This window comes from Brachyistius frenatus, unplaced genomic scaffold (assembly GCF_029030835.1).
Source record: "Brachyistius frenatus isolate BFR_SWC_R1_liver_20210118 unplaced genomic scaffold, ASM2903083v1 Contig_308, whole genome shotgun sequence".
Classification (NCBI taxonomy): domain Eukaryota; kingdom Metazoa; phylum Chordata; class Actinopteri; family Embiotocidae; genus Brachyistius; species Brachyistius frenatus.
In genome coordinates this window covers 186,122-321,604 of record NW_027210907.1, presented here as the reverse complement: position 1 = coordinate 321,604, position 135,483 = coordinate 186,122, and the positions used below count along the sequence as shown (strand labels likewise).

The window sequence follows — 135,483 nt, the reverse complement described above, 5'->3', positions numbered from 1 at the left end:
TGTGGGGAGAGGAAGGTGTTGGTTGGGGTTTTCCCCCAGCGAGGGGCAGCCAGAGGGGCCCAACTATCGAAGCAGCAGTTGGTCTGTAAAGACAAGAGTGGGTGTGTGCGCGTGAGGTTGTGTAGGGGTGGAGGGGGGGTAGTGGAGGGGGTGTGGGAGGGGGTGGGAGGGTGTGGGACGTCGTTAGCAAGAACAGCTACTGAACTCTCCACAACCCCCCCCCGGCCAAGAGAGCGTGGTAGAGCCAGCCAGATGGGATGGAGGGAGGGATGGAGGAAGGGATGGAGGAAGGGATGGAGGGGGAGAGGGGGGTGTAAGGGGAAGTTGGTATCGGTCGGGGAGGGGGTTGTGGTGATGTGAGTGGGAGGGGGGTGGGGGGATGACTTCAAACACATCTATCTCATGTTCACATTTAATGGTTTCCTTGTCTTTCAAATCACCCCTCAGCGTGACTGACTTGCAGCACCCCCCCCCCACACACACACACACACACACCTCCCCCCCGCCCCCCCTATGTGTAAACTGCCGTATCGTGGCGTTTTCGAAATGCCGCTCCACGCACCAGCGATCCTGCCCGCGATGTCTAAAACGCCACCGTCTGCACGCTCCGTTAGCTCTCAGCCCGGCACGTAATTCCCATGATTCTGCTCACTGCAACGGAAATCACGGGAGGCGTTAAGGGGACACGGCGGGACCAGAAGAGCACCCCCGGACAGCAGCGGCACCGGACCGCTGACCTTTTTGAGGTAATCCCCCTCTACCCCCCCCCCCAAAAAAAAAAAATCATTTTCAATTTTACACGCGGCCCCTGCTGAAAAGCCCCGACGGGCTCCTCACTCTCTAACAACCAAGAAAACATTTGAGTTTTTCTTAAGCGAGGCCGAGCCGAACTGCAAGCCAAGCGCTGCACCAGTTTCCTGAACGTGTCCACATCCTTTAATGTTCTGTGGCCTGAACAAAATAAAAAAAATGTAAACACGTCCAACCAACTCAAAAAGATGGCAGCGACTGCCACTTTTATGTCCAGGGAAGAAAAAAAAAACAACCAAAAAAAAAAATAAAGGCCTGAAGGCACATTATTTATCTGAACGTGTGACCCGAACGGAAACGACAACAGCTATGACAACATCGCCTCTTTTTTTTTTTTTTTTTGACACCACAGAGCAGCGACGACGAACCACACTTTCTATTGTCTGACCTATGACCTCTATCCCCGTGGCAGCGTGGATCATATTTTCCATACATTGAGCATTAGGGGGGGGGGGGGGTATAGGGGAGTGGGGGGGGAGGTTTGGGGGGGGGGCTTGGCTTGGCATCCATGGAAACCAGGAATGTGGAGAAGTTGGCAGCAGATGCTCTGTTGTTTTGAAAAAAAAAAAAAAAAAAAAAAGTAAGAGCTTAGGGCAGCAACAACAGAGTTGGGGGGGTGGTGGGGGGGTGGGGTGGGGGGACACGTCAATATGCCCTCTGCCTGCTCGACGTGAGACAACCTCCACAACAACAGGCTGGTAAAATGGAGGACAAACTGGGCGGCCCAAAAAAAACAACAAAAAAAACAAAACAACGAAATAAGAGACAGAACCGGCCAACGGAGCCGGAGACGTTTCACCCGTCGCCTACATCCGAAGTTTTTCCACCTTAAAAAAACAACAACAACAACAACAACAAACAAACCACTTCCTCTCACGTTGTTCAGAGTTCAACGGGCAGCGGAGGGAGGCTGGCCGACCCACGTTTAAGACCCTCAAAACAAACCTCACATCATGTTTAACGTCTGCTCTGATGTGCTGCTGCTCCACCCCCCCCTCCTCCCCCCTCCCTCTCCACTCCCCCCTCCCCCCGACCTCCCCCCTCACCACCACCACATCTCCCCACCCCCACCCCAACACACACACACACACACACACACACACACATCTGCGGTGAATCACAGAGACAGCAAGGGGGCTTCGATAAATTAAAAGTTTCATCACAATCTCGCAACGAGTCATCGCTCTTGAAAAAGAACTGCGTGGTGCGCCAGCGACGGAGGGGAGGATGAGGGAGACGAGGCCTGTTACTGGCACACGCACACGCATGTAAATACGCTTCCACAAACACACACTGCATAAACACACACTCACGCCCGGACACAGTAAAATTAAAAAAAAAAAAAAAAAAAATTAAAATAAAAAAACCTTTTCCTCCTCTTCCTCAAGCGGAGCGAGCGAGCGAGCGGCCGCCACAGCAGCAGAGTGAAGCACAGAGAGAGAGAGAGAGAGAGAGAGAGAGAGAGAGAGAGAGAGAGAGAGAGAAGGAGAAAAAAAAAAAAAAATACAAAGCAGGAAAAACAACAGAAATCAGCCTCTCTGCCTGTTAATCTGTGGTTCTGTCTCTCAGGAAGAGAAGCATACACAAGAAACGTACCTCGGAAAACCTCCTGCTGCATCTCTGCTGCGATGTGTTCTCTCGCCTCACACTCCCTCTCTCCCTCCCTCTCTCTCTCTCTCTCTCTCGCTCGCTCTCTCGCTCGCTCTCTCTCGATCTGTGTATGCGCAGGTCTGAGTGTGTGTGAGAGAGAGAGAGAGAGAGAGAGAGAGAGAGAGAGGACACACACACACACACACACACATACAGGCAGCAGTGTGTGAAGACAGAGGGCAGGAGCGATTCTCACACTGGAACTCGCTCGCTCGCTCACTCCCCCTTTTTCTTGCTCTCTTTCTCCTCTCTCTCTCCAGTTTTTTTTTTTTGCCTCTGACACATGAATCTGAGTGTTTTTGCTCTTTTTTTTTTCAGCAAGTGAATCCCCCCCTCTCCATCTGCACCCCCTCCTCCTCCACCCCCCCCCACCTCCACCCCCCTCCCCCCACTGAATCCAATCTTCTTTTTATTTGGAAGTGTTGTTCCCTCTCTCACACACACACACACACACACAAATATGCACACACACACACACACACACACACACTACTTTATATACACAAAGCCCAGCGATAGGGAGAGGGAGGGAGAGGCAGAGGGAGACAGAGTGGGAGAGCAAGCAAGCAAGAGGACGCCATTTAAGCAGTTTGTTACGAGCACTGCAAGTCCCCAAAATGGCTGAAAACAAACAGGAACCACGCCAACTCAAAAAACCTGGGCACAAGGACAGGCAGACAGACAGGCAGGCAGACAGACAGGCAGACGGCGAGAGGGCGCGAGAGGAGAGTCGGAGAGGGAGAGGGAGAGAGAGAGAGAGACACACACAGCGGGAAAGTGAGACCGAGGGAGGACAAACCGGCGGTATTCAAATGGCGGACGGGAGAGCACTCTGTGAAACAAGTGAAGTTGAGGGGATGGGTGGGGGGGGATACAAAATAAAATGGAGGCACCGAAGAGACGCCCGGACACGTTCAGCGCTGCGTTTCCATCAAGTTCGGCGACTCGCGAGAGACGTTTTAAAAAAAGAACGGCCGAAATCGAGGCGGCGGAGGCCGAGATATCCTCAAGTCTGCTCTGAGGTCAAGCCCCCCCTCACCCCCCTCACCCCCTCCACCAAAAAAAATAGAAAATAAAAAATCCTCCATTTCCCATGATGCCGCTTGATAACATCTTTCATTCGATTTCTTCCACGTCGGCCCGAACGCTTTATGACCTTCGTCTCTGACCGTGAAGAGCGTTCGGGCCGCGCTGGCGTGTTTTCTTCAACGAGGCCGCGAGGTTTGAACCCCGAACGCTTCGCGGTGGTTTGTTTACATCGGAACAATAACGTCGACGCGTCGATATCTGCCGTACGACGCCGCGCCGCGCCGGAAATTATGTTTTGCCGTCCCAAGATGGCCGTTTGTAGAATCTGTGGGGTGCTGCTTTAAAAAGACAGAAACTAGGGCAGCGCCGCTCTCTGACCGTCCGACGGCCTCCGCTAAAAGGGTTCAAGTGCTTTTTCAGCGATGATGCCGGTCCCGTCAATTAAGAGCTTTGAGGTCAGCGGGTGTATGGAGGAGGGGTGGGGAGGGGGGGGGGGGGGGGGGAAACAGAAAAACTACAAGTGTGTGTGTGTGTGTGTGTGGGGGGGCTCCCGTTTTGTTTTGGCAGCTCGACGGTAACGCCTGCGCTCCCCTCGGCGAGAACAGAGATCGGCCTGCAGCTGGATGTCACTTGTGAATCATCTGTGTCGGTGCAAAACGCCTCACGGCAACAACTCTGTACTCGTTACGGTCGGTGGACCTCCCCCACCCCCCACCCCACCAACACCACCCCATCCAACACCCCTCCTCCGTCAGCCCGTGAGCTCCTCAGCGGCCTCCGAGCAGGAGGGATCCTCTCAGCTGGAACAAGAGGCCATGAAAAACGGGAGTTGGGACGGGAGAATGTTTTTCGTACTGGTGAAGCTGCAACACCATCATACTTCCCCACCGTCCTTTTGAATGAAGACCCTCCCCCCACCCCCACCTCCACCCAGCGACTCTCTACCCCCACCCTCCCCTCCTCCTCCCCACCAACTGAACCTTGACGCCAACAACCCGCCCTCCTCCTACTCTCCGCCTGCCCTTTCCCTCTCTCCCTCTCTTTCATCACTCTCTCTCTCTCACCCTCATTGTACGCTGCCACACTTGTCACCATGGGAACCGCTCTGGGATTGGGTGTTGTTCCTGTGACCTCTCTGGCTCTTGGAGTTGGACAAACTTTTTTTTTTTTTTTTTCCTTCCTCTCCCCCCCCCACCCCCACCCACCCCCACCCCACCCCACCCACCTCCTCCACTCCCTTCTCCTCTCTCATGCACTCCTGCACGTTTTCAAAGCATGCTGGGCGTGTTGAAGGAGAACACGAAAAACTGGAAATAAAAATTATGCCCGTGTGAAAAGACGGGGTGTGTGTGTGTGTGTGTGTGTGTGTGTGTGTGTGTGTGTGTGTGTGTGTCAGACGCACAATGCCCGTTGGCAAAGACAATAGTGTGTGTGTGTGTGTGTGTGTGTGTGTGTGTGTTGCAGGAGTGTGGCGGCTCGGTCCACACATGTGTACCGGCATTGTCCCGCGGCTGCAGCCAGCCACCAACTCTGTATTCAGAGGCGCCCCGTTGTCCATCCGTTCCCATTCACGGCCGTTTGGCCAAACGTGATCACAGCTTTTCGCGCCGCGCTACCAAGCGACACGCTCGTCTGAATACGCAAAGACGGAGAAACTAAGGAAGCCATCTCGGTGGAAAATTCAAAACCATTTGCTTTACCAAGACTTCTAATATATATATATATATATATATATATATATATATATATATATATATATATATATACATTTTTTTACATATATATATATATATATATATATTTTTTTTTTCCTTTCTCAAAAACGGTTGAACGGAGTCGTGAGATCGGCGTTAAATTCAGTCATTAGGTTTACATTAAAATTTCACTTCTAAGGCGGGGTCCAAAAATACACTTTTTAGTCTTCAATTTAGCAATTAACAGTCAGGCATGAAATTTGCAATAATTAATTATTTTGACACTTCTTGGCAAACAATGAGCAATTTAGCCATTTAAGCTAAGTCGCTATCCGTGCTGCTCGGCAAGCAGAGTCGCTTAAAAACTTCTGTAGCAATCAAGAGCGGTAAAAGCTCGACTGTGAAACACCTCGCTGCACAACTGTGTTTATGAGGTTATAATTATCCTTTTACATATTACATTTAGTCGTGGGTGTAATGCTATTTGTTTAAGTACCGGAGAGCGCAAATGTGGGCACTCACACGGTTAAGTTGTGGCTCGTTTACCGCTCCGACGGAGGAAAGTTTGAATACAATCATCAACTATGTATATTTCTGTTGTTTTAATCTAAAAAATTTTTTTTTTAAATTTTAAGAAATCAGCAATATAATGACGAAAATGTTTGTTGGTTGTTTTGGATAACTCATTTAAAATATCCCAAAACATTCCTGCAAATGTTTCACAATAAAAGCCTCGTTAAGAAATGTAAAGATTTCTGTCTGCTTAAACTCTCGATGGCTTTTAATTTGAAATGGATACAGGAAGTGTTGAGTTTGTATTAATGCGTAAAGCAGTAACTTTAACGAGGCCAACGTGAGCAGATCAAGAGCGCTGCGAGCATTTCATTTCCTTACTTTGAGTGTGCTGTGATGCCACTAAACCTACGCGTATTATTCGTTTAAAGACACAAAAAATATCGATCGGCTTTTCGAGAACGCACAAAGCATTTCAGCCAGACACCTCGACTTTTCGCTGACAATAAAAACTTCACGTGGTTACCTTTAACAACGGCCTGATTCAGACCATGTATCTGCTCCGCGCCGACCTGCTAAATGTGGTTGGTGGTTCCGGTAAAAAGCCCGAGTGAGTCCGGGAGGCCAAAGATCATCGTCCCCGTCAGTTCCCCAAAAATGCCAAGTCACACCTGCGTTTACTTCTCGGTGCGCCTGAGCGCCGCATGTGTTAAATCCATTTCAAGTGTGGCTTGTCGTGCATATTAACTATCAGATCTTTAGTTTTGGTGTCTATTTGATACGTTCTTGAACGATTAAAAAAAATAATATATATATATATATAAAGTGTAAAGATAACAGATTAGAAACAAGCAAGTCGTGTTCCCACTGATATCGATGCGCGTTTGAATATATCCCGAGGCAAGTTAAAGCTCTAGTAAACATCCTCAGTGATCTCAGCGAAAGGGATGACTAACCTGCTCTCCAGCTGACTTGGACCGAGATCAAAGTGGGAAGTCAAACAACGTTCGAGGAGTTCAAATGTCAGTGGTTTCTTAAAGAGGAAGTAGCGGCTTTACAAGGACAACGCAGCAAGTCTTGTTTCTGCGGCCTGCGAAGGAGAAATATGAGGATGAACCAAACCGCAGCACGTACTCCACATTTTCTGCAAGAACTGATGAGCGTTACAGATGTTTACATTTGCAGAACACACAAACGCGACGGTAGGAGGGGGGGGTCGGGTCCGCAGCCCTCAGCATTGTCACAGACACAGGGACTGTACTGTCAGTGACTCGGTGAAGCCTCGGTAGACGGCAGGGAGAGACGAGCGTGTTGGAGCACGTCCTCCGCTAACACTTCTCTGCTGTTTACAAAACCAACATCGTGGCAGCGAGCCAGTTCTGTGGAACAGAAAATCCTTCGCAGCAAACAGCTGCCACATGATGAGCTTTTACTGCACGAGTGGCATTTTTTCAAGCAGATTGGCGTCCCCCCCTCCCAGCACTACTAGGAAAAAAAAGACCTTAAATAGAATATACAAATATAATTTAGATGCATTTGATGTAAAAAAAAAAAAAATTATAATTTTTTTTTCAAAAAAAAAATCTTCAATTCTCCAATTATGTTCCTCACATAATATAATCGACACAATAGGAACACAAAACCAAAAAAAAAAAAATTCAGCAACGTAAGGTGGTATATTTTTAAAATTACATCCAATCACGGATTTATCTCGTAAATTACTGGGTGATTTTACCATTTTACCGCTATAGCTCCAAATAAATCCCTCTTCTGCTTGAAGTCGTCACAACCAGGACAAGGAACCGCAGAGAGACGCCGCTTCTCTTTCAAAGGGATCAAAAACTGCTGCTCACAAAAACATTGAGACCTCGAATCAACAAGCACACCATGATTAGAAATTGACATAATTTGTATAATGCAATCTCGTGAAAACAGAGGAGCCATTCATGGCTCTTTAAGTTCGAGCAGAGGGGAAACTTAAAAAGCACAGAGCGCCTGAAACTCCTTTAGTGTCAGTCAAGGAGTTCAACACGGCACCTCCCCTTTTCCTGCGAGACAACACTGAAGGCCTGCAAAACACACACACTACACACACTACACAGAGGCTGTCCTCAGCAGATGTCCGCAACCTGCATTCTGCAGTTCCCGTAGGCATAATGGAAGCACAGGGAGGATCTATGGAGTTATGTTGACAAGTTTTAAGTTTGACAGTTGTACGGCTGTGCTAGACTTGCCTGATATAATTCAATAGGCGGATCCATCGGAGTATCAAATGACAGAAAATGGGGTTTCAAGCGCCGAAGTCAGACGAGCCCGCTTCAGATCCCCGGCGCTACAGCAAGCACGTTAGTGTGAGCGGTGAAAACGCTGCTGAGTCACACAAACTGTCCCCGGGCCGACAAGACACACACAAAAAAAGAGGAGGATTTAGACGGGCGTAGGCCACATGAGAGCGTTACAATCAATTTCTACAATTGGTTTATAAAACAATAAACAGCTGGCAAAATATGGTTGTGTAACAGGAAAGAAGAAGAAGAAAAATTAAAAAAAAAAAGAGAAAGAAAGAAAAAAAAAACAATTAAAAAAAAAAAAAAAGAGAAGAGGAAGCGCGGGTTCGGAGAGCGGACGTTGCCAAAGGAGACTAGAGAGGATAGGTGGAAAATCATCTGGGAGGGGTGCTTGATATGGTGGGGAGGAGGAAGGTGGGGGGGAGCGGGGGGACGGACGGCTGCTTTTTCCACTGCCAGAGAGAGAGAGAGAGAGAGAGAGAGAGAGAGAGAGAGAGAGAGAGAGAGAGAGAGAGAGAGAGAGAGAGAGACAGGCTAAATCAAATTAATTAGCTCCTTCATCTCCAGGCAGCTACTCAGGCATGCTGTACTGGCACAGAGAGACAGTTGGAGGGGGACGGGGGGCTGTGGGCAGAGGAGAATGGGAGAAAGCGAGATAGGACATGGTGGAGGGGTGAAAAGCCTGCTGTGTATGTGCGCCATTCAGGAGGACGGGCGGCAGCAGAGGGGAGGGGCGCATAATTCTCTGATAAGCATGAGGGTTGTTTTGCTGGAGCCGCTGCTCAGCCGTGAGGAGGAGGAGGAGGAGGAGGAGGAAGAAGAGGAGGAGGAGGAGGAGGAGGAAGTGGCTGCATGTTGGCTGAAGCTGTGTGCTGCTGCGCTTAGGGGCGATGGTACTTCCTGTTTCTAGACAGCCTGTATTTTAAGGGCACTGTAAACAACCCTGCTCTTCTGCACGCCTCTTTAAATAGACACGCAGGCACTTCAATCAGAAACCTCCCGGAAAGACAGGGAGCTGACGAAGTCTCGCAAAGAGACGGGAAAAGAAAGATACAAAGGTTTTTTGGGTTGTTTTTTTTCTTCTTCTTCTTTTTCTTCTTTTGAGTTATGACAACATGAGGTAATCGTATCCTGTAATCAAAAATAAAATAACTGACTGTTGCACTGACATCAGAAGAAAAAAGGAAAGCAGGGAAGAAAAAGAAAAACGAGGCAGATGGTCGGAGGAGAATGGCATCATGCCAGGGGAAACACAACAGCAGCAAAGCAGAGAAACTAAATAAAAAAAAAGAAAAGAGGTACGTCCAGGCAATGTGGCCATCTCTGAGGGTTCGTGTTCAAGTTTAAGAGGGGAGGAAGGGAAAGCAGACAGACGAGGAAGACGAGAACGAACGTATGCAAGAGGGACGCAGAGAAAATAGGGCTCGAGTTGTCTTGACAATTAGGGAGACAATTCTTTGAGGGAGGAAAAGCTATCATGTGACTACGAGGGGTGACTGTACTAAAAGGTAGACTGGCCAAGTTGATCCACAATAAAGAGCGTAGAGGAAAAATAAAAAAGAAGATTCACAACGACTGAGAGGAGCATGATAGTGGAGGGGGGGGACAGGGTGTATGTTAAAGGAGAGCAGGAAAGACAGAGCCAGAGGTCAAAACCTTGGAAGGAGAGAGCAGTGGACAGCTCAGTGCGGCAGCGTCGCCCAGACGAGACTTGGCTGCACTGAGAACCCAAGATTAGCACTAAGCCGATTGCAACGCGAGGTGGGATCAGGAGCAATTAATTTAGCACCCAGATAGTTCCAGGACGAGGCTGAAAGAAGCCCAAATAAAAAACACAGATCTCCCGTAAAATAAAAAAAATAAAATAATAAATTAAAAAAAAAAAAAAAAAAAAAACGTGAGTCAAATACGAGCTGACTTAACGTTCCCTACTTGTGTCTGCGCAAATGAGCCGCCTGAACAGAACCACGGGTACGAGGCAGGAAAAGGAGAACCAGGAGTGCGTGGACGATAAAAAAAAATAAATAAAAAAAAGGAAGGATGAAAGAAAGATGAAGACGCTTAGCAGGAGCTGACATCAGCCAAAACAAACAGCTAAAGAACAGGACATTCTCCTGCGGACAGAAATGGGCCGGCCTGTTCCAGTGGGCTCTCAGAGCATGCCTCAGACCCTGCGTCACCCAGTTTTATTACAGAGCAACATCCTGGTGCATAACTTAAGGGGAAAATGCAGCATAAAACCGTTTTTTTTTTTTCTCTTCCCCCCCGCCGTTATTTATGTATTAATAGCCTCCCTCTTATTTTGCATGCAAGATGTGCCTGTGTCTCTCCCTCCCTCCCTCTCCTCCCCCCTAATGCCTCGCCGACCCATGAAGACACAAACACTCACCGTCAGGCTCTGACATCACCAGGCAAGAGCTCCCCCTAGATACACCAATCTTCACTCCTTTACGGGACTTATTTCCTCTGGAAGACAAACACACGCTGCTATATTGAAACCTGCCATGTCAACACTGACACTTCTTCATTTTGCAACACAAACATCACTGAGGCGTCCTCTCGGAAGGAGCAGACCAATGTGACCCGGCTGTAATCCACCCACACAGATCATGCAGTGAACGTTCGGCTGCCAAAACTATTGACGATCACGGATTTAAGACTCTTTCAGAACTTTTATATCCCAATTAGAATAACTCAATATATCAATGAAAATATGAAATCACTGTATTATCAGAAGAGGAGTCAGATAGAACCGCAGACACAATTTGTCAAGACTTCTCCATTAAAGATAAATGACTTGAAGCAGTCAAGTTCCTGAAATTAAGATGGTAATTTACATATTTTAAAACTTTTAGGGCTCGCAAACGTCAAGTTAAAAGTATACATTCAGATTGAGCAGTAAACATGGGAATAAAACAAATTGAGCAAACATAAAAGTGTGAAATGAATTACAAGGTCCTGCATTAAAATTATAATCAAGTCAAAGTACAAAGGTTTCACTTGCGAAATTATGAATAAGAAGTACTCGTGACACAAAATGGCGTCTGTAAGATTGTTAATTTTCATATGCATATTATCAATGGAGTCATTTGTAAGCAGAATTTAGACACTGCTGAGCAATTTCAATCAATCTATGATCAAGTAAGTTTTATGCGCAACATTTAAATTTGTAATATTTACAAGTGTTGAACATACAAGAAATGCAAATGCAATGTTAATCTTTGAGGTTCCGTGTCACAGTGTAAACAAGCACAAAATGGACTCAGGCAAAAAAAAAGAAAAAAAAAAGTCGCTAAAAATAACAACTAAGTGCAGTACTTACGTGTGTTTAAACTACACTCCTTTATAAAACAGTAATTTTGTCATGGGTCTTTTCAAGGTCCTGAGATCTCTATAAATCTGATCGCGGTAAATTTCACTCTTAATTGATCCAAAAATACAGAGATGCTTCTCATAATATGCTTGAATTTTGTGGAAATGCTTTTACGACAATCTGACTTTACAACTGCTGAAGACAACTGGATTGATTGTTGTCAAACAACATACCTGATACTTGGGATGCCAGCAGGCCTCTGCACTATCCACCCTGGAGCAGTAGAGGGAGCACGTGTGACTGCCGCCTGGGACCCACTTCCGCATCAAAAAGTGTGGTTGTGCAATGTCTTTGCAATGCTGATCATTCTCACTATAAACCAGAGGAGGGAGCCAACTGGTCAATAAGGAATCCTTTGTATAAGCATGGTATGGCATGGCACATGGTGAACAAAGTGATTTACTGTCACGTTCTTCTCCATTTCAAACCTGGCAGACGTGCAGGAGTTCCCCCACCCCACCCATTTTATGAAAATAACTCAAAACAGAACATGGTGCGAGTCTATATGGTTCATGGGTGCGTTTCATCTTTCCTTTCTTCTGAGCTTCAGTGATGCTTCCCTCAGACGGACCTGCCAAAGAAAACACAGATGGGAGAACAAGCATGTTTGTAGTGGTGACAGGTGAGACACCTGTAACCATCCAGCAAATACAACATTGAACTTGGGAGCAAATTCCCAAAAAGCACAAAACAACCCACAGTCCATCATGTTGCTTCAGTTTTGTTTTATTTAAACAAAAAGACAGTAGAAATAGTGATACAATGGGACAAGATGCTCCGTTAGGGGTTATTACATGTAAACAAAACACCACACTGACATTATGCAACCATTTTAACCAAGGTGCTTCTAACACTGTGTGCTTCCACTTTCTCTTTTTAAAGAATGAAAACAGAACAAAACACATTTCAGCACCTCATACTCAGCAGACCTGCCTACCTTTTTGTTTTGTTTTTTGGGGTGGTGGTGGTTGGTTGGTTGGGGGGAGGGGGGGGACGAGATGAGACTTATACCCTCATAAACAGTGTCCTGCTCTGCTTATGGACATTCCGATAGTAATCAGCTGTCGGTCCCTTCTCTTGGTCACCAGCTATTGTACAACGTGCTCAAGGCATGTCCTAAGTCTATGGAGAGAAGACTTGACAAGTCACACACACAAAAAAAAACTGGGGACACAAAACCTGTAAAATAAGCAAAAAAAAGACTCGAGGAAAATAACGTCATACAAAACGCGGTAAGACCGCATGCGAGAACCACCGTCTATAAACACACACTGACGGATATTTGTGTGTGTAAAACGGCAGGTTTATCTCTCCGATAACGGAGTAATGTGCACGGAGTTTGCGAACAAAATGGCTTCAACTTACGACGCCGACGAGGCCGTCGAAATCCCGGCTAACGAACTTCCGAGCAGTTCTGGCACTTAATATCACGATACGGTTAAAAAAAAAATAACGAAAACAAACAAAAAAATATATATAAACACGACCGTTCCTTGTTTTTTTTCTTCCCCCCCACGACTTCTCGACGTTTTATTTCATTTTTTTTTAAATGCGTAGTTTATTCACTCTTCCAAGTTAGCCAACAAGAATATTCCGGACTCCATCTTTTCCTCGTTCACAACAAGAAGCCGCCATGTTGAGCGCTAACGGAGAGTTAGCCTTAATTATAATCCACACGCTCACGTTACAAGTCAGTTCTTACTGTAAAATAAACTTATAACGTTATTAAATGAACACAGCGTTAAACAAATAATCGATAAGACAATAATAAACTAGTATGAAGCTCACCGAAACGTTTTTTTTTTTTTTTGTCCCGCAGGCTTTTCGGTACGAGGCGGCTCCGTCGGGCTACTTTAAACCCGCGTGAAATAAATAGTCGTACATTTATATATATATATATAATAAAAAAAAGCGTAAAATAACGCTTTTATAACTCCGTCACAACTACTTTAGATGTGTACCGATTCGTGTACACAAAAAAATAATAAAGCAGCGGGGAAACGAACCGTCGTCGCTGGCCGAGGAGTCCCGACGGTTAACGCTGAACCCCCCCCCCCCCCTCCCAAAAAAAAAAGAAAAAAAGAAGTCTTCACGTAAAGAAAGCAAAACTAATTAAACGTTATAAATTGCCTTTTAAAATGAACAACGACCGCGGCGCTTTCGAGTAATTCACGTCGGTGCTCCGGTAAAATTAAACGTCAAATAAAAGGTCCGTTAACCGCCAAAACAATGGCATTTCAGAGTACTTTCGAAACGTGGCCCGTCGCAGCATTTCGCATTTTTAACGAGAAAATAACGAACCTTACCAACAATTCAACAACACATTCCGGCCTACGTAACGCACACAACACGCCTTTGTGAGAATAGTCCAAAACCCGTTGACAAATAACCGATAAATGAGCAGTCGAGGCTTCGCCCACACTTTCCTAAAGAGCGTGCGGGAAAATCCGGTCCGCCGGCCGGCCATCCGTCGCAGTCCAGTCCGAGGCTCGCAATAAAGTCCCAGAGATCCAAAAAACACGCCGGGCGAAAAACCAAAAAGTCCACTTATTTGGGAAGTAGGTCGAAAAATAATCCGCTACAGAATGTTTTGAAATGAAAATATAACGTGTTTCGACAGTTTTCCCCGGTTTCATCAACGACCTGAACAGGCCTCAGCTCTGAGCCTCTTTTCTTAGAGCCCAGGCTGATCCAGAGCGAGACGAACGAGACAACAGAGATTTTTTTTATTTTTGCTCTGAGGGAAGAAATTCACATCGGACACTTTCGGCAAACATCGGAAACGGGGCGGGTTTTGTTAAAATTATTCTAAGAAGCTTCATTTCTCCATCGCCATTGGTCGTCTCCTTTCCGTCACTAAATATTAATGAGGAAAAGAACCAATCCGGAAGATTTAAATTGAATATTTATAACTTGCATGCAAAACAGACTCCGCACCACCTACTCCTTTTCAATAAAGCCAATAGGAGCGAGTTTAGATTAACTCAACGCCCGCCTCCAGTTCTGATTTGTTAGAAAAATAAACGTGCGCTCTAATTGGCTGTACGTGCGATAACGTTAATTATTCATGTGACTCCTTTGAATGGCCAATGAGCGTTTTACTACGGAGATCCATGTCCCACCTACCGAAGAGTCAGCCCCTGTCTTTGTGAGTGTGCAACCCCGTAGAAGGACTCAGTCTATAAAACCAAGCGTTGGCCACCTCCACGCTCAGAAGCGCTCAGAGCGCTCCAGAGTTAAGACAAGAAAAAGGGAGGGGAACAGTCGGTAGCCAGCTTACTTGGGACCAAAACATAAATAATAGGGCTTCAGAGGCAACCGACAACAGAGGTCCGTGGAATATCGCCTTCGGAGACTTTCCGGTCACCGTTGGCGGCCTGGCCAGAGTCGTGGTGACAATTTAAAGGCTGTTCCTGTTCACAAAGCGGCGTGCCGAGGAAGGACGCGTCTCTTTGAATAGACAGGATGCACGGACCGCCCTCCGGCGACAGCGCATGCCCATTGCGCACGATCAAGAGAGTTCAATTCGGCATCATCAGCCCAGATGAGCTTGTAGGTTCTCTTTTTGGGGGAGTGGGGGGGTTTCTTTTATTGATTCTCTGACAGATCACACGTTGCTCTTACAGTTTACTGACTAATCGTGTTACTTAACATGTACGGCAAAGACATGGTTCTGTTTACAACGGTGAAATCTTGCTGTTAGCCTAGCCTAGCTAGCCGTATCAGGCTGGAGCTTGAGCTAACTAGCATGTTGCAGGAAGTTTGAAAAACTTAAAGCACAACATAATCTTAAAGGATCCATGCTATCACATGAATTAAACCCCCTTTATATTAATGCTGTGTACCATTTAAGGCCACCAGTAGGTGAAGATTTAGGTTGATTTGGCATGTTTGATTTGACCACCGATAGCAATGAAGGCATTGGTCTTATTTTTTTTCGCACAATAAATAAATAAAAGGTAAATTCAATGAAGGCAGAAATGCATGTTTTTTTTTGTTTTTTTTTAATCGAGTCTTAATGTTGATCAGGTATAATGCATATCAGATTTGTTCATTTTTAGTTTTGTATTTTTGTATGTAATTTAGCATCAGGTTTCATATCAAAGTTAAAGATATTGTATGTAGATTTTATTTTAATCCACGTTAGATAAACTTTGATTTCAATACATTTGGACTTTTCCCCCCTTGTGTTCGCTTCAGTAATTTATTCTGACTGAGTGGTTTTGTGATTTGAAGATATGATCAGTGATCATTGCAGCTATTTATATTTTAAAACCTACTGTAAATGGTTAACAGCTGGTTGTTCCTGCATCAACTTATATTGTCTTTGTCTTTCTTCCCCAGAAACGGATGTCCGTCACAGAAGGGGGAATCAAATACCCCGAAACAACTGAAGGAGGACGTCCTAAACTCGGCGGACTAATGGACCCGAGACAAGGGGTTATAGAGCGAAGTGGAAGGTGTCAGACATGTGCAGGTACGGTGTCATGTTAGCATTTAATGCCAATTATATATTATTGATTAGGTGATTGTCTCAAGTCATGACTTAACAATATTTACACTATTTGTTCCCTCAGGCAACATGACCGAATGCCCAGGCCACTTCGGGCACATAGAGCTGGCAAAGCCAGTTTTCCATGTTGGCTTCGTAACAAAGATAATGAAGGTTCTTCGATGCGTCTGCTTCTTTTGCTCCAAGCTACTAGTGGATTCAGTAAGTGTTGTACTTATTCATGAAAATTGATATTTCACCATTAAGGCATAATTTCAATTTGGCTAATGGCTTTTGCGGTTCGGCTGCTTTAAATCGCTCTCATCACCATTACCCTCCAGAACAATCCCAAAATCAAAGACATCCTGGTGAAGTCCAAAGGGCAGCCCAGGAAGCGTTTGACTCACGTGTACGAGCTGTGCAAAGGAAAAAATATCTGTGAAGGTGGGGAGGAGATGGACAACAAATTTGGGATGGAGCAGCAGGAGACGGAGGAGGATCTCAGCAAGGAGAAGGTAGGATACAGTAAACGGGCTTGTCTGCTCTCAACACTCATGTCACTGCTGAGCTCATTTTCTCACGCTCATCCCTCCGCTCTCCTCTCTGTGCGATACGCAGGGCCACGGCGGCTGCGGACGCTACCAGCCCCGTATCAGACGCTCCGGCTTGGAGCTGTACGCCGAGTGGAAGCACGTCAACGAGGATTCGCAGGAGAAGAAAATCTTGCTGAGTCCCGAGCGCGTGCACGAGATCTTCAAGCGCATCTCGGATGAAGAAGATGTCATCTTGGGTATGGATCCCAAGTTCGCCCGACCAGAGTGGATGATTGTGACGGTGCTGCCGGTGCCTCCGCTGGCTGTGAGGCCTGCCGTCGTCATGCAGGGCTCGGCTCGCAACCAGGTAAAGACACGGCATCCAAGATTCTTTAGACAACGTATATTTTGTTAGTTCACATGTAAAATGCATGCGTGTCCTTTGCAAAATTAAGCTCTGGGCCTGATGAATCATGTGTTTTTAAAGGATGACTTGACCCACAAGCTGGCGGACATCGTGAAGATCAACAACCAGCTGAGAAGAAACGAGCAGAGCGGTGCGGCCGCTCACGTCATAGCCGAGGACGTGAAGCTGCTCCAGTTTCATGTTGCCACGATGGTGGACAATGAATTGCCAGGCCTGCCAAGGGTAAGTGTGTACTTTAAATACACGGTTCAGTTGCTGCTGTCAATGTGAGCTCCGTCTCAGCTGCCTCGGTGCTCCATTCTAATCAACGGTCTTCTCTCCCAGGCAATGCAAAAGTCTGGCCGTCCTCTCAAATCCCTAAAACAGCGTCTAAAGGGGAAGGAGGGGCGAGTGCGAGGTAACCTGATGGGCAAGCGTGTGGACTTCTCAGCCCGAACCGTCATCACCCCCGACCCCAACCTACAAATCGACCAAGTGGGCGTACCACGATCCATCGCAGCCAACATGACCTTCCCAGAAATTGTCACACCCTTTAATATTGACAGGTACACGAGCGAAGTCAGCAGATTAAACTGTGAAAACATGTATTCTAACAAATATTTGACGTCGGCTAATTCATTCTGCTGATGTTCATTAGATTGCAAGAGCTGGTGCGAAGAGGCAACAGCCAGTATCCCGGAGCCAAATACATCATCCGAGACAACGGAGACAGAATTGACCTGCGATTCCACCCGAAACCGAGCGACCTTCATCTGCAAATTGGCTACAAGGCAAGATTTAAAAGAAAAATATATATAATTTGTTACTTTTATTGTATTTCATGTCAGTCCTGACCAAAAACTATTTTTCTCTGCGTAGGTGGAAAGACACATGTGTGACGGGGACATCGTCATCTTCAACCGGCAGCCTACACTACATAAAATGTCCATGATGGGGCACAGGGTTCGGATTCTGCCGTGGTCCACGTTTCGACTCAACCTCAGGTACCAAATGGAAAAACAGACCTCGCTGCTATTTATAAATGTTTCCTTTAAAACAGGCTATCGAGCTCATATATTAACAATAAACTAAAGTCAAGATTTAGTTTGGATGTCTGAACCTCCTTATATAAAACCATTTTGAAATGCAAACAAATGTGGTGTAGCATCTGTGACTTACCATCGCCTCGTCTCCGTCCAGTGTCACCACCCCGTACAATGCTGACTTTGACGGGGACGAGATGAACCTCCACCTGCCGCAGTCCCTCGAGACCAGAGCGGAGATCCAGGAGCTGGCCATGGTGCCCCGTATGATCGTCACACCCCAGTCCAACAGGCCCGTCATGGGTATCGTGCAGGACACCCTCACAGCTGTCCGCAAGTTCACCAAAAGAGACGTCTTCTTAGAGCGGGTAAGGAGGTTGTTGCAGAATCGCCAGCAGCGGAAGTCTTTTTTTCTGGTCTGAAAGAGTTTTAAATGATCAAATGTACCTTTTTCTGTATCACAGGGTGAAGTGATGAACCTCCTCATGTTCCTCTCCACCTGGGACGGAAAGATGCCGCAGCCAGCCATCCTCAAACCTCGTCCTCTGTGGACAGGCAAGCAGATCTTCAGCCTCATCGTTCCAGGACACATTAACGTGATTCGCACGCACAGCACCCACCCCGACGATGAGGACAGCGGCCCTTACAAACACATTTCACCCGGAGACACGAAGGTAAAAAAAAAAGCTCAGAGTGGTTATATATATATAGATTAAAGAATGGAAACTGACTACAACGCGAGTAACCTGTTGTCAAACTCTTTCACGTAGGTCATCGTGGAGAATGGTGAGCTGATCATGGGCATCCTGTGTAAGAAGTCTCTGGGAACTTCAGCCGGCTCTCTCGTCCACATCTCCTACCTGGAGATGGGCCACGACATCACCAGACTCTTTTACTCCAACATTCAGACTGTGGTCAACAACTGGCTGCTCATCGAGGGTAAGATTCCTGAAGTGAAACATAGAAATGTGTTATTATTAAAGAAACGCAAGGCAACAATTATTTATTATCCAGGTTCGAAGTGAAAGGTTTTTTTGTAATGAATTTTTCATTTCTTTTTTGCCATTGTTTTCTCTTGATTGAAATCCTTAAATGATGTTATTTTAACAGGTCATTCCATTGGTATTGGTGACTCCATCGCTGATGCCAAGACATACCTTGACATCCAGAATACCATCAAGAAAGCCAAACAGGATGTGATAGAAGTAAGAACAGTATTGGTGGGGTCGTATTTAGTCACTTCAGCTCACGTTTTACTGGTTCTAATTTCACATTGGGTTTCTCCTGCCAGGTCATCGAGAAGGCTCACAACAACGAGCTGGAGCCGACCCCCGGTAACACGCTGAGGCAGACCTTTGAGAACCAGGTGAACCGCATCCTCAACGACGCTCGTGACAAAACGGGATCCTCCGCCCAGAAATCTCTGTCTGAGTACAACAACTTCAAGTCCATGGTGGTGGCGGGATCTAAAGGCTCCAAGATTAACATCTCCCAGGTAAGAAGAGGCCACCTAACTTTAATTACATGAGATGGATTGGAGTTTGACCCGACAACAGGTCACCTGACTTGTTGTTCGTCCTCATTCAGGTTATTGCCGTGGTGGGGCAGCAGAACGTTGAGGGTAAACGAATCCCCTTTGGCTTCAAACACCGCACACTGCCCCACTTCATTAAAGACGACTACGGCCCTGAGAGTAGAGGGTTTGTGGAGAACTCCTACCTGGCCGGCCTGACGCCAACGGAGTTCTTCTTCCACGCCATGGGAGGCAGAGAGGGTCTGATCGACACGGCTGTGAAAACGGCTGAAACTGGTGAGACTAAAGAAGAAGAAACAGTAGAGAAGAAAATGTCACTCAAAATCACAAAAAGGGTTCAAGCAAATAAATTCCAATACCTCCACTTCCAGGTTACATCCAGCGTCGTCTGATCAAATCTATGGAGTCCGTGATGGTGAAGTACGATGGCACCGTGCGAAACTCCATCAACCAGGTGGTGCAGCTGCGCTACGGCGAGGACGGCCTGGCCGGAGAGAATGTCGAGTTCCAAAACGTGGCGACATTGAAACCGTCACACAAAGCCTTCGAAAAGAAGTGAGTCACACACAAATACCGAGTTATTCATCACAGAACTGATGACGTTCAGTACTTCGTTTTTCTAATGTGGTCTCACTGCTTCGTCGTCTCATCTGTCCAGGTTTAAGTTTGATTGCACCAATGAGCGAGCCCTGCGACGAACGCTGCAGGAAGACGTGGTCAAAGACGTGCTGACCAACGCGCATGTGCAGAGTGCCCTGGAGAAGGAGTTCGAAAAGATGAAGGAGGACAGGGAGATCCTGCGAGCCATTTTCCCCACCGGGGACAGTAAGGTGTGTGTGATCACGACTGTAGAAACCATCTCTGCCCCATCGACCATGTGAAGTTAAAAAAAAAAAAAAAAAAAAAAAAAAAAACGAATCTTCTGCAATGCTGCTCTTCACCTGCAGGTGGTGCTGCCCTGCAACCTGGCCAGAATGATCTGGAACGCTCAGAAGATCTTCCGGATCAACATTCGCACACCGACCGACCTGAATCCTCTAAGGGTGGTTGAGGGTAAGTTAAAAATTAACAGGGCTCGCTCATCAAAGTAGAGGATCACCAGTCAGTTTCTTTTTCTGTAAAACTCACTGCTGAGTTGAAAAGCAAAGGTGCTGCGCTCTCAGTTTCTTCAGCAGATATTTAGAGTTTGTGAATCATGCGGGGGCGTCGGTGACTGCGGCGGTCACGGCCTGGCTTCAGGTGCTCCTTAAATCCACCTGGTGGTTTCCAAACCTGTTGTATAACAAGCAGAGCGGTTCAAATCTTTGCCAGAGAGATGATTATCACTTTTAAACGGAGAGCTTGTTTCTCCGACACAACCTCTGTGTTGTTGTTTTTTATGTTGTAGCACAAATTTTAATCTTGTGTTTGTTTTGTGTCCTCAGGTACTCACGATCTGAGTAAGAAGCTGGTGATCGTCAACGGCGAAGACCCGCTGAGTCGACAGGCGCAGCAGAACGCCACTCTGCTCTTCAACATCCACCTGCGCTCCACGCTCTGCTCCAGGCGCATGACGGAGGAGTTCCGCCTCTCCACCGAGGCCTTCGACTGGCTGCTGGGAGAGATCGAGACCAAGTTCAACCAGTCCATCGTAAGTCTGGCAAATTTAAATATGCGGTTCTAAGAGCTGTCGGAGCTCTTGTTGGACCTCCTAATCAAACCACGGTTCCCCTCCTCTCCAAGGCTCACCCGGGTGAAATGGTCGGGGCTCTCGCCGCTCAGTCGCTGGGAGAACCAGCCACCCAGATGACCCTGAACACTTTCCACTACGCCGGCGTGTCGGCCAAGAACGTAACACTCGGCGTGCCCCGTCTGAAGGAGTTGATCAACATCTCGAAGAGGCCGAAGACGCCCTCGCTGACCGTTTTCCTGCTGGGTCAGGCAGCACGCGACGCCGAGAGGGCGAAGGACATCCTCTGTCGACTGGAGCACACCACGCTCAGAAAAGTGAGAAAATGAGTTCCTCCTAATGTCGTTTTTTTTGTTGTTGTTGTTTTTTTTCGAGGAACATTTTCCTGCGTGAATCCACAGCCTTGTCTGGCTTTTCTGTTTCATATGTAACAAAAGAATTTAATCCTGCTTTACAAACTGGGATTAAAAACTGAGCCTTTCCTCTCAGGTGACGGCCAACACCGCCATCTACTACGACCCCAACCCGCAGAACACGGTGGTGGCCGAGGACCAGGAGTGGGTGAACGTCTACTACGAGATGCCCGACTTTGACGTGACGCGCATTTCGCCGTGGCTGCTGCGCATCGAGCTCGACCGCAAGCACATGACCGATCGCAAGCTGACCATGGAGCAGATCGCAGAGAAGATCAATGCAGGTGGGTTTTCGCACGCGTACTCTTCTTCAGAGTTTTGAACCGAAACGAGGAGCATTTTTTTTTTCCGTTAAGTGACGCGGCGGTTTCTCCACCAGGTTTCGGAGACGACCTGAACTGCATCTTCAACGACGACAACGCCGAGAAGCTCGTGCTGCGAATCCGAATCATGAACAGCGATGAAAACAAGTTCCAGGAGGTGAGCGACGACATTATATTCAACAACGCTATAAACGGACCGTAAACTGTTTGTATTTTGAATTCTAAGTAACGGTTTTCCTCGTCCAGGATGAGGAGGTGGTGGACAAAATGGACGACGACGTGTTTTTGAGGTGCATCGAGTCCAACATGCTGACAGACATGACCCTGCAGGGCATCGAGCAGATCAGCAAGGTAGCGGAGAACACGATAAGAACACGATAACGCGGCGGCAATAGACAAAGTGCGGTGATAAATCAAAGGTCAAACTCTTCTCCCTCAGGTGTACATGCACCTGCCCCAGACGGACAACAAGAAGAAGATCATCATCACGGAGGACGGCGAGTTCAAGGCCCTGCAGGAGTGGATCCTCGAGACGGACGGGGTGAGCCTCATGAGAGTTCTCAGCGAAAAGGACGTGGACCCCGTCAGGACCACCTCCAACGACATCGTGGAGATCTTCACGGTACGAAAGCGTAAAAAATAGTCCCATCTCAAATTCAAAATAATGCCTTTTTTTTGTTTTTGTTTCTTAATATTCCTTTTGTCTCCTCGACCGCAGGTCTTGGGTATCGAGGCGGTGCGAAAGGCCCTGGAGAGGGAGTTGTACCACGTCATCTCCTTCGACGGTTCCTACGTCAACTACCGTCACTTGGCGCTGCTGTGCGACACCATGACCTGCCGCGGTCACCTGATGGCCATCACGCGTCACGGCATCAACCGTCAAGACACCGGACCGCTCATGAAGTGTTCCTTTGAGGAGACGGTACGTCGAAAAATTAACTTGATGATTTCAGTCCGAGTCGTCGGAATATATCCTCCGTTGAATTGGTTGTATTTCTTCTCCTCAATCCCTCCTTGTTTTTTTTTTCGTTTCCTCCGTAGGTGGATGTGTTGATGGAGGCGTCCTCCCACGGGGAGAGCGATCCCATGAAGGGCGTGTCGGAGAACATCATGCTCGGCCAGCTGGCTCCAGCAGGGACCGGCTGCTTCGACCTCCTGCTGGATGCCGAGAAGTGTAAATACGGCATGGAGATCCCAACCAACATACCCGGCATCAGCGTGGCGGGACGTAAGTGGAGAGAAAAGCCCATTGGAGTTGTTCAATATAGTGGATATAATGTAGGAAGTGTGATATTAATATTCAGCGTCCTATTTGCAGCCACTGGCATGTTCTTCGGCACGGTGCCGAGTCCCATGAGCAGCATGTCGCCTGCCATGACCCCGTGGAACACCGGAGCGACCCCGGCCTACGGCGCCTGGTCCCCCAGCGTTGGTGAGTTTACGCCCACGTATCTTTGGCTCTTCTTTTTCTTTTTGACGGTCTTCATTCACTGACCTTTGTTTCTTCTTTCTTTCTTTCTTTTTTGTCCCGTCCTCCAGGAAGTGGCATGACCCCCGGAGCAGCAGGTTTCTCTCCCAGCGCAGCATCGGATGCGAGCGGCTTCTCTCCGGGTTATTCCCCGGCCTGGTCTCCCACTCCTGGTTCTCCAGGATCTCCAGGACCGGCCAGCCCGTACATCCCATCTCCAGGTGAGACACCGCAGAAATCTTTTCTTACACTAGTTCGTTTAAAAAAAAAAAAAAAAAAAATACAATATTGATTTAAAGTACTGTTGAAATTAAACATACTACCAGAAGAAAGTGATGTGCAGCAGAGGGGAAAACACAAAATGGCTTATTAATAAATCACAATGTTTTTGAAAAACACCAACAACAAAAAAAAAATACATATGTTTTTGTTATATAAAAAAGTCCAAATTTGAATGCAGCGGCTAATTTGGACACATTCTGATGTATTGATCTGATCCAGTAGGAACAGGAGAGGCTCTAACATGGAGCCCTGAGGAACTCCTCAAGGGTTTTTCTGACTCTTTAAAATGTCTGTTTTCCTCTTTTAGGTGGAGCCATGTCACCAAACTACTCCCCCACCTCCCCCGCCTACGAGCCTCGTTCTCCAGGGGGCTACACCCCACAGAGCCCGGGCTACTCCCCAACCTCCCCCTCCTACTCCCCCACCTCTCCCTCGTACTCCCCCACCAGCCCCAACTACAGCCCGACGTCTCCCTCCTACTCGCCCACCTCGCCCAGTTACTCCCCGACGTCTCCTTCCTATTCACCCACGTCACCCTCTTATTCCCCGACGTCCCCCTCCTACTCTCCCACCTCCCCGTCTTACTCCCCCACCTCCCCCTCCTACTCCCCCACCTCGCCCAGCTACAGCCCGACGTCGCCGAGCTACAGCCCGACGTCGCCCAGCTATTCGCCCACCTCCCCCTCCTACTCACCCACCTCACCTTCTTATTCCCCCACGTCTCCATCCTACTCCCCCACCTCCCCCTCATACTCCCCCACCTCTCCTTCCTACTCCCCCACCAGCCCCAGCTATAGCCCCACGTCGCCGAACTACACCCCCACCTCTCCCAGTTACTCCCCTACCTCCCCCTCGTACTCCCCGACGTCACCCTCTTACTCCCCGACCTCCCCCAACTACACCCCTACCAGTCCCAACTACTCCCCCACCTCCCCCTCGTACTCCCCAACCTCTCCGTCCTACTCTCCCTCCAGTCCGCGCTACACCCCACAGTCACCCACCTACACACCCAGCTCGCCCTCCTACAGCCCCAGCTCCCCCTCCTACTCCCCAACCTCACCCAAATACACCCCAACTTCCCCCTCCTACAGCCCCAGCTCCCCGGAGTACACCCCCACCTCACCCAAATACTCCCCCACCTCGCCAAAGTACTCCCCGACGTCGCCGAAGTACTCGCCCACTTCGCCGACCTACTCCCCGACGACTCCGAAATACTCCCCCACCTCTCCAACCTACTCCCCCACCTCTCCCACCTACACCCCTACCAGCCCCAAATACTCCCCCACCTCCCCTACTTACTCCCCAACCTCGCCCAAATACTCCCCCACGTCTCCTACATACTCGCCAACTAGTCCCAAAGGCTCCACGTACAGCCCCACCTCCCCGGGGTACAGCCCCACCTCGCCCACCTACAGCCCGGCCATCAGCCCCGACGACAGCGATGAGGAGAACAACTGAAAGGCCGCAGAGGAGGAGGAGGAGGAGGAGTAGAAGGGGAGGCAGCTGAGGAAACCCCGTCACCTCGAAGGTAGACAACTGAAGGACAGCACCTTTAAAACCAGCTGGAGGTGGCGGCGCTTCTCGCCACAGGGGGTCCCGATCGTGATCGCTTTCTACGGGAGACCCACCTGAAGGAGCTGCCTCCTCCCCACCTGTACCCCACCTTCCCTCCCTCAAAATGTTCAAAACTATTATGTGAAAGACTTGAACTGCTTTGCCTGAAGGAAGAAAAAAAAAAAAAAAAAAAGGTTGCCTTTCGAAATAGTTTTTTAATTTTCACACGGGGTGTTGAAGCAAAACTGAGAATCCCTAGAGGCAATGAAAAGGAGAGGAAGATGTGGTGAACATTTAAGAGGGAGGAAAAAGCCAGTCCCTTTTTAACTTGACAGTGTACTGCATCCAGTCTCTCTCTCCCTCTCTCTCATGCTCGTGAGTGTTGGGCGTGTAGTCGTACCTGGGGAAGCGTATATATTGCCAAAAGCCTTTCTGAGAAGCTTAAGTGGATTGTATTCACCTCTAAAGCTCTAAAGAAAAATCAAGGAGGTAAGGTTTAGACTCTGTTTACTGTATATTTCACTGAGATGTATCTTGTTAGACCTTTTTGCTGCTTTTGTAAAAGTTGCTGCCTGTTTTGGGGGCGTTTTTGTGGACGAAAGAAGACGGCGCTTGAGTGTGACATTAAAAAAAACGTCAGATTTGTCTACAGAGAGAACTCGGATCATCAGCAGATGCGTTATAGGAGAGAGAAACTGGTTTGCAGGGAAAAGACATTTCCCCTCTGAACATCACTGATTACATAGTTGTATGTACCCATCGCCCTCCCCTCTTCCTCCTTCACACCCCAGAGACCTGAAAGATGTCATGAAAAACACCCACCAGCATCCTCTTGTCCTACCATTTTTTTGGAGACTTGTGCATCAAAAGCAAAAAAAAAAAAAAAAAAAAACACACACAAAAAAACCCCAACCTTTTCCAGATAATATTCTTCCCTTAACACTGGGAGTTTAAAAGATTTCTATTAAAAAAAAAAATTAAAAAAAAAATAGTCCGAATGATTATTCTGTCTTTAATTTTGAATTTAGGAGGAAATGGGGCAAACACACACACACGGAGGAGGAATACTAGTTTGCTGCTTCTGTCATCGTTTGCATGAGTAGCACATGTTAATACATTTTAATCAAGCGTTAGGTTGAACTTTGTTTTTCGAATCCCTCCCACTTTTTTCGCTAATCTTCGTCCCATTTCTGATAGCTGTACACAGGTTTATTTGGAATATTCAATTTATTTAAGGAAGACATTTAATATGTGAATATCAATAGAGAAGAAGAAGAAAAAAATAATTTTGGCTTTTCTCTTGTTTGCTTTTGGTGACTTCGTAAACCTGTTTGCAGGAGGCTCGTTGCTCATATATACTGTGGATGAAGGGGCAGGAGGACGGAGGGGAGTGCGTTTTTTATATTATTTTTTTTTATTATTTTCGCCCCTTTTCTCCTCAAGAGGTTTTGCCACGTCTGCTCTTTTTTTTTTCTTTTTCTTTTTTTTTTTTTATTACAGTCATGACGTGGCCTCAGTTAAAAGGTAGAAGAGCAAAAGATTCACTGTTAAGTGAGTTTTCACTTCTCGGGATGCCGGAGGGGAAACGTTTGTCCTCCTGGTGGCCTGTTTTCTTCACCAGTGAAACTTCTTTTCTTTTTTCTTTCTTTCTTTTTTTTTTTTTTAAATCAGAGATCGTCTAAAGAAACAGGACTTTTGGCCTCTCAATTAAAAAAAAAAAAAACAACCTTACCCACTACATTAGTGTGAACTTTCTTTCAATATGGGTGTTTTTTTTTTTTATTTTAATTTTTTCTCACATGACTACACAAATCTCCTCGTTCCAATGCGATTTCTGGATTGATTGGACTTGCCGGGTCTCCTCCCTTTTCCCCTCTTCATCCACAAATGATCCACATTTCTGAAATCCATGTTCTTTTTGTTTTCCTACCAGTGTATGTACCTGTGATGAGGGGAATCATGGGGTGGGCGGGCGGGCGGGCGGGGGGGGGGGGGAGGTAAGGTTTTGGATCTGACTGGGAGTCCTGAGTAGATGAAACACATCCAGTAATCTTTCGGGGTTTATGTTCTGAAGAATCTTTCAATAATTCGTCTTGATTTTGTGAAACACGGCTTCCCAGTTGGTCTTGAATTGAAAGGACGACACCTTTTGGCCTTTAAACGTGCGGCAGGTGTGGCGACTGCACTTGGTAAATATATTGTGGTGGACGTTTGTGACGCTCTGTCCACTGAGCTTTGCATCCAACCCTGCTGTCTTTAACCGCGTGCTGTCCAGTCGATTCAGGACGTCGGGACTCCCGGTGGCGAATGAGTGTCTGAATGTGTGTATGCGTGTGCGGTCGGCGCGTCCGAGGGCGATGCAGGGTTTCAAGCTGAGGAAAGACGTGCGTGGGCAAAGGAAGGTTTAACTTAAAAGTTGCCACTGTATAGAAATCAAGTCATTATCTCATTCTCTGTATCTTTGTTCTGTTTGTTTTTTGACTTGAAAAAACCGAATAAAAGTTTTACTATACGTCTTGTTTTTTTGTTTTTTTTCCTTTTCTTGTAGCATGGAGGGAAAAGAAAATGCAATATTTTGTAGTTATGGCCGTATTTTATTTGTTAATGTCCAAAAGGTTTTAGTTAACTGTACATGTGTCTCAGCATGTGATGCTATTTTATAAATACTCTACTGCACATCAGGGGGAATATTGTAGGTTTTATTCAAATACATGTATTTGACAGCTAAAATTGTGGGTTTCCCTATTTATTTTTTTAACTCCTCAATATACATTTAATATTCAAAGAACGAGGTTAAATTATCCAGCAACATTATTATTAACAATTAGAACATAAAATATCCCTTACACAATAATATATTATAAATAATAAATATATTTAATAATTGGGTATACCTTCTGCAATTTTAAATATTTTAAATGGGCAAATTAGCAAATATGATTGCTATTTTAATATGTTGAACTCAAATATAATTAATAACTAGTAGTTCTTCATCGCTGTTAAATTGTGTTCACGCACCTTCCTCTTGGGGGCGCTCTCTGCACGCTGACAGGAAGTTCATCCACCAATCACCATGAGAGTCACATGTCAGCTGTCATCCTGGAAGATTTACAGGTCAAATATGTAAAGAGGAGGGTGAATTTAATTACTCTAAAATGAAACGGTTTTAGATCAGAATTAGGATTATTACAATGAATTGTTCAAGTAAAAAGGACAGGAAGAAAAAAAACAAGAAGGAAAACTGACATTCGGTTTTGTTCAGTGAACTTAAAGAGAGAAAAGCAACTTTACCTGAAACGAAAAGGCTTTAAACCGAGGACCTTGTGTGCAGGCTTTCCTTTCTCCCACAGACAGTGAAGCATCCTCAGACCGTCTCACGACGTTTGGACCTCACTGCATCAATAAATCACTTTAAATAGCCTCACACGTAAGGCCTGCATGACTTTGAAAGATCTATTGGCAGCAATGGAACTGAATATTTACACTTACGTGTGTTTTCATGTGTGTAAAAATCACCTGAAATTAAGAACAGGTGTGGTTTTGTTACCTTTTATGTCCACACAGGTCTTCTACAGGAGCTCGGAAGGGACAAACCCAAAAAAAAGTGGATGTCGAGAGGGACTTCTGTGGTTTTTCACAAGTTTCACAGCAGCCATAGTTTCTCCTCCACGCTTGGTGGTGGTGGTGGTGTGTGTGTGTGTGTGTGTGTGTGTGTTCAGTCAGTTGCAGTTTTCAGCCTCACCACTAGATGGAACTAAATCCCACACGCTCCTTTGAGGTTAGAAACTCACGTGTTATATATAAGTTGCAAAACTGAACGAGTCCAAAATACATGAAACTATTTAAGTTCGTATTGTCTCGTACATTTTGAGGTTGTAACTTAAAATAGCTACTCAAGTTATCCGATGTGTTTATTTGAATTCAGATGGACTTAAGAATTAAAAAATTTCAGTCACTCATTCTAAAACTTCCGCACCTCATCAACTTGAAATTAAGAAGACGGCATTAAACTGTTCAAACTGTTCAAAGTGTTGTTGATGGCTTTGAGCAAGAAATTCAACCTCTAAATAAAAAATAAAATAAAAAAAAATAGATCCATAAAATTAATTGCCACGTGACTGGTATGAAAAGTCATTTGACGATTTGTGATGTAGAAATGTACGTTATGACTAATAACTGTGTTTGGGTCGGCTGCCATGGTGACAGGTTGGGTGACTGACGCTAAAAGAGACGGAGATTGTGGACTTTTCAAAGGTTTTTTTTTTTCCTGGATGATCACGATGGTACGAGGGCACATTAGAAAGGAACTTCTGCGTAAAGATACATGCAAGTTAGAAAGATTTCACGACAACAATGTCAACTTCATGCCCAGTTTTCACGTCTGCAAAAACACCAGTCGAGTGAAGAAATCTGGTTTAAAAAGCGGCCGTGATGCCAGTTTCACATGACTTTTAGTTCTTGAGTCAATCAAGTTTCCGTTCTTTTTTTTTTCTTTGGTTGGTTGAGTCAGAGGGCCGGGCTAAAACCACCACAGACCGAGGCAGGAAACATCTCGCACGAGTGTGCGTTAGAGGGAAAGAATTTATGTGTTTAGGGACGTGTTTGTCTTCGCATCGCTGCTTTTCTGTCCACTCTCTGTTCAGACGTGTCTCTTCCCACCGCCTCTATAAGGTAAGTCTTCACCGAAATCTGTTTTACTCCACAGGCTGTTTTTCTTCTTTCTTTCCTCACTTATTTTTTCCTCCTACATGCACTGTTGTTTTTGGGTTTTTGTGTGTGTGTTTGTTTTCCTCATCACATTCCTCCTCCTGGCATCAGCGGAGGAATCTCTCAGCGGGGACGAAGGATCTTAAGTTTCATCCGGTCAATCTCGGCTCTAACTCTCTGTACCTCTTTCCTGAGGAACCCCAGCCTTTAATTCGTTCCTACATCCTGTTTCTGTCTCGCTTCCTTCCCGGCGTCTTTATTTGCAGCCGTGTTAACAACTTCCTTAAAGTTAAAGCGGGGTATTGAAAGCGGCCTCAAACTTGTGACTCGTGCGTGGCATTCACAAAAATCGACTTTTTCGTATTTTTAAATATTAACATGATTCCTCTTTGTTTTTTAAAAAAAAATATATTTTTCATTTCTCCCCGCTGGCTTCCCTCGGCGTTGACTTCATGAAGGAGTGCATCCAGCCATACAAACGCACTGCACAGATTGCTCTCAGGTCTCTCCTCGCCTGCATATTGTCTCATATTCTGTCTGCTGAACATCGCATGAATGGCTGACGGGCTCAGTGACCCCTGCGGCTGATCTGTGACCCCGCGTCTCCATCTAAAACCCTCCGTCCGTCCGTCCGTCCGTCCGTCCGTCCGTGAAAACACTGGAAAATAGCAGATCTCACGCATAAGCGTGTTTCCAGTGTTTTCCATTTTCCATTTCCAGTGAATGAAATGATCTCAATAATAAACTAACCGTAAAAACAATTATCCAGTAATATTTCTGAAGATCTACTTACAGAGGCAAATGATTTTAGGACGACCAAGAACCCTTTAAACTGAGGAAGAGTTCATGAATTCTCACGTGCATCAATAATTATCAACACTGCACATTTTCCACGTTTGTTTCCATAGTTTGATCTAATGATCATGCCTGCACCTCGTATGGAAACAACAACAAAAATGCTTCAGGATGGCAAATTAGTTATCATAAATAATAAAATAAACCGGCCTCGCCGATATTATTGCATTTCATACAAATGCCCAAATGGCAAAATGGTATATTTGACCAAGAGCTGCGTAGAAATGATTTCACAGGCTCACCCTTAAAAGCTAGTACAGCTTCAGTTTTCATTTCCGTCTAAATATATACATCACAATCAGAAATAAGTTATTAGTTGACCACATTTCACTGGTTTGTTGAGCCGAGCTGCGAGAACGCCGTCGTCTCAGCTGTATGTGACGTGCATGTGGTCCAGAAGTACATGACTTTTTATTTTTTTTTTATTTATTTAAATGATTTCACAAGTTCAATCTTTTCAGCTCCGGCCTTTAAAATACACGATCCCCTTCATTGCACACGGGCTCGTGTCTTTATCTCAGATTTAGTTTTTGTACTTATTAACTTATTACTCAACCGGCTGAGTGAGTTATGTCACACAGTCTGTGGGGTGGGGGGGTGGGGAGGGGAGGGACGCCTGGTCAGGAAGAAACATGTTGAATCAGCGAAGCTTGGGAATCACTTTTTTACCACGTTGCAACACTTAAAAAAAAAAAAAAAAAAGGCGTCGTGATTTTTATTTATTCGGGGACTCGTAGATGATCCGGGAAGGATGGAGGTGCAGAGACGATAGGACAGAAGAGACGAGTCACCAGATTGGTGTCTCTGCTGCCGTTCGTGCAGAACTAGAGTAAAGCCGCGGGGGGGGGGGGGGGACAGAGTGGGACGACGGAGACATCTCACTCTCACAGTAATTATCAGCTTGGTGTTTAGCTTTAGCCAAGAAACCAGGAACCCGACTCTCCTCCTCTTCCTCCTCCTCCTCCTCCTCCCCTCCCCTGTCCACAGGCAGGCTTTCATCACTCCGGCTCCAGTTACCTCCCACATATAAGCTAACCAGGCCAGGTGAGCTCAAACACTCGTCCACGCTGGACCTCTCCATACCTTACAACCTCACACACACACACACACACACACACACACACACACACACACACACACACACACACACACACACACACACACACACACACACACACACACACACACACACACACACACACACACACACACACACACACACACACTCCAGTGGACAGGCAGAATGGAGCCGGAGTCGGTCAGCATGCCGGAGGTACCGGAGGAGATCATACAGTTAAGTTTTTCTGCGCCTCCTTTACTCACTGTTGGTGCGAGCAGTGAAACTTCGACCCGAGAGCCTCCGCTCGGCCTCGGGTCGCTCGCTCCGTCTCCCCGCTCCTTCGGCTCCCCCACAGCTCCCTCTCTACGTGCTCAGATAACCGACCGTCCTCTCCGACCGGCTCGTTTTGTGTCGGTGAACTTCGCCTGTTTATCGATCGCACTTCACGGAGATGCGTGACTTGTAACGGCGTCATCCGATGATCGATAATCGGGAGAGGAGAGGCTGCCAAAAGCGGGAAAAAACAAAACAAAAACAAAAACGGAAAGGGGTGGAGCTTCTGCTGACATCCTGTTTGTCTGCTGATAAATGTGCCACTTTTCTTCTGTAAGTTATGACGCTTTATTACAGAAGAGTTGGTGGCGGTGTCTCGTATAGTAGATCGGTGTCCCCAGTTGACTCGGAGGACTTTAAATCGAGCTGTTTGTGTGGTTTTTCCAGTCCTTTTATTATCTTCCGCGGCGCCTCTCGAGCAGCGTAATTAAAACACAGTGAAGCTGTTTACTGCAAAAATTTTACAACATCCATGAATCTCTCTCTCAAAAAAACAACAACTTCTGATTACGATCTTTAGAAGCAAAACTGCATACGCTGGTCGCTGTGGTTACGCATCAAATACACCAGAATAAAAAATTTAAAAAAAATGTATTTCACAAGAGTAATTTTCTTCTGTCCTCTCGTGCTGAAGTAAAAATATTTCATCAGCTAATCGGGCTGGAAATGTGATTAAAAAGTTTATCTTTGAAATTAAAAAAAAACTTCCCTCGGGAATTATTACCTACTATTTATTATATTACTGGAGGCGTCTCGGAGCACAGAGCAAAACTATATGTGGCTTCTCTCGTGATGAACTGAGCGTTCACCCACTGCTGAGGTCACGATTTCATTTCAATATTTTGGAGTATTATTGGTGTAAAAAACAAAAAAAACAAGTTACTTTTCAGACGCCACAATAAACTCTGGGAATTAGTGACGGGTATTTTCACTGATCTTTTAAATCTTATAGACCAAACAGTGAATCAGTTCAATAAAAAGCACAACAGAGGTTAATTTGACGATAAAATAAATAATAAAACTTAGTAGCAGACCTACATTCAGTTGCTTCTGTATTTGGTACACCTCGCAGATATTAATACAAACCTCCTGCGATATATATTCATGAAGGGTGTAATTTTCAGTATTTCAGTTCGGTCACATGTTTCTTCATCACATAAGCGAGCGAGAGACAATAAACTCGTTGACCTACTTTTATAAATACAGCAGAGCGAAGCATCAGAGGACAGGAAGAGACAGATGTGTGGTTGAGTGACGCAATGCATTGGTTGTTGTTGTTTTTTTTTACCTGTGTGAAACTAATGTTCCTGGTAGTCGTTCCCACCCGTGACAGGATCCAGCTGGATCAGTGACACCGATGTTAGTGGGTGTTGTGTTGCATAAAAGTGATGTAATGCAACAAAACTGGGCATCTTCCCAAACGCAAACTGTGACCCACTTCTTTTCCCCGTCCGTGTGCCTCTTTTCAGTGTTTTACCGTGACAAACGTCCGTCCACGCACCATCTTACCCGTCCGTTCTCACCCCCCCCCCCGCAGCATGCTCTCCTTCCACGCAGCGCCGGGTCAGTTCGGCCCGGAGGTCCGGCAGCCGGGTCTCCGGGTGTGGAGGGTGGAAAAGATGAAGACGGTGCCGCTGGATCCCTCCGAGGCGGGAGCTTTCTACAACGGGGACTCCTACCTGGTGCTGGAGAACCGCGGGGACCAGGGAGCCGACCTCCACATGTGGATAGGTGTGAAGGCTGTCGAAGCGCACGCGACCCATCAGACGTCTTAGTGCTGAATTAACACATCAAAACGTGAAGAAATATCAACGTAGAAGGAAAAGTTCAAACAGAAAAGTGCACGCAGACACTAAAAGAGACATGCAACTAAAGACGTGGTAAATGCAGTGAATAAGACGAAAGACGATCGTAAATTAGATGTCGAATATCAATAACGGTAGAATTTCAATGGAGAAGGAAGAAGATTTGGATTTTTAATGTAGGATGGAGCCTGATCATTAATTATAAACTTTATTCTCATTTTAATAGGAAGCCAAGACGAAGCCGAAGTGGTTGTCTTGAACTCGGGACAAAAAGCTCTTTATGACCCCGCCGCTGGCATCTCATCAGCTGTTGCTTTTACTCTTGACGTCTTTTTTTGTGTTTTTTTTTCTAGAAGCATGAAGCCGGGATAGAAAGTAGGACGGTAATCTGAATCAGAGTAATCGAGGTAATCGGATTAAAAGGAAGCGACGCGGGTCAAAACCTCGACTCCCGAGTCGGAGGGGGAAAAGAAAAGGGGGGAGGCGGTGGGACGGTTCGTGAGCGGGGGAGCATTAAAAATGCAGGAGGACGGTTACAGTACTCAAATGTGGCCGTTGTTTCCAGCGTGTATCCGGTGCTTAGGTAACACTAAGCTGATTGTCACGACTTGGAGAGGCTCTCTTTGCTCAAGCATGCATCTCTGACCCCTCCCCCCCCTCCTCCTCCCCCCTCCTCCTCCTCCCCCTCCAACTTGTTTACAGTTGATGAAACTTTGCGTTGCCCTGTTCCCTTTTATTTTGAAATCCAAAACACTTCCGGCCCTAAATTCCACATATTTCCTCTTTTCTCATTTTTTAAAATTTTTTTTTACGTCTCCACTTTAATTTGTGCTTTAAATGTTTTGTTTGAACTACTAGCTACCAAAACTGCGTTAACGTGGTTTCAAGTTAAACAAATGTAGCTTATTTTTTTAACGTAGCCGAGTTTTACGCGTTGACGTGTTTTTACGTTAACCAACGTTTTATCTCGTTTTTTAACGTGGTTTTACGTTAACCAACGTTTTAACTCGTTTTTTAACGTTGTTTTACGTTAACCAACGTTTTAGCTCGTTTTTTAACGTGGTTTTACGTTAACCAGCGTTTTAGCTCGTTTTTTAACATGGTTTTACGTTAACCAATGTTTTATCTCGTTTTTTAACGTGTTTTTACGTTAACCAATGTTTTAGCTCATTTTTTAACGTGGTTTTACGTTAACCAACGTTTTATCTCGTTTTTTAACGTTGTTTTACGTTAACCAACGTTTTAGCTCGTTTTTTAACGTGGTTTTACGTTAACCAACGTTTTATCTCGTTTTTTAACGTTGTTTTACGTTAACCAACGTTTTATCTAGTTTTTTAACGTTTTACGTTAACCAACGTTTTATCTCGTTTTTTAAAGTGTTTTTACGTTAACCAACGTTTTATCTCGTTTTTTAACGTGGTTTTACGTTAACCAACGTTTTAGCTCGTTTTTTAACGTGGTTTTACGTTAACCAACGTTTTATCTCGTTTTTTAACGTGGTTTTACGTTAACCAATGTTTTATCTCGTTTTTTAACGTGTTTTTACGTTAACCAACGTTTTAGCTCATTTTTTAACGTGGTTTTACGTTAACCAACGTTTTATCTCGTTTTTTAACGTTGTTTTACGTTAACCAATGTTTTAGCTCGTTTTTTAACGTGGTTTTACGTTAACCAACGTTTTATCTCGTTTTTTAACGTTTTATGTTAACCAACGTTTTAGCTCATTTTTTAACGTTGTTTTATGTTAACCAACGTTTTAGCTCGTTTTTTAACGTTGTTTTACGTTAACCAACGTTTTATCTAGTTTTTTAACGTTGTTTTACGTTAACCAACGTTTTAGCTAATTTTTTAACGTGGTTTTACGTTAACCAACGTTTTAGCTCGTTTGTTGGCTTTATGCTAAACAGTTATCTTTTATGTAAAAACAGTTACAGCTTTTAAGCGTAAAGCTCGGCTACATGGTTTTGACCTTAAAAATAATTTATAAGTCTTTTGTAAATCATGGTTCAAAGAGGAAGAACATTTTTGTGGTTTTCAGTTTCACTTCCTGAAGAGGAACATACCTTCAACCAGCAATTGCACAAACGTTTTCTTGGACTTGCCAACTCAACTGAATCGGAACTTAAGTCAAAGCTAGAAAGTTGTTTTTTTCCTCAACATTTTAAATATATTTCTGGTTTCTTCGTTTGTACCTTTTCTTCTTTTCTCTCGGACAGTTAATTTCTCTTCTGTGGCAGGTGAGAAGTCTTCCCGGGACGAGCAGGTAGCGTGCGCCATGCTGGCGACCCAGCTGGACAACTTCCTGGGCGGTGACCCCGTCCAGCACCGGCAGGTTCAGGGCTACGAGACGCCGGAGTTCATGGAGCTCTTCCCCCGAGGGGTCAGCTACAAGGTGAGGAGCCCCGACTGGAGGCTGGAGAAGTGGAAGTAGCTGTGAAGATACGAGGGAAATTCAACTTTAACTGGAGAATTTATTTGATAAGTTTGCAGGTTTCCTGTAATAAAAACATTCTTGCAAAGTACAAAACAATTTGTTGTTCATTATGAATATTCTCTTAAAGGAAAAGATGAATTGAAACCCCAGTAAATATTAATTTCATCTTTGTTATTTGAAACTTTATTATAAGTATGAAATTTCATATTTAATTTTTGCATAAAGTACCTGGAATTAATCAATTTGCAATATTTGTATATCCATTATTATTTTTTATTAAACCTACTATGAATTAGAAATGATTTACAGATTTTGATCCAACAGCGTTTTAGTAAAGTTTATTTGATTTACCTTGCAAACAAAAAAGCCTGCAGAGTTTACACAAATCTCACATTTAATCTTGTATCTTTTTATGGCTGGATAAATCCCTCATCATTTTATAGCACCTGAAATATCATGAAATCATGCGACAAATTACATTTTATGCCTCAAGTGTTTGCACAATGGTCGAGCTTGTTGAAACATCCAGGGAACGTTAAAGCTGAAATCTCTGTCACATCTCCCGAGCAAAGTCATCGAACGTAAAACACGAGGAAAAGTAGACGTAAATAAAAAATGCTCCTCTTTCCTTCCCAGGAAGGTGGAGTGGAGTCGGGCTTCAGGAGGCCTCAGGGCGGCGGGACGGTGCAAAGGTTGTACCAGATCAAAGGGAAACGCAACATCCGTGCCAAGGAGGTGGAGCTGTCCTGGAGCAGCTTCAACAAGGGAGACTGCTTCATCCTCGACCTCGGAGAGGTGAGATACTCCGTCCGAAGCAGCCCAAAAAAAAGCACAAAAAAAAACAAATTACCAAATCAATCGCCTTATCGAAATGTGACGGAGCTGCGAAATAGACAAGTTTAAGCACGTTTTACGACCACAAACTGCGTGAAATGAAGTTGACGATGCGACTCGCCGAACCCTCCAGACGATCGTGTCGTGGATCGGATCGCAGGCCAACATCTTCGAGAAGCAGAAAGTGCGCGAGATCGCCTCGCTGATCCGCGACACGGACCGACACGGCAAAGCGCGCATCATGGACACCAGCGAGGGGGAGGAGTCGGAGGAGATGCTCAAGGTAAACGCAGACCTGTGATGAGTTTCAACGTCTTTATATTCTGTTTGCAAGTCGACGTGTCAGAAGAAGAAGGCATTTTAGATTTTCAGATCAATCAAAAATCAACTGAAATCAAGTCAAGAATTCGGGTGTCTTTAATAGAATCTGATACCGATGCCTTTCACAGATATCTTGCTGTATGTTGGCCGATATATCCTGATATAAAAAAAACTTTGTATTTTTTTACAGAAAATAATTTAAAAAAAGATGGTGGGGCTAAATTATAATTTGTTCTACGTGTTTGTTGTTGTTTTTTTTTTAATAGTAATTTATAATGATTAAATCCACAGTGAAGTACACAGTTGTAAACAAACCTGCCTCTAAGTGTCAAAAGTGTTTGATCACCACATTTGAAGATTTATTGCAAACAAAAATGTATGTTTGTACCTACTATTTTTATACAGTAATATATAAAGAATATTGGCCAATATATCAATATTGGAATTTTTATTTCGACCTGTAAATATGATTATCGGCCCCATAAACGCAGCATCTTTTAGGGCCCTTGTTTGAATATTTGCTGTGCTGCTGAGCAGGTTTTGGGGAAGATGCCGGCGCTGGCGGAGAGCACGCCGGAGGAGGACAGCAAGGCGGACGTTTCCAACTCCGCCTCCCTCTACAAGGTAACTTACCACTTTCACCTTTTAAACCACCGATCTTTTTTTCTAACTCAAACATAAAACAACACTCATCTTTGCTCCCTCCTCAGGTGTCCGACGCGACGGGCTCCATGACGACGACCATAGTTGTGGAGAAGAGCCCGTTTGCCAAGGAGCTGCTGGTCCGCGACGACTGCTTCATCCTGGACAACGGCGCCAACGGAAAGATCTTCGTCTGGAAAGGTGCGGAAATCCTGCTCGGCCCCGAAACCCTGAAATGCACACGGAGGGAAAGCGATAGTTGTTAGATGCCCGCAGATATTGGATATCTGATGAAATGAAATTTTAATGACCACGGTGAAAAATAATGATTGACAGCGACACGGAGAGGTGAGTCTGAGGACACTGAGATGTGAGGAGCAATTTTATCAAAGAACTACAGCAAGATTTTGAGTTACTGTTTACCTCCATAACGTCCTCAGAGGATTTCATTACTTATGATTATAGAAAATCTGTTATTAAAATAAAAATGTTGGCTCAAATGTAACTTGAAATAAGTAAACAGCCTCTGAACTCAGCTGAAAACACATGATTGTGACAGAAATCATTTCAAGGCGGCAGGTTTAAAGGTTTATTTTGGTTATTTGAAGGCAGAATAAATAAAATATAGCAGAAGAAGACTGTATTTTTTTTTTTTATCTGTGAGGTCCAAAGATCATTGTTTCTTAATGAACCCGATAATTTAAATTCACGGGCGTGTCTCATTTTGCTACCCTGACATCTACAACCACGCTGAAAGCATGTGACCTAGTTTGAGAGGAAATTAGACATCAAACGGGTTTATGATGCGCCTCCGATATACCAGCGCCTCATGACATTCACCGATTCACCGTCAGGTAACGGAGCGAACGCTGAGGAGAAGAAGGTCGCCATGGAGATAGCAGACAACTTCATCGAGCAGATGAAGTACCCCAGGATGAAGACACAGGTACTGTTTGGTTTAGATTAAACATTACAAACCTGTCAAAGCTTTCTTTCATTTTCTAGAAATATATCTATATCTCAATAAACGTGCAGCAGTTTGTTGTGATGATTTAATAATCTGGATTATCACCGCCAGGACTTTTACTTGACCTCCTTTGTGTCTACAATAATCAGGTGGAGATTCTGCCTCAGGGGAAGGAGACCATCATCTTCAAGCAGTTCTTTAAGAACTGGAACTAAACATTTCACGGGAACCTCGGAAAAAAAAAACCTGCACTTCAGAGGACCGACAGCATCCCGCAGAAAATACATTTCCATTTTTTTTTTTATATGCAATTTACTTGTATGTACATATTTGTTGGGTACAGACAGCTCGCTTTGGTAGAATCAGACTTTTATAAAAACAAACCAGTTTCTTGTGGTGAGAATAAAAAGGTATAACAAGAAATATATACAAAAAAACAAAACAAATGTACATAAAAAAAAGGTTGAATTTGTTTTTTTTTTACATTTGTTCAATAGTGTCACAGATTTGCCTCCATTTGAAGAATAAATCTGAACCTGCTTGCTACTTGTGATTTTTTTTTTCTCATGTCAACCCAGGACGTCTTTACATGATCTTTTATAAACCAGGCGCTCTCTGCTGTCAAACACTAATTTACAATTATCACAGTCACATCGATCAATAAAAACTTACAGTAGAAATCCCTGCTGCAATTTACCCAGGTACTTTTTTCCCGCTCATGTACCTTCCTGTATGTTACATACGGTAACACTCCTCCTTTAGTCACACTTTTACAGTAAGACCTGTCGATTTGCGTCACTGCCGCTGATAGCCAAGAATTTATTGCCGTTATATAAAAGTTATGGGAGTCTGCCTCCGTGTTGACACGGCAACCAGGAAGCCGGCGAGGGTTTAAATCAGAGATCTGTGCGTAAAGTTTCCCTCGCCACCTCGGAGGCCATAAAAAGTCCAAAGATCAGGGAGGCGCAGCGAGACAAATAGATTGGACGAGCAGAGGTGTCCGTCCAGTCCTCTCAGCCGGCAGAGCGTCACCACCGCTGCACCGAAGGTACGGCAAACTTTACAGAAAACTGTAGTACTGATTGTTGGATTGTACAAATGCATGTACGTTTATGCACTTCATATTGAATTTCTATAATATATCATATTATATGTTGTGTTCATTTAAAAACAGGTACCTGGACAAAAAGTTATTGATTATTATTTACAATCAAATAAACTCATTACAGAGCGAATATACTGGATATGTTTGTGTGCCAGTGAGTCACGTCCACATTTTTAGCTCCAATTTATTTCAATGTCGATGTTTTTTGTGTTTCAAATTACCACCGACAGTTTTATTTTTTTACTTATTTTGAATTTTCTACTTTTTTGATGGACTACATTCACACTGCAGTTCGGTACTTTTTTCTTCTTCCACCACTGGACACCAAACTTTTTTTTTCATGCGATCTCTTGTACACAGTGAGGAGCGAGGAAGCCACCATGGAGGTGAAAAGCATCCTGAAGTCCGATAAAAGTAGGTTTATTAATGTCACTGCTGATGACACTTTTCATCATGTGTGTGTTTCATTCATGAACTTACAATCTTTTTTTTTTCTGATGTGGGAAAAATAATTGGAATTCAATCATCATTAGATTCAATCGGATGCTCCTGAACAGCGCCGACGCATCGGTACCGGATTAAATCCAAGCGAATACACTATTTCAAAAGCTAATGATGAGATCTGTTGGTTGTTTAAAAGCACCGGTTACTCTTAAGTTTGATCTACTTCCTCTGTTGGAAACGTGAACGTGTGTGTTGCATGAACTGATATTAGCTGAGACTCAAACAGCCGTTTGTTATTTCCCATATTAGGGTTGAAAAAAGTGCTGCCGGCGGAGGACGACAGCACCACCCAGAGCAGCTCCATCGGGGTCGTACGCTGGGCGCTGCCCGACGAGAGCGTCCAGGTTCACAGCTCGGCCCCCAGCCGACGGGCCGAAGACACCCCCAAAAGCTCACAGGTAACCCCCGCAGGGCTTAAAACCCCAAATGTCTCGTCCCCTTGTTGTTCAGTGTTTTGCTGTTCAGGTTTGTGAGCGACCTGTTGTGTCTGCTGCAGCAGCACCCTCGTCAGAGCGGCATGAAGGACCTCCGCAGCCTGCAGGAGTGCGTGCAGTTCGTCCAGCACTGGAAGGAGCAGGTGGACCAGGTCTGCAAGGTGAGACCTGAGGGAAGGAAGACACACACACACACACACACACACACACACACACACACACACACACACACACACACACACACACACACACTAAGTTATTACTTAGTGACAATCACAAATGTCAAGAGTATAAATTCAGTGAAATGTGTTTAAAAAGAGAAGTGGCTCAATGGTGGATAAAGTAGACAAGAAGAGGAAGTGATGTTAAAGGTTTGCATGCCTCATTTTGAACTCTCATTTTACTACTGGGGCTTTTTTGCCAACTCGGGATTTAAAAATAAATAAATAAATAAATAAAGTGAGACTAAAGGCTTTTGATATTATAAGAAAAATGAGAGAACAGTTTGTCACAAAGGAATGTTTTTTTTTTTTAAGTTATGATTGTACAAGCGTTGCCACGGGGAACCATTGCTTGTTCATGAAGAAACTGATGACTAGGTTAATTGGGTGGGTGGATGCTGAATGGAGACGTGTTTATTGACTCTTTTACAGCCTGGTTACATGAACTTACACCCACCACAGGGCCGGGCATGTGTGTGTGTGTGTGTTGTGTGTATGTGTGTATGTGTGTGTGTGTGTGTGTGGGGGGGGGGGGTATCGCTTTAACCACTTGACATCTGCGAATGGAATAACTTCCCACTCGAGACCTTTTTAATGGTGTCATCGCCTCCGGAGGACTTCGTGGTGCCGGATTGTGTCTGACCGTGTGCGATGTGTTCCAGCAGGGCGGCGACAAACCAGACGACGGTAAGAAGGAGGCCGAAAGTTCAGACCGGCGCACCGAACGCAGCCTCGAGGAGAGCAGGAAGCTGATCCTGGAGTGGGCCAATGAGCTCCGTCATGTCCACCAGGTCAGCAGCGCTCACACCGGTTTCTCTCAACTGCTGATCGAACTCGTAGCGTGTGAATGTTTACTCACCGATTCGGCGTCCTCAGCTGCTGAAGGGGACGCGCCGGCCGTCCGACAGTCAAGAACGGGAAAGTAAAGAGGACGAGGACGGCAAGGAGGAGGCGCATCTGAGGGTCATGGAGTGGGCAAAGGAGCTGCAGAAGGCGACCGAGGTGAGGAGTCGCAAAACCTAAAACTAAAAAGGCCCAAATAAAGTGCCAGGGTTCGACAGAAAACAGCGGCGAAGGTCACGGCTGAAATGAGGTATTTGTGCGCAGAGTTGCGGCGTGCAGAGCGAGGAGGTCGGGAGAGTGTTGAGGCTGCTCGGCCTGAAGAAGAAACGGCTGGTCAACCTGCTGCCTCTGCTGGAGTTCATCACCTGGTCTCTGCTCAAGGAAGACAGCGCGGTGAGGAAACGTTTCTACCGGATCAGAGCCGCACTTTCAGAAAAGAAAACGTAAAATGTCAGGCGATCTCATTTGTTTAACTTCAAATTGAGTGAAAAATGAGGCCGAAATGAAACGAACTCTGGAAAACTATCTGAATTCAAAGATTATTTTTTTTTTTTTATTGGTTTGATATGGCACAAATAAACCAGAGTTAAAGCCCCTAAAAGAGAAGCTCAACGAGTTCAACATCAAAACCAAGTCTTTAGTGTTCAGTGCCGTGAAACCATTTTACATAATGTGTGATTTGAGTGAACTTTGCTCCTTTTGTGTGTGCAGAGCTTCAATAAATGAACTCTGTTTCAGTTTACGCGACCAAGATCTGCTTTTGACCAGATAACTTCAACAACCTGTGGTTTTTACAGCCGGCAGTGAAGATTCTGCTGATAAAAAATAAAAATAAATGAATAAATAAATCACCACATTCGCCGACGATGGTGTGTCGTAAGGTTGACACGTGAAGGGCTTTGCTGTGGATGTCGACTCTTTACGACCCGCCTTGTGTTTCGCCATAAACCCCAACCAGATTAGCTCTGCACCAACAGTGTGGAAAAAGTGTTTATGGATTTTCAAACATTATCATAAAAGAGTAAAAAAAAAATGAAATAATGCTGTTCTGAGAATAACATTTTGAATTTATTTCTTCATTTCCAGAAAATGATTCCACAGTTATGGTTACTGGCAAAGCAAAGAACCTGGAAAGCAGGAATTCCACGATACATCCCAAACTCAGGTGAGTGTTTCCCAAATGTACCTTTTTACTTAAAGGAAAAAAGACTGAAAGCTTCTTTTATTGCCTGCGAGTTCCTGATATAAAGCAATTTGATCATCTCATGGTGTATTTCTATTAGCAGTTCGGTTGATTTTTGTTTTCAGAGACCAGGAAAATATATATATATTAAAAAAAAAGATATATATGCAAAACAAAAATACAAAAACTTAAAAGATAGGAGTCTTAATCTTTGGGAACTCCCGGTTCAGGCCGTGTGAAATCATCACATCCACTGCAACTATAACCAACTCAACGTGTCTCTGTTTTTCAGTTTGGAGCTGGATTTGCAGCGCAACAGGTAAATTAATTTCTTTTGCTTTTCTAATCGTGACAGAAAACCCACCAAATATTACAGCTGCAGGATAATTAGCTCATTTATCTCTTTTTAAAAAAATTTTTTTTATTGCAGCCAATGTGATTCTCGACCCGATGACCAACCACCCGTGGCTGGTGCTCTCGGAGGACCAGCGTCAGGTCCAGGAGGGCCACTCGGAGACCGAGCCGGCTCACAGCACCCAGCGCTTCGACAGCTGGCCCTGCGTGCTCGGCTGGGAGGGCTACAGCTGCGGCCGCCACTACTGGGAGGTGAACATAGCCAACAACGGCTACTGGCGCGTGGGATTGGCCTCCGGCAGCTCCAAGCGGGAGGGGCGCTTCCCCATGACGCCGGAGCAGGGCTACTGGACGCTGTGGCGCAGCACGCTCCACTTCTACGTCTGCAGCAACCCGGAGACTCAGCTGCCCGTCGGCCTCGTGCCCCGGCGCATGGGCATCTACTTAGACTACGAGGGAGGCCAGATCTCCTTCTACAACGCGGAAACCAAGTTCCACATCTACACGTTCACAGGAAGCTTCAAGGAGAAGCTGTACCCGCTGCTGGCGCCGATGGACGGCCGCGCGCTCCTGACGGTCCTCGAGCCGCACGAAATCTCAACATGAGAGGGGTGAAAAGTCAAAACTCCCGCTTGACGCTTCAGAAGAATTCAATTTAACGTGAGGAAAATGAAGTTAAAACGGTTTCGACAAAGAAAAAAACAACAACAACCGTCGTCAGTTAAATCTAAACTTTCAAAATAAAACGGAATTTTGTTTTCTTCAGAAAAAAAAAAAAAAACGGATCTAAAACAAGCTGAAGCTTCAGTTAACAACATGTACAAAGAACGGATAATGATGTTAATAGGAAGATTGAAGTGACGGATCGTGGCACTCTGAACGTACACGCAGCCTTCTTTAAAACAACGTCAGACTTTGAGATTTCTATCAGACCGAAACAAAAACCGCTGAAACTGTAGACGGGAGGCGTGTTTGGATCGTCTGCGTTGTCACGACTCTTTCTTACAAACCCAGGGTCCGTACGCTTCGCAGTCGGCGGCGAAGAGACTCCCACCTCCCCTCAGGTCCGCACAGTCCCTGTGATCGGCGTCCCAATCTACCGTCACCCTATAAAAACACGCACACGTTTTGATGAATGATGTGTGAAATATTTAAAATACACCCCAAAAAAAAAAAAAAAAAAAGAGCCCTAATTTTTTGTCGTACGTCTGTGTATGTCAATGTATATATGTATATGTCTGCTCATATTTATTATAATGTTGTAATAAAAGTAATTTGAACTTAAATATTCTTTGTTTGTTTTTTTATTCACACTTTCAGCCTCTGTGTTCGGCTTTTTGTATAATTAAAAGTTCTTTTCTTGTTTTTTTTTAACTCTTTATTTTAAAGGTTTGTAATTTTTTTTAGGACATTTCCTGAAAAAAACAAACATGTAATACTAATTTATATAAAGTGCTGTTGGTGCAGTTTGTTTTGAAGCTATTTGTATCCTACAGAGTATTTCAGTCAGTGTGTTGCAGGTCAGCTGAAAATACAAACATTTTTCAACGTGTGTATTTTGACAAAATAGTTTTCAACGATAAAAGACTTCGGCGCACAAACAAACAAACACGGTGAGCTGTGATTGGCTGGACTAACGTGATGTACTGTGAATTGACGTCTGTCAATCATGATCTGTATGGAAAGATCCAGGACTCACGGCATGTAGTGCTGGACGTCCGTCCCGTCCCCCCACAGCCACCGACCCTCCTGCTGGGCGTCCGTCAGTCCCACCCACAGGAAGGGAAACCGGGAGAACGTGCTCATCACGCCTTGAAGAAAATCCTGTGGTGGAAGCAACATTTAAAAAAAAACAACGTTCATTTCATTCAAGGTTGTTTTTTTTAATGGGCAGTTTTTTATTTATTTTTGTGAATCTGAGTTCAAATCAAACGGACTTGATGAGGCTTAATTGTTCACGACTAAGTTAATAAACATTCAAATTTAAGGACAAGTTCATGGAGAGCTGAAACTTCCAGAACTGCAAGTTTTTAAGTTTACGTCCCTGATGTCCTTTTTTTTTTTTTTTTTGCGCCAAACTCAAATTAAACCACATTAACTCTTTTTGGCTTTTTGTTTAGTTTGATCTTTTCGAATGCATCTTTTTTTTTTTTTTTTCATTTTTATTTTCAAATTCCATTTTATGTTCCTTTGTATTTGGACTGCATGTAATTGTGCTGCTGTGAAGCCCTTTGAGCTGCATTTCTTGTATGAAAGATGCTAAACAAATAAAGTTTATTATTGATATCATTATTATCTGTGTTTGTGGTGCTGGTTGGTCAAATATCTTTGTTGACTAGTTAGATGTTGAGTTTACTCTCGCCTCTTTATTCAGTATTTATTCTCTGTGTATTCTTAGACTCCGTCTCTGGAAGTCCACTCTACTTGGGTTTCTCAACAGCTCCGGTAGTTCCCACATGGCCTCCGTTTGTAAGAGCTACACATTCCCTCCGCAGCGCGCCGTTACCATCTCTGCAGAGTCCTCGATGACAGCCAGGCGGCCGTCGTGCCGCCGGCAGAACTCGGCGCTCTCGTTCCACCGCCGGTTCTCCTGCAGCCCCGGTGAGAAGAAGTAGCAGCGACGTCTCCACCAGCGCCAGCCGGCGGGACACAGACGGCACCTGGAGTCTGCGGGTGGAGGACGAAAATACAAACCAATGAAAAAAAAAAACCGCCGCCACAGATCTCACCTGGAAACGCCCCCGTTCGCAGGGTGTTCGGCGAATCACCTCGAGTGACGTCGAGGAGCATCAGGTCCAGACGGTGGCGCTCTTCTCGGCACCGCTGCAGCTTCTCGTCCGGTGTTGCAGAGGTCGGATCCGCCGCCGGCGCTGCCGTCCGTGTGACCGACGAAGGCAAAATATTCATGAACGGATCATAACTGAAGAGCAACCGAGTTAAAATGATGAAGAAAAGATTGTCCAAACGCTGGATTATAGCAAAACCTTTATTGGATTATCTTTTTAAAACTATTTAGGGAACTACAATACAAAAGGTTGTTTATCATTTTAAGAAATGTAGATGGAAGAAAACATGGAAACTATAACAGATCTTAACACAATTGATAGATTTTGTAGATTTAATTTTTGTGAAAGAGTTTTGAGAGGAATAAGTTAGCAGCAAAACTCTGTTTACATATTCGAAGAACACAAACAGAAATAAACTGCTAATTGTAAATCATACATACAGATCGTCCAACGTACGATTTATACGAATGCATGTTTTCAACTCGAGATTCAGACTCACCAAATGAGACGAAGGCCAAAAGGAGTCCCGCGACCACGGCTGCTGTTACCACGGCAACGGCCACCCCAGCCATCACGTGACACGTTGGACATGATCCTGCATCTGTAACGGTTAAAAAAAAAAAAAAATTAAGAAATATTCCTCAGTTATAACTTTATATACGAGACAAAAAGCTTTTTTTTTTTTTTAAAGGCACCACGCAGGCATTTAAATAATCAAATCATTAACTCGGATTTATTATTCAAACGTCAGTAAAAGAGACAACCGAGAACTTAATAAAGAACAAATCCACAGGTTTAAAACCTCGTCTGCAAGCGCTCTTCATTTTTTTTACTTGCCTGTACATTTTACAATTTGACCTCCTGACAATCGTTAAGATTAAAACCGAGAACCTCTCGGATAACTTGCGCTTCGAAAACAGTAACTGCTTCGCTCGTGGTCGATGCGTCTACGTCACCACACACGTACATTTGAAAAACTGCGAAAGCACGCGACACTTTTTACTCTCACATTTTAAAGCTTTATTTGATTTGATTTTTTGTGTGTGTGTGTCGTTGCGTGGCGAGAAGCCGTTTTAAAACTGACCTGCAGGTGTTTCCCTCTCGTCTTCCTCCTCTCGGCGTCTCGGCGGTGAATCCACGCTGCTGCTCGGCGCCCTTTCAAACGGCTTCTGACTCATATTTGCGGCATCTTCTCATTTTCGCACGTTTTAAGCAGAATAAAACGTGAGCGCCCCGCCTCTTCCTCATATCGTGAACCGTTTCCTCTCAACACGGGAGCTCCGAATTAGTAGTTGACACTTTCGAGAGGAAGCTGGCGGAGCGAGCAGCCGACGGAGGCCTTCACGATCCCAGCCCGAAGGCGTCGAAGGTGTTAAGTCTGTTCGCAAACAGCTTTGTCTTTGAGATGCTTTTTTTTGTTTTGTTTTGATGTGACTTTCAGACGCTCCTCCGTGTTTTTAGGAAAGAAAAGGAAGACGGTGCGTTAATCTGGTTTTGGTCACTCAGTTGTCCGCAGCGTATTAAATTGTGCCGAGAGTAAAATTGAAGAAAATCTGAGTTATAGAATTCAAAATGTTGTTTTAGATTTGAATTCATTCATTTAAAACATCAGACACAGATATACCATATTTTTGTTAAGAAAGAAAATAGATACAAATTTGATTATATTGTCTTATTAAGGGAAGATTTTTTTTTAATTTTTTTTATACATGTCTACATATCATGTGACTGTTTTGTCTTTCTCAAATTGTGGATATAACGAGTTAATTGTTTTAGTTATCCCTTTAAAATAATGTTTCATAAATTCTTACTTTTCTTGGGTGGAAATGAGATTATATATAAAGTATGTGCAAAATATTGAGGACAAATAAATAAAAACAAGACGAATTGAGAAAACGAATATTATTAGTTGCTACATTCTTGTTTAGAAATGTTTCCACTTCCTTCCTATTTTTTTGGTGTTAGTTATTTTCGTACATTTTTGACTGCTAAAATTCAGACTGTAAAAGACGCGAGTCAGCGTACATTATAATGGATTATAACATTTTAATTCTTGTGACTGAATAACACAACAACTCACAGCAGCTTCGTATTCTATTTTCCTAAAAGCACAAAGCTCACAAAACTAATATGTTTGCAGAATTCCCACCACAAAGAAAACTCTTCTGGCAAATGTACATTTCACCGAAACAACTTTCAAAACCAACAAAATAAAAGCGTTGTGTGTCGGGTTCCTGCGGGGTTTTTTTTTCATACTTCTTTTAGTTCCCATTTAATCTCTTCCTTCAAAAGTTGCCGAAAATGTTCTTCCAACTGCAACGAAACACAAAACAGATTCACGTTTAGATCAACATTTCCTTTTCGTGCTCCAAAAACCTGCCGAACGTGTTTTCGTATATTTGTTTGTACATTTGATGAACTTTCACTGTGAAGCTAAGAGTGTTTCTTGATTTGTTTCCCTCCACCGCGCGGCGACGGACCCACCTGTTCAAATACTCTCTGTTTGGTGGTGCTGTTGTCACAGAGGAGGGACTGGGGTGAAGAGCACATCATCGACAGACCGACTTCTATCGGATCGGGCTCTGGGGAGCGAACAGTTATCGGTTATATAGCGTTTTAAATTCGTTTCTTTTGCTCCGACAGCAGCGCGGATGTAAAGTATTCAAACCTGCCCGAGTGTTTCGTCCCACCTGTGCGCACCGTGACGGATCCTGGAACACTCGTCAGACCGCCCGCCACCGTGGAAACCTGAAAACGATAACTGGATCCAGACTTCAGGTCGTTAAACGTGTGGGTGGTTCTGTCGCGGACGGTGTCGCTCCAGCTTTGGCCCCAGAAGTCGGAGCTGATGTTGACGACGTACGTGGCTTTTTCGATGTTGTCCGGAGCCGTCCACGTGAAGGTGATGCTGTTTTGATTGCCTTCGCCTTTGACGTTAGTGGGCTCAGACGGCACTGAAAACAGGAAGCGAGACTCATTTATCAGAGTATGGACACAATTTTCACGATCAGCGTTTGGAGTTTCCAATATAATTAGATTTTCTTTAAAAATTATAATCCAGATTTTCATCCAACCCAACTGTTTTTGAAACTATTCATGACTATTATAAAGGAGCTATTAACCGTTCCAGGATCCTTTTCTCCATCTAATTTATTATTTACTGCTCCAACATTCTTGTGTGCTTCACTTTGGCTTCATCTTGCTTTTGAGTGGCTCATCTGAAGTCCATCTGACTCTTTGGATTCATAATCCGTCGTAATAATAACAGCTTTAGTGTCGTATTAAGTCACAGAGAGACGACTCACAGGTGAACTCGGTAAGCGTCATCTGCGGGCTGACGAGATGTCCGCTAACAACGAAGACGACCACGGTGTATTTGGAGGAAGTCTTCAGTTTGGTGAAACACTTCTTAGGCTGTTTTTCACCTTCAAATCGTTCTACAGGCTTCCGGTCCAACTTAAGCTCCACGATGAAAGATAAGTCGCTTCCCGGAGGAGGGGTCCAGGAGGCGCAGAAGGAGGTGTTCTTTGTGGACAACGCGATCAGTTCTGAAACCGGTCCGGGACCTACGCGACACATCACAGAGTCAGATTAGTGACGGTGAACGCAGCGCGGAGGACGTTTCTGCCAAGCAACAAAAAGGAGTTACTGGTGTTGTTGAAGATGGTAGAACTGTCGCCCTCCAGGGTGTAATTGGCCAGCGCCGTCACGACCAGCTTTATCTTGCTGCCCATTGGCAGGTTCATGACCCGCATCGAGGTTTGGCTCACCACGGTGTTAAAGTACTCGCTGTTACAGAGAGAAACAGTAACACAACTAAGAGACGACAACTGCTGCTGCTTCGCAAATGTACCGACTTCTACAGGGGGACACATTGTGAGAAATTCTAATATAACACCAGGTTATTACAGCTTAAAACATAGTTGGACAGTTTAGGACTTCATCCAGTTATAACTGTTATCAACGTGTTAAATTATCTTAAAGCAGCAATCAGTTAAAAAAAAAAAATAAATAAATAAAAGAGACAAAATCGATGCTAAAGAGCTGGACAAGAAAACAACATTAAAATGTTAAACTATCCATCAAAGTTTACGTAACGACTTCCTGGTTTCATCTGCCGTAGTCGTCCGCAGGTTTTCTCTGCAACGAGGGGGCCGTTAAACGGTGCGCTCCTTATAACTACAAGAGGAGGAGGAGGTCAGCTTGTGACCTCCACTCGACCTCTACGTTTCCCAGAATGAACAAACCAATCACCGGCTCTAAAAAAAAAAAAAAATAAGGACTTTGTCGCCGTTCTCCTGCACGCTGTGGAAGACGAGGGGGGCGTTCAGCCGGTTGCACTCTGCGGCTTCACCACTAGATGCCACTAAATCCTACAAGCTGCTTCTTCACCCTGCTCGAGAGTTCGATTTCATCACGAGTCTTCCAATAGCTGCGCAGATATTTGCAGAAAGTCGACAAAGCGCCGCGTGTGCAGGTCGTGGACGGATACGTACTAATCAGTGCTGCTGAAGGCCTTCACCCTGAACCCCGTGTAGCGTCCTTCGGGTGGCGTCCAGGTGAGAGACAGCGAGTCGTCGGTGATGTTGGACGCCGAGAGGTCGGACACGGCGCCGGGCCCTGAAAGGAAGATCAAACCAATAAAACACAAAACAGACACAACCTCATCACCACTGTTCAGGTCGGATTTGCCTTTGCCAATTTGAATTTCATTCATACGCTGTGCGAGAAGCTATAAACGCCTTTTAAATATGAATGAGCCTCTCGCATGCTTTTACTGGGATCTTTTTTTTTTTTTTTTTGTGCGCTTCATATTTTATGTCCTCGAAGAACTAAGAAAACACAGAAACAAACAAAAGTCTGCAGAGAAAAGGGCATCGTGTAGGACAAAAACGTTTACTCGGCGTCTAAATCCTTTAGAAACTCACTGGTGTACGCCGTGGTGCTGGACTCCACGCTCCACTTGGACCGGTCCCGGACTCCTGACTGGACGGTGAACGTGTATAGTGTCCCGGGAATCAAACTTTCGACCTCGCTGACGGTCATGTCCGTTTCAAACACTTGATTCTCAACTTTAATGCGGTAGATATCGATGTTTCCAGCTGGTTTGTTCCAGCTTAGAGAGATGGAGGTTTTTGTCACCGTGTCGACTGTGAGTTTTATGACTTTGTTAGGTTCTGAAAAAAAGAAAGAAAAAAAAAAAGGAGAATTACAAGTGTTTGAAATACTTTTTAATTTGTTTATCAAGTTATGTGCACTTAATCTGAGCTTTAAAAAGTGCTTCTAAAACAATTATATAAATATATAAATGCCCACTTGTGGCAGAAAAACACTTGTTTTGAACTAAAATCTGGTCAAATTTATCTAGATTTTTAAAAAGATTTGGATATTATTGAATCAAAGTATTTTACACTGTTTAAAAGACAATTTAATAACCTTTCATATTTTTTGAAGCCACATCAGATCATGAATTAATAATCTATATGCCAAATGTGCAGCATGTAAAAATCCCTGTTTTCCGTTGGACATCTTGATTTCAGAGCTCCTACTTAGGGAAAAAAAAAAACTCAATACACACGGGCACAGGTTTAGATAATTTGTGGTTATATACAACAAATAAATGTACATGTAGTCTTGAATGTGTTCTCTTTGTGTTAAAACCACAGGAGCAGGTTGAAAAAATGCACTTTTCCTCTCGCAGCAGATCTGCTAAAGACGAAGGTGAATAAAACCCCACCGGTGTAGAAGGTGACGTTCTGGGGGTTGAGGTCTCTCTCGCACTTGACGGGGAACACCTGGACGGAGTAGAGGCTGCCGGCTGTCAGGTTCCCGAGGCGGTGGGTCAGTCCGGTCTGGTTGACCGTCCGGTTGTCTTCGCCTCGGACCTCGACGCGGTAATAGCTGATGTCACCGAGCGCGGGGAGCCACGTCAGCATGGCGCTCTCCGTGGTCACGTCGGCCACGACGGCCCGGCCGAAGAAACGATCTGTTGGACGATGAAGATCGATGCCGAGATGAAGCGTGATGTTGTGAAATTATTGCGTGGACGGCTACGGTGAGAACGCACAAGATCTCAGAAGGTAGTTGAGCATATTGTCCCGCATACAAAAGCAAATAAGTCATGTTTTCATCGAACATGTCTGCTATTCCTTCACTATGATCATATTTTTTCCTCCAGGGAGAAATATTCGTCGGATTTTGTCGTGTGGCTGCCAAACATATCAACAAAAACAACACTCAGTTTGTGGATTGAAACTGTGGAATAAACTGTAAAATATTCAAATAATAATAAATCTAATTCATATACATGTAAAGAATAATGTTAAAAAAACAAAAACAAAGCGAGTCTGACCTTCATAGCAAACGAAAGGCAGCAGGTCCGAGCAGCTCTTCTCGACCCACAGCCCGAAGGCGAGCATCGCCACGCACGAGTCTTCGACGTAGTTCTCCGGGAATTCTGGCAGCACCGCCGGCGATCGTGAGCACGTTGGCTCGACCACCAGCGTCGTGGCCATGCTGGGTCCAGCCGTGGCGCTGATGTTATTCCACGTCGGTCCAAAGCTTCCCATGAGGTCGGTGACGCCGCTCGCGTCCGCCGTGTTTTCAGCCGCTGTCAGGTCGTCGGAGCTCCAGTTTCCCGTCGCGTTCTCTCCGAAGTCGGTGAAGCTCGTCGGGTCAAAGGTCGCGGTCGCGGTCGCGGGCAACGGGCAGCTGCAGGAGCAGCTGCAGCAGTCTATCTTGGGGAAGGAGAGTTTAAGGAGTGGCCAACCGGGGTACCAGTTCTGGAAGGCCAGTGGGTCCCCGTTAGCCCAGCGGGTCCACGACATGCTGCGGTTGCTGGTGGAGTTGCTGGTGGAGTTGCTGGTGGAGTAGCTGGTGGGGTAGCTGGTGGGGTAGCTGGTGGAGTAGTTGGTGGCATTGTTGGAGTCGAAGTTCTTGCGAAGGCCGATCCAGTGTTCAGAGTTGAGCCTCTTGGCGATGCCCTGGACGTTGTCGTGGGTCAGAGTCACCAGCTCCTCGAAGCAATCCTGAACGGACACGAAGGGCAAACAATTACTCGGAGATCCTGTCTGCATCCAGCTGATTGTTTCCTCAAACAATGATAAGAGTTGGTCAGTTCATATCAGTCCAGTAGATACTGGCGGTGTTGGTTTTTCAGTAGCATCTCATTGAGTCTCAATTCAGAGTAAAACGTCCTCACCGGTACAGAGAAGGCGTTCATGGTACCCAGAGGATCACCACTCTCAACCGTGGTGACTCCGCCTCCTGACTTTTCAAAGGAAAATATCTTCTAAACTACAAGACGGATCGCCATGATGTTTGCTACGGAGAGTTTAGGTTTATACCGAGTCAGCCGGAATAATTTTAGCGAGCAGTAATTTCCTCGAGCCGTCAGATGTTCGGGAAAGTCCTCATCACCTCCAAGTGAACCGCCACGTCCCTCTTCTACACTGCTGCTTTTGTAAGCGTTAAACAAATGAGATACAATATGTAAATATGAGGGTTTTTTGGCCAGTTGGCAGATTAGTAGTTTCTTCATTTGCAGTATTTATGCAAAAGCTAAGCTGGCTGTAGTCTTATTTACAACCTACTGACACCGAGGGTGCAATAAATAATAAAAATAATCCTCTCATCCAACTCTCAGCAACAAAGACGATTTCCCCAAAACATTCCTTTGAGTTGTGAATTATTGAAGTCTTTCAGACAGTGTTGGTTTATTTATGACAACTGTTATTTACAACAACAAAAAAAGTCTTCAGTCTTCAACTAAACTAGAAATAACAGAAGACTTGTTTTAATGGACCGAATGATGTTCTGATTTGTGTAAATCCACGAGCAACATTTATTTTATTTAAATGACACATGAAATAAAAGCATTAAACTGAAAGTAGTCTGGTTTTGTTCATATACGTGAGGGTGAGCTCGAACCTGGCAGTGGCTCCTGGCGCCGTCCCAGGTGAGATTTCTGGGCACGGCGAAGTACTGTCGCTCCGCGGCGCCGTACATCAACATCGGCGCTGAGGAGAGACGCGGAGACAGGAAGTCCGATCGTTTTTCATGTTAACAGACAAACCGATCAGGAAGCAGCAACAGCACTTAAACAGAAACATATTTCGTTCGGTCGGCGTGTATTTCAGCAGTAATAACACGAGTACGCGTCATTGTTTTCCGTTTTAAAACGGTTAGAAAGGGAACTTGCGTCAGATTTGAAATAAATTAAATTACTGTTTTCGTTTGCTTTTCACTCTTAAAACCTGCGTAGTGCTTCAATGTATAGTTGGACACCGACTTATTTTTTTCATTAATAAATAAATGATTAGCTTTTTACAACACAAAGCTCCCAAATATAATATTAAATAATAAAATAATAATAATAATAATAATAAAATAATCCCAAAGAATTTCCCCTTGGGGATTAATAAAGTATCTATCTATCTATCTATATTTACAACTACCAGCTTCTCAAAAGTTCAGACTTGATGCTTTTTTTTATATTTTGGGTTTACTGTCAGACAAAACAACGATTTAAACACATCATCTTAGTTCTGGTTAATTTATCAACATTTACTGAATTTAGACCCCAAAAGACTTTTTTTTTTTTTAAATGAGCCTATTAAGAGGTAACGTGAATTATTTGTGGCTTTAATCTGTTTGCTTTACAATAAAAAAAAAAAATTACAAAAAAAGAGCTGCAAATATTAACTCACCCAAACATATTAAAATACAGATTTGATCCTGTAAGTTTTTCATTTCAGCGTCCTGCAGCGTCCCGACTCTCTGCAGTCTGATGAAAGTTCACGACAGTGCTGGACCTGTATTGGAGACACAAAACACGGCGGACATGGAAGAAAACACCTTCTGAATCGTTGAAAATAAGACTCAACGGGTGAAACAGCTGACGCCTCATTACTCACCCAGACTACCGACGCTTCCTGTGATCAGAAGGGAGTGGTGTGTTCACAAAACCCCACCAGGTCATAAACAGCACATTTGACTCCCAACACAAAGCTTCATTCAACATGAGACCTTCATATACAGCTGGTTTTGCATTGATATTCCAGATAAGCAAAGTAAAACCAAAAAAGGGCCTTAATGTCGTGAATATCAGCACATTAATAAGACAAAATAATGTGTGTGTGTATCATTTGACAAGAGGACAAATTGATACAGAACGCTTTTATTTTGGTCTAAAGCTTCACGTAACAAATATGCCAATTAGTAAAAAAAAAAAAAAAAAAGAAGTGAAAAAATAATGACAGAAAAATATAGAATGATAAACCTCTTATACAAAACTAAGTTCCCAAAACAATCTATAAAGACACAGAAACACAAAGAAATGCCTTCAGATATACGGATGACTGAAATGATAAATTGGTTGGTCAAAGAGGAAAACTAAAAAATAAGAACTGGTGTTGTAATAAGTAATTTTATCAAGTTTACTGAAAAATCCTCTTGAAAATTTTTCTAAAAAGGTCCCGTAAAATGAAAAGTGTTTTTGTTATTACAGCATCCTGTGTTTTTACATGAGAGTCCCTCTTCTCTCACTATCTTGTCCTTATTTTTCTACGTATAAAACTTCCCACTAAAAAGCGATTAGTTTACGGGATGATCCAGCCAGTCCCTTATCTACCAAATCTAGTGTTAATCTTAACGAAAAATTATGACGCCTTTCCCACAAACAACATCATAACTAGAGGGGACACTAATATATATATATAAAAAAAAAATAAAGGCCCCACTGATGGAAGATATTAGTTAATACTGTGCAGTGCATTGTGTGTTAGTTTTGTTTTCCACTGGCTCCTGTGTCGTTTTTAATCTTTCAGTTCATGTATGTTTACACAGCACGTCAGTCACTCCAGGATATCAATAATTAATGCAAATTCAGAAGAGCTCATTTCTGTGCAACACAAAAATGCTCGATAGGGGTTCATCTGAAGGAATTATGTCACATGATAATCCTTTCCAAACAAAACTTTAGGACCAAAAATGTTATCCTCATTTTCAGTCAGCAAGGCCCCTCAACCTCTCTGCCGATAAGAAAATGAAATAAATTTAAATATTTCCAATTGTTTCTGTGTTGTGCAGTAAGCTTAACATAACAGATATCTTTTTCGATAACAGTTTTTATCTAGCTTGCAATTTTTGCCAATTCCGGCAATTTTTGAGAAAGCCCGACCCCACAAAATTTTAATTTTTGATCTCCAAATAACAAAAATCCCGGAAGGACTGACACAAAGTTGGACAGAGTTGACCGACAATCACAACTGTCTGACGGGGGCATCAGTGTCTGTAACTGGATGGGGATGTGGTGCAGTAATACAGCGAAATAAATGGAGGTAAACTCAATTCAAGTTTTAAAAGTGCGACTCGGCACTTTTTTCGAATCAACGGCAGTGACTCGTTAACAATTTTGGACCCTTTGTGAAAATCCAAGAACACTCTTTAGTTTTCATTCCGACTAAGCTGTTTGTAATATGACAACATGACTGACATAAATGTCCAAAAGGAATAATGACAAGTCAAATAAAATGTCCCTGCAAAATTTAACACTGAGTCAATCAAACCTCTTCCCCGTTTTAAATCCCGCCCACACATCGAATCACAGGCCCGTTTTCACGGCGCCTTTAAAACCAGCGGGGGCCGTGAGGAGAAAGCAGACTTGCTAACACTATGTACTGCTCTCCTTTGCATAATCTACTCAGCCTTTATTTATTTGCATAAGCAAAAAAAAAAAAAGAAAAGAGAAAGAAGAAACAGCAAAACACTGTACAGTACTTAAAAGTAAATGATCAGGCAGTACAGTTGTTGTTTTGAGGCAGGAGGTGATTTGCTGTTCCAAGGACGAGTAAAAACCTGAAATAACCCCGATGGCTCGGAGGGAAGCGAGGCGACGTTAGATTTCATGCAACAGAAGAAGCCTTTCAGTCGCTGTCGCTCTTTTCTCCTTTGTGCAGCAGACGCTTTCCGCTGGACGGCAGAGGAAGCTCGGTTTTGACCGAGACTTTGGGTTTGGACTTTCTGTGGAAAGAAAGTGAGACAACTTAAAGCACACGTGACATATTTTGGGTTTATCTGAAATACATTTTATGACAATGAAAACGGGAAAGCAATAAATGTGTAAAAAAAAACAAAAAAGAAGATAATTGTGATATGTCTATAAGAAGGGCCTCAAGATTTTGCCTTTTGCTTACAAGCCTGACATTTTGCTGGGAAATGCATATAAACATGTTTGTTTTGACAAATACTGAGTAATGTTCCACTTTGTTTCTTAATACAACAAAACGTGTGTGAATGTGGGAACAACAATATATTTACAATATGGTATCTGTGTGCAAAGACACGTTTGCTCAGTTGTAACACAAAGATTATACACGTCGGCTGAAACTCAACTTCAGCAAAAGACAAAGTCACAGTTGACGTGTGAAATGAGTTGAGACTGAATCTCCTTGCTGATATCTGTATTTTAATCGCTTGTATTTGTCAACAAAATCTGCCAATCAAATTGAGTCTGACATTTTGCAATAGCACTTTTAAACTCTACTAAAAAATGATTTCAGCTCCGTCTTTTTGGGGCGTCTCTTACCCGTCCTTGTCCAGCAGCTCCAGTCCGTCGTTGATTTTCTTCAACATTTCATAACGCTCACGGCCACGAACCTGCAGAAACAAATCAAAGTTACCCAACCGGCCTGGAAACGTCACGAATGATGAAGCCAGCTCAGGAGCTGCAAACAAAACCACTCACATTGAGAACAAACTCCTCCTTGTCCTCCTCCTCCGTGCTCGAGGCAGATTTGGACTTCTTCGTAGAAGTTGTTGCGGGAGCGCTCTCTGAGAAATAAAAGTGAGGTTAGAAAAGGGAAGAAACTTTAATCAAATGTAAAGCAACAACAAAATACATACTTCTTTTTTTGGTTTGTTTGGTCCCGTTCCCCATCTTGCTGTTATTTTCCTCCTCAGTTTTGCGGTCTCTGCCCGGACATGCACAGACACGAACCTCAAAGCACCTCCGGCCCAAAACCAAACCCCTACAGAAGTAAATGGTCAGCGGTGAGGGTCAAAGGGCGTTTCTGGGCTGCATCAACAAAATCAATATCAAATACAAGCTACGAGATAAAGACTCCTCCGAATGCTCCCTTAGCAAGAAAATAAACTGCAGAGAAATTTTAGAAATGTAATCCGAGATGGTCCAAATACACCACGTGACCCCTCGGCACTCTCCCAACCCGCACTTACTCTGGAGTTTCCAGCGTCAGGATGGTGAGGATGGGCCGGCGGTTCATGCCCCCCATGCAGGAGCTGTTGCACATGAAGCTCAGCAGGAAGGTTGTCATCTCTGAGCCCAGCTGTAACAGGAACAGAGTAAATATTGTAAATTCAATGGCTGCCTTGAGGTCAACAGACTTTGGCTCAAAGAGGCAATGTGGTAAAAATTTAAAAAAAAAAATCACATGAAATTGAAACGTGATTTAGTTTTTTGAAGAAGATGCTGCTGTGAACACGAGTGCCACTTTCCAAGATCAGAGTTGCGTTTGTTATGAAATGAAACATTAGTACATGTATTGTGACGAATTCATTTTCTACACTAAACTTTGTGTTTTCCCAAGTTTAAAATTTTGCAGTATTTTCAATAAATTTCTGGATCGTTTCAAAGTTAAAGCGCTAAAACGTGTCACATCTTTCGGGTATTTATATTCAGACACGGTTCATATACTCACATAAATGCTGTAAGGGTGAACTGTAGAAAATAGGGTGAAAAAAAAAAAACAACGCTGTAGACGATGGGACGTTTGCCTCGGAAAGCTACGAGTGCAGCGGTCATACCTGAGGGCGCTCGTATGGGACGGTGACACTCTGTCTCTTTGTGTGCGGGTCTTCGAAGTACTGAGCCCTCTGGCTGCCCTCCACTCGGATCAGATGGCTGCGATGCTCCGCGGCTGAGTCAGATTAGATCAAATAAATTAAAAAAATCTCCTCACCCAATTACTACTTCTCACAACAGTGTAAGACTACTCTCGAGGCCAAAAACAATTCTACTTACTGTCCTCGTTCTGGTGATGGGGACACCGGCGGACCACATCGGCCACGTGCTCCGTCTTCTTGTAAACCGCGGTGGCTCTGAGGACGGCACCCTGGGGAGGCTCCTTGCTCACCAGCACCTCGACGGGACTGGTCTTCGCCAGCTGGCAGTACAGCTTGTTGAGAACCTCCGAGAACTAAAAGAGAAAAGACGGGTAGAAAAAGTCCCACTGTGTTATTATCGGCGCACTTATCTGAACTGTGCAAACGGACGAGGAGTTAAAATACCAAAAACGATGGTCTGAGATCTGTTTCAGGGTTATTTTAAAACACAAAAATGATCATTAATTGTTCAAAAATGTATTTTCTGAAGAATCAAACAGCAAAATCTCATGTTCCGATTTAACAAATTAAAAACATTTTTTTATTTTTTTTTAACCTTTCTTTGGTCTATTTCAACACTTCCTGTTCTGAAAGAAGACAGAGCAGGAACATGTCCCGTCATGTCAGGGCTGATCTTTACAACCCGACTGCACCTCTCCCACAGACCTGAGCGCAAGTCGCAGGAGGCGGGCGTTTCAGGGCAGACCACCCTAACCTCAGCGCAGCTGGCCAACCACGCAGCACCGCTGGGGGGTTCGTGGAGGACACGTCGACACCATTGGCTGCTCAGACCGAGTGACTGACTCTGGACCTTCAAATTTTAAATGAATCGCCTCAATGAAAAAGATTTCCACCAGCAGAGATACGAAAGGAGGGATTTTTTTTTTAACGCAGCGCCGAGGTAAGAAATTATATTTTAACATATAATCTAAAAGGTTTTAATATTTTACCCGCTTCGAATAAATTTGTAGGTAAAAGAATATTTAAACCAGCGAAGTTACATAAAAATCTTAATTTCAACACTTTAAAGTAGTTTCAAGTCTGTGTAGATACGTTTATAATCATTCGAAGAACAACTAATAAGAGGAGTGTCTTTTTTTTTTTTTTAATTTTTTAGAAATTACACTTTAGATGAAGGGAAATTAATTTGAACAGCAAATGTCGCCCCAAAAATAAAATCCTCTTTGTCTCAGGTGAAAAGGCTCAAACATCAGACGTCTCTCCTCTTTGCCATGTTTGGTTGCGTGATAATCTTCTGCAAGTCCTGTTACAGCTTTAGATAACGACTGATCCAATATTGTTGGTGATTTGTTTCACATCGATAAATCCGGTACCACGATCCTCTGACTTGCCAGTCCATTTAAAAACAAAATATATATATATATATAATAAATCAACTAATAAGTAGAATCCAATATTTTAGAGAATTCATGTGAAAGATATAACTTACAGTGGAAGTGACGGACTTGGCTGTGCCAGACTTCTGAAAGCGAAGCTGGAAGCCGCACTCCCCCGGATAGTCGGTTGTCACCGGGACGGTGGAGGACGGAGGGGTGACGCCGTCTTTCGCCAAGATCTCTGCAGGCAGCTCGAACAGATTCTCGTCAAAGCCCTCAGTCAGCACTTGGTCATTGATGAGCTGTGAAAGAAGATGTTTGGATTGAGGTTATACGGACGAACATCTCCCAACAGGAAGCTTTCTCCCGCAGCAATTCAGCTCATTGCACGTTTACCAAAATGTCCATTTGTGGCCTCCATGGATGATGAGGCTCGTTATCCGCAGTTGGGATGGTGGAGATAGGCGGAGTTACACTGCAAACAAAAAAAAAAAAACAAAAAAAACATGCACCAGAACGGTTCACTTTTTCAAAAGTTGAACTTTAAAACAAAAAAAATGTCACGAACTGTAAAAACTTAAACTTGACTTACACGCTGTCCCACAGCTGTATGAAGGAGTCCTGGCTCAGCGGCAGGCTCAGCTGCAGACTGTCAAAACTCGGATCCTCCATCATTAAAGCGCCAAGACGCAGGTGCTGCTAGAATCAACAGGAAGTGAAAGGACATTACTGATGAGGTATGCACAAATTTAAAAAAAAAATTAAAAAAAATCAGGCACAAAATCTCCAACAAGTTTAATACATTTCTGTGACTTCTAATTTGAGATAAAAAAAATTATTCAATTTCTTAATTTTTTTGTTTACAAGTATCATCACAATTTCAAATCTCAAATGTATGTCTATATTTATTTTTTTTGGTTTAACGAGAGACCAAAAAACAAGATGTTTTAATTAATTTAGATATATGTATATAAAATAAATAAATAAATAAAGGAGAAACGTTAATTTTTTTTTTACTTGTGAGAAACTTAATTTAGAAAATAAACTACAAAAAAATAAAAAAAAATAAATAACTAAGTAGATCTACTTAAAAGGGAAAACAACAACGTGGATTAAGAACATAAAAATAAATCTTAATTTAAATTCGTAAATTAATCCGGGCAAAATCAGCAGATTTGACAACACAGGAAATGCGAGTTCAAACTAAAACGGGCCTTTTACCAGAACAACCACCACCTAATACAACATTTAAACACCTGAAGACTCAACTCACGTTCATAAAGTTGTGAGATTTAACTTTATTTTATTGAACGTCAGCTGTCGTCCATTTCCTGCCGAGCCGGAGGCCCCGCAGGATTTGAATGAAGCTAACTCGATTACCCGCGAGTCGACGCTTTATAATCGATAACTCGACGAACGAAACTATTTTGAAGTCAAAACTGCGTTTTTACAGGCAAGTTCCTCTCGACTGTGTAACACCGGGTGTTTGTTTTTGTTTTTGTTTTTCTGCGTGGCGGCTAAAGCGTGGCTTTGTGTGTTAGCTTAGCGAGCTAATTACGTTAGCGTGACGTTTCGCTGAACCCGCCGTCAAAACTTTTCTCCGTATTGTGTTTAAATAAGCGGTTTTCTTTTACGTGTGGCGCGCGTATGACCCGCGTAGATACCTTTTGTGTCCCGCAACCGCTGTCCGGACCAGATGTGTCACCGGTGAAAGGCTTTTTTTTTTTTTTTAAATAGATTTTTTTTAAAAAAGCCCAAATATTTTGAGTTAGCGCCGAGCACGTTGTTGCGGGGATTCCCGTTGAAAGGGAGAGGGGGGCGGGGCCCGGGGCGGGGCGTCTGGTAGATTGACACCGTGCGGGAGCCAATCAGGGACGCGAACTGCGTCGACACGGCGAAATAAGCTCTGCTGCCTTCGTTGACAATCGGAAATACTGCAACTCTTGAACGGTGGTACAAAAACAGAGGTGGATTTTTATTTTTTTAATTTTTTTTTTTACTTACGATTCACGGTGAGGTTTGGAGCATCGTTTGACCTTAAACATCAACTTCCTGTGTCGCCCTGGCTTTACTGTATGCACAAAAAAAAAAAAGACTTTTGGGTCACTTTTTGGGCAACATACTCGTGTTGTCACACTGGACAATATGACCTTTTTCTGACATGCATCAAGTTACTTCTCTGTGACTCAACTAACCAGTGCACAATAAAAAAAGAAAGTCACTTTTGGACTTTTTTTTTTAGCTTTATATCATTGTTGATCTTTGGTATAAGTATTACTGCACGTACCCGAACCTGTGTGGCTTACCCTTAGAGGGACTTGCCTTAGGAGGTCTCACCAAGAACCATGTGGCTTATTAAGGGGACTTGCCCTCTGTAAACCGTGAGTGTTACCTTTGCGGGACTCGAACCCGTGACTTCACGAGGTCGTTTCCGGTGTCGGCGTAGTAGACGCTGGACTATCTTTGTCGCTGCTGAATGGTAGCAGGAGAAAGAGTTTCACAGAGTTCACTCAGAGCTTTCCAGAGACTCAACCGACAGTCTGGTTAACTCGGTGATTCAACTTTTAGTGAAGTTGAAACGTTTGGAGAAATTAAACGTTTTGCATACACTAAATTCCAAGTCGGTCCGACAAAATCTGTTGGTGCTCGGGCCCTAATTAAGATGCAGAGCGTCACTCTTTCAGAAAATTTCCTCCTTTTTAAATTTGATTAAATAAAAGTGTCAACTGTAAAATACAAAACGTGAATAACCATTAAAGTCACATGACCTACTTAAGAGAATTACATGACTCAAAATTGCACATTGGAAACAACCCGGGTCTGTTAAAGCTGTCGAAGGAGACAGATTTATCTCTGACAGGTGAACACATATTCTCTCCAGCGAGGTCAGAGGTCAACTTTAAGAGAGCGTCCCTAGAGGAACCGGGTGTCACTCGAGGACTGTCGGAGGTGGTTTCCTCCTGCTGGGGTCTGAAACCAGAGTTTGAGTTCAGTTCAGCTGATTTCACACGTTAACACTCTGAAATCATTTCCCAATCGGTCGTAACGGGCCGGATGAATGATGTCACCTCTCGTTCGCTCTTTGCAGATGAGATCAACTTCTGCAGCATTGGGGGGTCTGGGAGCAGCAGAGAAACTCCACACCGGTGTCTGGTCACGAACTGTCAGCTGGGAGCCGCAGCCGAAGGTTACCCCCCTCTCCCCTTCCCCAAATGTTGGTTCTCGTCCACCTCTCGGAGTGCTTCGCGGTTATCGGTGCCACTTTGGGGAAAGGAGGCTGTTTGACCTTTGAATGAATGTGCTGGTGGGGCCAATGAGTCCACTCTGAACTTGATTCCACAGCGGCACCGCATATAGATACAATAGTGGAACAGAACAGGATCAGGGTAGAGAGGGGAAAAGAATCAGTATCATCCCATAGCATAATTTTAAACCAGACTTTCCCAACGTGCCACAAGCGTGAGCTACGTGCAGGTTGTTGTGCAAGTATAGATAGACAGACAGACAGACAGACAGACAGACAGACAGACAGATAGATAGATAGATAGATAGATAGATAGATAGATAGATAGATAGATAGATAGATAGATAGATAGATAGATAGATAGATAGATAGATAGATAGATAGATAGATAGATAGATAGATAGATAGATAGATAGATAGATAGATAGATAGATAGATAGATGAAAAAGGTTGGCCTCAGTAGCTCGTATTATTTGCTGCAAATTTGTCTGTCGCCTTCACGACTGTTTTAAGATTTTCTGACATGAATTACTTGCAGGATTTCTTACCAATCAGCCCGCTGACAAATAGACACCATCATTAAATAACCAATTTCTTTTTTGTGTCTGTCTTCCCATGCAGGCAGCACGGGGACATGCAGATGGAAACTGGCCCTCTTCACTGTACCTGGGATGGTAGGACCTAAATAATCAACCATTAACTTGACTTTTTGGAAAATACATTGATTTGTTTTCTTGAGTTTATGGCAAATATAACCAAATTTCCCAAAATGTATAACTATTCTCTTAAGCTTGACATTTATTTATTTTTTTTAATCACATTTGATGTGTCCTCAGGATTGAGTTTGGTGTCTTCCTGCAGAAAGTGCCCTTTCACAGGATAAATTTGGGATTTATTTTGAGTTAAATTGACTTTAATCACGATCCATTGAAGAAAAATCTTCACATATTCAAATAAGAAAATAAGTGTTTACAGCTTGTGCTTCACTCACATGTTCATTCAAATAAAATGGTACTTTTGTTAACTGAATGCATTTCTCCAAATCATGGTTGGTAATCTGTAGTTTAATCTATATTTGTACAGTTATTCAGCACCTTTTTAGTGTCTTGGATCATGTTATATCTAACCTGGAAGTGTGTCACTTTAAAACAGATCACATAACCTGATATATATTATACGTGATATCTATTCAATAAAACGTGTCGCTGATGTTTGTTTCAAAACGTTTTTGATCATACGAATCCTGCATTTCTCTCTCTGCACACAACTGGACCCACGATGTCGGCTCGTCACACACCGAGAGTGACCAACACACCTGCCGGTCATCACGCGACTCAATTTACTATAGCGTGATTTTGAACCAGCTGACCCCACCGACCACACACACACACACACACACACACGTACACACACACACACACACACACACACACACACACACACACACACACACACACACACACACACACACACACACGTATCATATATATAAACAGGTCATTCCAAAGAAGAACAGTGTTTACACTCGCTGCTTCTTTTTATCACTTGAGTGAGTGGCAGAGAGCCGTCACATGGTGTGTGTGCGTCTTTGTGGTGGTGTGACTTTTTAGGTCAGGTAACAGTAACACACACACACACACACACACACACACACACACACACACACACACACACACACACACACACACACACACACACACACACACACACACACACACACACACAAACACAGTGGCTGCCACCCTCCAGTTTGGGGACAACACAGGTGATATTTTGTGTTGTGAAGTAGCAGCTGAACGAGTGCATTTTGGTGAAAAGACGTTGACATAACAAGCGTATTTAACCAAGTTTACGACCGTACATGCAGTTCTGTCTTCTTGGCTCCGTCTGTATGAATTCATGTGATACTTTTTGGAAATGTAAGATAATCTGTCTCCCCGGGGTTGCGTACATATGCTGGCAGGGGCTCTACGCCACTGTTCTGATGGTGTAACGTTTCTCTACATTTAGTCAGACTCACACATGACTGTGCTTGGGGCCCTGGCTTTGGATGAGGGTGAGGGGGGCAAGGAGTAGGAGGGTGTCAGATTCCCCCACTGTGTCACGATGTGCCGACTAGGGCAGCAAAAGGAAATGGCAAAGGCGGCCAGCTCCCAAGGAGAAGGTGGAGTGAGACGGGGGGTGTGTCCGCGAGGGGAGGGCATGGATAGGTTTTTTTCGAGAGAGCCAGAGTAGAATATTTTTTCCAATCACTGCCTGCACATGCAAACCCTCCCCCAACACACCCCCTCTAATTTACACCCTCAGTCCCACCACCCGGTCTGTCCCCAAACTTCTCGTGACCACACCTACACTGCGAACTCAGGTGACTCGTGCCCAAATTTAGGATCCACCTGTTGCCTGCTGCTTTGTTGTGTGCAGCAGAGAGGGAGTATGGAGGGTTTGTGGAACAGAGGGGGAAGAGAGTGTGGCTGCGATGCGTGACCTCTTTGGCATGTGATCTGAAATAGAAAGGGATTTACGACTGTTGGGAACACAGACAATGGTCACCAGAGTGGCAAAGACGAGCCCCTCTCTGCTGCATGGGATTGGTGAGTCATGGTGGCGGACTTTGACCGCAGTTCATCTGACATCCAACACCTGTGCAACAATTTAATCTCCATATTGTACCTTTATTTAAAGATTTGTACTTCTGAAAACTGAATTATTCATCTTAAGCGGCAGCTCTTTCCGATGGGAAAACATAAAAATGACTCACATCTTTGTCTATAAGTCTATCACACTTCAAAAAGGCTCATTGACATTATGTAACAGAGCTCATAAAACTGGGGCCTGACACCAAATTTGGCCTTCTGCAATCCTCAAAACCTCATGAGCTCCAGATTGATTAAAGACTGTTGATTTAAAGAGGAATCTCAAAATGTAATCACACCTCCTCCAATTCAGTGCTTCATCTCCAATAAAAAAAAAAATTAAAAAAAAGATACCTCCTCTGTAGCACCCCAGTCTTTCTGTTGTCCTGCATGGTCTTCTTCCTGTCCACATGCTCTCTCTGTCCCCCTGTCGTGTTCAGCCAATGGTAGTTAAGGTCAAGAGAGCTTCCTGCTTGCGTCTCGACCTCTGTTGCAGAACCTCAAGATCAGCCTACAGGGGCCTCTCAGGAGCAGCAGCCTCACCCCCTCCCCTCCCCGTTCCTCCTCTTTGCTGTGGATACGAGAGGCGTGCACGTGGTTGTGCGGGTGTCATTTTATCCCCAGCTGGACGGACAACACAAACTTCAAAGAAGGGAGGACAAACTGCAGGACAGGACGCAGCAGATTTATCACTCGTTTGGATTTAATACGTCTGCCCGTTTTTTGGGGTTTTTTTTTTTGGTGCTACAGTAGAGTGTTCAACGTTTAAGCTACCAGGGTTTGTCTCCATTTGGCAACAGAGGCATCTGTCACCGACTGCTACTGGGTGCCTGGAGCTGCCAAAATCATGCCGACTGGGTTTCATCAACTCGGGGGGGAGGTAATTTCTTCAAGCGTGCTTTTTTACCGTTTGTGAATCTGTTTGTGCTTGTTTTTAAGTCGCAAAAGTGATTAGAAAAGTTGTGTGTTGCAGGAAAAGCTGTTATTTCTAGCGTAGCCCGGTGCGCTTTTCAATGCATGGGCGTCTATGGATAGATTTTACGCACGGGTATATCACAAAGATTGGAAGACAGATTGCGTGTTTGATATGCAGAATTGTAGACTGTCTCGTAAAATGCAATAAATAAGCATAAACTCATTGATTGGTCGGGGGAAAATGACAAATAGAAAAGGATATGAAATCATATTTACATGATTCTCAGCTCTAAAATCTCCCAACTGTTGAGGCAATCTAATCCTGTGTTGTACTTTAAACAGAGTCTAAAACAATGAACAGTTGAGAATACCAGTAATCTATAATGAAGGCCTTAGTAGCAAACAGTCATTGTGTCATTTATAGAGGACAGCATTAGTTCTTAGTGGTGACCTTGACCAGTCAAATATCTGTGTTTACAGATCAGAGCTAAGTCCTGTGGGTTGGTCACAGACCATCTAGTTTGACTGGTTCCTTCTCACCACCCTTATAAACAGTGCCTGTGTTTAGCGCTCCCTTCAGCTCTATGGAAGAATCATTTCTCGGTCAGGAAGTTGTGAGTTCTATTCCTCTCATTGTGGATAATTTTGCCTTTTCGGAGACCTTGAAATATAAAAGAGTTGATTGTTATCTGTGATGCCATCAAGGCAACAACTCCTTAAGCTGCTGCTAGTGAACTGGAGACAGACTACGTCACAAGATGAAAAGTCTCGTCACATGGCCTCCTGTTTTACCTTACTGTTATTAAAAGTAGGTACAGATTAATCAGTGAATAAAGTAAATGAATTACTAAGTAGTCCACCGTAAGCGCAGTGAAATGCAGGTAACGTGAAGGGTAATGAAGAATAACTGGCTGCTTCTGGTGCTTTAGCTTTTCTGCAAGGACACACACGCTCAGAAACACACCCCCTTTTGTTTTGGCTCAAGAATACTAAACAGCACTTATCTAGAGACCCAACACAGCAAGGTCAAGACACGCAGTTACAGATTTACAACTAACAATTGGTCAAACTTTGCTAAAGGATCCAGAGGTAATAATCACAGGATCAAATGTGCTCAAATAAAAAAAAATTAAATGTTCACCTTTTTACAAAATAAAATAATGCACATCAAACAGTTGTACATATATTTTCCCTCCAATAAAAATTTTATTTCACACAAATTTGGCCCAAATTTCAAAATGACTGTATTTTTCTGTTTATCAACCAGCTCTTAAAAGCATGAAAATCACCATTAAATTGTCATAATATCAGTTTTGAGTTTTAATATCTTTCGACTCTTTTATAATTTATTGGCCAGTTACAAAACGACTCATCTTTTTTTTTGGAGACTTAAACACACTTTGCTGGAGGGGAGGTCCTCATTTCCCCAAGGTCACCTCATTTGTCACCGTGGAGACAGGTGCCTGAGGCCTGATGGGAAACGGGAGGAAAGCTAAAGTTCAGGCGTCAACAGTAAAGTAGCCGGTGAAGTCATGGACGCCACTAAAGAGATTGTCTCTCCTCCGAATCACAGTTATATATAGTTGATGTTAGTGGAGCAGTGAAACCAAACCTGGCCGTCCACTTAAGCTCTCTTATTATTTGCCATTATTACTGTTATGAAAAGACTTGTCAGCACTATTGACCGCTCTAAAAATAGCAGAGTTATTGACATGTTATTCACCTCTCTTTGTGTGTGTTTTTTTTTTTTTTGTGTGTGTCTCTTCTCCAGACAGTGACTTCAACTCTCGCTCTCTCAGTCTTCACTGCTGTCCTCGGATCTCTGGAGTTCGGCTACAACATCGGTGTTATCAATGCACCTCAGAAGGTAAAAAAAAAAAGAAAAAGAAAAGAAAGAAAAAACATAGCATTGATGTTCGGAACGAGCCCATAATAATAGAAAAAAGTGGCAAAACAGGTGCCAGTCTGCATTAGAAGCGAAAGATGCATGACGCAAACACAGCGACATTTAACCAAACTCAGCTGTTTGTCAGTATTTCCGGATTTTACAAGGCGGTGTGTTTGACGCCACAACACGCGGCCGTGATGCCCGATGATGTTTAGAAAATAAACAAGGAAGAGCGAGAGCCTCGCGTGTGATGCTGTGAAGTCGTGGAAGCTCGGTGAAGGGGAGTCGGAGGAGAGAGCAGCGTGGGGTGGATCAGTTTGGCCAACATCTTCATTGTGTCAACACACCGGTGGCAGCCTCCAGTCGGCCTCTCGTCTCATGGAAAACAGAGAATATTTCTGCTTGCTTTATGAGAAAGGAGGAGATACGTGATTGGTTATAACTTAGTGCCGGACCCTTCAAATACAAACACTGGCTGCATACATGTAAATATATTTAGATGCAGGCACGTGATTTTTTTAAAACCTGACTTGCTGTAGTCATGCAATAAGTTGCTGCTCATATTGCAGCCACATATTGTGCTCCAGCAAGGCGGCACGCTTGGGTACAGCATGGAAAATATGCATCGGGAGTGATTCACGAGTGTCTAAGCACCTGCGCACATCACACTCTGTTACAGCTACGTCCTTAATCACATGTATCAATGTTACATCAAACCCAACAGCCGACGGTGTTCTTCGGTATGTCTCACTCGGTTGAGTCAGGGCAACCTGATTTACTGCAAACATGACAGAGGTGCTAAAACCAAAATAGAAGCTGAGCTGCTTCGTGTGTGTGTGTGTGTGTGTGTGTGTGTGTGTGTGTGTGTGTGTGTGTGTGTGTTATTTTCATTTAGTTTTGTTGGCCATTATATAAGAGATGTCATAGCAAGAGGCCATTAAGTATTGGTTGTATTTTATATCCTGAATATTGCTGACAGGCTGGTCCTTCATTTATGTGCATGCTTCACTTAGATCTCCCTCTGCTGCTGTGCTGACGATCCCTTCACATTTGTATTAATGTGGTTCCATCTCAGAGATCAAATGTTAAAATCCTGGCCGGGATATCCCGGATATCGACTTACATTTTTTTAATACTCACGCTAAGAGCTGACTTTGGAAACTTTGGAGATTTTGGGAAATATAAACATTATTTTCTACAAATCTCTTGTTTTATAAGCCCCAAAAATGTAAATATGAGGCAACTTTAGTCAAATAAAAGTGTAAAATTGGCAACATTTTGAAATGAAGGACTAAGTGATCAAACAATAACTTAAATGGTGTCCTATCCCCCCCCCCCCCCAAAAAAAAAAAATCCTGCTGTCCCATAGAATCTGTAAGCAAATTATCTTTACTGCAACAGACCCCAAGCTCCAAATTTGTTATGCAGATTGTTCTGTTCCTGTAAGAAATTCATTACGTGGCGTGACTTGTCTTCGTGCCCCCTGCAGATCATCGAGGAGGACTACAACGCGACATGGGTGCACCGGTACGGAGAGCCCATCCCCTCGGGGACCCTCACCTCCCTCTGGTCACTGTCCGTGGCCATCTTCTCCATCGGCGGCATGTTCTCCTCCTTCTGCGTGGGTTTTGTCTCCGAGTGGCTGGGAAGGTAGGAGAACACAGGATGTTACATATCCAGTGGTTTTAAGGTTAATTACGATGCCTGCGTCCTGCACGGTACATGAGCCAAAGCTTTGGAAAATACTTTTAAAAACAGATGCACCAGGCCCGAGCTGATTAATATGATGTTTTGACTGTGAAGTTGTAGATTCAGGTGCTTGTTTCCAGCTGGCTGCTCAGATCACTGTGTTGTCCATTAAAGCGAGGCGACATGGTTTTGGTTACGGTCACACAGCTGGTGTGTGACAGCTGGAAGGAAAAACGGCCTTTTAACAGGAAGAAAACCTCCGACAGAAGCAGACTCGGAGCCACTTGCCTCGGCTGGTCGGGGTGAGGGGAGAGCAGAAACAGAAAAGAACAGCACAGAGAGACGACAAACAATGGGCTGGTTGCTGGGGCCAGTAACCACAAATAGAAAGGTATAACAAGAGAGAGGACGGGAGAAAAAGCACAAACTGCAGGAGAGATTTAGAGGTCTTGTAGTTGCCTATGTTGCCTCCCAGCATCTCGTCTCAGTCATTCAGGGGAAGCTCTGCCAACGATGTTACACGTCGACCCAGTTTTCCCGCTGTAACCTGAGCCGGGATGCAAGCTGGGCCCCCATCCCACAGCTTCCAGCGACCGAAAGGGGATCAAAACAGTGCCGGAGACACTGGGCCAGGAGGGGTGGAGGTGTTCAGCGTGGGTGCAATCAGGAAAAGGCCTTCCTAAAAAAAAAAAAGCAGCTGTCACCGACGGGGCTGGTGAAGACTTGTGCAAGTGGCAGTGACCTGAGGTCAACGTGATTTATTAGATGCAACTCAAAGTGTCCTGCAAAGGCAGACGTCCTCTCTAACAATAGATCTTATTGTTCAGTGGAGGAAACGGACCGGAGCGCAAAAAATGACAGACGTGAGCAGCCTGCCTCGAAACATTTGTCAGGACAGGAGGTTTTGTGGGTCATAGAGAACCTCCTTCTGTTGAAAATATACCAAATATTTCTTCTGTTTCTTCAATGTTTATCCTTCTCTGTGCAGAATGACACTTTTTTTTTTATACATTTATCTGCTGATGTGTGCTCAACTTAAACATCAGTATAGGACTGTTATGTGAGGATTTGAGGATTTGAGGAGAAGGAGGAGGAGACATGTATGTCTGAATTTAACATATTTGAGATTCTGGATTTTTAATTAGTCGAAATTAACTGACCTTTTTTGTATGACAGCGCCCTCCGGAGGCTAAAATAAACCTGTCCGTGCACATTCAAACCACTAACTTCAGCTGGACAAAAAAACTGTCCCAGCATCCTGCCAAACATCTGTCTCTTCTCTTATACTCTCTAATAATGACATAGGTCACATTTAGATGATATTAGATGCGATCCATAATTCCAAAGATGCTCGTCTGTGTTTGCTCCAGGAGGAAAGCCATGCTCATAAACAACTTGTTTGCATTCATTGGTGGAAGTCTGATGGGGTTGTCCAAGCTCTGTCGCTCCTTTGAAATGATGATCCTGGGACGTTTCATCATTGGTGCCTACTGCGGTGAGCCGTCCAAACAAATGTGAAATCACAAGAAAGTCACAGTTTTCTTTTGTTGTTCTCAGTTGTTTTTGCAGCTCTCTCACGTCCGATTTCTGTCTTTCGTCCACCTTTCCCTCCGTGCAGGGTTGGCCTCTGGCCTGACACCGATGTATGTGGGTGAGATAGCGCCAACGAGTCTTCGGGGGGCCCTGGGCACGCTGCACCAACTGGCTATAGTCACCGGTATTCTCATAGCTCAGGTGTGGCCTTTCCCTTCAACTCTCCCTCTCAGCATCTTCTTCTTATCTTCACATGACAAGTGTTTTCCTTGCGTTCGATCTTTTACATGAATATTTTCCACATATTTTTAATCGTTTGGCTCCTCTCCCCGTGCAGATCCTCGGTCTGGAGTCGTTACTCGGCAGCGAGGACTTGTGGCCTGTTCTGCTGGGCTTAACGGTCGTGCCGACTGTTTTCCAGATGGCTCTGCTGCCCTTCTGCCCCGAGAGCCCCCGCTTCCTCTACATCGTCCGCTCACAGGAGCACCACGCCAAGAGCGGTGAGTCACCTTGTAACAATAACCCTCGTAATGTCTCTGGGGTTATTGAAATCTCCAGGTTTAACATTTCTAACAGGGTTTGAGGAGTTTGAAAGAAATAGGTATTTAGGAAGGCAGGGAGGGTCTAATGAAACAGTTGGATTGGATCATCCGGAGGGACGCACACTATGCACAACCTCTACACTTCTGCTAACCCTAATCTTATGGGAAATCCATCAGGTGTTTTTGGAGCTTGACCCATATGAAAAACTGAAAGTCAGGATATCCACTGCTTCAGTCTTTTAAAAAAAAAATATATCTCTTGTGAGTTCTTCCTAATTTTGGGAAATTAAATACAAAAAACATTTGTATACCCCTTTTTAAAATGTTTTTAAAATGTCTCCATTTACCTCCCACAGCATTTCATAAATCCAGCGTGTCATCTTCGGCTATTGTACCTGCTGCTGTAGTTTGGGTTTTAAAAGTTGGCTCAAGGAGATATTGGGACCATTTCTGCATTTTAGTCACCTCACAGGACGTTTGACTGACAGGAAGTCAAGGCTGAATTTTCATGGTCGGGTAAACTATTCCCTCAGTGCCCACAATTTACCTTAGAAATGCAAAGTAACTCCCAATACTAACCTGTAAAAAAGTAATAATGGTGAAGTTTTCTATACGATCTAACCACTTACAGTAACCTACAGTACTTTGTATTTGTAGTAAAGTACCTGGATCCCATTATGTAAAATGTATGTACTGAGTTAAAGTATATAAAATATAGTCGGCCCCATGAAACTTCATAGAGCCTCTTCATCAGGACTATTCCTTAAAAATCGGGGATCCAAAATATCTTCTCTTGGAAGGTTCAAAACTCAAATTGGTACGAGTATACATCGATGAAAAAACTCACTTCTCACTCTTTCCCTTTCTCCCCTGTGCAGGCCTGAGGAGGTTAACGGGTCGGCAGGAGGTAGGCGACATGCTGGCAGAGATGAAGGAGGAGAAGAGGAGGATGGACATGGAGAGGAAGGTGTCCATCCTGGAGCTGTTTCGCTCGCCATTTTACCGCCAGCCCATCATCATCTCCATCCTGCTGCAGCTCTCTCAGCAGCTGTCTGGGGTCAACGCCGTGAGTCACACCTACGAAACGACATCATCCATTACATTCGGCATCACATTTGACATCAGAGAGTCTTTCAAACACGAGCAATCAGTGCGGTGTAACATTAACCCAACCTAAATCTGTGTATCCCGCTGGCAGATTTTCTACTACTCCACCAGTATCTTCATGAAGGCAGGAGTCCAGAGTCCAGTCTACGCCACCATCGGAGCCGGAGTAGTAAACTGCGCCTTTACCATGGTCTCGGTGAGCAGTCACACCAACAGAACTTCATCCTTGTTGACACACTCCTCCTTTCTCACACGAGTTCCATTTAAAGTGTTAAAATCATTTTTTAAACCTAAAACGATGAAGATGACATTGATGCCGTGTACCACGGCGTGTCTCTATTACTGTTTAACACTGTTATCAAAGAGTAAATAAGATAATAGGAGGTTGTTTAAATATTCCGGCATCCACGTAGGCCAAGTTTAGTTTGGCATGTCAATGTGTTTCAATGTCATTCATGGGTCAAGGAAACCGATTTTAGCCACGAGGGGTGACGATGTCGGATGGTCAGCCACTTTGCTCCAGACTAAAGTATTAGAACAAATTTAGGACAGTGCTGTTGCTAAATGTTATAAATTCTTCCTCTCCATCCGCAAACAATCCTAATAATTGTTGACTGAATCACCATTAAATTTGATACGTGACGAACATGCTGCTTACACACTGATGCTTCACTATCACCAATCTATATAATATTATATCAGTCAGAGGGACCAGTCCAGTACTTTTACTGTAATACTTGAACTATATTTTTACTGCTAATACTTTTTGGCTATGTACTTTTACTGAAGTAGGATGTCTCATGCAGAACCTTAACCTATAATTAAGTACTTTTACCTCAGTAAAGCAATACTGCCTCACAGGGCTGCTGATGGCTGTAAACCTTTAGTCCTGTTATGACGTCGAATCGTATATTTGACAAAGAATCAGACTTCCCTACAAAATTCAGTGATTTGCTATCAAAAGTAACTCAAGCAGAACATGTAGGTTTTAGTTCGAGTCGGCCACGGAGGATTAACGGCCTCTCTGTTACCCCGTTTTCTTCTCGTAAACAGCTCTTCCTCATAGAGAGGATGGGTCGACGGACGCTCCACATGTTAGGACTGGGAGGGATGTGCATCTGCGCCATCATCATGACCGTGGCACTCGCTTTACTGGTGAGTGACACGAGGACTTTTTTATTTTTTATTTTTTTACCTATGATGAATTACCAGTCTCTAAAATACTTGTTTTCTTCCACTTGACAGGAGAGTGTTCCTTGGATGAGCTACATCAGCATGCTGGCCATCTTTGGCTTCGTTGCCTTCTTCGAGGTCGGTCCAGGTCCCATCCCCTGGTTCTTCGTAGCCGAGCTCTTCTCTCAAGGTCCGAGGCCGGCCGCCATGGCGGTGGCAGGCTGCTCCAACTGGACGGCCAACTTCATCATCGGCATGTGCTTCCAATATGTCGCTGTGAGTACCTTCGATAGATGTTGAGGACGAGCAGCCCACCAATGGTTTTCCATTCTTCGGTACGATCTTTTTACACGTTTCCGAGGTCTCTGCCTCAACCCCTGACCTTCCTCCCATCCTCCCCCAGGAACTTTGCGGGCCGTACGTCTTCCTGATCTTCGCGGTACTCCTCCTCTTCTTCCTCATCTTCACGTTCTTCCGGGTGCCGGAGACGCGGGGCAAAACCTTTGACCAGATCGCAGGCAACTTCCACCAACACTCGGCGGGAGGGATGATGGACATGGACATGGACATGGACCTGGACAAGCCCAGCACCGAGTTGGACTACCTGGGGGAGGAAAGCATCAACTGAAAAGTCCCTTTCGAAGGAAAATGGAACTGGTTACAACTTGAGATGAGCAGTGTATACGGGCCTGACTCCCAACTCTTATTTTCTGACATGTATATTGAGGTCTATCGTTGTATTCATATAGATTGTGGTGCCAAAGCAGTGTTGAAGTGTGTGACAATTTGGGTGTTTTGGAATTGTCCTATTGCCGGTGCCACTGCAAGTTAATGGTTATGAATTCTGCCTCGACAAAGGCTGTGAACCTCTGGATTAGGGGTTGACTGCTGTAGTTTCAAGGCTGTCTGGACTTTTGAGGCGGTGACTGCCAGTGCGGTAGGATTTGATTCCATGGTGAAGCACTCGGTGGCAATTATTGACAGACGGAGGTGGAGAGACTTTGGAATTCCTGCACTTCATAAAACAAAGACGTCCAAAGTTTTCAGATACAGAAACAGTAGGATGAACAGCAATGAAGTTTTTTTTTTTTTTTTTTTTTTTAAAGATGATGGGAACACACTAAAAGATGGGATTCATGAGGCTAATGTGGCATTTTATTTTATTTTTTTTAACTAAAGTCCAACTACAAGATTTGAGGTCTAAATACTTTGGGGTAAAACACTTCTTTGGGTTCAAACTAAAATGTAGACGTATCATGAAGCACCGAAAAGGGTTCTACTACTGAAAGCTGGTGTGGCGCAGTCAGAGTACTTTTTGTTCTTTGATCAGACTTGGAGTGAAGTTCATGTGAATTTTAGATTGATTATCCAAAGATTTTGGGTTTAAAAACACATTTAGAGTGACTTCTTTCTCAAAGGAGTTTTTAAAAAAATTTTTTTTAAGGAAAGACCTTATTCACGTGTCAAAAGTGTCGAGTTTTGGTGCAAGGGCCAAAGCTCAGGTGTTGGACCGGTGTAGGAAACAGCAACATGCCATCTGTCCATAATGAGCCACGACTCTCTGACTTCTCGTAAAGAGGGGAGCCTCAACTTCTTCATTCTTAAACTGGACTTTCATTCAGGAGTATTTCCCAGCTCAAGTATTTTTCTGTTCATGAGAAACTCCTTGCACAAGTTACAGAAATGCTACGTTTAAAAGACGCTATTTTACTACTTCATGTGTACATACGGTGTGATGTTTGTTCATATTAAAGTATGATGGTATAAAAAGTTTAAATTGTTGATGCACTCCAGCTGGTGTTTGGTTTTGTGAACAGAAGCCCGATATTAGTAGAGCGAGATGTGTGATCATGAGGGCTGCCTGTGAAGCGTTCTTGTGGATGAATTTTGTATCACAATCGTCAGGTTTGTGTATTTTTCTTGGCATCTGTCATGTGTGCTGTTTGCGGTCTATTCTTTAATGGTGTGTATCACTACCTTCTGAAAGAAAAAAAATAAATCATAATAATTTGTACCAAGACTGTTCAGAGAAGACATGTTATTTGTATAGAGTGAATATTGATGCTGTGGAAGGTAAATAATGTTACCGGCAACATCCGAAGACCTCATAATTTCTAGAAAACAGTTTAATCCGATTTAAAAAACAAAAAAACCCGCATATTGGGTCTAAAGCGGCATCATCTAATCTGCACCCCGTTCATTATAAGAAGAAAAAAACAAAAACAAAAACAAAAAACGACTGAATCCTGAGATTTGCAAACATGATTTATTAATTAGCATTTAGGTACTGACATTGCACATAATCCCCTCCAAACAAAAGCACACACAAATAAGTAAAACAAAGGAAATAAAGTTTCTTTTTTTTTATATATCATCAATCCATCCTCAGACTGAGGAGGTGAAGGGAGTAGTTTCAAGACTTGATTGAGGTGGTAACAGAACTAAACTGACTCCCATAATGCACCACCAAATTAAAAGAATCTAAATAAAAAACAAGGCTGGTTCCTATATAATCTACTTTTATGTGCTCCAGTTAAAGAAAAAATGTTTTTAAAGGGGCAGTTGAAATAACTGGGCTACCAAGTAGATTGTCCATTTCTTTCCCCATGTTTCTTCTTTAAAGATGTACTTTTTAAATTTCTAAATATGCACCCACCACCCACCTGGATCCCCCTTCTTCCCCGCCCCGTCCCTCTCCACATGTCAGCGTCTAGACAGGACAACACAAGACAAGATGAGGGGGGGGTTCTGGGGGGACGACAGCGAGACCAGGTGGGTGGGGTGAGGGGGGCAGTGCATGTGTTGTGAAATAGGTCCAGTCCTCCAACCCGAGGACCTACGAGAAACAAAACAACAAAGACAAATAAAAAGGACACAGGGACAGTGAAGAAACAAAAAAGACACCTCTAATCCTAAAAGGAGGATTATATACATACACATATATATAATCTATATCTATCCATCTATCTATCTATAGATATGGATCTATAGATATATAGGTCTGAAATCCTGGGTCCCAGAGTTTCTGAGCCGAAATGTTCCCTGTATTAGACAAAAGTCAAACATAAAACCGAGTCCTTAAAGAAAGTCCTTTCCATCCCTTTTAATTCCATCATTGCACCTTAAATCCAGTTTCTTCACTAAACTGCCCGTTAGTGTCCGTCAATGTGGCACAAAACAAACGCTACCCGCCACATCTCCCACCCCGCCCGACCCGACCCGGGGCTGCACCACTTTAAGTGTGGGGTCCCACCTCTTTCCAAGGGTCACGTGACTGTCCTCTCACGGACGTCACTCTGTCGGTGCCGGGGCTTCTGTGGCGGCTGCTGCCTGCTGAAGGGAAGGACACGGTTCAGACCGGCGGCAACCACAAGTCAAGGATACCGTCGGCTGCGACGCCTTTACCTCGGGGGATTTGGGCGTTTTTGGAGAGGTTTTCGGGGAGGCCTTTGGTGATTTTGATGTAGATGTTGATTTCAGGTCAGTTGGTTTTGAGGTCTGAGGTGGGGTCCCGGGCTCTGATGCAGACTTCTCTGCATCATTCTTCAAGGTGTGCAAGCAGAATACATTTTTTTTTTTTTTTTAAGTGTTCAGTATGTAACAGTAAACCACAACATGCAAAAACAACCGTCTCGGTTTTTTTCCTCAAAAACATGAACATATCTTGAGTGGTTACAAGGGTTTGAATTTAAATCTTAAAATGTTGCATTGACTTTTTTTTTTTTTTTTTGCCTTCAAGTTGACCGAGAGGACAAACTGGTTCCACAGACACAATCCAATACTATTGTAAAATGCACAGTATAAACATTAGACTGCTTGGTTAGAAGTATGCCAATAACTATTTCCTGCGTAGAGGGAAATAAAAACAAAAAAGATCAGATTTGAGTGCTACACTGCTTTCAGTGAGAAACGCTCTGGTCAGCATTTCTTGATGACCTACATTCGATCGTTGACATCATATCCTGATTCAGGACTTGGGGCAAGATTTTGCTGGCAAGTTAAACGACCTTTACAGCTCAAATGCGAGTTCTTCCCTTTTCGTATAAATATTCAGCCGTGTTTGGTAAATGGTCTCGGCACTTCACTTCTCGGAGTTTTATTCATGAACCGTGATCACTTACTTTTGAGGCAGAAGATTCAGAGTTTCTTTGCCTGCGTCTTCTGGGCTGGCGGATTTGTTTCGGGCCCTCGGCTGTTTCGGCTGTTTCTTCGTTGGTCTGGGGGCCTTCGGAGGCCTTGATCGGCTTCACCTCGCCCTGCTCCTGCTCCTGGTCCTGCTCCTGTCCTTGCTCTCCTCCGGAGCAGCTGCCGGCTGGCCGTCTGCCGAGTGCTCAGGAGGTGGGCGAGGGCGGAACGGTCTGAATTCAAGTCAATCACATTAAAAAAAAAATAAACTCCTGTGCTTCTGCCATCCAGAGGTGGAAATACTTCATGAAATCAACAGGATTTATGAGCAGTGATGTCGGGTCACCTGCGGTACGGACGCCAGAATCTGCGCCGTTGCGGCCGCTGCGTCGGGTCGTCTCCATCCTTCTGTTCCTCAACTTCACCCTAAAACAAAAGAGAAACAGGAGACCAGTTCGATCCATAGCTTTAAACTACATTTGATCAATTTAACAAACAATAATAATAATAATAATCTGATAATCCTCCGCTGTAAATGTCAGACTACCCTGAAGCCCTGATTGTTCCGGTACAGCTCCCCTTGACCGCTAAAACACAATGTACTTTTTCTTTGGCGTATTCAGATTTTCACCATCAAATTTTCATTCACTCCGTTTCGGTTAAATAAAATTAAAAAAAAAAAAAAAAAAAAAAGTGGGAAACTATCACGGCGAAATCAAAAGCTCCATCATGGGCTTGGTTCTTACTTCTTGTGCCTCTTGCGGTGGTCTGCGGGGCCGACGTCGGCGCTGCTGAGGCCTCACTCCGCCGTTCTCCACCGAGCCGTCGGTCTCGGGAGCCGGCGCGTCGCCGTCGGCCGGCTTGTCACCGGGCTGAGGGCTGCGGGGGAAGAACCGTCGACGGAAGCGACGTTTGTTGGGTGCGTAGCGGCTGCCTTTTACTGGAACACCGCCCGGACCGGTCACGTTGGCTGCCTCCGAGCCCTGAAACCCAAGTTCGACAACCGATTTTAAACAGTTGAAATAATGACACTTTGAAATGTAACTGCGGCCCGATTCTCACCTTGGCCGCTTCTATCACATCAAACTCTACGACCTCGCCGTCTCCTACGCTGCGGAGAAATTTCCTAGGATTGTTCTTCTTGATGGCAGTCTGTGGAGAAAAACTATGTATCCCATCAACTCATAAAAACATTCATTAAAAATAAAAAAAAATGCTCCGTCTTACCTGATGAACAAATACATCTTCTTTGGTGTCATTTCTGTGAGAAATAAAACCTGACCATTAGTAAAAAATTTAAAAAAAATTAAAAAAAAAAAAAAAACATTGCTGATGTTGCTTTTAAAAAAAAAAAAAAAAAAGCACTGAAATGATGTAATGCAGGTAAAGGAAAGGAAACGTCACCTGTTTATGAAGCCATATCCGTTACGCACATTAAACCATTTCACTGTGCCTTGGACTGACGTGGCTGCAACAGAAGCGCATGATACATTTGGGTATCCCAGTTGCATTTCACGTGAAATGACGTTAAAAGAGACATTCAAAAGAAAAAAGAACATCCTCTTATCTCGCTTTGCATCAATTACAACAAGAAAAAAGAGAGTTAATCAATCATTAACGGTAAGACTTTGAAACCAGGCCCGTACCAGGTCACGAGGAAACGGCTCCATGTTTTACACCCGAAATGAAGTTAAATACGATTCACAACAAACAACTGATGGTTTATCATTTCCACTGAGACTGGACATTAGTGGGTTTTCTGGTCGAAAAGCCCAATAAACGTTTTTTTTTTTTTTAATTGGCGCGTTTGCTTCTCAGGAAAATGATTTGCAGCTGAGGTCGCGCGCACGCGCGCGCGCCCCGCGCGAGGCAGCTGATAAGGAGCAAATTTAGGTCATTCGGTCACACTGTTAGTTTAACACGCAAATAATCTTCTTTCCCCCGTTTAATTACGCACAAAACGGTGATAAACTCAAAGAAGTCGGTGGATTTAAATGTATTAAAAAGACATTAAAGGAAAGCAAGACGTGCCCGAGAGACATTTTTCTGTTAAGTCACAAATTAAAACAATTTCAGATTTCCTGCGAGCCAAATAAATGGCTCCCATTTTTCTGTTCAGAGATTTGACTTCAACGGCGTAAATAGTGACTCCCCACTAAACCTTGTGTAAAACCCAATGCACCACGTGTTTGTACCAACAAAACAAAACAAAAAAAAACACCACACCGAAGTGTGACAGTGATTGACCGACGTTTAAAGTTGGCAATTATTGCTGCTGCAACATTTTCTTTATTTCACGCGTCTGAGAAGACGATTTTTAATTTTTTTTTTTTAATTTTTTTTTTTTTTTTTAAAGCTGTAATTGAGACGTGGCCGTGTTTCCAAACCCACCTATGATTTTCCTCTCCGGCTGTGGCTCCTCTTCCACCGGTGCCGATGGTGGAGCGCTCTGCGCCTCGGCGTCGGTCATGCTCGCTGTGGGATTAGTTCGCCTCCTGAGTCCCCTCCCTCCTGCTCTTCCCGAAACTTAAGTCTCCACTTCGGCTAAGTTTTTATCCCGACGTCCCCTCGGGCTGGCGGACGGAAGCCGCGCCCTCATTGGTCTTACGGAAGGGCTCTGATTGGCTGTGACAGATGCGCAATTGGGTGGGGGGGGGGGGGTTGTCAGGTGAAGGACAGGTAGAGAAGGTGTTTCATTTTAATTTTTAAAAAAAGGACGTGGGAGATAATGATATTAGAAGAATCTGCTTTAAAGAATGATCTGTTTCATATTTGATCGACCTTTGGAGTATCAACACGCCTCATATCGGTCTCATATTTTAGGCTTTTAAATATAACAAGGTGGCTGGAAGAAGTCCTGAGAACCATACTTAAGTAAAAGTACCAATACAGCAATGAAAAAAAACAAAAAACTAACTCCATTACAATGCAAAATCTTATGCTAAAAGTAGGTAATGAAGCAGCAAAATGCTAAAATTGTAAAGTAAATGCATATCATTAAAGTATTAATACTGCAGCATCAGCGTGTAAGAAACGTGTTACTGTTTTTGCTGCAGGTGCAGCTGATTTTACACTAATTGTTTTACAAATGGGGACAGCAGGTCAATCTGAGGGGTCGTCAGATGATGACTGGGAGAAATTTCCCCTCGGGGATTAATAAAGTGTATAAAATCAAAAAAAAAAATCAAATAAAGAATAAAAAACACAAATCTGTTTTCAGCTTTTGGAATTTTTCTCATCTTTGATTTTTTTTTTTTTTTTTTTTTTTTGGTGAGATGTTGGCTTATTTTAAATTTGATCAAAATGATAAATTCAGTGGGAAAAGTTGTTATATTTGAAAAGCTTATTGTTATATTAGCCATTGTGTCCTCTTTAAAGTCACTAAAAGCTGTCAAATAAATACAGTGGAGTAGAAAAGTCAATATTTCTCTCTGAAATGTAGCATCACATGGAAATAAATTACAAATACCTCAAAATTGTACTTAAGTAAATGTACTTTGTTACTTTCCACTATACTGCAAATAATTAAATAATGTTGACCTGTTCATACTAATTTGTTATTTCTCTGTAAAAAAATACAGTAAGTTTTTGGCACACAGATGCCAGTTCTTTTAGCTGCATCAGCCTTTTCAGACATGACAAAGTAATTTTGCCTCAACCTGTTGAATGGCTTTGTTATAGACGATGGCTGTTTTCAGCCAGTAGGGGGAGACAAAGTGACTTCATCGAACATGATAGGCTGAATTTAGTCATGTTATTTTTTTCCAATTAAAAATCACTGAATAGGAATATTTTTTTATTTCAGAATTTTGTATGATGGGCTAACCTGGAAAGACCAATTTTTTTTTTTTTTTAAAGAATATTTTCCAAAGTAATTTATACAGTGTTAAGACAGGTGAGTTATAACTCTATTGATCAAAAAGCCTCAGCCCAACTTTCTGCTTTTGTGCTTTGAAGGAAGTTCCTCCTAAAGTGAACTTCCACACTGCATTCGACTGACTGGATAAGCTGTCTCGAGACGTTTGTGATTATTTCGACCGGTAAATAAACAGCCCCTTTAACTTTTGAAGATGGTTGATGCGATGGCTACGGCTCACCGTGGGTCATGTGTGGGCCCTGAGAACTTTTAATAAGGTTTCATCTGACAGCAATAACTTAATGTTCTTTTTTGGGGGTCAACTATGCCTTTGTGTGCAGCCTTCAGTAGGTCACAGGACTCCAGTTTCACAGCACTAAATTTAACCTTGCAGCTCAAAGAAGTGCCAAGCTCAACGAAACCACAGAGGCCACTGGTCTCTGGACAGAAAAAAAAAAAAAAAAAGACTCTAATTAGAAGTAATTATTAGTAACAGAGGAGATCACAGAAAGCAGAGAAGTACGTTGACAGGATGGCAGCACTGACACTGTGAATGAAGAGAGTTTTTAATAACGCAGGGACTGGAAATTTGGCAGAAAATCAGCAGTTATGTTTAATGATAATGTGTGAAATTTAAATATGTTTAGGAATTTTTTTTTCCGCAATGGTAAATATTGTTTTATAAAAAAATAAATAAAAAAAACCCGGTGAAAATAGTTGTAAATTGCTTGATTAGATCAGGGTCGTATTGTCTATTGTCCAGCGAAGTAAATAAAAGAAGACCTGAGTGGTCCATGCTGCGCTGAAATGAGAAGTTACGCATGCGCAGGCTCCACCGAATCGCCGAGGTTTGTATGGTGGGCATTATGGATGAGAGCGGCATCAAGCCACGTGAAGTTAGTCACGAGAAGACCGGAAAAGTTGCCAACTTCACTTTCAATATAAAAGAGTTTGTCGTGTCAGAAAGAAGAAAGGAAATAGTTGCAAGCACACATTTAACACGGTCATATTTTACAACGGATTTTTAGCAGTTAAAAAAATAAATAATAATGGAGAAAACAAATTGTGTTCCTGCAAAGGGAGGTCATCCTTTACAAAATGTATTATGTTATATCACCTCTGGAGAGTACCATACAGCCTATATATTCTGTATCAGCCAGTAAACTGCTGAACAGAAATGCCAAGCACACATTAAGATTGGGTTGTTGTTTTTTTTAAAATTTTTTACATGTAATATTAGATAATTTATCCACAAGAGAAAAGAGAAAATTTCCCACTCAAACTAATCTCGGTCACAATTATTTCATAATCGATTCTTATCAACTGTTTATGTGGCCCATGTATATGTTTATTGCTTCATGACAACCGCGGAAACTCCTGTTGAAAGTCCCTGAAACATTTTTCTTTTTCTTTTCGTAGTCAAACAATTTTTTTCCCCATCCCAGGAAAGCTGCATTTATAATAATAATAATAATAATAATAATAATAATAATGATAATAACATTTTAATATGGTCTTAAATAGATGAGGATTTTATTGTGGCAGCTCCGATGGGAAGTCGGTAGTTCGGATCGTTTTCACGTCCTGACCGGCGGCGAGGAGCTGCTGGATGAGGGAGAGACGCAGGAGGTGGAGGGTGCGGACGGTGCATGACACAGCGGGGTTCAGGGCTCGGATCGGCGGCTGACTTTCACCTTGTTTTGTGTACGAGGTGTAAACCGCACTCTGGATTTTGACACCGCGGGGACAGGAGGAGAGGCGACTGGGATGAAAGAGGAGGGATAAAAGACGCAGCTGGTAGCGTGGAGGAAGAAGAAGAAGAAGAAGAAACAACAACAACAACAACAACAACAACAAAAAGGGGGACGCGACATCTCCAACCGAGGAGGAAACAGACCCCGGCCAGACGACCCCCACGTTTGCACGGAGAGGCTAAAAGAAGAGGAATTAAAGGGAGAAAGGCTGATAAGTAACGCAAGAGAAGGAGACCCTTTATCACCAGGGTAAGTTTCCTTTTCAAAACATCCAAGACACGGGGCGTGTTTGCGCCCCAGCAGGTGACTTATCCTCTGCACATGTCTGGGCTGAAGCTGTATTGTGACATATTCCCTTTAAACGCCCACCACGGACCTCCACATCCACGGACCTCCACGTCCACGGACCTCCACATCCACGGACTTCTACATCCTTCAACTTATCACGAGGGGAGTTAGTTCAAAATGGGAAAAAAAAAACAACCAATAAAATACCCAGAGTCTCGTTCGCCTTCATCATTGTTTTTAAGTGTCCTCGTGCTGGCCGGACGTGGCTGCAATGTCCTTTTTCTCCAATTAAAAGGACTTTCGCGCAACTTGATTCATCAACATTGTCTCCTCATTGCGCGCCGTAGCCATCGCGGGTATTCGCTTAGTCATTACTGTCGGAGCGGGCCGACATTCAATCGCTCCCCGCGTCCGTGGGCGCGCTACCGGCGTACTTTACGCGGCACCGTCACAGAGTTGTTTTCTTAAGTTCATTAAATGTCCTAATTCTGCCTCGTAAAGCTTGACTTTCTTGAAGCAAGAGGGCCTCGGCCCGAGTGCAAGTCAGTGCGCATGGACACGGGGACACCGAACCGTCAGACGTCCCCTCTCTGCGCGCACTAGGCCGCAGTCACCAAGGCGGACGCGTCCTCTCAACACTGCGGACATAGTTTAAACCCAAAGCACCCCCCCCTCCCTCCACACCCCTCCACACCCTCCAGCCCGGGCGTGACTTACCGCAATACTTCTCTCAATTATTCATCATCAGTTCTGCAACATTGGGGGCTGTCAATAGGTCACGCTCGCTTTAAATTAGATTATATGAAGTTATTAGTGCGGATTAGCGCCCCCCCCCCCCCCAGCTGTAACCAGGTGACAGGTCATCCTAATTGAGGAGTCGAGCCCACAATTTAGAGTTATAGGTATAAAACAAAAAAAGTGTGTTTATTTCTCAGGCTGTGGCGAGTTGGTGGCTAACTTAGTAGTTAACTGTCAGTTACACTGGACTCTGGCAAAACAGTTTGGTCGTGACTTATAGTTTCCCACAAATACTGATTATTATTTTTTACAGTAGACCTGGACTCCGTTGAAAAGGTGCCACGCGTCTGTTGGTTTATCTAGCACAGTCTGGTTTTTTGCTCTCTGTGGTCATCAGCACCGAATTGAATTGCCCCCCCCCCCCCTCCATAAGTAATAGTCGGTACCACCAGCCAACTCTCACATTTCCATCTTGTTCTGCTGAGATAGTGACAATCCGCAGGCAGCTTTGGCTGCTTGTCTGTCCTCGTGGACCAACTTAGATCCAAACTTAGTATCCGTGAAAGGAACACCAAGTATAGATCCGTACAATAGAGCAGGATCTGACCCGACAGGTCGTCAAGTTCACCCGGGCCCAGCGAACACTGGTCAGCGGACGAAGCCGTAAAGTTAACGTAGAACTGGTGCTGACGTCATTAAGTGTGTTTTCACACCTGAAAAGTCCAAACCGAGGCTCATGTTACGGTGACGTTGTGTGGAGGGAAAAACAACTAAACAAAAAAAACGTTATCCTGATCATGAGTGTCACCGTGGGTGAATATATCAATGACAGCAGTCGGAAACAAGAAAGTAGGTAATGAAGCAGCAAAATGGGGGAGAGACAGAGGGGGGGGGGGGGTGAAATCCAAGCATCGCTCATGGTTGAACATGAAATAAACACATCTGGAGATATGAACCCGCGCGTCCTGTTGTCTCGGCCTCCGCAGCAGGCATGGCAGATGCAGAGCTGGACTTCCAGACCGGTGACGCCGGGGCGTCCGCCACCTACCCCATGCAGTGCTCGGCCCTGCGCAAAAACGGGTTCGTGGTGCTGAAAGGGCGACCCTGCAAGATCGTCGAGATGTCCACTTCCAAGACCGGCAAGCACGGCCACGCCAAGGTCAGTAGGTCACCGACAACAAGAGGTGCTGAGTGTCCAGGTTGTTGTGACGCAAAACTTTTTCAAGCTGACGAAGGGAAGGTAAATTTATAATTAAAATGTTTTTTTGAAATAAAAACGTTCACTCCGGCCTCACGTGAGAGGGAACACAGACGGAGGGTGAGTCATCGCTGCACTCTCCATCCGTTCTCTGGAACAGACACAAGGTTACAGTCATTCATGTTATTTAGCTCCAGTACTTTTATCCGTAGTCGTGTTTGCTTTTTTTTAAATCTCTGAACTTTTCTTCCTCGTGTGTGTTTTTTTGTGTTCGCGCAGGTTCACCTGGTCGGGATCGACATCTTCTCTGGCAAGAAGTATGAAGATATTTGTCCCTCCACCCACAACATGGACGTCCCCAACATCAAGAGGATGGATTACCAGGTGAGACGGAGGAGCTCCGCACCGATACTCCGAATATTTAGCCAAATAAAAGGCGCAGTTACTTTTTCAAGCCCGAAGTCCAAAACAAAGACTCGGGACGAAATGAAAGTGTTTCGCTGATCCGGCTCCTTGTCAGGTTGCATGAGAACATGCAGCGGGACAGTTTTGTGTTTTTCTGCTCGTTAGAGACGACACCATCATCTCTGAATGAGAGAGCTGCTGACAGAGAAATTGACAGTGGAGGAGGTGGGGGTGTGTTGTCTCTATTTCACTGCATTCATTTGCAGAAGCCCCCACGGATGGTGTTTTATTGAAGCCCCCACGGATGGTGTTTTATTGAAGCCCCCACGGATGGTGTTTTATTGAAGCCCCCACGGATGGTGTTTTATTGAAGCACCCACGGATGGTGTTTTATTGAAGCCCCCACGGATGGCTCCAAATTCCCAACACTCGTTTTTTTTTTTTTAGTTTTTTTTTTTTAATGTTTTTAATCACAACTAAAAATGCTGGAAAAAAAAAACCCGTTGCTCACTGTCGCTGTCCTCGCTCGTGTTTTAAGATGCTAAAAAAAAAATGATATCCCTAAAAACAGCGTGATTATAAGTTAAAGGTGAAATCTGAAATTCAGTGAGAAACATTGTTGATATTTAAAACTCAGCTGAACAAACACACCCTTCACTTCAGTGCTCTTTCAAAAGCTTAGCCCCCCCCCTCCCCTCCTCCCTAAACTCATGGATGCACAGTGCCCAGCCAAAGGCATCAACAAGCCCAACATGGAGCTGATGTCTCTTTCTCACAGCTGAAGTTAAACAAACATTTGAGTACAAAACGAGCTCCTTTCCGTTGAACCCCAGGTGGCCTAAACTAAACCCACCAGCAAACGATGCAGGATTTCCTCCAGAGCTGAACCCATAAAGTCCCAATGCTCCCATATAACTGATGTGAGGAAGTTCATGTCTGCAGTCATTCACATTTAAAAAGCGTCCCCCCCCCTCGGCCCCCCCCACTTCAGTCCACACAGGTCACAGCATCGAATCTCTAAAGTATAATAACGGAAATAGTTTGGGGCTGAACGAGCAATAAGAGCTTCAACGATCTGCGTCATTCAAACGAAGAGCATAAAAAAATGGATTTACGTCACGTTGACAAAGATTGAAGTATGAAGCACCTGCGAGAAAACGAGCAGGTAGTTTAGTGTGAATATACGGAAATGAAATATCACGCGGTCGTTTCTTGTAATTCTGAGTATCTGCTGGCTCTTCTCTGCCTGTTTCCTCCCAGCTGATCGGGATCCAAGAGGGCTACCTCTCCTTGCTCCAGGACAGCGGAGAGGTGAGAGAGGACCTGAAGATCCCCGACGGAGACCTGGGGAAAGAGATAGAGAGCAAGAACGAAGCCGGAGAGGAGATCCTGGTGAGGACGGGGAGGGGACGGGGAGGGGACGGGGGGGACGTGTCCGTCCTTCTCCGTCTGGAGACCGGGGCGGAGAGCCGCAGTTACTTTTTTTTTCTTTTACCCTGTAACTTTTACATGATTACAGTTAATACGAAAAAAAAAAAAAATCATTTTATACATAGAAAACTCGTCTCGTTGGTAGTTTGAGAGTCTAAATCTTTTTTTCGTGTGACGTACATAAACCACCTGGTTTTTTTTTTCTCTTCAGGTCACCGTTTTAAATGCGATGGATGAAGAAGCTGCGATTGGCATCAAAGCTTTGGGTAAATAAACCACTGCAGGTAAATACAGAGACGCAGCTGATCTCTCACCACCCCCCCCCCCCACCTGCACCAAGCCTGCCTGAAGAGGAGTGTGTGTGTGTGTGTGTGTGTGTGTGTGTGTGTGTGTGTGTGTGTGTGTGTGTGTGATGTCATAAACAGATATCGTTCACGAGTGGAGAGAAAAGTTTGAACTTGGGACGCGTAAGCTGAAATTTTAAGACGTCAAAATTGAAATGCAACGTTGATATTTCAAAATGAAAGAGATTGTATGAAGCGACGGTGCCACTGTGGATTTGCCTGCCCCTTAACGTCCCCATTTCGTTTCGTGTTCACGCCGTTATGGGGCGCGTGTATCATATTTCGATGTCGCACTGTGGAGTATAAATGAGAGCTCGTGGTTCATGTTGTATTTTTGGAGCGCTGCCGTCTTTTCTCTGCGGGTTTGCGCTTCATTTTTCCAGCCCTCTCGTGTTTCTAAGAAACCGCCTGCAGCGATCGTTGTAAACTGTCAAACTGTGCTATGCGCTTTTTCTTTCCTGCACTTTACCTGCAAACCGTGGAACAAAGTGTCCACACAAAAACAAAACAAAAAAAGACATGTTTTAAAGCTGCAATGTTTCCTCTGCAGAGGCGAGTTGAAACGCTCATTAAAGTATATTTATCTGGTGGGTTTTTTGAGCATCTTCTTCCTGTCGTTCCTGACCTTTTCCTTCCTCTTTCTCCTCATTCCTCCCTCCCCTTGTAACTCTGTTTCAGGGGCAATGGAGATGCACCGGACCTGAGGAAAAGGAGGAGATATTGCCTCCTCAATGCTCTTCTCTCCTCTTTTTTTTGTTTTTTTCCCCTTTCTCTTTGTTTTTCATACTTTTCTCTCCCTCTCTCTGTTGTCCGACCCTCCTCGGGGCTCGATTAGAGAACTTTAATCATCAATAATTGGAAATGTAAAAACGGTACAAAAAAAAACCCCAAAACATCCTCTACGTACATTTACGATAAAGCCACACGTGAGTGCGGGCGTACGGATGCGAAAGACGTGTGGTGGAAGGTCTCGCTGAGGATCGGCTAGATCTGCCAAATATTCTGTAGCTGCCTACCTTCAGGGGAAAACCTTTGATAAAGTCACAACTGCTTGTTGTTGTTGTTGTTTTTTTTTAATAATATGTTCCCGATTTTTTTTCCAAGGGCTTCAACTCTGCACTGTCCTGTCGAGGCTTGTTCAGCGTGTGCCATACGGGATGAAAGACATGACACGATTTTTGTATCTCTGTATGGTGCTACTCTTTTGGTGCGGTTGATCTGAACAAGCCCCTCCCCCTTTCTGCTGTTTTGTTTTATCGCCTGAAACTTGTCCAGTTCACCAACACGGCACACCGAGGTTCAGTTTCTGTTTGTTGAAAGCTGTGACAGAGAAACTAAAATAAACTGCTAAAGAACGTCCAAATTCTCATTTTTTACAAAAAAAAACTACAACTCAACTTCAGTGGTTCATTTTTAAATCCCTCGTACGGAGCTGCTTAGAGAAAAAGACCGGGGGGGGGAACTATTTGGTGAAACTCCCGTAGTTTGAGCAGCGATTCGGGAGGCAAGACGGGCTGTGGCAGTTTGGCATCTTTAACTTTGTGTTAATACAGACACTTCGAACCGAGCAGAATGTCTCAATGGCCGAAAGAAATAAAGATGACACAAACTGTTGGATGTGGCTTATTGTTTATTGAGCAACACTTAATCAAACGCTTAAAATGAGACCAGACCTAAACTTGATTTCAGCTGCAGAGGACGACAGAAAACACCGGAAATCCTCCATCCGCTTTAGTCATCTTCACTTATTTGTGTTAACCAACCCTAATGGGTCTAATGTAATTAACTAGAAATCAGCAACACATTGAACTAGAATCAGAACCAGCGTTCATCAATGTGTGTGACCAGAATCAGTGATTTAATCCACGTACTCTTCAATCAACCCACTAAATGTTCCTGAAGGGTTTTTCGGTACTTTTTAGTGAACAAAGTCCCTGCAGAGACACTCGAGCCACCGCCGATGTTGAGGTGGGTGAAGATACTAATTTTGTGCACATAAGCACCTCCATAATGGCTTCACAGTGTTGGCAGAACAAAAAGCTCTTTTACAAATTAATATGATTTGAAGTCTTGTAAAAAAAAAAAAAAATCAAAAGGTAGGTTTCCATAAAGAGGACTGCTTATGAACTTATGAACAAAGTCGAACCAAAGCTCGAGAAAAGATACTATACAAGGAATTAAAACACTTTTTTTTTTTCTTTTTTTAAAGTCGTCCATCAGGATGTCCAAGAATGTTGAGCGAAGCAGTGAAACCTCAGCGACAGTGACTTTTTTTGTTGTTTTGTTTTTTTAAACGTGGCTGCGAGCTACTTGCTGTGGTGGTAGAACCTCTGCCCACTCTGGCTGTGGGGGAGGAAGCTGTGACGAGGAGCGCCCTGGGGAGAGCTCTGAAACGTGGCCTGATGGTGGAGAGATAGAACAAAAAGACGACAGTCAGTGGGGTTTTGTTTTTTTTTCTTCCAGGAAATGAAGAGTACATTATGAACACGCGGCTGCAGCATAGAAATAGTAACGTTAAGAGCATTGGAAGAATAAATTCTCCGGTTGAACCTCACGCACGTTATCACATGACGACACGCCAGAATACACTATTTAAGAAATAGATGAACATATTATTCAGTTCCAGTCCATCTCTAAACTTCTTCATTCAGCTCTAATCTGATTGGACGCACTTTGGAAGGTCAGCGCGGCGTCATAACTTCCTAAATAGGAAAACAGCGACTCGGTTGTTATTCAGCTCGACGGTCGGCAGCCACGATCGCAGCCCTGTCGGGTTGTAGAGGTCTTTACATCACAAAATAAAACCGCTGTGCAACGTGCAACTTTTACAGTCTGTCCTCAGTGGGACAAATGTATTAAAACAATTAGCCTCCGGGCGGCGCCAGAGGAAACGTTATGCTGCCGTATGACAATCTAAAGACGAGTCACAGGCTCAGTGAAGAAACACACCGCCACTCTTTCTTCCACTTTGAATGACGGCTTAGTGGAGTTAGACGGCTCCAAATCATGGAGGAAATGATGGAGATCAATGACAGGGATAATGGAAACAGCTGTTTGTGCGTGTTTGCTTTGGGCGTTCACCTTTGCAGTGGGGATCTGGACTGCCATTGATGGCGTGGGCAGCAGGCCTGGAGCAGAGGGATGCATGGCGGGGGGGTGCATCGGCCTCAGAGCTCCCTGAGAGAACATCAACGGGACACGGAACCAAAAAAAAACCGAGATCAGATAAAAGAAGCGATTGTTGGAAGTAGGACGGAGGCAGGTCGAGCTGCTTCGACGATTTAAACAGTGACGTGTTGGAAAACGCTTGATTTGGGAAACAATTAGTTTCTGTCATAGTTAAAAGTCAGAAATCAAAATCATCAACAATAGATAAAGCTGTGTGATGTATATCCGTGTTCTTGATATTCTGTTTTCCAGGTTTAACCATGACAACATGGGAGCATCTGACAGTGAAGTTTTCTTACGGCGTCAGTAAAGCCGGACTGCTGGTTGGCATGTTCCAGCTGCTTCTGCAGCGGGATTCCTGCTCCAGGGATGTATCCTGCAGGACACACACAACATGCCGGTAATTACATAAAATCAGACAATAACGTGCAGCAACTGGAAAGTCTCCATTTGTGCTACTTAACACTTACTCTAAGATGTATTTTGGCTGCGGATGACGATTATCAATAATTGCTAGAGAGTCTGTGGCAGAAGAACTTAATATGTAAAAAGACTGAAAACAGCTCTGGGCATGAAGACAATGACAGCAATGTAACTCACCTGGCTGGGAGGTGAAGTGACTGTGGACGGGGTACCCAGCCTGCTGGTGAGGCAGGTACTGCATTGCTTGAAATGCAGACGCACCTTGATGTGTGAAAAAAAAAGAAAAAAAAAAAGAAAAAGGAAAAGGAAGAAAGAAGCTCAATGCAATCACTGCATCCCACTGTGACGATCAATCGCCGGGTTTCTGACACTTTTCAAACCTCCACCTGACGTGTTCACAATGAGAACTTCGCCCGTCCGACTTTTAACGAAAACAAATGTTCTAAACACTCGAGATCTGCGCACACGCACACGCACACGCACACGCACGCACACATCCGTTACCTCTGATCTGAGAGCTGCTTGCGAAACTGACAGGCACAGAAGGTCCAGCGGCATAGGTGGAGGGATGCTGGGCCTGAGACACCCCGTAGGTCTCATGGACCCCCTGGCTTCCGCTGAACTGTCCATGCTCTGCGGAGCCTGAGCTGAACCCGGCTGTCTGATAGTGACGCGCCTGAGAGAGGACGAGGTGGAGGCGTCAACACTGTAATACACAGTACCGGTGTCTACAATCAGCTTCTGCTAATGCTCATGGTTTAAAAAGTGTAAGACGAGGACTATCGGCAAAATTGTAAAAAAAAAAAAAAAAAAAAAAAGTCTCAAACTCAAACATGTGAGCTACAAAGAAGTATCTGTGGAGAAAAAGAAAAAAGAAGATGTTTTATGAAAACACATTAATTCTCAGAGTGAAACACCCCTTTTACTTACAGGGAGCACGGCGGCTGGGAACAGCTGTTTGCTGCGTTCTTGGAGCAGCTGACCCGGTCGACTGTGGCCGACTGGATTTCCTGAGATAAGAAAGCAGAAGAAAAAATTAAAAAAAAAAAAAATGACCACAACTACCAGCGTCAACAGGATATTTCACAAGAACCAGATGAGGTATCTCACCTTGAATACTGAGGAGGTGCTGTCCTGTGTGCATGGGCAGACTGGCCTGGTAGCTGGCTGATGTCAACGTTGTGATATCGCTGAAGACGGCAGGAGAGGCGCATGAACGCAACGACCAGCACAATAAAAAAAAAATGGAGGTATATAAATAGAAACGTTACCTCTGCTCCTTTCTGCGTCGCTTTTCCTCTTCGTGGAGAACTTTCTTGAGCTGCAAAAAGAGCTGATGTTTCTCTTCTTGAAGTCCCTGAAGTTTTTCTCCCATCTTCATGACCTGATGTCGACATTAAGGTCGGGAAAGCGTTCAGAAAACACGTCGCCGTGTATTTTTTAATTTTTTTTAATCGCTTTTTCATCGCTTTACCGACCTGCTCTTTGGTTTCCTCCAACGACATCCTCTCCTCTATTTCCTTCGTCCTCTTTCTCTCTTCCTCCTCCTTCATCTTCTGCTCCATCATTTTGTCCACCTCTTCCTCCTCTGAAACACGATGCATTCAGCCAGAAGAAAAACAGGAAACCATGAGGTTTTGACACAGCTTTGAGGGGGGGGAATAAATAAATAAAGCAACAGTCAAAATGTAGAAACATAAAGACGGGCACCTTGTCTCTTGCGCTCCCTCTCCCTCATGATGTGCTTGTGGAGGGCTCTGGCCATCGCGTTGGACAGCTTGGGTCTCTCCAGCAGGGCGGGCATGGTGACGGGCAGCGGAGGGGCCAGCTGGTGTGGGTGGACCGGTTACAAGGTTGCAGGGAGGGGAGGAAGGGAGGGAGGGGTAATCTTAAGCACATTTAAAATAATAATAATAATAATAAATCTACGTGTGTGTTCAAATCAGCGAGTTTCATAGTTGAGGCGGCCCGAGGCCTCGCTACGTTAGCTGCTAACGAGCTAAGTCAGCGTTGTTCGCTGTAGTGTCTGTTTCCGTCATAATAAATAAAAGTGTGAGTATAGTATTTAAGTTGAAGATTTGTGGAGCTTAAATATGTGCAGCAGTAGTAAAAAATATATATATATATATATATATATATATATACCCGAGTAAACGTTAGCTCGTGACAGCTAAGCTGCTAAACGACGTTACGCAATTTTATGTCATCGGTTGTTACTTTAAGTATAAAAAAAAATCCACAGAAACTTACTTTTAGTGCTTGAGGAGTCGTTTAACAAGAAGGTTTTCAAAATTGAGGCGACGTAGCTGTTTCCGGAGCAGTTCAACGAGGCCGCAGAAAAAATAACACCCCCAAAAAAACTTCTCATCAAAATATAAACAGACGGAAATGTTTTCTGTTGCACTTCCGGTTTAAAAGGCCGACGCCCGACTTTTCCCTCCGAATTGAATTCTGGGATTTGTAGTTTCTCCGCGTGACGTGACAGAGCTCCGATTTCCTCGTCAAAAAAACAAACAAACAAACAAAAAACTTTTGATAATTACTTCCTACAAAATCTTTGTTGTCTCTTGCACATTCATATCAACTAGATCTTGATAAAAAAAAAAATATCAGTTGCAATTTTATATTAAAAACAGTATTTTAATTCTTTAATTCAATTGTTGCTCCCTTTTCCACCGAGCTGCTTTTTTTTTTTTTTTGTAATGCTTGAAATAAGTTGATGGGAAAATAAAAGGAGATTTTATGTTGCATCAAACCAGCAACATAAAAAAAAAATATATATATAAGCGTACGAGCATGACTCGGCACATTTTATTTGCGCAGCCACGGTAGCTGATAAAGAGAAAGCAGCCCCCTGCAAATAAAGGAACAAAACATAGATCGGCTGGCTGAACTAGTTCAGGGTTTTTGTATGTTGTGCAGATTGTAACGCCCTCCGAGAAGGCAAACAATGAAGATGAACTGCTCAAAAGGAAGAAAAAACAAAACAAAAACAGAAAAAAAACCCAAAAGAGGCATTTGTAATCCCGTAAGATTGAAGAAAGACAAGAAACGCCGATAGCTTTTCATCACGTTTTATCATGTATGGTCATGAGTGGAGAGAAAGAGCCAGTAATGCAGCTGTATACAGAGTTCAAATTGTTGTTGTTGTTGTTCTTTAAAAAAGGAGACAAACTTAAAAAAGAAAAAGAAAAGAAAAACAACAAAAATTGCACTCGGCTTTACAATACCTTTCAAAAGTAAGCGATCCAAAATTAACAAAAATAACAACAATAATTATAGTAGCAGTCAACATAATATTCTTACCACTGAAAGCAGAGGATGATTGTTTAGTCTGAATCCTATTGAACTCCGTGCTAAGGTCGGATGCGGGGGAGCTAAATTCTCATTCAGGCTTTTATTGGCTGGTGAATTAAAACAAAAAAAAAACACACTAGCCACTTTAGATTTCTTTTTTTTCTCGGAAAATAAGTGCTGCAAAACAAGTTTTTCTTTACTCTGCCAGGGACTGAAGTACCCGGTGAAAGCTATTTATTTCTAACCTAAACTCAAAACTAGACGTCCAATAATCATGTTCGTTGTCAATAAGAGCTGATGTGAAATCAAATATCGTGCCTTTTTTTGTTTTCCCTTAACTCTGGAGTAACTATAGTTATGGCCTCGTTCTAAATATTATTTAATTATTGTTTCTCAGTGTTGTTGTTTTTCTTTCAGTAAAGTATCATCACATGACACCAGAAAAATAAACTGGCCACAAGACCATTGAACCAAAGTTGCTATTGGAAAGAAAAAAAGCGGGAGGCAAATACAATTCAGACTGCAGAATAATAAAGACATAAATGGATGGGAGATGGGTAATGTAATGGGGCGGTGAAAGTGCATTTGACATATTTACTCTGGGAACTCTAAGCTGCTGAGCTGGATTTAATATTTAAATGAATGGATGGTGGAGGTCTCAGAAAGGTGGGTAGTGGTTGGAGGGTGGAGGGAGGGGAGGAGGGTGGGGTTGGTTGGGTTGGGGGAGGTGGAGGAGGGTGGGGTGGGGTGGGGGGGGATCAGATTTCCCTTTGGCTGTTCCCGTACACACTCTCATCACTGTAGGCAATGTAGAGGAAAAAGTCCTCTTCATGATGCTCCTAAAAAAATAAAAAATAAAGACAACAAGAGAGAGAAAATCACATTAAATGCTATCGTATTTAAAAATGTAAGTAGAGGCTCAGTTTTAATGTAAGTAAATTACAATTAAACAATACAGAATATACTGGTTGAGTCAGAGAGGGAGAAGCAGAGCGAGACTCTTACCTGGTACAACAGTCCCATGGTGGCGGAGGTGGGTGGAATGACGTTGTTTACAAAGAAGAAGAGCGCGTCCTCAGCTCGCAAGTGGATTCTTTTCCGGATGAGGAAGTAAAACTGGCCCACTGGTTTAAAAAAAAAAACAACAACAAAAAGAGCAAATTTCACACGTAACATACTCACGTTTCTCAATGTCAAGCGGCTTTTCACACAGTGCCGTGTTTACCTGTCAGGTCGGAGGGGACCAGATATTTCTTCTTGTCCAGATCTCCTATTCTGGCTTTGGGCGCTTTCTCCACAATTACCTGAAAGAAAGTTTTCTGTGTGTCTTTAAACAAATTAACATATCACGTTTTTTTTTTGTTTTTTTCTTCCATTGAACGAAGGCTGCGCGTGTTGGTATGTTTCAGAACCTATTTCAGAAAAAGGGATGTGAGAATTTACCAAAATGTCAGTCAAGCGAGGGTTGAAATATATCCGCGCAAATGCGAGTGTTTCATTTCCAGTTTTGTGAAACCTCAAAAGAGAATTTCGTCGTTGAAAAGTTGAACTGCAACGATTAGTTGATGGAGAGAAAATTAGATCGATCGATTGTTTTGAGTCATATTTAAAAAAAAATACTAAAATGACTCCAGCTTCTTAATTGTGAATATTTTCCGCTTCTTTTAATCCCCCACGATAATAAACTGAATATATTAAATATACATTTCAGGGCAGCTTCTTTGTCTATGGGAAACACATTTTAAACCATTTTTGTACATTTTAAACACCAATTTATGCAGAATTTTTTTGTGTGTGTGTGTACAGATTAATATATAATAAAAAAAAATAATTATTAGCTGCATCCCTATTAGAAAGAAACTAGTATTTGTATACGTTAACAATTGTGCCCGGGGTTTAGCCGGGGATTGAAAGGATCAGTAGGTTAAAACTATTTAAAGTATCTCAGTCTATAAATAGAAAGAACTAATAAAATACTACCTGCCAACACGTCAAGCTGAAACCATTGATTGATGGACGGAAAATCAATCAGCAATTATTTTTAATGACCTATTAATTAATTAGATTTTTCTCAAGGTGGTTTAATCGCGACTGTAAAATACCATCTTCACTTGTTATAATTAATAGTCTTAATTTGTGTTTGACGAATCGAGAAACAACTCAATTAATTAATTAATTAATTAATTAAACTAAATTAATTAATGATCGTTTGAGAAATCACACTTTATACACAAATGAGGCACAAAGTCACGACAGATCTGAGCCCGGACGGTGTTCTCCAGGTCAGCTGTGGGACTTTAAACGGTCTCCAAGATACGTAAACAAATATTTGTTGACAACTATTTAAAAAAAAAAAAAAAAAAAAAAAAAGAAAGAAGGTGTTTCAACATCCAGGCTTGAAAACAACACCCAGCTGTGCTACGTATTTCACTCCAGCTGACCATAACAGCTGTTTAAACACCAGCAGCGAGGCCTCGTGCCGAGTCCACGTTATTATTATTATTATTTTTAAGCTTTATATATATATATATATATAAATATAAATAACCGAGGCGCGGAAGCTGTCAATAATTGGCCCGTCCCAGTGAGGCCGAGCTCGGTTAACCTCTAGGCGCTTGTTCGCTAAACCGCGCCGCGCTGTTCGGGAACACAACAAAATAAACAAACAAACAAACAAACAAACAAACGCGCGTTTGATACGACTTATCGATGACGCTTCGATTTGACTCGCCAGGTTCTCACAAGCGACTCAGCTTCGTCGCTTCCAGCGGCAGCTCGCCGTGAAAAGGCGCTAGCCGCGTTAGCTGCTCACCGGAACCCTGTCCGGGTACTTCTTCCTTATCTTCTCGCCTTCGGACCGCCTTTTCTCGAAGGGATGCTCCTCTTTGTACTGGAACTTCATCGTGGGGAGGAAAAAAAAGAGAGATGACTGACAACTAGTCGGTCACTCCGGAGTTATACAGTCTTTTTCTTTTTCTTTTTTTCTTTTTGCGGGAGGAAGCGTTTGACACACAAACACGAACGACGCTAACTAGCGCTAGCTCTCCACAGCTGTTTTCCTAGTGCGACTGCGGCGGATGGATACAATAACAACGTGACGTGGAGCGGAGGCTAGTCCGTAAGGGCGTACTTCTCCCCCCCCCCCCCTCTCCTCTCCGGTTCAGACTATATTAACGTAAATAACGCATTAACAATCGGTATTTACTTGAATTAAAATGACCCTCTTTGAAATGTTAGACGTGTTTGGGCAAATTTAGAGTCTGAGAGGCCATTTTTTTCTGCGGAACTATTTTATTTTTAATGAACCGCCGCGCATACAGACGAGTGGCAGGGCAGTGAGAAGGCATCTGTCCTTGTCATATGACCGAGGCCCAGTAGTTCGGAGCCGCAGACGACAAACTCGAAAACATGCCACGTTTTTTTACGTTAAATTAGGTTTTTACTGATTTAATCTAAGGTCAATTCAAACTCGGCTAAAGATATTCAACAAAAATGTTAGACAGTTGTTATCCCGAACCCATCCGAGATGAATAAAGTCTAATCTGGGTCTCAAGTTTCATGATTAAGTGGTCACAACATCGGCTAAATATAGAACAATAATCAATCAGTTTGATAGGTAGGCCTGACCTCATAGATTTAATTAAATTCAAGGACACCTCTCAAGAATATTTGATCAAAAGGGGTTCATTTTCTTGAAGCTTCTGACTCTTTTTTTTTTTTATATAAACCACTTTAATGGTCTAAAAAAATGTATTCTGGTTTTAAGATAACTACTTTTTCTTATTATTTTTTTTTGTTTTACTTTATATACCTTTTCTAAGCAAATTCAGTGCTAGGTTGTCATTCATATGTCCATTTCCAGAATGGAAAAGTTAATAAGCTGTCTCTTGCACAAGAGCTGTGGGTCTGTGACTCACTCTGCATATGCCCATGTGACATCTCTGCACCTTTATACTCTCATTTATAAGGAATTTCTACGGGATTAAATTTGCTGAGTCAGTTGTGGAGATTTTTTTTTTTTTTTTTTTTTCTCATCCCAGAGTTCAAAAGATGTATTTTAGATTTTTTTTTTTTTTAATCTGAAACACACCAGCTTCCGTTGCACCACGCTCTTCGTCTTTCATCTCTTCAGAATAACTTCCTCATGACCGAGGAGCGTGGCGTGGCCCGGGCGTTATGTCCTCTCTAGCCCAAGTCATACGTCCTCTTTACATTATGATGATGATGATCTTATCTATACTGTTGCAGCACTCTGAATTTGTTTATATTGCTGCAACTGAGCTGTCTGGACAAAAGCATTTGTGGAATGACCACAGACAGATAAGAAAGGACAACAAGTTTGTGGGATTCCCAGCATGCAACATTCCCGTTTAGAGGAGATTGTGTTCCTCATACCATTATCTTGCAGCATAATAGATTTCAACAGCGAGGTGTAGGAAACAGTCTTCCCCGGGAGTCATTTTTTCTGAGGAACTGCTGACAAAGACAACACAGGGGAGGGAGATTTCACAAGGAAGGTGGGAGTGAAAGCCTGAGTAGTCTTTTAGTTCAAACAACAGCATCACCAGAGGCGTGCTGGGAACCACTAGGTAATTCTATAAATTGCAGTTTGCTCCTGGCTAAACACGACACAGCTGCCTCTAAAATCTAATGTCTAAAATTGAATTGTTGAAAAACTGCTCCAACATAAAAACGACATGCAGAGATGTGCGCCAACAGTGAACGCCGAGACGTGCCGGTATGTTTTTTTTGTATACGGGACCATCACGGTGCAAGTCCACAACATTTACCGGTCAGGAAATCATTTTTTGAAAGTTTGTAGCTCTGCTAAAAACGTTCAGAAAATGGTGAATATAAAAATACACAATTTCCTGACAACCACTGCTGAAGATCATGTATGATTAATAATTGGATCTTGATGCGAGGTTGTTTTGTCGACTAAAAGTATGTAAACAAAATTTAGATATTGCTCACGCATTCAAAAAAAAACATGCCAAGATATGCAGCAGTGCTGAAAAGTGCCTCATAGTACAACTACAAGTACATTTGGTGTCGTTTGGCTTTGTCTGGATCTGAAGGTTACAACATCAATGACACAAAAAAACAACCTGTAATCTGTAGCTTTGGTGTGCAAAAGGTTATTCTAGCTCAGAAAAGGCTTACCTGAATTAGAGATAGTTTTGACTCACGAAGAAAGAAAAGGGGAGTAAACTGATAGTTTCCCGTTACACCACATGGTGGCAGCAGGTTATTAAGCCAAAGGGTGCCTCGCATAGAAACAGACCTTCAGTTCTTCATCACAGTGAAGTTAAGACAAAATGTTAAGTGTCAAACATGAGGGGAGGGAAAACAAAAAGGCTGCAGAATTATTGGCATTAAAATAAAAACAAGCTGAATAGTAACTGGTCGATACTGACAAGTGTTTTATTAGTAACACAGACCTGGAGACAGAGCCAATAAGAAGCCGCTGTGAGCCTTGACAAGACCGACATTGTTCAGAAGGCATTTAAAGATGGAGGGTTTAATAGTTGAACCCATACAGTAAGGAGGTTGGGGGGGGGGGGGGGGCGGGGAGGTTGGGTAAAAACAGAACGGGGAAGGCTGCAAGTTTGAATCAAATACAAAAAAAACAACTGCAACAAAAACAGAAGGGGAAAAAAAAAAGAGAAGTGCAATTCCTATTAGATGAAATCAGGATGGCATCAAATGGCAAAAAGGGGGAGAGCAAAATGTCATGGTATGCAGAAGTCATATTATCATATATTATGGTGACAGAGAAACAATCAGATATGGAAAGGCGGCACGGCAGTCCACATATCTTTACAAGCCATTCGGGTTTTTTCTTTTCTCACAATTTGAAGTCGAGTCTTGAGTCCCATGAGGAGCTTTGGGCAAACAGTGATGGTTATGGCAGGGGGGAAAAAAAAACCTGACTGCAAGGCTATTTGTCCAGAAAAATGCCTGTGGATGGTACGTTGCAAGCCAAGGTCCATCAATTACATCATTTAAATTGATCCGTTCTTGCTGGGGGAGGAAAAAAAATAAAAATACAAAGTACCTCAGGAATCAATGAATCACCGCTGGGGTATGAAGTTGATCTAGACGACGCAGTTTTCTATTTTCTCCAACTCCGTTGTTCCAAGAGGTTAAGACGGCAAATTGTCGAGTTGTCTGCTGACGTCTAATGTCCGGTGATGATGGCGAAGAATAAGAACAAGAAGAAGAAGAAGAAGAAGAAGAAGAAGAAGAAATAATAATGTAGAATTGTCTGTGTTGCTTAGCTGATCCTCCTCTTTCACTCCCCCCCCTCTCTCCCAATCGTCAAAAAAGTTTAAAAAGGACTAACGAACTCAGCAAGCATACTCCGACTCACGTACACAAGCTCACCTCCATACGCACAGTCAGTATCAGGAGCGATAAGGCAGAGAGGCTCCGTTTGTTTTGGAAAAAAAAAAAAAATACAAATAAAGAATCGAGAAGGAAAAAACGAGAAAAAAAAAAAAAAAAAAAAAAAAAAAAAGCTGGCTCCCCCCTCCCTCCCCAGTAGTTTGTGGGTTCTGGGTGATCCCGTACTGTTCATCCCCGTGTTAGACGCTCGCCCCAACCCTCGTCTCCTCAGGACACGTCTGAGAGGCTCAGAGAGGGCTGGTGGGTCGTCTGCGTGGGACTGGAGGGCAGGATGGAGGCCGGCGGAGAGGAAGAGGCCGGTCAACAAGCCCCGCCCCTCTGCTGTCAGCCGATCACCAGAGCCGGTGCTGGTGGAGGTTTCGACTGAGGACGGAGCGGACATCAGCAGTGAACCTGCGAGAAGGAGCGAGATGGACAGTTGGACTCGACCGTCTCAGACATTTAAAGAAGCTGTGTGAGCTATTCCAGTAGATTGCAGCTTCTTGTTAAGGATAGCAGATTTGTAGTTTTCTATCAACTCAAACATTGTATAAAAAAAAAAAAAAAAAAAGGCAATGGTCTGTTCTGGCCTCCATTATTTATCAATATCCAAATACAGGTTTAAATATACATCCTCCTGAGCTTCTCCCTGATGATCTTACAGAAAGTATCCCACCTGTCTTTCATTAAACAAGAACATTGTTTTCCACTGTTTTTTTTACCAAATTGTGATCCAACCTATTCCTTCCTTCCTTCTTGTCCCGGACACATGGGCTCCATTACTGCCCATGCAACATAATTATGTGGGTTAACCTAGAGTAACATAAAACTATAACAACAAATCAAATAGTAATAATATCATATTTTTAAAGGTATATTAAACACGATGGGAAATATGCTTAGTTCATTGCAGAGCGCCAGATGAGAAGATTTAGATCAGTCCCACTTCTGGGAGGTGGAACAACGATTCTAGCTCTCCCACAAGTTAAAGGCTAAACCTTTTTATACTTCAAAAGCTCACTATTAAACATTTTGCGTCTCTTTTGCTTAACCCCTACTTCAACAAAAATATATGTACACAAAATTATGCGGGTTACAAACTGTTCAGCTGTTTGCAGCTGCTTCCAGTCTTGTTCTGAATAGACGTGAAAGCTGCAGCAATTTTGATCTTCTCACTGTTAGAAATAAAGTAAACAAGCATATTTTTCTTTACAAAAACATCTAACTATTCCTTAGAGCGACTGGAGGCACAGTGTTCGGAATTTTGTTTTCCTAAAAGTGCCTTCAAGTATTTTGTGGTTGCAACATGTGAGCCAGACGGGGTACGCGTCAACAACCTTAAATTACCGTGTCATTCGTAGGTGTTACATGCACTCCGTTTAAACGGAGCCGAATGAGGATCAGGACAGGTGATAACATGTACCGACAACGTAAATCATGTTGGTCTGCTGTGGCCGTCCTCTTAAACGACCACAGATCATTTGAATTCAGGAAGTTTGAATGTGACTTTAAACGGTGGAGACGGTAAGACGCGAGTGGAAGTGTTCACATTGTTTATTTGCATCTGTGCCAACTTCATAATGCCTTTTACCTTAGTGCATCCAGCATAGGCAGCAAGTTAAGAAGTGCTGTGTCACTAGGGTCGCTGAACCAGGACTTGATGGGTATTGCATTGTCTGGAGGGCAGAAAACAGGCATTCAGTCGCGTCGGTGAAACGGACATGGTTGAGACGTTTCTGCTGCCGTTTTTAAAAAGGAGGTCACCGAGTGTTCGAGGAGCTCCACATTCAACATACTGTAAAAAACATTTACAATACAGGCCTTGTTGGGAAAATAACCACTGCTGTTATTTGTACTCTTTTCTGCCTCATCACGAGGAGGATGAATGTTACTGGAATACAAGCAGCCAAAAATAAACTTAAACCTGTTACCAATATGAATGGGTTTAAGCTTTAACTCTAAACTTCATAGTTTTGATCTGAAACTGGAGTATAAAAAAACAACAACATATAAACCAAACGGCCATAATATTCGCTAGGCCCTTTTTGATTCTTGTTCTTGGCAGGTGGAAGTAACACTAATGACGCAATCAGCAGCTCGTTAGCTGATAAGTTACACCTGCGTTTGACAAATACAAAAAAAAAAAGGTGTCTCAAGTTTCTCTGCACATTTTTCCTCCCGTCATGTGTGACTACAAGGTGGAGATGTGGAAGCTCGACATTACAATACATGAACAACAATAAAGACAGTATTTGGGATATTTTAAATGTATGTGGAGAATTTTCTCGACGCTCCGCCACTTGAATAAATAAAATGTTCAGTTTTCTTGATGAAGTTGAAATTCATTTACATTTTTTAATTGCTTGAAGATTCAATTATCTCTAAAGTATGTCACGTAAGAGAGCCAATAAAAAAACAATGGGAATGGTTGAAGTTGTCATGTTGACACAAGGGTGTATGGATTGAATGACAAAGTCAACTGAAAGCCTCGTTTTGATCTGCTCCCGTTTGCCCTGTTGAGGTTACCACATTACGCTTTCATGGATATATTTCAAATTAAAAGCCTTGTAGCTTTATTTCTTACCAAGGCTTTTATTGTGAAATATTTGCAGGACTGTGTTGTGACTTAAATCGGACAATAACACTTTAGATGAGAAGGACCGTTGAAAATAGACTATACATCGTTAACTCAACTATTGTAATTGAAGTGGTCGCCACAGTGGTTACACAATCTCAGAAAACGAGTCACAACTTCACCGCTCTGAACAGGAGAGTGTAAAACACAACGGTTAGCGTGATGTGCAGAAGTCTTACCTGGATGGCTGCGATAAGCACCAGGCGAGTTGTCCAGGATAACAATACTGGACATGTCATCGTGTACTACGGACAGGTCTTTAATATAACTACCTAGATCCAATGTACAGTGCTGGCAAAAGAAAGAAAACCACAAAAAGTCACAGACAAAGCGGAGAGCGGGAACGCAGAGACGTCACCGGCTTAATATTAGCTTTAACGCACGCTTTATAAACACAGTGCAGCGACGTACCTGTCTGTAGTATCTGCGTTTCAGGATGTTCCTGTTATTGTCCAGCTTGTCTGCCACTGCCGAGCCATAGATTTCCATACTGGCTGTGAAAACGACCAGCTCATACCACTGGCTCACCTGTACGCACACACAGTGTATTGGAAACACAATAGTAGTAGAGCGGTTACAGTCTGTGCTCAGTAAGAATCACCATACAGAACAAATACAGTTTTATGACATCCGTTAGAGTGAGAGTGCAACGGAGATGAATGGAAAAGATGGACCTGACCGGAGCAGCGATGTTCGTGTGCTTTAATTTAAGATGGAAACACACACAGACAGTAAAACTGACCACAGCAGCTCGTTTGACCGACACTCACCACTTCTAAAAAGAAGTCAACATGCGGCCTTTTATGTACGAAGAATCTGACTGGGTGCTTGTCGATGACGACCTGCGTGAGAGAAGAAGAAACAGATGGACGCAGCTCATTTACACCAAAACGGTATTTAGACACGGACGCTCTCGTGTGTCCGACTGTGGACGTACTTTGAGGATGAAGTCCGGCGGCGTGCCCGGTCTCACTGTGGGCCTGAGGACCCCGTCATGGTGAGAGTGGATCAGCGTCTCATCCAGGTCCAGAACCAGAATCTTCCTCTTTACTGCATCTGGGGTTTACGGGACAATTCGGACATTCGTTCAGTGCATTTACAAACAACACAATACTCAAATCATTGAGAGATATTTGGTTCCATGGGAATTCATAACATGAACTCGCATGCACTGAAGTGACCTGACTATTATACCATACACCTAATTAAATCATCAGATTTCTCTCTAACTCCTGACTTTATCTTGAAACCAGGATTTGCTATTTTAAGCCCTTTTATTTAGTCAGGACATCTAGACGCCACAAAGAAAGCAGAGGCTCTGGAGCGCAGGATTTTCTCGCAGCACGTGTGCAAATCATCAGCTGTTTCGGAGCAGAAACGACTTCTTCACACTTAAAGAGGCTACTAAATGCCATTTTCACTTTCTTTGACATTAAATACAAGGGGAGACCACTGTGTGTAATGCGATATACCAAAATTCTTGCTCTTAAATTGGAAATAAATGCAGTGAGGTGCATTATAAAGAAACAGCAAAGTGTCCACACTGCCGGTAAGGAGATAGTCAACAGGAACGATCTCGGACGTAAATGGGACCTCACAGTTGGGTTTATGATCAAGAAAATAATGGCTATTACGGTACATTGTCATTTGTAAACAATGATGTAAATTACATTTTCCATCACACGGGTTCCTCCATATGTCAATTTATCTCATCTCTTTCTGTACGGATACCATAATTGATGCGTTGCTTTAATACATTTCCAGCTCTTGGGGCTAATTGAAGCTACTTTACGCTCTTGCGGGAACATTCAGCCGATTACAGATAGTGACATCATAATACTGAGAGCTCTTCTTAAACTTCTGTTCGTGAACTTTGAGCAGATTGTGAGCAATGTGAAGCCGAATGTTTAAAGAAGACCTTTCACACCGTTGCTTCTGCTTCTGGACCGAGTGCCAGGCAGGTAAAGTAAAACTGAAACACAATCCCTCCTCTACGTCGGGCTGTCTGCTGATAAAAGCAGAGAGGAAGTTCGTTCGGCGCACACAAACCACTTGACTCGCTATTGCAAGCGTGGCCTTTGAACATTTGCATTTCCTCTCCACTTCCATCACCATGAGCAGGTCCTGTCGCACTTTACTTTAGGGTCGGAAACATGCCATCATCTTAAGTAGCCTCTGACTTTACCTGCTGCTATTATTCTTATGTAGATGTTTCTTGGGGGATCGGGGGGGGGAGTAGCTGTTTATTTAGCATGGTGGTTAACCATCTCCAGCCTAATTAAGCAGTCTTTTAATTTTAGCATTGTGGTGAGAGCTCTGGAGAAACACTTCAGTCTGAACGCTGCCTCTTTTTCAGTAAAAGCTCGGTGTGCAAAGCAACTTATAACGTCAGGTATTGTTTACATTAGACAGTGTTCATACTGCATTTTTAGCAATGAACACTTAATTTATTATTTATTAGTGTGCTTTATTGAAGTTTCTCTCTGCACATTTAAAGCTGCGCTAAACACTGAGGTTTATTTTAAAGGGCTGATGCTGATCTTGGGGAAATTCAGGTTTACTCTGAGCAAAGTCCTCCTTCGTATACATACAATATAATTGGCTTTCAATTGTAATGACGTCTCAATATATGTCGAGGAGCCATGCTGCAGCCAAACACCTTGTTTGCAAACTATTCTTTGTTGGCAAAAAGTCAGAGAGAACACAACAGCCAACATTGTAGTCCAACAAGTTTACTGGCACAAGTAAGAAAGGAAATACAAGACAACTGTGCATGTAACATCTGATCCATCTTGATAAACATACACAGCTTTAACCTCAGGTCAAGCCACATATATGACCGTTTCTGACAGGAAGTCCGAGCTATCTCATAGTACACAGTATTATAGGTATAAACTCTGTCTGAACTGGTGGTCATGAACTCTGAAGAGTGTCTGTGCTAGAAAGGTTTACTTCTCTTTTGTGCTCAACAAACTCCTTTAACTTGTTCTTACGCTACATTAAAATGTGTTTTGATTCCAATGCTAATATCCCCTCCCGTGTCCTCACAAGGTTCCTGTCTGGTCACATCATGAAAACCATTGTGTACTCACTGAGTCTGTTTCTGGAGATGGGCGACAGGGGCAAAGTGTCGTATCGCACCGTCTGATACTGGATTATCTGCAAATGAAAAAATGCAAATGAAACAGTCAGGCAAACCTCGACAGATCGGGACGTTCGTAAAACAACAAGGTAAATGCAAAACACTGAGCCATAATGAGATAACTGTGCCGTGACAAGATTTTAAACTATCCAAACTGCATTTTTTTTTTGACACCGGGCACACGAGAGGCTTCATTTGCTTCTGTCCTCTATGAGTGCTTCTGTTCTTTTCCAAGTCAGAAGCTTTTTGTGGGATTTTATATAAGTGTTTTTGGAAATGGTTTGGGGCACAAAGAAAAGTTGCTTTCCGTTATCTTGTTTCGGCATTAAAAAGGATCACGACTAAAACTTAACTGTGCCGTGGATGACTTGGGCCAGAAAGATGGCTAGTACCCCGACGAAGGCTCTATAAAACCCGACGTGTTGATTAAAAACTCATATTTCAGCTGTTTAAGATGATGAATTGTTCGGAAACCAGATCAATAAAAGGGAACAGAGGAGGAACCAATTTTGAAATAATGAAAAGAAGTTGGTTGTGTCCGCCCTGCGGCTCTTCCTCTCTAACTCCACTCAGAGTGACTACAGAGGATCCTCTCGCCCAGGGGCTCTGCACTTTTCTTCACGGGGCTATTTTTATCCCCCCAGCTGTCAGCGGGTGTCAGCGGAGCACGGGGCACACATAGTAAGAGAGACTTGCAGGGTGACTTTGACAGAGCCTGGGCTGCTGCTTGGTACCTAACCCTTGGACGGGGCCTCCCTCTGTGTCCCCTCCCAGCGCTGCCTGGCAGAGGGAGCTCGGGGGAAGCCTATTGGGGGGCAGCAGCTGCTGGGCACCACGGGGGGACCTCACCCTCGACTCGGCTCTCTGTACGTCCATCTGGACCCCTAACATGCAAACTGAGACGGAGTCCTACGCCTCCCGCAGAGTTTTTACAACTAATGTTTCAATTACCCAAAACATAAATCCTTAGTTCATAATGGAGATAAGCAGGTAGCTGTAAACAGGACAACATAATGAATGCCTATAAATAAACTATCAGATACTAGAGCTCAAACAAACACTTTTACTTTCTTGATTAAATAAATACTTGTGTGATAAATACTTGTGTGATCCACAACCCACGCTGGCCAACCAAAAGTCAAAACCCCAAATACATCACTTTGACTGTAACAAGAAACAAAGAACTTCTAAGAGCCAGTAGATTTCCCCAAACTGAGAAGCTTACGTCAGAAAATGTTGGGCATTTTGGTTTGAAACAAATTACAACTAAAGAAAATTGTTGCAGATTAATGTTGATTAATCAACTAATCCTTTCCGTTCCCCCGTAAGCTCTTAAAGTTGGGAGTTTTGTGTCGACTAGCTGACTGTTTCACCACATTCGACCTCACACTGTTAATATATCTTGCAGGATAACAAGCAGCGCCGTCATGTACCACTGATGGCAGTGAGATTGATAAGCAACCATCTCGGCAGTTGTTGACACAGAGTAGTGTGCACGGGATTTTGACCAGAGTTACAAAGGGGATTAATAGATTTATAAAAAGGAGTTATGATGATAAACATAAATTAGTTGTATCAAGCCACGGCACGTATAGCTATTACTTCCTTAAAAAGGTACTAAAACGGATTTTAGGACTTCAAATCCTCACTTGAAATATTTTTGATCATCCTCAACACACCTGTCATGTTTGTCCATCGGGTAATGGACATTTCAATGAGTGGGAACGCGAGCACTCGGCGGATCATGACTCTGTCCCAGTGCATCACAGACAGTAAACAAGAGAGCTAAACTGCGAGTGAGAATGAGAGAAACAGAGGGAGAGAGAAAGAGAACAGTGCACTCTCTTGTGTTGACATAATCCCTCTCACTTCAGCCATAACGTGGACTGAACGACTCACTCTCAGGGCCCGCTGACAACCCGCAAGTGTTGCTGCCGCACAATAAACTGCAGACAAACCTCGAAACAGCAAGACGATTACAGCACACCGGGGCGCTCGTCCAAGCTTTGTTGGTCTGATTCGGAGCTAGAGTCTAAGTCCACTCGTATTACACCACATACGCACGTCTATTAACGACTCCACAAACACCTGCGTGTATGTCTAAGTTACAAGCGGGGGGAGGTGTGGGGGGCTTCGGCCACCTTTAAATGCCATGTTTACCGTGGGGAGGGGGGGGGGGGCATTTGTGAGGTGACTTGCAGGCTTGTGTTAAGCCTTTCTCCTTAAATGTAGGAGGTTTCCACCTGATGAGCCGTTCATTCACGCAATCTTATCACACAAAAAGACAGCTAGATGTGTTATTTTGAGGCCTGAAAGAAAACACAATCTGCAACAACATGCCAATTATTCTATGATTTAATAGCGTCATTGATTGAATTTAAGTTTTCTTGAGACTTCGGTGTCCGTTTAGATCCTCGACTGTTCAGCAAAATGACCTATTTGGCAGATTTTAAAAAAGAACTACACTACTTTCTTATATTTTATAGACAAAATGGTGAATAAAAATAATAATAAAAAAAAGGTTAATTGGCAGTTGTACAATTTGGGGTATTATTTGCGAACTTCTTTCGTTGCAGACGCGTTTACAGTTTGCAAAGATGTTGTGGATGATGAAGCATTACATTACACGTTGATGTGTTGTTGAGTGGGAAGGTTGAGGCATCTCAGGCAGAGGGATTATATATTTTTTTTAACAGATTATTTGGCAAAATTATTGTAACATGCACGTGATGAGACAGATTATAAAAAAAATAAAATAAAAAAAAAAGCCCAGGTGAGAAACACAGGTAATCCAACCACGTGATCTAAAAACAAAAAAGATTATTTTAGGCAGATGGGGAGTCATGGCAACGTAAGAGACTTCAAGTTCACTTGTCACAGACACAAAACATCACTTTTTGTTGTTGTTGTTGTTGTTGTTTGTTGTTGTTTGTCGTGTCCCCCTCACCGTCCGGAGGTGCTTCCTGAGGATGTACATGATGAAGCCCCATATCCTGGACGTTACGCCGAGGAAAGTGCGGATGCCGAGTAAACACTGCCGGGTCTTCAGCATGTTGACGGGCACGCAGAGACCCCCCGCGGCCACCGCAAGGAGGTCACACACACGGAGATGGAGGAGGAGGTGGTGGTGGTGGTGGTGGAGGTGGAGAGTCCCCCCCCCAAAAAAAAACAAAAACAAAAACCCGTCTTTTTTTTTTTTTTTTTTTAGCCGCAGCCGCCAAACTAGCGATTCAAACCCGAAGCCGGAGGCCACGCGAACCGTGTGTGAGGACCTCGCTCTGCACACTTGTGGCTCGATTTAGCGTTAAATCGAGCGCATTCGCATCGCAGCGGAAGGCGGACAGACGCGGTCTCCGAAAGAAAAAAAAATAATAACACAAAAAAGGAGAAAAAAAAAAAGCCGCCGCCGTTGTTGTTGGACCCGAAACGCGCAGCTCGTTGCGCGCTAACTACCGTTAGCTCGTAGCCGCCGAGCTAACCGCTAGCTCGACGGGGTGACCACCTTGAACCTTGGACAAAACAGAAAAAACACCCCCAAACGAGGAGAAGGGCTCCGGGGCCCCGCCGAGCTCACAGGCACCGGGCTCGACGCGACTCGGACGTCCGAAGAGAGACCGGGGAAGGGAAGAGAGAGAGGGGGGGAGGGAGGGGGTTGTGTGCAAAAGTTGCCCCCCAAAAAAGTCGAACCGGCCCGGTTAAAAATCAGTTTGTAGTCCAGTGGAAATCCGGAATGAAACTGCGAGCCGCCATCGCCGCTTTGCCGTCACTTCCGCAAGGAATTGTGGGGTCGCGCGCAGCACGTCCACGTGGAAAGGAAACAAACAGCAACTACGGGGCCCCATAAAAGTCTGCTCAAATTAAACACATATATTATCGGTTGTATATAGTTAAATTGGCTGCCGGTTCTCGTTCAGTTTAACGCAAACAGGACTTCTGGTAAGAAATTTAACGTTTAACGTTACGTAAATGTTTTTTTTTTTTTTTTCCCTGATGTTGACAGTGGCTTTAATTGGTGTCAATAAACCCCCATAATCCCACCGTGATTCAACGTTGTAAAACAATATAACGTGGGAGAAGTTAAATACTCTTTATAGGCACTTTATTTTTTTATTATCTATCTTACTATTCTGTGGGGTTTTCTGATGACAAAACCAAACCAATTGCCACATATAAGACAGTATTTGGCAGCTTTATTTAGACACGTGGGCATTACAACTGCCAATTAATGCTAAAAAGTTTCTTCCACCTAATTATTCATTACAAACTTTTAGGAAACTAATAAATCTCCCCTGACAATGCCATTGATGTTTCTAATATGAAATGGTGTCACTGGGAACTAATTATCATTTTGTGCAAATAGACCTAAGGCGTTAATTGAACAATCAGTACGGAAGTGATGAAGAAACCCATTAGGAAATCAACATAATTCAAAATTAAAATGACACATTATGTGAAAATTGTACTCATAAATTAATTTCAAGAGGTCATGATACTTCCTGTCACGCTATAAAAAGGTCCAGATTGACTTTAGAGTGATTATGTTTTTGTTGTAAGCTGCATTTTTCTCTCTTCAGATCGTTTAATTTGTGCTGTGGGATTCTTAGACGCTCGTGTTACAAAAAGAGTTGGAAAAACAATACGAAAGAGTGAATATTGTTTTGTATAACATAAAAGGATTGCTTTCCTTATCACTTTAATCATGTTTGTGACCCCTTTTTTTGTGTGTGTTTGGACCGCTGCAATAAATCATTGTGTAAAGAGTCCGACGGATGAAATTGTGCAATATAAATTCAATTTTACGACCAAGCAAAGTGTACTTTAAAGTAAAAGTAAGATAAAAGCATAACTTTATTCAGTAAGAAAAAAAAATGAGGTGATCAGTAATATTAAGAAAAACGTTTGGATTAAACCCTTTTATAGATATCTTACAGACATATTGGGCATTATTTTACATCGTCAAAGTTCAATAAGATGATGTAAAGGAAGTGAAACGTTGATCTTCTTCGCCTTCACCCTACACATCAAGGTCATCGTCAGGGTCCTCCTGGTCAAAGTCGTCGTTGGCATCTGGCTCGTACAGAATTTGTCCTGATCCCTGGCCTGAGTGGAGCAGAGCAGTTTTCCTGTATCATGAAAAGGGGAAAGTGTTTTCAGGTTGTTTGTAAAAAAGAAAAAGAAAATATATATATCTAGAATGTAAACAGTGAAAATATGAGTTTCTGACTTCTCCTTGCTGAAGACAAAGGGAAGTGCGAGTTTCTCCTTGGCTTCACGCTCTGTAACAGACAGTCTGAGGTTGAAGGTCAAGTTAGCTGTTGGGTCCGTCTACAGAAACACAAAGAGGAACATTTTCAGCCCGGCCATGTTTGTCTCTCTTTCCTCTGTTCATCTGCGTGTCGTGTCGTTCTATTGCACCTGCTGTTCCTCGGGGTCGGTCTGTTTGTGTCCAGGATGGCTGGCCTTGGTCTGTACCGTGACTGTAAGATCCTCTTTGATGCTGAATATTTCCCCCTAAGGACAAAAAGCAGAACTGTCAATCAGGCCTACCAGCGCTGGAACACAAAAGTTGGGAGTCGTCCCGGTGAAAACGCCGCGTACATCTTGCGTAACTTTCCCCGATTTTGAGCGCCTCGTTATTTTAGCCACCGCTTCGTCTCCCTTCATTCCAGGTGCCACGGTGATGACTGAAGTGGCCAAGTGGCAGACACTTCCCACTGTGCCCCTCTGATGCACGTCTGCATGGAGCAGACCAATAACAGCTCTCACAGCTCCCCCTAATGAAAACACAGAAAATAATCCTTGAGCACAGGCAGTGCTGCCACGGTTTTACGCATCCGCTTCACACTAAAATAAGTCAACCAACAATGTGTGTTTGATAATGAAAGGTGCGCACAGAAAAAGCTTTAATGTACATTTTATTTTATCGTGAAATATAAATAAAGATAAAAACCATTAAAGTGGTACATTGAAGCCTTTTCCTCACGTTGACACAGAAGAAGAAAACGCATCACCCTTTTTAAGCTGCTGAAGAGTCCGACAGACAGCAGGCGGACCCACGTGTCTTAGTATCCACGACAGAGAGTCGATTACTAACGTGGCTGGTTTGGGGTGAGATGTTTGTCTGACCAGACGTGCGAGTTCTTCAAAACAGAACCGCTGAACTGTGAACGCTGGGTTATCAGTCCAGCCGAGAGGGTCTGAATAAGCATTGTGAAAGTGTAGCCTTAAGGAACACAAACAAACAGATGATTATTGGTCAGTTTAATTACAGGTTAAATAATCTTTTTTGTGTGTGTGTGTGTGTGTGTGTGACAAAACTATTAATCGTTCTTGTACTCTGAAACAGAAATCTCCATTTGTCTGTTGTTGATCCTGAAGCGTGTCGCGCTGGAGGAGGTGGTTGACGACAGGATGCTGGCAGAGCTGCTAACAATCACGGACAATGCGCCCCCCCCATCCCAACATGTTGGATATATTAAAAGAGCACCGTCAGCAGCAGGCTGATCCAAGCGATACAGGAAGTAATTCTTGCCAGGTGATAGCAGACTGTGGACACTCAACTGGACTAAACTTGTTTTTAAATTGAGCTCTTTGCACAACAGAATGTTTTGCAATTTGGGCAGATTTAGCCTTATATACGCTTTTGTGTATTTTAACGCAATGATACTTAAAACCTCTTTGTTTTAACACTAATATAATTACCTCTGAGTGGTTTTCAATTCATCTTTCAGCTCTTCCTCACTGTTCTCAAAACCGAGGACATGGACAGGTTCCTCCCTGAAGTCACAACACGTGTACAAGCAGTTGGTTGTTATTATTATTTATTTTTGTTTTAATCATTCTTTTATAAAGTACACAACTCCCCGTTTCTTTAAATCGCCTACCTGTTCAATGCAGCCTTGATGAAGCTCCTCAGGAGGCGTCGACCAGAATAACTGCAAGAATCTTGAGTGCAAGGAAGAAATTACACAACTTCAGTTATGTTATTGTTTGCAATTTAGACGTAAACGTCTGCCACGTGCACGGTCCTTTACCTTTTATTAACAGAAATCCTCCAGTTTCAGTGCCTTGCAGTAGTTCAGCCAGCATGGTACTACGTAAACCGTGGGAAAATCAAGGTAGCTTTCAGCTAGTTAGCATGCTTCTGACTCACACACCCCCCTTATTTAAAACTATGAGAATAAATCACACCAGTTTAGAAAGGGAAAGACTAAACTCTCTCAAAACGTAGATTGACGAGCACCTAAAGTCGTTGAAAGTTATTTTACACAGGAAATAACGCCGTCTCTGACCGGTCCGAATCCAGCATGTTTCCGTAGCTAGCGTTGGAAGTGATTCCCCCCCCCCCCCCCCTCCAAAACAAAACAAAACGTCATATCCCAGAATCCCCGGCGCCGCAATTGGCGGGTCATCGCAGGGAAACGTAGTGCGTCACGTCCGTCACTCGGCGCCGTCGTCGTCGGGGGCGAACGGCAACCGTCATAAACTACGTTACCCGGCATGCACCGCAGGCAACACTTCGCTGGCAGCTTCAAGAGGCTTCTGCCGCGCACGAAGAGGACCGTGCGGTATAAAAAGCCCCCCCCCCCCCCCTCCCTTCCCCTCTCCCCCCCCCCCCCCTCAAAAAAAAAAAAAAAAAAAAACTCCCGTCGTTCCGCGAACACTCGGAGAAACTTCACCCGAGAACAAGTTCCTATTAACGGATACCGCATTTCGTCCGCGCGCTCGTTTTGAGGAGAGTGTTGTTGTTGTTTTTTTTCCCTCCTCCCTCCATTTTTTTTCTCGGATATATATTTCTGGACCAACGGTTATATAATTGCATCGACGGAGTAAAAAAAAAAAAAAGAGAGAGAAAAAAAAAGAGAGAGAGAAAAAAAAGAAAGGAGCTTCAAGCGGCAGAGGAATTCGTATTTACCGGGCTTCCATAGCTCCGTAGCGGGGCAACAAGAAGAGTTCGGAGCCTCGGTTACGGAGCACCACCACCACCACCACCACCCTCCTCCACCCCCAAAACAATCGAGGCTGTGCGGCTACAACTTCGAGAGTCCTCCCCCCCTCCTCCTCCTCCTACCACCACCGCCACCACCGACCAAAACACCCCGCGGCTTCTTGTCCTTGTTGCTAAAAGTTGCCCGGCGGTGAGTCGCAGCCACGCCGGGGGAGGAGGAGGAGGGGAGGGGGGGGAAGGAGGAGAAGAGAGGCACAGAGCGACGGCCGCCACTCCGGCTAGCTCGCCTTGCCCGCTTCTTCTTCTTCTTCTTCTTCTTCTTCTTCCATCGAGGCCCGTCGTCGTCGGTGAGGCGACAATGCTCGACGTAATGTCGGAACACCAAGGTAAACGTTTCAGTCCGGGGGGGGGGGGTTTGGTTGTCGGCGTGTGTCTCCGGACAGACCGGGGGAGGGGGGGGATGCTAACTGTCGTTTTGCGGGCGTTGGAGCTCCGATGTGCGGGTTACCCGCTAACGTTGTAGCCCCTGCGTGTTTTTTTTTTTTTTTGTAGTGGAGGAGGAGGAGGAGGAGGGAGGGGGGTTAAATTGCTAAATTGCTGTTATTAATATCTCGTTAAACTGTCGCGAAAGTCGCGTTAAAGTGGAGCTCCGGCCGTGTTTCTGGTGTTTTATCGGCGGATGTGAACGTGTTTCTCCGGGAGGGTCCAAGTTAACGCGCCGAACCGCTGTAGCTTCGAAGCTAAGTGGTAGCCGTGGGTATCGGGACGCTTCCTAAAAAAAAAACAACAACAACTAAAAACAAAACCAAAACGCGTCGTGCAAAAGAAACAAATCTGTAACTCGTCATTTATTTAAGACGAATTAGTTCGACTGTCGGCTGCAAAACGTCGTTTTTAAAATACGGACAAAAACAACGACACGCCCGATTAACTGTAAGGACGTGCTAACGCTGGAGCTAATTCGGCTAACGAGCCTCCCACTTCCATTTCGAGGCGAATTTAGCGTGGATTTAACCGCCGATTTTTAAAAAAAAAGTTTAACTTTTCTCGGAGAGTCGGACTCGAGTCCGGGAGTTTTTGTTTTGTTTTTTTTTACAACCGGCTTTCGAGTCGGAAAGCTGCGAATAAACTCTCGGATTCAAATCGTATCTGTTCCGTTAGCGCTGCTTTAACTGCAGAACGTGTTGTTGAACGGGAGCTAAACGTTAGCACGGGGGGAGCTCCGCCAAACCAGGCTTTCACAACAACTACTACAACTTTTTTTGTTGTTTTTTTCGGGTTATAAACTGTTGTGCATTCCTGCGTGGTTGATGCCTAGATATCGAGAATGAGTGCAAAAACTTCACTCGGTGTTCAGGGGGGGGGTTAAGGGGGGGGGGGGCACACACCGGTTGCGGTTTGCCGTGGGACGCGGACAACCGCCGTCATCGGTCCCAAAAATAATAATAATAAAACCCAGTTGGATAAATTAACGTACCTCAACTAACACTTGCTCTTGAATCAGCTCAACATGCTCATCACTAATAATCCAGATTAAATTATCGACCCAGAGCCGTGTTAGTAAATCCGTTGGGTTTCTTGCACGGGGGGTGTTGTTAGTCTGTGGTGCTCTGCTGCAAGAAAAAAAAAAAAAAAAACTCTTTCTTTTAAAACCTTAAGTAAAAGTATGCAAAGTAATTATCAGCAAAATGCATTTAAAAGTATCTGAAGTACACCTTGTGCATCAAAATGCTCTTTTCCCCAACACGTGTCATGTTTTTGTCGCTTTATGTGTTGATGGTTAGTTTATCTAGCTCATCTGTGTGTGTGTACTGTTTATGTTCTGTTTATGTACATCCAGAAAGTCAACAAGCTAAGAAAAACACAGTGAAACGGCTTTGTGACGCTGTTATTTTCCCTGCCGATCCGAGAGGATTTTTAAATGTTTGGTGGTTGTTTATGCTGAAAAAGTAAAAAAAAAAAAAAAAGTTTTTGTAATCCGCAAAAGAACATTTAAGTGTTTAGTTTAGCGGAGACTTTCAAATTCAAAAATCAACCGATTTTGAGATATGTCAGTTGTAAAAACTAATTTTCAATGAAACTAGTAACTGAAGCTGTCGGATAAATGTAATGGAGGAAAAAGTGCAGCAGTGAAAGTATTAAGTTGTGTAAAATAACAATACTCAAGTAAAGTGGAAGTACCATGAATTTGCACTACTGAAGGACCGTACCTGTGTAAAAGTACGCAGTTACACTGATTTGATTGTGATAATGTAATCGTCCAATCGAGACTGATCACGTGTGTTGTTGTGTTTCTTCTCCACCAGATTCACTATTGACGTGCAAGACGGAACCTCTGGTGAGCACTTTGTGTTGCTTTGAATATCCAATTGTTTGGTGATGTCGTCGGCTCGTTTAGATGAGCTTCACCCTATTGAACTAAAACACATGTTTCCTGTAGCCCCCAGAGAGGAAAAAGAGGACCGTAGAGGACTTCAACAAGTTCTGCAGCTTCGTCCTGGCTTATGCAGGTTATATCCCCAGTCCAAAAGAGGTAAGCTGCTTTTAATCTCATGGTTGATATGAGAGAATGCGCTATTACTGTTTATTGCCCGCGTTGCTCAAGTTGTGAAAATACGGTTTTATCTTGCAGGAAAGTTCATGGTCCCCGACATCATCCAGCTCCGCACACAGCTCGGGGCTGTCGGCAGACGGAGGCGGCGGAGGCAGCAGCTCCACTTGGGCCGACGGGAGCTCCGACATCCACACCATCCACACGTTCGTCCGCAAAGCCCGAGCAAACAAGGGCAAAAACATTCGTCGCATGCACTCGGACAGCACTCTGCTGGACAAGATGCGCCTCAAAGACTCGCTGTACGATAGCCAGGCCAGCACGAAGGTCGAGCGCAAGAAGGACAAGAAGCTGAAAAAGCTGTCGCTGGGTTCTGCCATGGCGGCAGCGGACAGCGGCAGCAGCGAGGGCGAGAAAAGGGCCCGCATCAAGCGCAGCAAAAACTCCAAACAGCCGAAAGCGAAGAAGCTCAAGAGCTCGGCCGCTCAAAGCGAGACAGACTCTGAGGCGCGGAGTACACACACGGAGGCGCGAGCCGGCAGGGAGGAGCTGACGGCGCACGGGGGCTCCACCTCCAGCATGCAGGGCTTGGGGAAGATGCAGACCGACGAATCCTTAAGGGAAGCGGAGATGAGCTCGAGTGAGGGCGAGACCTGGATCGCCGACGAAGACATCATGGTGGAGTCAGGTATGACGTCGCGCTTTCTAACATGTACACGTTTAATGCGTAACTGCGTTTTTTTTTTCTTCAATGCACCGACTGACGTGTGTTTATCGGCTGTAACGTCCTCTAACTCTCACTTCTTTGTCAACACAGGGGACGATTCGTGGGACTTGATCACCTGTTACTGTGGGAAGCCGTTCGCGGGGCGGCCGATGATCGAGTGCAACCAGTGCGGCATATGGGTGCACTTGTCGTGCGCAAAGATCAAGAAGTCAAACGTTCCCGACATCTTTTACTGCCACAAGTGCAGGGACGTGCGGCGGTCAGGCCACAAAAAAGACACTTAGAAGTGACAAGGAATATTCACCCAGATTTTTTTTTTTTTTTTTTTCTCTGCTGTCCTGACATTTACTTTCTTTGATGCCTACAGCCAAAACAGCCTAAATTATCAACTGGACGGCAACTGTATTGTCAGTTTGTAGGATTTCTTTTTTGACAATCACAACCATTCTTATTTATCCCTCACGTCTTTTTTTTTATTTTTATTTTTTTTGGTATTATTTCTTCCTCCTTTGGCTACTGTGAAGAACTGGACAGAAGGCGACAGTGACGGCTGAGACTCATTTATGTGTCATAAATATATTCCTACATTAATTGGCTTTACTGTGCTGTTGATGCATTCACTGAAGGTGCATTTTGACTTGTAAATTATTTCTTGAGGACGTCGACAAATCAGTGACAAAGGAAAGAGTACGAATCTCAGTTTTGATAGCCATTTCTTCTCAACTTTAAATCAATGCAAGATTTCCACGTTGACTAAAGTCTAACTTATATATTGTATAGCTTAAGAGGTGGAACGTGTCACTCCTGTTATTTGTTTAGAAGTACGTCATGATGCTCGACGGGCAGCTCGTTTTATTTTGGAACGTATTCTGGCAGTTTGTTTTTGGTTGTCAGTGGTGATCACTGAGCTTAAAATTGTGGAGATCTCCCTCCTGCGACAAACACGATTTTGTTATTTAAAAAAAATTAAAAAAAAAAAATTAATTCCTAGAATCAGCTAGGATTTATTAGTTTGCATCTGCAAATGCATCCGAGTAGTTTCAAGTTGCACACACACACACACACAATTCTTTCAGCCGTGAACTTTGGAAGCACCGTCTCCGCCGCGTAGGTGGGTGGAGTTGGGCAATGTGATGAGCTACAGGTGGTTCAATCTGTACTCGACTGTACATTCACCATCCAATGCTTAATGTTTCTCGCTGTCGGGCTCGTTAATCAATCATTGATAGCCATTTACCATGAACAACATTTACATTGAAAGTAAAATTTTGATGTTTTTGTTTTGTGTTTTTTTTTTTTTTTTTTTTTTGTTGTATTCAAGACATCTTATACAATGGGGGTAATGTTGCTGTAAGACGAATGGTTACAGTGCTTTACGGTAAAAAGGCGCTTAGGCTTGTTTTTGAATGGTTGTAAAATATCTTGGTTTTCATTTTTCTTTTCTTTTTTTTTCTTTTGTATTTCATGTCATTGTTTATTTCTTAGCTTTCTGAAAGGCGGGATTAGAGATGCGCCCGCATCAGAGAAAGGACATGAGACTGTCTGACATTGAGAACAAAAGTTGTAGTGTACAGACAATAAGTTGAGGCTGCGTAGGTTGTTGGCATTCGTTTGTTATTTGGTTTTACCATGTGCTTTTTCTTTCGTCGGTGGGAGAGTGTTGGTAAGTCTCCAGTAGCAGTTGCACTCTCTGTACAACTTCAATTCTGTGTACATATCCTGTTCTTTGACAACTGTACATATGTGAAAGTGAAGAGAGATAATACCCAAGCAAATTCTATATTTTCTGCAGTCTGATATTGTTTTCTTTAATTGTAGCTTGAAAAATAAAACAAAAAAAAAGTCTTTGGGAACTTAAAAGTTGCATTTTGAATTATTTCTTATTGAAAAGACCCTTTTAAAATAAAGAAGACTTGAAACCAATATTTGTCAGATTTTATTAAATGTTGGCAGCACACTGCAAAGTGTTTGTCATGTTTGTCTTTCACCACTAGAGGGCGATGGTTGACAGACATCTCACTCGTTAAATCGGAGCTGATGAATAAATATCAAGACAAACGAAGTTAACACATTTTTAAACAAATACAGGGGAGTGCAGTTGTTGGAGTTTCTCTTTTTTAGTTCCTGTAATTTTCCCTGGAGACGTCCGGCTGATCCTGCAGAACAAATGGAAATGCTCGGTTTTCATGGCGGACGCGAACAAAGTCTTTATGAATCCTTAATGACCTCTGTTGTGTTCTAGTCACCAGAAATGACTCCTGGTGTCATGCTATGGTCAAGCCATGCAATGCAATGATGTTTTTGTTTTTTTTAAATTTAATTGACAGGAAATAAAAGTCAATGACGAAAGAAAAATGCAAGTCTGCTATTTAAATTGTAAAATTTAAACACAAATTTAAATTGATCATTAAAGCTGTGACACTTGTGCCTTCACTGCTTCGGGCCTATACGTGTTCTGTATGTATTAACGCTGTAAAAATGGCATTATGCTGCAGGTCACTCGCTCGGGAAGCGAGCGATATAAGAGTCCTTCATTTGAGAATAAATCCACCTTCTCTCCATGTTAGTGACCAGTGAAATCTTCCTGTTATTTCTCACCTTTCGGTTTCGGGAACTGGACATTTGAAAGCTGCCGATGGAATCCAGAGGAGCGACTTTCCTCCTGCAGACGCAGGAAAAAGAGAAAAAAACGAGCTCAATTCAACAGGCGTGTAACGTCTGAGATGGACAGGAGATGTGATTAGATTACAGTCGTTCATTCTGTAGTTTATCTTTCCAGTCCTGCTGCTGACGTTAACACCTATTTTACTCAAAAGAACTACAAAACCTTCAAAAGTATGAACAAACATTCACTTTTCTTGCTAGATTGTCTCACTTTTTACTTGATATTTATGAATTTTGACACATTTGTTGTTAAAAAATTACATTACATGGTGATATATAACATCTAATATTAATTATCACCATAATATCAGGTCGGATAGCCGACATAAAGTTATTTGAGCTTGCTACAGTTATTCCTTCAAGATTTTTTTTCCCCCTCCATTTATGTTACAATATGTGACTGTAAAAATGATCCCATACAAGTCTGAGGTCAACTCATTTGTCCTCACCTCTTTTCACTGGCTTTGCGGTTGAACTGGTTCTGGTTCTGGTACTGGCGCTGGACAGAAAGGTGCTCTGTTGGGGCGATGAAAGTCTCTGAGTGAGAGGGGCGATGGTTCACATCCCTGCCCATGTCTCCGGCATCACCCACAGAGAGGTCGTCCGCTTCGGTGCGATCAGACAGGTGAGAAAAGACCTCTTGGTCCAGCCAGTTGACTTCCTGAGGACAAAAAAAAAAAAAAAAAAATCCAGATCCTTCAAAGACGGCACAGGATTAAAAGCATTCAGCTGTTTGCTTGGCCTGCCAAAGAGGTGACAAGGGTGATGAGAGTAAAAGGCTTATTACCCTTTTGTCCTTGAATTTGAATGGCAAGACAGCAGCAGATATTTCCTTCAGCAGCAGGTACACAGCCAGGAAAGGTAGCATCCACCTGGAACAAAACATCTGAGCAGAGTACAACAGGGAACAGTTAGTTGCTCAACCTCTGATTCACTGTTAGGAAAAGAAAAGGAAAGAAAACCACCTGCTCACCTTAAATCTCTTGTTTTCTCTGTGGAGTTCTGTCCTCAAAGATCTCGGTCGCAACTCTGAGCTGCTGTTAAACCGGTGTGCAGGGTATTTGTAGCCAACCATCTAGGGTGGGTTTATATTATGGGACTATTATGTGTCTGTTTAGGCTATGTGTGTGTGTGTGTGTGTGTGTGTGTGTGTGTGTGTGTGTGTGTGTGTGTGTGTGTGTGTGTGTGTGTGTGTGTAAGACGGTGACCTCAGACACGCCAATTACATCTGCCGCCTTGCTGCCCAGCATTGTCATCATTAGTGTGAAACATCTAAAGCCATTCTTAAGAGATTGTAAGTGCTGACAACATGCCGTGACACACATACATACATACATCTGCACATACACATCATCCCTCCCCCTTGCCCCCCCGCCCACTCACCCACCACCCCCACACCCACGCCCTCTTCCACTTTCCTTGTAGCCGCTGAGGACAGATGGGAGCGTGATAAGGCCACTTTGCTGAGGATGTTGTACTGTTTACAGCCATCACCCTCCGTCTGGTTTCAGCTGGTTTGAACTTTTCCTTTTTCATCCCCTCATCATTGATGCAGGCAGTTTTGTCTTCAATTAAGGATGGGAAATATTAGTGAAACCAATGTCCCGATATGAATAAAAGAATATGTATCACAATGTGGTAAACATAAACAACATTCATAAAATCAAATGTTTTTTTAGTTGTTTTTTTTTATCATTGTAAGGCAGCAGGTCATTGACACGTGTCTGCACACAGATACCCTCCAACATGGAAGCGAGACATCGAGACTGAAAGAGATTCACAATGTTGTCTGTTGGTTTACTTTGCATTTCTTTGAACTACATACATTTCTGTCTCTTTTGAGTCTTTGCGGTTGGTTTGTGTTTCTTTGGGGTTTTCTTTCTTCAAAGTTTTGTTTCTTTGCACAACTGTAGTTGTTTTGCATCTTTTTGCAGTTTTTGTGACTTTTTGCAGTTGTTTTGTCTTTGTAGTTGTTTTGTTTGTCTTTGCAGTTGTTTTGTGTCTCTTTGCAGTTCTTTTGTTTGTATTTGTAGTTATTTTGTTTGTCTTTGCAGTTGTTTTGTGTCTCTTTGTATGAAAAAAAAAAAAAGCAGGGAACTATGTATCTGGCATCTTATAATTGATAAGTGGTAAAGATATAAACAATTGATTTACCACCCAAACTGAAGTCACTTTACTCCTCAATTGATCCAGTATTCAGTTTCTGTACTAATTGAGTCTGTTTTGGTTTAAAGGACCTGAAGAAAAGCACACGTACAGAGAGCTCTGAGATCCTATCAGGACCCCAGTGTGTGGTAATCTAGCAGACTCTGCTTCGCCCGACTTCACCAGCACATCACCACCCAATCCAGACCACACACAACACCCTCCACCCCTCCTCCTCCCGCCGGCCTGCCTGCCTGCCTGCTGCCTTCTGTCTCCAGAAAACAAAGCAGAAGCGGAGACACTGGAGTCGCTGGGATGGATGGAGAGGATGGGGTGGGGGGGGGTCTGCTTGGAGGTTATGCGCTTTTAGACACGTTTTCACTTTTCCTCCTTTTCCGCCCTGTTCTAATTATTTCTATTTCGGGAAGCTGCGCTAGTGCTGATAGATCAGGCGCGTATAAATAAACCACGACAAGGCTGGCAGCATGTCAGCAGGGGCAGAGGCCAGATAGGCTGCACTGATTACCTCCATTATCAAGGACAGGTCTCATTAGGAGCCTCCAACTGGGTGTGTGCTCTTTTATTACAAGGTACCTTACGTGGTTGAAAATCCTTCCAAATTAGGACTCGTTGTTGACCCTCACTTCCGTAAGAGGTTAGTCTCGGGTTTGGGTTTAAGGTTAGAGAAAGAATTAAGATTGGCTTCAGGAAAGGTGAAGATTAAGGTTAAATTAGGTTGTTTTCAAATAAAAATGTAAAAAATATATAATGATTGTACTCAAAGGTTTGTTACTCAAATGATTTATGTGCTTGAACTGTTTCTTTATATACCAATTTTAAAACTTGGTTTATTTAAGACATGTACAACTTATAAGACAACTTATTATACACTTAAAGGAAAAGTTGGACTTTTTGGGAAAACACTGGTTTGAGAGTTGAGTATCGATTTTCTTATTTAACCCTTGACAAGGAAGCCAATACACAAAGTTTGTCCAACCTAACTGTTCTTTTTAAAGACCCTATTAAGTTACAGCTAATGGTATTAGTTGGTACTCGTGGTTTTAAATGATAGATCATTGATGATTACAGTATTAATACATTTAGGGCACTTAAAGTACATATTCATGAGAATTAAGGTTTACAATTAAGCACAGTGCTAATTTGTTTCAACAAGGGTGAAACTTTTTAAGATAATTTCCTTATAATGAAGCTGAAAGATCGTTTAGGGTTACTAGTCTCAGTTAAATGTAGGATTTGAAAATTTATATTTAATGAATAAAGTCACTCAATTGGCCATGACAGCTTCATCCTTCTCTGACTGTGAGGAATGATTCATGGCTTAACGTGTCCTGTGTGTGTGTGCGTGTGTGTGTGTGTGTGTGTGTGTGTGTGTGTGTGTGTGTGTGTGTGTGTGTGTGTGTGTGTGTGTGTGTGTGTGTGTGTGTGTGTGTGTGTGTGTGTGTGTGTGTGTGTGTGTGTGTGTGCTAAATAACTTCTCTCATACCCCGCCCTGGTCCAGTGCCCTATAAGTATCAGGCATTGCAGCAGGTGCCAAATATAGACTCGCAGAGACGGTCCCGTTCGCAAACGCGAGCATCCTCAGAAAAGATTAACAGGAAAAATAAATATATGTAAACAAGGAATTTGTCAGATTAAATCTGCATCAAAATGTCATGGCAGGTCAGATTAGTGGTTTTGTTTTTCACAAAAAAATACAGACAGGCATAATAAATCATGAAAATAGACCACGTGAGGTCCTGTAAGGGATGACAGACACTTTGATTTATAGCCGTCTTGGTCTTCACCAACGTTTGAGATGGAAACGTCCAGGTCTTTAAGTTGCATGTTTGACTTTCTTCACTGCTTAGTAGTCACTAACTCTGCCAATAAGTGGTGGTTGGATTGTGTACACTGAGTTTCAATAAGAAGTTTTGTTTATTATAAGGGTTGCTATGGTGGTTGCTGGTGAAATGTGGAGGCTGTAAAATAAAAAAATAAAAAGTGAGATAAAGAAAAGAGCTATCAGTCTTCTCTGTTTTTTTGTTTGTTTGTTTTGTACATACCAACTCCAAGCACATTTCACATAATTTAAAAAGTACTGTTATGTTACAATGAAAGTCTAACTAAGAAACGCAAGTTTACTTTGGGTTTCTCATAAGAAACTGATGCATCGTAACTTAAATGTCTGGTTCCAGGCTTGTTGCTGTCTCAACTAGATTACAATGATACCATTTACAGATTTACTTGTCCCTCTGCTTTGGCCTACTTGATCCACTTTATCATGCCGCTTGGAGATATATTTACTTATCACACTGCACTTTGTACACTTTGGTTAGATGGTCGTCACTTACTATATGCTGCCTGCAGCACCGGTATATATTAATATGCAAAGCTATTCTGGACAGATTACCCATGTACACATCAATTTATGTTTGTTCAATCTTAGATTCAACTTCAGGTCGGGCTTTAAAGTGCCACTTGTGTGAACTGAGACTGACATGAGGAGTCTGTTATGGTGGTCGGTCGTGGAATGACCTGCAGGCGAGACTCGATCGAGTCTCTCTTGTCTCTCCAAACAAAATCTAACTGGTTTTTACCACAAAATCTTGTTGCTTTATTGCATAATTAGTTTCGTCACACTTTTTGTAACCTCTTCTGTTAGACACGAGTTATTGCTCTGTACATCTTCTCATGTCTTTTTTTTTATTTTAAGTATGTAATTGGCATTATCTTAACTGTTTTTTTTTAACCTGGTTAAATAACATAAAAACAAACAAACACTGTATGATGCAGTTTAATTTAGATTCAATTTAGTTGTGTTAGTTTAGTCCCATACAGTTTATAGTTTTGTCAAGTTTAATGTGGTTTACCTAACGTTAGCTAATCCAGTCAGTTTGCTTATTTTAGCCTTTTGGCGAGTTAAATTTTGACATCAGCAAATTCATTTAATTTATCTGTCTTTATTTTTCCTTAGTTTTCATTATATATATTTTATCTCAATGTAGTTTGTTTCATTTCGTTTAATTGGAGTAACAGGTGGAAAGTACCTAAGAAGTTAAACTGCATTTACTCAGCCGACTACTTCAGATAAGTTAACTTGTATTAACACTATAACTCATATTTCATAAATATTTATACATATTTATACAAACACGAGAGGGATACGCTGTACTTTCGGCTAAACTTTACTTCCGTACGTTTTGTTTGCAGCGTTCAACTCACAACTATATTTATTGCTTCATTTGTGGGTTAAATTTCACCAGCAATTGTCAGCTGCATCTAAACTGTTTTTTTTATTATAGTTATAGTTTATAGTGTGTCATAATAGGTCGTTGACTTTTTGCTGCTATTTTGTTTATTAACATTTTGCTGATAATATTCCTGTCAATGTTGTTTTTCTTCCTTTTTTCCCTGTATTTCCTGCGTATTTCCTGTCGTTCCTGCTTTGACCTTTTGACTGCGGATGTTGTGGCCGTCGTGTCTGAGGTCTCGGCGCCCCCTGGTGGTCGCAGCTGGCACCGCGTCCGATCAACAGATCTGCCCACGCCCTCCTGCAAGCTGCACTCGCTGATAATTAGATCAAATGCTGCAATGTGCTTTGACTGCAAGTCCTCATATGCTCCGCAGCATTTAAAAAAAAAAAATAAATTAAAAAAAAAAACTTTCCAGTTTCCGCCCTGCAGATGATAATCTTGGCATGAGGAATACGGAATCTCTGATTAAGCTCGTATGAAACCGAAAGGGGAGGTGATAATAATAATAAAAAAAAAGTGATGAGAGGGAGGTGTCAGTAACAGAAACAGGATCGACCAACAGGGTAAGAGGAAGACGACTAAAAAGCGCCTGCTTGTCTCTGGATCGGTTTTTCTTCTTTCTTTTTTTTTTTTTTAAATCTCACTTTTAGTTTGTTTGTTTTTCCTGTCACGTTACTCGTTGGGACAAAGAAGAGATCAGCTGTCAGAGAGGTGAGACTTGTGTCATTTTCACGTTTTTGTTGTTGTTGTTGTCTTCCCCTCAGTCAGTAAGCAAAGATTAGTGTTGGTTGGATCTTCATTTATGCAAATTTAAGTGCTTTTTTTTTTTAAAAAACACGATCTGTCGATTACCTTTTTTTGTTTTGAGGGACGTGAATATGCTTCAATTATTGTTGACTAGAAATCCATCTCAGACTCTTAGTGGTTATTTGGGAGGGGGCAAAACAACACCAAAGAGCAGCAGAGGACAAAACTGATCTGAGTGGAAAAATTAATGTCCTGCCTCTGCAAGAGCATGCCACGCCCACTTGTATTTCTATTGCATTTTAGCTGCAAGAAGAACAAAGAAAGTGACATTTTATTTACGAGATTCTCCCCGAAATCACGTGATTTTCTTGCACAAACTGGACTTCACCGGACTGTAAACTCATTAAACCACTTTTTTGGTGGTGATTTATTTATTTATTTTTGCACCACAGTTTGAGCCACTTAAAAACTCTGGAGCATAAAAAAAAATAAAAAAAAAGATTTTGTTTGTTTTGTTTCTTTTTCTGTGCACCTCCTTTTCCCGTCCGCTCTGGTTTGCATCACAAAAAAAAAAAAAAAAAATCCAACTTCCTCCCTCCTCCTTTCTCCTCCTCCTCCTCCTCCCCCACTTTTCCTGCAGAAATTGGGGAGTGCATCGGTCCGGAGAAGTTTCACCCAGCCTCCTTCGCCATGTCTGCTCCGGGTAAGTGACTCAGAGGAGCAGATGTTTACTTTAGATTTTCCGACTGTATTGTTTGTGTGTTTTCTTTTGTCATTTCGCCATTATGAAATGATGAGGCTCTTTCGACTCGAAAGTTTCCACTGAACGAGCACCTTGTGCTCGGGTCATTTTTTTGGGTTCCTCCCCAAGGTGGTGAAATCTGACAGAAATTCCTTGAATGCATGCTTGAAAACACGTCCTCCCTCCGCGTGTGTGTGTGTGTGGGGGGGGGTCCTCCCTCCCCGTGGGGGGTCCTCCCTCCGCAAGGAGCAGAGCAGATGTTAGGAGGTGAAAGGTTGCTGTTTTTTTTAAATTTTTTAAAACAGTCTGCGTGATGCGTTTGAGGTCATCGGTGAAACAAAGCAGGAACTAAAAAAAAACAAAAACAAAAAAACAAGTTTGGTTGGAAAATGTGACGTCACTGCCAAAGCGGCGTGAACACAGGAAGACAAAACGCACACCACGTGCACCACAGGTGTGCTCTTTGAACGGAGGGAAACGGTCACTGCCGCTAGTCGGGAGGTTACCATGGCAACACGGTCGGCAGGAAGCAGGTGTGCTTTAAAGGCAAAAAGGAGACTTTTATTGTAGATTATGTTTTATTTATCTGATAATCCGTTTTTTTTTTTTAAATTTTTGATTGGTTTGGTAAAACTGAAAATACAAAAAAAAAAAAAAAGCGTTTTGTCTTCAGATTTAATTTTTTTTTTTTCTCTTTGAAACCACATTTCATAACTTCATTAAACTTTTATAGTAATTTAAAAGCATAAAACACTCAAGTTTCAGATAATCTTTGCGGGTAAGGGTTTAATGACTTGATCATGATTTCTCGTACGACCCTATGATGCAAACATCTTTTTCAAATTTCACTTCATTGACTTTTCCCTCCACAGCCTCCTCTTTTAGTTTGTCATATCCGCTGCTACTTTGCATGTATTCTTTATCGCTCTTCAACTTTTGAATAACTCTACATAAGTGATTCCTTTTACTTTCAATTGCTGTGGACTTCAACTATTATGTTGGTAGATAGCAGCATCTTTGGACAGCTGTAACATATTTCCCCTCAGTTGTACTGTTTTTTTTAATTAATTTTTTTAAAACAAATAGCGGATGTTTCTACCATTCGCAGATAAACACTTGTTTTGTCACCAGAATGTCAGGAAATGGTTTTATTTGGAAAGTTGGACTGATGCCTTTGAAGCTTGAATGATGTCAATTGTTATTATTTTATTACAATGAGGATTATTAATAGATAAAATGAAGCGTTGAGGCTCAGGATCTTTATCGTTACCACCGCGCTGAGCTGCCAGGTGAAAACCTCACTCAGGAGTGTCCTTCGTTCTTGGTCAGGAAAGTCTGCACCTGCTGAATTTCTGTCCAAACGAAGACTCTTGTAAAGTAATAACTCTGTTTATCAAGCTCTTTTAAACCAAACCCGTTTTTTTTTTTTTTTTTTTCCCCCATGAAAACGTGAGTAAAAAACAAACCACAGTGGGTGTCAGCCCACGACACCGTCCAGTTTTTCCAGTCGTGGCTGTTTGCACTGGGGCTAAGGGTTTAAAGCAGATATACTGGCTCTGCCCAACCATCAGGGAAGAGGAGGACGAGCCACAGTAAACACACATGTGCTATCAGCCACACACACACAGATCGTGACTCCGTGCTGGGATGACCGAAGCGCTTGTTGCTGAATCATTTTTCTCTTTATTTTATTGGGAGGTAAGAACCTGAAGCTCAGACTCGAGATGAGAAACCAAGAAACGGCTTTGAAGCTCATACTGTGTTTTTACATGTCATTTTTTTTTTCTCTACATGCTGTGATTTGATACGATTAGTTTTTCATTGGTTATTTTAGTTTCTACATTTTGTTTTATTTTGTTCGTTCATTTCAGTCGTTTGAAATTGAGCTCTGTTGTTTCCAATTTGAATGTGATCTTGGTTTTGTTGAGGAGCAAATACATGCGACACAATGAGGAAACGCTGCATAGATCAGAATTTGTATGCAAATTACACCGAGTTGTATCTTTTAAATTGAATGATGCAAATCAGTTAGTTTAAGCATGTTGAAAAGACATAAAGCGACATAAATGACCAGGAATTGTTTACTTCTAAATTCAGGCCAATCAAAAGTTGTTGTACTTTGATCTAACCATCATATCTTATCACATAATTACTCTGCGATGACACGGGTTGTTTTACGAGGTTGCGTATTGTCCTAGCTGCACGGTTAAAAGTGTGCCCAAGTTGTACACTGTTGTGTTTGAACATTTTGTTGATATTTGAATGTGTTTGTGTTTGTGAGGTGTGTTGGGTTCATGTTCCATGGTGGTTTTGCACTATGAATTGCACTGATTTAAAGAAAACCCTGGATGAAAGTATGACTGTGTAGAAGGTAAACAAATGTCATTGTCCTCTTTTCCAGGTTACCCAGGCGCTCCCAACTATCCACCCTACCCCATGCCTCAACCCGGCGGCCACTCCGTTGCCCCTTATCCAGGTCCTCCGGGGGAGTATGGAGACCCTAATCAAGCCCCTCCTCCCGGGTTCAACATGACCTACAATCCGGGCCAGCAGCCCGTCATGTATCAGCCAGGACCGATGGGCCACGTTCACGAGCAGGACTACGGCGGCCCTCCCGGAGGGATCTCCCAGCCTCCGGGCGGGGGTCTGTCTGCGGCTGCCGTCGGGGTTCCTCCGGGGCTCGAGTACCTCACACAGGTAGGCCGAAGGGAGATCAAACAAAAAAAAAAAGACTTGGCTTCGGGTCTTGAAGTTCCTGACGATGAGTAAGATGTTCGTCGGTGCAGTCAGGTGATTTGAAATGTGCTCCGCTGGTTTACGTTATCATGTGATCACCACTGGAATGTGTTTCTGAGGGTTGGACTCGCCGGCAATGACCGACAGTCTCTCTGTACTGTGTAGCACCATAACGAGCCGTAGGAGGGTTTGTACACGTGTAGCGGGAACATTAACTCACCTGACTTCTTCCATCCGTCACGTGTCTTGAAGGGAAATGAAACGTCACATGAAAACATTTCCTCTGTAACTGATTCACTTTTTTGTTCAGGTTTATCATGCTGAAATAAAACACATTATATAGTCAAGTATTTGCCAGTAATCTGAATACTTAAATCAGACTTTTAAATCAATTTTTTCCCTTTTAAAACAATGTACGATGTCAGTCCTGCCTCCTTTTTGAACTTATAAAGATCACATTCAACATTGCTCTCTCTAAAAACTGGAGCTCTGAAGCTTCTCTTTGTGCGAAAGAAACAGTTTACGAAACAAAATTTATACAAATTTTAACTGCCCTTTTTTTTTGGCTTGTTGACACGTATCTCTTCATGTACTCTGACAAAATAAAGACATTTTCTTCATACAGTAGAGTCTGACAGGTAGTTGATGGTTTTATGAAAATTCATGGGGAGGTTTGCTTTGCATTGCAAAAACGTGAAAACAAACTTGCTGCTTCTGTAAATAATTGGGGCAGACTTCCTCTTGACTTCTGTTACATAAGTTTCCCCGTTTTCAGAGTGTATTTCTCACATATTTTTTTTTCTCGTGTGGTTTTTAGATTGACCAAATCCTAGTCCATCAAAAAGTTGAACTCCTGGAAGGTACGGCAAGTTTTTTTTCAGTTAGTCATATATATATATACTCTTTGGAAACAGCAAATAATCTGCAGCGGTTCCTTTGAGCTCTAAACCTCTCAAAAGTAGATTATAATGACAGCCGACCTTGGTATGTTTTACTATGTACACTTTGTTGCTCACCGTTTCCACTCCCCTGCTTCCGACCCCACCCAGCATTCATCGGGTTCGAGACCAACAACCAGTACGAGATAAAGAACAGCCTGGGCCAAAAGATCTACAAGGCCAAAGAGAAGAACGACTGCTGCACCAGGAACTGCTGCGGCTCGCTGCGTAGCTTCGACATGAAAATCAAGGACAACACGGACCGGGAAGTCATCCGGCTCATACGGCCTTTCCGCTGCGTCTCCTGCTGCTGTCCCTGCTGCCTGCAAGAGGTCTGTGGACAAAATCTGTGTGCGTTTAGGTACAAATGACTCTGCAAGGGCCAAAACAAGTTGTTTAACAGCCCCATATTGAATTGATTCACCACACCAAGACAAATATTGATCCAAATCAGCGGTGAAATCGCTCTGATCACTCACTTCTGACATGAAGAAATACTCTTATCCGCTATAATATTGACCCTAAATGTGCCAAGATGATGCGTGTCATTACTCATGTTGTTAATAATTAATTGTATTGATTGTTTTGCTGGTTGAGATTTTTTGAGGGAGTGGCTACTTTTAGATCTCATGAAGGAGCAATAAGAAGAGTTGACAGAAGAATAACCAGTTAAAGGAAAAGTCTGTGAAGTCCAAGACGGACTTTTGTACGATAGTTTATTTTCGGTCAGTTCCACAGATACTGTCCTGTAAATATGATCCAGAACAACAAATAATCTGCAGCTGAAATGAGTTCCTAACAAATGTCAAACTCTTTTTTTTTTAATAACTGAACCGCTGAAAATGTGTTAAGGCTTGAATTTCCCCATAATGAAGGGCAGAGCTGTTTTGGTGGCTGTCATAGTTTGCTGGCCGCCTTCAAGTGTCAGCCAGCGATTCACACAGAAGTTCTCCGTGGTGTCGGTTTCAACCATTCAGGCTTCATTTGACTCGCTTCCTCTCCAACCAGGCACCGCTTCTTTCACCATTTGAGGTTTAACACCTCAGGCATACCCTGGGTGTTGTTTCAAAACCCATGGGTGACATTTCTAAGGCTACATCCATTTTAAAACAGTTTTTTTTTATACAGTCTATGGTAAAAACGTTGATGCCCACCTCTTTTACAAATCAGCTCAACCTTGTTGAAAACGAATCAATTATATTAGACTTGATTGTAAAATCAAGACGGACACATTGTTGGTTTTGGTCTTTTCATCAGGATTTTGTTTTTGTTGGTAACAAAACAAATATCATCAGCCATGTGCGCTTTTTTGCTTTTATTTGGATTTAAGGTTCCTGCTGCCACCGCAGAGCAACGGAGGCGAAACAAAGTTTGGTTTGTGGCGCTCACAGGACTGAAAAATGCCACTTTTAAAATGAGGCGAGGAATCTGTCTAAAACAATGGCCCGGTTGCTCTGGATAATCTGTCAGGATTGGAAGACATTTTGGGCATGTAAACGTAAAACTATTTGTCTAAATACAACTGAGAGTTGAGAAAAAGATTGTTAATCCGCTTTCGTTTACGTGAGAGAAAGTTATTCGTTCTTCTTGGCATAAAAACCTGCAGCCTCGCAGCTCTCGCTGGCTTTATATTCGGAGATTGTCCGTCTTTTTCCTCCCGTCGCCTTGCGTTGCTGCAGCTGAGTGGTGTTTCCACGTCTTTGTGCTCCAGTGTGCTCAGGCGGTGGGGGGGGGGGGTTGTTAAGAGCCTGAATGGGCCTTTGTCCGTCCAAACTGTCTCCTGGACTCCCTGATCCTCTGCTACCCGCCCACCGTCCGTCTACAGTGCGCTCCCACTGGCATCAACTCAACCTGACGCACTCGCATACTGCAACTTCTGTTTCCCGGCCAGACGGGAGCCACGTGAGATGCGTTAGCTTTGTTATGTGCGTTCTCAATAGAGCGGTCAAGAGCCTCACTTATCATTCCTGCAGTGTGACGTGCAGCGTAACCCCGTGATGTTTTATTTATAGCCGTCGGTGTCGAAGTTATGAGAGCAGCGTGTCAATCTGTGAAGAAATAACGTTCTGATTTGGTGTCGGGGACGGTGCATGTGTCTAACTAAGCATGTGACCCACAGATGGAGGTCCAGGCACCACCGGGCACCACCGTTGGCTACGTCAAACAGGACTGGCACCCTTTCCTGCCCAAATTTTCCATCCAGGGAGCGAACAAGGAGACCCTGATGAAACTGGAGGGGCCCTGCTTCGCCTGCAACTGCTGCGGGGACGTCAACTTCGAGGTGAGCGCCAACGCAACTACTCAGGTGCATTTCATGTCGTTCAACCGAGAACGTGTCTCCAAAACCATTTCAGTATACTTATTCACTTTATTCCACAAAGTTGAAGCTCTACCCAGCAGTTGACGAAGCACTG

At 43.4% G+C, this 135,483-nt stretch overlaps 17 protein-coding genes and 1 long non-coding RNA gene across 29 annotated transcripts in view; 8 read left to right on the top strand and 10 right to left on the bottom strand.

Moving 5' to 3' along the window:
- zbtb4 (zinc finger and BTB domain containing 4) overlaps positions 1-10,450 on the bottom strand; it is a 23,379-nt gene extending 12,929 nt beyond the window's left edge. The window contains exon 1 of one of the 3 annotated variants that reach the window (XM_069722904.1): positions 10,374-10,450. The gene's annotated coding sequence lies outside the window, so the exon portion shown is untranslated. Of the gene's footprint in view, positions 1-2,406; positions 2,621-7,930; positions 8,074-10,373 lie in introns of those variants that run through there. The other 2 variants (XM_069722905.1, XM_069722903.1) reach the window with 2 other exon arrangements.
- Positions 10,451-14,582: 4,132 nt separating this feature from the next.
- Positions 14,583-27,586, top strand: polr2a (RNA polymerase II subunit A). The gene is made up of 29 exons (XM_069722921.1): positions 14,583-14,909; positions 15,702-15,834; positions 15,935-16,071; positions 16,191-16,364; positions 16,468-16,749; positions 16,870-17,031; positions 17,134-17,354; positions 17,447-17,579; positions 17,668-17,792; positions 17,989-18,199; positions 18,296-18,505; positions 18,602-18,770; positions 18,942-19,036; positions 19,123-19,326; positions 19,419-19,641; positions 19,737-19,920; positions 20,024-20,195; positions 20,313-20,418; positions 20,790-20,995; positions 21,088-21,351; positions 21,524-21,731; positions 21,827-21,927; positions 22,017-22,121; positions 22,210-22,392; positions 22,489-22,692; positions 22,812-22,998; positions 23,089-23,202; positions 23,310-23,459; positions 23,828-27,586. The coding sequence occupies exons 1-29, from the start codon at positions 14,823-14,825 to the stop codon at positions 24,976-24,978; spliced, it is 5,901 nt and encodes a 1,966-aa protein (XP_069579022.1). The 5' UTR covers positions 14,583-14,822; the 3' UTR covers positions 24,979-27,586.
- Positions 27,587-29,595: 2,009 nt separating this feature from the next.
- Positions 29,596-39,578, top strand: capgb (capping protein (actin filament), gelsolin-like b). 2 transcript variants are annotated; one of them, XM_069722900.1, is made up of 9 exons: positions 29,596-29,745; positions 33,567-33,760; positions 36,072-36,226; positions 36,905-37,063; positions 37,236-37,385; positions 37,961-38,047; positions 38,134-38,266; positions 38,920-39,011; positions 39,182-39,578. In XM_069722900.1, the coding sequence occupies exons 2-9, from the start codon at positions 33,568-33,570 to the stop codon at positions 39,245-39,247; spliced, it is 1,035 nt and encodes a 344-aa protein (XP_069579001.1). In that variant the 5' UTR covers positions 29,596-29,745; position 33,567; the 3' UTR covers positions 39,248-39,578. The 2 variants fall into 2 exon arrangements, with proteins under 2 accessions (XP_069579001.1, XP_069579000.1); XM_069722899.1 differs by lacking the exon at positions 29,596-29,745 and adding an exon at positions 31,710-31,929.
- A 939-nt stretch (positions 39,579-40,517) lies between these two features.
- Positions 40,518-44,282, top strand: LOC138635450 (zinc-binding protein A33). Its single transcript, XM_069722919.1, has 9 exons — positions 40,518-40,551; positions 40,891-41,039; positions 41,138-41,236; positions 41,962-42,137; positions 42,205-42,298; positions 42,404-42,532; positions 43,226-43,304; positions 43,615-43,641; positions 43,753-44,282. The coding sequence occupies exons 1-9, from the start codon at positions 40,518-40,520 to the stop codon at positions 44,280-44,282; spliced, it is 1,317 nt and encodes a 438-aa protein (XP_069579020.1).
- LOC138635436 (CD209 antigen-like protein C) lies at positions 43,735-47,043 on the bottom strand. The gene is made up of 5 exons (XM_069722901.1): positions 46,962-47,043; positions 46,445-46,546; positions 46,183-46,343; positions 45,376-45,500; positions 43,735-44,783 (listed from the first exon to the last, which is right to left on the bottom strand). The coding sequence occupies exons 1-5, from the start codon at positions 47,032-47,034 to the stop codon at positions 44,666-44,668; spliced, it is 579 nt and encodes a 192-aa protein (XP_069579002.1). The 5' UTR covers positions 47,035-47,043; the 3' UTR covers positions 43,735-44,665.
- Positions 47,044-48,162: 1,119 nt separating this feature from the next.
- LOC138635426 (receptor-type tyrosine-protein phosphatase H-like) lies at positions 48,163-50,428 on the bottom strand. The gene is made up of 5 exons (XM_069722889.1): positions 50,112-50,428; positions 49,768-50,028; positions 49,153-49,416; positions 48,947-49,044; positions 48,163-48,775 (listed from the first exon to the last, which is right to left on the bottom strand). Exons 1-5 carry the CDS (start codon positions 50,335-50,337, stop codon positions 48,713-48,715), a joined length of 912 nt encoding a protein of 303 aa, XP_069578990.1. The 5' UTR covers positions 50,338-50,428; the 3' UTR covers positions 48,163-48,712.
- Positions 50,429-50,482: 54 nt separating this feature from the next.
- Positions 50,483-55,544, bottom strand: LOC138635424 (uncharacterized). Its single transcript, XM_069722885.1, has 6 exons — positions 55,171-55,544; positions 54,392-54,480; positions 52,815-53,490; positions 52,200-52,448; positions 51,391-51,639; positions 50,483-51,082 (listed from the first exon to the last, which is right to left on the bottom strand). The coding sequence occupies exons 1-6, from the start codon at positions 55,211-55,213 to the stop codon at positions 50,958-50,960; spliced, it is 1,431 nt and encodes a 476-aa protein (XP_069578986.1). The 5' UTR covers positions 55,214-55,544; the 3' UTR covers positions 50,483-50,957.
- Positions 55,545-55,624: 80 nt separating this feature from the next.
- On the bottom strand, positions 55,625-62,418 carry tp53 (tumor protein p53). 3 transcript variants are annotated; one of them, XM_069722887.1, is made up of 11 exons: positions 62,367-62,418; positions 61,295-61,401; positions 61,099-61,177; positions 60,816-61,004; positions 59,505-59,679; positions 59,288-59,400; positions 58,700-58,809; positions 58,353-58,491; positions 58,209-58,292; positions 58,050-58,120; positions 55,625-57,484 (listed from the first exon to the last, which is right to left on the bottom strand). In XM_069722887.1, exons 2-11 carry the CDS (start codon positions 61,375-61,377, stop codon positions 57,388-57,390), a joined length of 1,140 nt encoding a protein of 379 aa, XP_069578988.1. In that variant the 5' UTR covers positions 61,378-61,401; positions 62,367-62,418; the 3' UTR covers positions 55,625-57,387. The 3 variants fall into 3 exon arrangements, with proteins under 3 accessions (XP_069578988.1, XP_069578989.1, XP_069578987.1); XM_069722888.1 differs by having other exon boundaries at positions 61,295-61,398; XM_069722886.1 differs by lacking the exon at positions 62,367-62,418 and adding an exon at positions 61,976-61,996 and having other exon boundaries at positions 58,209-58,294; positions 58,367-58,491.
- Positions 60,126-65,105, top strand: LOC138635427 (uncharacterized). Its single transcript, XR_011312137.1, has 3 exons — positions 60,126-60,266; positions 63,791-63,889; positions 64,568-65,105. It is a non-coding gene; the product is annotated as an uncharacterized lncRNA (long non-coding RNA).
- Positions 65,106-67,196: 2,091 nt separating this feature from the next.
- On the top strand, positions 67,197-76,604 carry LOC138635445 (solute carrier family 2, facilitated glucose transporter member 4-like). The gene is made up of 11 exons (XM_069722912.1): positions 67,197-67,459; positions 69,266-69,361; positions 70,872-71,032; positions 72,442-72,566; positions 72,690-72,805; positions 72,942-73,104; positions 74,025-74,212; positions 74,345-74,449; positions 75,307-75,408; positions 75,499-75,702; positions 75,830-76,604. The coding sequence occupies exons 1-11, from the start codon at positions 67,427-67,429 to the stop codon at positions 76,052-76,054; spliced, it is 1,518 nt and encodes a 505-aa protein (XP_069579013.1). The 5' UTR covers positions 67,197-67,426; the 3' UTR covers positions 76,055-76,604.
- A 1,069-nt stretch (positions 76,605-77,673) lies between these two features.
- LOC138635446 (Y-box-binding protein 2-A-like) lies at positions 77,674-82,077 on the bottom strand. The gene is given in 11 exon segments (XM_069722913.1): positions 77,674-78,262; positions 78,680-78,759; positions 78,832-78,969; positions 79,548-79,711; positions 79,714-79,784; positions 79,898-79,977; positions 80,298-80,534; positions 80,614-80,703; positions 80,779-80,812; positions 80,956-81,019; positions 81,943-82,077. Coding segments are annotated over 10 exon segments (999 nt in total). The 5' UTR covers positions 82,022-82,077; the 3' UTR covers positions 77,674-78,262; positions 78,680-78,717.
- Positions 82,078-85,003: 2,926 nt separating this feature from the next.
- Positions 85,004-91,192, top strand: LOC138635448 (eukaryotic translation initiation factor 5A-1). Of its 3 annotated transcripts, none has more exons than XM_069722918.1 (6): positions 85,004-85,410; positions 87,177-87,346; positions 87,665-87,769; positions 89,051-89,182; positions 89,433-89,505; positions 90,244-91,192. In XM_069722918.1, exons 2-5 carry the CDS (start codon positions 87,179-87,181, stop codon positions 89,493-89,495), a joined length of 468 nt encoding a protein of 155 aa, XP_069579019.1. In that variant the 5' UTR covers positions 85,004-85,410; positions 87,177-87,178; the 3' UTR covers positions 89,496-89,505; positions 90,244-91,192. The 3 variants fall into 3 exon arrangements, with proteins under 3 accessions (XP_069579019.1, XP_069579018.1, XP_069579017.1); XM_069722917.1 differs by having other exon boundaries at positions 85,005-85,410; positions 87,174-87,346; positions 90,670-91,191; XM_069722916.1 differs by having other exon boundaries at positions 85,005-85,410; positions 87,174-87,346; positions 90,244-91,191.
- A 453-nt stretch (positions 91,193-91,645) lies between these two features.
- Positions 91,646-95,546, bottom strand: gps2 (G protein pathway suppressor 2). Of its 2 annotated transcripts, none has more exons than XM_069722914.1 (11): positions 95,407-95,546; positions 94,867-94,984; positions 94,635-94,744; positions 94,428-94,540; positions 94,267-94,346; positions 94,087-94,166; positions 93,661-93,832; positions 93,334-93,417; positions 93,033-93,109; positions 92,647-92,742; positions 91,646-91,964 (listed from the first exon to the last, which is right to left on the bottom strand). In XM_069722914.1, exons 2-11 carry the CDS (start codon positions 94,958-94,960, stop codon positions 91,872-91,874), a joined length of 999 nt encoding a protein of 332 aa, XP_069579015.1. In that variant the 5' UTR covers positions 94,961-94,984; positions 95,407-95,546; the 3' UTR covers positions 91,646-91,871. The 2 variants fall into 2 exon arrangements, with proteins under 2 accessions (XP_069579015.1, XP_069579016.1); XM_069722915.1 differs by lacking the exon at positions 91,646-91,964 and adding an exon at positions 93,204-93,255 and having other exon boundaries at positions 92,651-92,742.
- A 668-nt stretch (positions 95,547-96,214) lies between these two features.
- LOC138635428 (gamma-aminobutyric acid receptor-associated protein) lies at positions 96,215-99,531 on the bottom strand. Its single transcript, XM_069722890.1, has 4 exons — positions 99,266-99,531; positions 97,679-97,757; positions 97,459-97,577; positions 96,215-97,292 (listed from the first exon to the last, which is right to left on the bottom strand). The coding sequence occupies exons 1-4, from the start codon at positions 99,353-99,355 to the stop codon at positions 97,212-97,214; spliced, it is 369 nt and encodes a 122-aa protein (XP_069578991.1). The 5' UTR covers positions 99,356-99,531; the 3' UTR covers positions 96,215-97,211.
- Positions 99,532-101,859: 2,328 nt separating this feature from the next.
- Positions 101,860-111,914, bottom strand: LOC138635431 (CTD nuclear envelope phosphatase 1A). 2 transcript variants are annotated; one of them, XM_069722893.1, is made up of 8 exons: positions 111,565-111,750; positions 108,568-108,634; positions 106,413-106,531; positions 106,246-106,317; positions 105,887-106,003; positions 105,655-105,766; positions 104,432-104,516; positions 101,860-103,254 (listed from the first exon to the last, which is right to left on the bottom strand). In XM_069722893.1, the coding sequence occupies exons 1-8, from the start codon at positions 111,667-111,669 to the stop codon at positions 103,194-103,196; spliced, it is 738 nt and encodes a 245-aa protein (XP_069578994.1). In that variant the 5' UTR covers positions 111,670-111,750; the 3' UTR covers positions 101,860-103,193. The 2 variants fall into 2 exon arrangements, with proteins under 2 accessions (XP_069578994.1, XP_069578995.1); XM_069722894.1 differs by lacking the exon at positions 101,860-103,254 and adding an exon at positions 103,264-104,015 and having other exon boundaries at positions 111,565-111,914.
- A 1,533-nt stretch (positions 111,915-113,447) lies between these two features.
- elp5 (elongator acetyltransferase complex subunit 5) lies at positions 113,448-116,172 on the bottom strand. Its single transcript, XM_069722884.1, has 8 exons — positions 115,652-116,172; positions 115,502-115,562; positions 115,320-115,394; positions 114,629-114,840; positions 114,216-114,391; positions 114,033-114,128; positions 113,842-113,942; positions 113,448-113,740 (listed from the first exon to the last, which is right to left on the bottom strand). Exons 1-8 carry the CDS (start codon positions 115,704-115,706, stop codon positions 113,632-113,634), a joined length of 885 nt encoding a protein of 294 aa, XP_069578985.1. The 5' UTR covers positions 115,707-116,172; the 3' UTR covers positions 113,448-113,631.
- A 53-nt stretch (positions 116,173-116,225) lies between these two features.
- phf23b (PHD finger protein 23b) lies at positions 116,226-121,766 on the top strand. The gene is made up of 5 exons (XM_069722883.1): positions 116,226-116,951; positions 118,872-118,903; positions 119,006-119,098; positions 119,198-119,804; positions 119,934-121,766. Exons 1-5 carry the CDS (start codon positions 116,924-116,926, stop codon positions 120,125-120,127), a joined length of 954 nt encoding a protein of 317 aa, XP_069578984.1. The 5' UTR covers positions 116,226-116,923; the 3' UTR covers positions 120,128-121,766.
- A 7,547-nt stretch (positions 121,767-129,313) lies between these two features.
- LOC138635432 (phospholipid scramblase 1-like) overlaps positions 129,314-135,483 on the top strand; it is an 8,299-nt gene continuing 2,129 nt past the window's right edge. The window contains exons 1-5 of one of the 3 annotated variants that reach the window (XM_069722895.1): positions 129,314-129,356; positions 131,797-132,092; positions 132,949-132,991; positions 133,181-133,401; positions 135,189-135,350. In XM_069722895.1, coding sequence (XP_069578996.1) covers positions 129,344-129,356; positions 131,797-132,092; positions 132,949-132,991; positions 133,181-133,401; positions 135,189-135,350 — 735 coding nt within the window. In that variant the 5' untranslated portion in view covers positions 129,314-129,343. Of the gene's footprint in view, positions 129,357-130,996; positions 131,094-131,796; positions 132,093-132,948; positions 132,992-133,180; positions 133,402-134,871; positions 134,995-135,188; positions 135,351-135,483 lie in introns of those variants that run through there. The other 2 variants (XM_069722896.1, XM_069722897.1) reach the window with 2 other exon arrangements.

Excerpts from the sequence above, each read along its gene's own strand:
- LOC138635436 (XM_069722901.1), bottom strand. The coding sequence starts at position 47,034 with ATGGCTGGGGTGGCCGTTGCCGTGGTAACAGCAGCCGTGGTCGCGGGA. Across the intron at positions 46,547-46,961 it reads TTTGGCCTTCGTCTCATTTG|CGCCGGCGGCGGATCCGACC; the intron begins GTGAGTCTGAAT and ends CACGGACGGCAG. Across the intron at positions 46,344-46,444 it reads GCTCCTCGACGTCACTCGAG|ACTCCAGGTGCCGTCTGTGT; the intron begins GTGATTCGCCGA and ends CTCCACCCGCAG.
- phf23b (XM_069722883.1), top strand. The coding sequence starts at position 116,924 with ATGCTCGACGTAATGTCGGAACACCAAG. Across the intron at positions 116,952-118,871 it reads CGTAATGTCGGAACACCAAG|ATTCACTATTGACGTGCAAG; the intron begins GTAAACGTTTCA and ends CTTCTCCACCAG. Across the intron at positions 118,904-119,005 it reads CGTGCAAGACGGAACCTCTG|CCCCCAGAGAGGAAAAAGAG; the intron begins GTGAGCACTTTG and ends TGTTTCCTGTAG.
- LOC138635448 (XM_069722918.1), top strand. The coding sequence starts at position 87,179 with ATGGCAGATGCAGAGCTGGACTTCCAGACCGGTGACGCCGGGGCGTCC. Across the intron at positions 87,347-87,664 it reads GCAAGCACGGCCACGCCAAG|GTTCACCTGGTCGGGATCGA; the intron begins GTCAGTAGGTCA and ends GTGTTCGCGCAG. Across the intron at positions 87,770-89,050 it reads TCAAGAGGATGGATTACCAG|CTGATCGGGATCCAAGAGGG; the intron begins GTGAGACGGAGG and ends GTTTCCTCCCAG.
- capgb (XM_069722899.1), top strand. The coding sequence starts at position 31,880 with ATGGAGCCGGAGTCGGTCAGCATGCCGGAGGTACCGGAGGAGATCATA. Across the intron at positions 38,267-38,919 it reads AAAGATCTTCGTCTGGAAAG|GTAACGGAGCGAACGCTGAG; the intron begins GTGCGGAAATCC and ends ATTCACCGTCAG. Across the intron at positions 39,012-39,181 it reads ACCCCAGGATGAAGACACAG|GTGGAGATTCTGCCTCAGGG; the intron begins GTACTGTTTGGT and ends TACAATAATCAG.
- LOC138635445 (XM_069722912.1), top strand. The coding sequence starts at position 67,427 with ATGCCGACTGGGTTTCATCAACTCGGGGGGGAG. Across the intron at positions 67,460-69,265 it reads TTCATCAACTCGGGGGGGAG|ACAGTGACTTCAACTCTCGC; the intron begins GTAATTTCTTCA and ends TCTCTTCTCCAG. Across the intron at positions 71,033-72,441 it reads GTCTCCGAGTGGCTGGGAAG|GAGGAAAGCCATGCTCATAA; the intron begins GTAGGAGAACAC and ends TGTTTGCTCCAG.
- LOC138635450 (XM_069722919.1), top strand. The coding sequence starts at position 40,518 with ATGGAGGTGAAAAGCATCCTGAAGTCCGATAAAA. Across the intron at positions 40,552-40,890 it reads CATCCTGAAGTCCGATAAAA|GGTTGAAAAAAGTGCTGCCG; the intron begins GTAGGTTTATTA and ends TTCCCATATTAG. Across the intron at positions 43,305-43,614 it reads ACGATACATCCCAAACTCAG|TTTGGAGCTGGATTTGCAGC; the intron begins GTGAGTGTTTCC and ends TCTGTTTTTCAG.
- gps2 (XM_069722914.1), bottom strand. The coding sequence starts at position 94,960 with ATGCCCGCCCTGCTGGAGAGACCCAAGCTGTCCAACGCGATGGCCAGA. Across the intron at positions 94,347-94,427 it reads CGACGCAGAAAGGAGCAGAG|CGATATCACAACGTTGACAT; the intron begins GTAACGTTTCTA and ends TGCCGTCTTCAG. Across the intron at positions 92,743-93,032 it reads AGTCCGGCTTTACTGACGCC|GGAGCTCTGAGGCCGATGCA; the intron begins GTAAGAAAACTT and ends ATGTTCTCTCAG.
- LOC138635426 (XM_069722889.1), bottom strand. The coding sequence starts at position 50,337 with ATGTGTCCCCCTGTAGAAGTCGGTACATTTGCGAAGCAGCAGCAGTTG. Across the intron at positions 49,417-49,767 it reads GACGCTTACCGAGTTCACCT|TGCCGTCTGAGCCCACTAAC; the intron begins GTGAGTCGTCTC and ends TCCTGTTTTCAG. Across the intron at positions 49,045-49,152 it reads ATCCGTCACGGTGCGCACAG|AGCCCGATCCGATAGAAGTC; the intron begins GTGGGACGAAAC and ends TTCGCTCCCCAG.
- LOC138635431 (XM_069722894.1), bottom strand. The coding sequence starts at position 111,669 with ATGCTGAAGACCCGGCAGTGTTTACTCGGCATCCGCACTTTCCTCGGC. Across the intron at positions 106,318-106,412 it reads CGCCGGACTTCATCCTCAAA|GTCGTCATCGACAAGCACCC; the intron begins GTACGTCCACAG and ends TCTCTCACGCAG. Across the intron at positions 104,016-104,431 it reads CCTATGCTGGATGCACTAAG|TGAGAAGATCAAAATTGCTG; the intron begins GTAAAAGGCATT and ends TATTTCTAACAG.
- polr2a (XM_069722921.1), top strand. The coding sequence starts at position 14,823 with ATGCACGGACCGCCCTCCGGCGACAGCGCATGCCCATTGCGCACGATC. Across the intron at positions 22,122-22,209 it reads GCATCGAGCAGATCAGCAAG|GTGTACATGCACCTGCCCCA; the intron begins GTAGCGGAGAAC and ends CTTCTCCCTCAG. Across the intron at positions 23,460-23,827 it reads CCCGTACATCCCATCTCCAG|GTGGAGCCATGTCACCAAAC; the intron begins GTGAGACACCGC and ends TTCCTCTTTTAG.
- elp5 (XM_069722884.1), bottom strand. The coding sequence starts at position 115,706 with ATGCTGGCTGAACTACTGCAAGGCACTGAAACTGGAGGATTTCTGTTA. Across the intron at positions 114,841-115,319 it reads GAATTGAAAACCACTCAGAG|GCTACACTTTCACAATGCTT; the intron begins GTAATTATATTA and ends GTGTTCCTTAAG. Across the intron at positions 114,129-114,215 it reads CGGGGAAAGTTACGCAAGAT|GGGGAAATATTCAGCATCAA; the intron begins GTACGCGGCGTT and ends TTTTGTCCTTAG.
- tp53 (XM_069722886.1), bottom strand. Across the intron at positions 58,492-58,699 it reads CTGACGCTGGAAACTCCAGA|GGGTTTGGTTTTGGGCCGGA; the intron begins GTAAGTGCGGGT and ends TTACTTCTGTAG. Across the intron at positions 58,295-58,366 it reads CAAACAAACCAAAAAAAGAA|AGAGCGCTCCCGCAACAACT; the intron begins GTATGTATTTTG and ends TTTATTTCTCAG.
- LOC138635428 (XM_069722890.1), bottom strand. The coding sequence starts at position 99,355 with ATGAAGTTCCAGTACAAAGAGGAGCATCCCTTCGAGAAAAGGCGGTCC. Across the intron at positions 97,758-99,265 it reads AGTACCCGGACAGGGTTCCG|GTAATTGTGGAGAAAGCGCC; the intron begins GTGAGCAGCTAA and ends ACTTTCTTTCAG. Across the intron at positions 97,578-97,678 it reads GGTCCCCTCCGACCTGACAG|TGGGCCAGTTTTACTTCCTC; the intron begins GTAAACACGGCA and ends TTTTTAAACCAG.
- LOC138635424 (XM_069722885.1), bottom strand. The coding sequence starts at position 55,213 with ATGAAAAACTTACAGGATCAAATCTGTATTTTAATATGTTTGG. Across the intron at positions 53,491-54,391 it reads GCGCCAGGAGCCACTGCCAG|GATTGCTTCGAGGAGCTGGT; the intron begins GTTCGAGCTCAC and ends GTGTCCGTTCAG. Across the intron at positions 52,449-52,814 it reads GCCTTTCGTTTGCTATGAAG|ATCGTTTCTTCGGCCGGGCC; the intron begins GTCAGACTCGCT and ends ATCGTCCAACAG.